Source organism: Protomyctophum parallelum (genome assembly GCF_964188405.1).
Source record: "Protomyctophum parallelum genome assembly, chromosome: 5".
Lineage (NCBI taxonomy): Eukaryota > Metazoa > Chordata > Actinopteri > Myctophiformes > Myctophidae > Protomyctophum > Protomyctophum parallelum.
The window spans coordinates 11,501,943-11,646,121 of record NC_139702.1 but is presented as its reverse complement, the minus strand read 5'-3'; the positions used below and the strand labels follow the sequence as shown (position 1 = coordinate 11,646,121).

The following is a 144,179-nucleotide window of genomic DNA, read 5'->3' as shown; positions in this document are numbered from 1 at the left end:
AGCAAGCCAGTCCAGTGTGTCATTGTCTAGGACCTAGACAATGACACACTGGACTGGCTTGCTGCAACGGTTTTTATGTATATATATATATAATATATATTACTATTATTATTACTATTATTAAAATAGCCGATCTACAAGATCATAATGTGTGGATGTAGATCAGCTAGTTGAACTATTTTAAATATTTTTCAAGATAAAATATGGCAAAAGAAGTTTAGGGATAAAGGTTAAGGCACGCCCAAGATATACAGTAGGGCCACATGTGTCAGTACTGTACTGTATATGAGTTAAGTCCGTGGACCATCGTTTGAGAAACAGTATAAGACATGGGATGCATTCCATAGCAAGTGTTACGAAAGCACTAATCTTAGCCCATATCCCATTGCAACACAACAGTGGTCCCCAGGTTGATTCTTAGTCAAGGTGGTGGTCCCTGGTTCACAATCAGTTGAAAACCCCTGGTCTAGGTCAATTAACCCACGATCACCATTCGGTGACCGGTATATGGGGGAGCTGGGCAGCACGTGACTGGTATGTGCGCTATTAACTCAACTGACTTGATTGATGGACTCGACTGAAAATGTTGACCTGTTAGGCCGTTATTATATATCTGACTGACAGTCCCACAAATGTCATCATCATCATTTTGGATTTCACAATATTACGCCAGACCTTCCCGGTCCTTCATTGCCATCCCCTGTTCCTGCTTACTGATGCCTGCATGTGTCCCTAGCGATGACATCAGGGAATGACAGTTTTCTACCTGTATGGATATGGATATGGACTTGTAGGATATGGACAGCTATGGTTTTACATTGATGCAACCGAGTAGGATTTCTTTGAATATTACTTTCCTCTTTCAACTTTTTGGATGAAAAACGTACTCTCACGTTTATTTATTTTAATATTTTTTTTTTATCCCACGATTTTGTAACCCATTTTTCACCCCTGTGTCAATTATCTAATGTGATCCTGGGCTCTACACACCCTCCGCCAACCTGGGGAGAGCAACGGACTTGAACTCATGCTTCCTCTCTCACGTTTCTTAACAAACAAACCAAAACCGTTTCACATGTCTGGCTTAACCCATTCTGGGCGGGAACCCCTTTTGGTGTTTTACCCCCTCAGGCCGGGAACCAATTTTTGGGTTCTGTACAGTATTCAAAAAAAATTTATTTGCTGCTATATAAATATTTGAAGTTTTTCAGAAAACTTAGGTCAGGCTTTAGAAGGCGTTTTTAGAATCAGCCTTAATACATTGTTTCTCTCTGTTTTAAGAAGAGTCCTTGAACCAAGAAAGAGCTCTTGTTAAAAAAAGGGAGTGTAACTGTTTGTCTGCAGATTAAATGTTCTTTTTAAACTTTCCATGTGCCACATTCAAAGTGTGCCTTATTTAGTAGGCCTATTTGCCTGATGAAGACCTTGAAACGTTGCAATTTATAAAAAAAATCACACCAGTGTGAACCGAGTGGTGCAACTCCCGTCTATTGGTTCTCTGTATCATTCCAATTTGTATCGTCCAATTTCTTCTCTGTATCGTTCCAATTTCTTCTCTGTATCTCTGGTGCCCCCTACTGGTATAAATATGTAACATACTCGTGCTCACTTATGCATACAGGTACACACACACACACACACACACACACACACACACACACACACACACACACACACACACACACACACACAGGTACACTCTCTGTATCTCTGGTGCCCCCTACTGGTATAAATATGTAACATACTCATGCTCACTTATACATACATACATACAGGTACACACACACACACACAGGTACACGGACGTTGCTGGATGTAGGAGTGGTTGCACCACTCAAAAAATAAAGTAAGTACATGTACATGTTGATTCTGCACACATTTCTATTTCGGTTGTCATTTGTTTTTAATTAAATGTCATAGCATTATAGCGATAAAGGTGGCTTGTTGCATGTTCCAGGTCCTAAATTAGCGAGAGGTTGTGTTCTTTCCCACATCCAATGGTGTACTAGGTGCCAAACGTACTTGCCGATGCCTGATCTATGTGGCCTATGTCTATAGAGTCTATGTAGTCTGTGTAGCCTGTATTCTTATCTATCTTGGTTTGGCACTTGACTTAATTCGTACCTAAGCTGGACAGTAACTATACTGAAAGTGTCTAAACGTAAGGACATTAAGTAAAGGGCTAGTACAGGACGTTCCGACAACATATACCACTCCATGTACATTTCCTGTGCTTCCAGTTTGATCATTTTGGTAGTCAATAGTTATTTTCCAGGCTTTATGAGATGGAGATAAAAGTAGGGATGAGGTTCAGTCTTACCTGCATCTATCCTGTGTTTCATTCTTAATGCTGTTTCTGCTATGACACAATTTACACACACACACACACACACACACACACACACACACACACACACACACACACACACTGCTATATAAATATTTGAAGTTTTTCAGAAAACTTAGGTCAGGCTTTAGAAGGCGTTTTTAGAATCAGCCTTAATACATTGTTTCTCTCTGTTTTAAGAAGAGTCCTTGAACCAAGAAAGAGCTCTTGTTAAAAAAAGGGAGTGTAACTGTTTGTCTGCAGATTAAGGTTGTGTTCTTTCCCACATCCAATGGTGTACTAGGTGCCAAACGTACTTGCCGATGCCTGATCTATGTGGCCTATGTCTATAGAGTCTATGTAGTCTGTGTAGCCTGTATTCTTATCTATCTTGGTTTGGCACTTGACTTAATTCGTACCTAAGCTGGACAGTAACTATACTGAAAGTGTCTAAACGTAAGGACATTAAGTAAAGGGCTAGTACAGGACGTTCCGACAACATATACCACTCCTACCATTTCCTGTGCTTCCAGTTTGATCATTTTGGTAGTCAATAGTTATTTTCCAGGCTTTATGAGATGGAGATAAAAGTAGGGATGAGGTTCAGTCTTACCTGCATCTATCCTGTGTTTCATTCTTAATGCTGTTTCTGCTATGACACAATTTACACACACACACACACACACACACACACACACACACACACACACACACACACACACTGTAATTAGTGTTAAGCCAGTTCAGTTGTGGTCAGCTCAATTGATGTCCAGCACACCTGAAACTCTGATCAGTTTGGTATAGTGTCTCCAAGTGTGCAGCTCTCCTCTGCCCTTTTCCTCCTCACGTGTGCTTTGAAAAGCCTTTGCTTGTAAGTTTTCATGCTTTATTTTTTATTTATTTGACAGGGACAACGCTCATTAATCAATATGTCAGTTTTCACATCAATGTAAATGGGCCAGAGTTAGCCAAAGCTAAATTTCATCTGTAGTCCCTGGGCAGGCTCTTAAAAAGTAAATGATAAAAGAAAGACAGAGTGTAGGGCGCCTGCACACAACACCATGCGTTGATGCCATGTGTGCATATGTGCAGGCACCCATCACTACGTCCATACAAAACACAGTACAACAGATAAAAGAAAGACAAAGTGTGGGGGGGGCCTGCACACAACACCATGCGTTGATGCCATGTGTGCATATGTGCAGGCACCCATCACCACATACATACATACAAAAACACAGTACAACAGATAAAAGAAAGACAAAGTGTGGGACGCCTTGTAAGGTTGTAAGTTGTACTTACTGTTGCATTTCTGTATTTTGTGCGGAAGCGCATTTAAATACTTTGTAATTGATATGGCTTTGAGTTAAAACATTTCATGATGCAGTGGTTAAACAATCCTAAGCAAAGTTGATTGTAGCTACACTGACTGACTGTTGTTTCCCCGCGCCCTGCGGTCGCTTCTCGCCCCTTAAGGCGTCTTACTGGTGTTAACATATCTTAGGCTACATTTCACTGATGCTAGGCCCGTCCAATGGGCTAGACTACATAGTCGTACTGCATTCAAAAGCTACCTCAGGGTGGCTCTAGAGGAAAGGCCATGGGATTCACCAAAATCAGTACAGTGCAATCTGCCAACATGAGTTATGTTGTGTGCACAGTAAAGGTTAGGGCGGTGCATACAAGGTATGTCAATGCAAGGCTTAGGGACCGGTTCACCTTCCAAGGAGAATGAATGCTAGTAGTTAGTTAGTTTCTGCGAGAGTGAGGTCCAGCCAACACCAACTCGGGATTCCTGGATCGCTGTCCTCCACAATTTGCTATCCAACATCAGGTTCTTGAGCTCTGCAGTGTTGTCAGCCAAGCTGTCGTGCCGCAGTAAGTCTACATATGTGGTACGCTTCTTTCCCCTCCTGGCTTTGCCCCGGGTTGGCTCCCATAGGGTCAATCTTCTTGCCTCATGTTCTGGGTCTTTAAAAAGCTGCTAAAAACCCACTTGTTTTGTAAGCATTTTGGTTCGTAATTTTGTCTACATTATGTATTGTGTACTTCTCTAATGCATTGTACTATTGTTTTGTGTCATTTTATTTTGATCTATGATTATGCTCACATCTATGATGTGATGCTCTTGTTATATTAGATTTTATTGTACAGCACCTTGTAACATTTGTTTTGAAAGGCGCTTTTATAAATACATTTACCTTACCTTACCTGGGTGCCTGACGCAGTGCCCTGCCAGCCTCAGTCTTCTCTCTCTGACTTTGTCTGTGACCCGTGGCAGGTCCCCATAGAGGTCTGTCTGTGATCCGTGGTAGGTCCCCATATAGGTCTGTCTGTGACCCGTGGTAGGTCCCCATAGAGGTCTGTCTGTGACCCGTGGTAGGTCCCCATAGAGGTCCACATTTCTGATGCGGTCTGTCCATGGGACACCTAGTGCCATTCATAGCATTCTAGTATGAACGAATGAGAATTAATGAACGAGGGAAGGCCACAGGGTCATAGCAGAGCTTGTAGATCGGAACTTTTAACCACTTTTAACCGTTATTTCAAACTTTAGCTGTTGAAAAATCGTGAAAATGTGTGCAAACCTTTGAATATAAATGATGTTCTTTCCCAGCAAACGTTTTTAACTCAAATATTTGCTTCACCCTGGAACAACATATTGTCAGATAGGGGTTGGCGGACAATTACATATAATTTTGGGGGTCCTTGACATGAAATGGTTTGAGCACCACTGATGTAGAAACATAGGTTTTTCAGAAAACTGTCAAGATTTAGAAGACATTTGCTGAATCAGTTCTCAGATCAAAATGGGTTAAGTGGTTTTTAAGATTAAATTAAAAGAGAGAACCAGGTGACCACACACACACACACACACACACACTGACGGTTTGTTTCTCTCTCATCCATCAGACTTGGAAGCCAACGAGGAAGCCAACAGCAACGCCAGTCCTCTCTCCACCACCAGCGCCGCCGTGTCGGCCATAGCGCAGACCTCCCCTCAGTCCGCCGAGGCCACCATGGACCTGACCTGCCGGCCGCGGGCCAAACGCAAACACGCCAAGCCCGTCTGCGCTCTGGTCCCCGCCGGCGGCGGCGGGGGGGGTTCGTCCGTGTCGGGACGGAGCCTGACGGACGCGGCCCTGAAGCCGGACGCCGAGCTGGACGACGACGACGCCACCGAGAACGACCACCAGACGTCCCAGCTGTCGGGCGGCTCGTCGTCGTCGGACGCGCCCAGCCCCGAGCGCCTCAACAGCCTGGGTCTGGACCTGGCCTGGATGCAGGAGCGGGTCAGCCACCTGGGGGCGGCATTCGCCGTGGCCCAGCTGGGCCTGGGCAACGTGGACGCCGTGGCGGGCGGCCACCCCTCGGCCGCCTTCCCGTCCCACGGCGGGGGAGGAGGAGCGGCGGGGGACCTGGACGCCGCCGGCCCGCCCGCCATGCTGTTCCCCGGCGGTGCGCACGAGATGGCCGCCTTCGCCGCCTCGTTCGACATGGCGTCGGCCGCGCCTCCGCCTCCCTCCCTGGCCCTCCCGTCGGCCCCCCCCGCCGCCGCCGCCGGCTCCGCCGGGGGCCAGATGCGGCCGTTCAGGTTCAAGTCCGAGAGCGGCGAAGACCCGGCGGCGTGCGCGGTGTGCAGCCGCGTGTTCCCCAGCGCCGCCGCCCTGGAGCTCCACCAGCGCGTGCACACGGGTGAGCGGCCCTACAGCTGCCCGCACTGCGGCAAGGGCTTCGCTCAGCCCAACAACCTGCGGGTGCACCTCCTCATCCACTCCGGCGAGCGCCGCTACCACTGCTCCCTGTGCGGGAAGAGCTTCATCTCCTCCAGCCACCTGAAGCGCCACCGCACCGTGCACACGCAGGAGAAGCCCTACACCTGCGCGCGCTGCGGACAGTCCTTCAGCCAGATGTGCAGCGTGCGGCGACACCGGCAGCAGTCGCAGTGTGGCCTCTAAGGCCCAGAGAGAGAGAGAGAGAGAGAGAGGCTTGGTTTTATGGTTAGTTTGCGTGCGGGTGACGCGCGCCAATCTACGAGCTTGTATGAGCTCGTATTTTCGATGCACGACACCCGTACACAATCTTCAGTAGGTAAGAGAGACGCAGAGCCGGCGCCGCCGGCTTTCCTTGTAAAGGACGGGCTAACTACGCCAACGGCGAAAGGGAAATCCACATCACCCTGTATGTAACAGAGTTCCCACGTCTCACCGATGTGGTCTGACGGAGTTGGGAGACAAATATCTGTGAGCATGAAAGCAACCTCTTTCCTTATGATGGAGACATGGGAACCAAGGTTGTGACATGATGAACAGATCGAACTTTGAACCCCTCAAAAAAAGCGGGGAGAAAAAAAAGAAGAAAGAAAAAGCACTTGTTCATTGAAGTTGTTCTAATCAGTGAATTCTGTTTTAGTGTGGATTATTCCGGTGACACAAACATTGTTCTTGTTGGCCTGGAAAACATGGCCATCTAGTGTTCGAAAGAGTGCAGTAAAAATGGAATCCATCCTATCCTAACAAAGAAAAGTCTTTTTGGAGATGTATGACACAGAAAATAATCGCAGATAGTGGAACACACACATGGTAACTGTCAGAATGAAGATATTCTACCATCTTGGTTTTGATGTTTTTAAAGAACAACTTAACCGCAGTGAGTTAACATTCTATGTAAGTTTACACTTAAACTTTGGAATTATGTGTATTCTGGGTATTAATTGTCAAACAAACAATTGGAAATGCTACAAACTAAGTAAAACATGCTCAATGAGCTGTGTCCCTTCAGTTCTGTCCTTGGTTTATATCAGACTGACCAATAAAACCAGATGCATACTAGATGTGCATTTATTTCCCTTCGGTTTAAGGACAGCTTACACTACAAGATTTCATTACTTTGCAGAGAATTTATTTTTAAGATACAAAGGTTCTGCTATAAAGGTGAATTCAGATCAACACAGTGTGGTTATAAGCATTACAGCTTCAGCAAAAATGCACATGTCAACATTGCTAAAGAAAACATTATGTTCTGGTCTGTGATGGTTCAAAGAGTGCTATAGTTTGTTAGAATTAGGCTATACGTTTTTTGGACTATTACTATTATGGCTGCATAACAACAACTACTTCAGCTGGCTGCAATATTTTGTTAGATGTACAGTTGTTTCCATAGTTTAGAAGAAGAAGAAAATCTGCTGATGCTCTGCAAAATCAGTGGACAAAAATGTGCATTGCATGCTAAAGAAAGTCTTTATTTTTATTCAGACTACTATTGCCATCCAATATTCTTTGAGCACAGAGTAGAAAATTATAATAGGACATGAGCCTATTTGAGCGGTGCCAGACGCTCCAACACATGGCTTTATGTTTGCCCCTCTGTAACGTCATGTGGCAGCCAAGTCTATGGACTTTTTTACGGAGACATTTATTCTGTACAAACTTTTCAGGCCAAGTCAATGGCAAAATGCATTTAGTGTGACGTAGTGGGTGCCACAGTAAAAAGAAATGTATGACTCCATCATACATGATCTTCATGATAAAAAGGCGCCGCTCTCTTCACATGAGTGTGATTTAGTTCCTTTTCATATAGTGAAGTCACAAGTAGATTTGACCTGTAAGCACTGTGTTCCTACTATCTAGTACTTGCTAGTAGTCAACTGCACACTGGGCCTTATGTTGACTGCAAAGCTGATGGTGTGTAAGGCTATGTTCACACTTGCAGACCATATCTGATTGACATCAGATCGGTTTATCAAGTCTTAACAGCAAAAAAAAACAAAAAACATGTGGAAAGTGTTTTTCAATAATCAAATTTGAACCACATCCCTACGTGGTTTTAGAATGCGATTCAAATGTGACTTCCTAAAATGTGTTTCCAATTGGGATGTCTCTGGGACGGGGAGGCCCTTCTTTGATGGTACAGTTTGACTTTTAAAGTAAGAGCACATTAAAACCTACGAGGACGCTATAATGACGTGACGGCTGATGGAACCTGTGACATTCCATATTTTAACGGACTTACGTTATCACATCCTGCTGTTCAGATATTCTGACCTGAGATCAGATTCTAAAAATGTTTTCTACATCCTGACAGTTTTCTGAAAAAGCTATGTTTCTATGTCAGTCGTTCTTCGATTTTTCAAAAATAACAGACCTACAAGCTCGTAGACCTATGAGCCTGTAGATCTGCTATTTTTAAATAGCTAAAGCATAACATGATGCTACACAAAAGGGGTTCCCGCCCAGAATGGGTTAAGATATTACTCCAGACGGGCCATGGTGTAAATTCAGCTCACATACAGTATACTGTAAGTTGTGGTGTTCCCTTGACATTTCCGGTGAGACAGTACATTTCGGTGCTTTCTTACTTAGTTCATGAAATCTTGTAGTGTGAGTCCCATCTCTGTGGGGCAGTTTCAGTGAAAACGCTCCTGGCTTTGCACACTCCCATAGCAGTTCAGTAGGTTTGGTGGTTACTGTATGTATGTATGTATGTATGTACATCACACTAGATAGTGTAGTATACTTTATATCTTTATTATGCCTTAAGAACAAATCCTGATGTGCTTGTTCTAATATTTTAATATCCATATTGTCACTGGTGATTACTCCACCCCTTACTTCCAGAACATGGATATTGTCCTTTTTTTTGTTTGTTTGTTTGTTTTTTTGGAAGGTGAGTTAACGTATAAATGTCTCAAGTAGACTTGAAAATGAACTGAAATCGATATTTGTGCCGTACAGGGTCAGCTCTGGTGGGTAAAAGTTCCAACCCCCCAGACTATAGGGTAATGAGGGGGTTTGATTCCTCCGTGGTGCGTCGGGGCTTGGCTGCGCGTTCCGTGGAGGGGGACACTCCTTTGTCGTCACTGCGCCGCCAGCAACTTGTACAGGTTGGTCAAGGGAAGCTCTGTGAGGAACTGAACTGTGAGGAATAGAGCAGTGGTTCTCAAACTTCTTCATGTCAAGGACCCCTAAAATGAACGAAACTCCTCACTTGCATGTGAAACTCCTCACTGGCGGCAGGTGAAAAGAAGCGACAAGCCATTCCATGTGTACCACCATGCCATCAGTGTGTAAAGACCGGCCAGTAGGGAGAACATTGCACATTTGTTGTTGGGGGAAATCAGGGAATTGGCATAAATAACTGTATTGAAAGAAACCCCTTTTTTCTTTATAATTCAATATAATTGCAGAGTAGCAGCAGAGGTGATGCATTTGGCTGTACAGAACAGATATCGCTTTGGTTTATTTTTCAGTTTTTTGTATTCTACTCCTGTGAGAAGGCAGCCAAAGTGCACTCAAAAAAAATCCTTCACTCATAAATGATGACACCTTAATCTCCAGACCACAGCGATCCCAGATGATGGAGGCCATACACGACACATACTACTTTTGCTAGAGAAACGTATTTAAAGAAAAGTAAATTTTCTTGAGCTATTCCTCCTGACCTGTTGCCTGGATTTGATAATTTGACATTTTAATGGACAATACTGTCGGTGTGTGTGATCAGAAAGTGTTTGAGTGCAGCCGTTGGCAGGCGTCGGCTCCATGTTGATCAGTCTGATTCTAACTGGTACAACCTCCTTTTGTCTTTTCAACGTTAAGGCTATCTACCCCAACATTTTCAAGGTTAAAACCTGAGGGGGCAAGAATGCTGTTGTCTGAATTAATGGTTTATCATTAAAGACTTTATAAATGTAAAGAAAAAAACAACAAAAGTGTTTGTGTGTAGCTGTATGGAAATATTCGGCACTAGCTGTAGCATTCACAGCCAGAAAACATTTTTGCCTTCTAGTATTATTTGATGACATGTTATAGTGTTTAAAATGTATGGCTATTATTATTAAACATATACACGGTTTGAAGACACCATGACTCTTTTATGGACTAGCCTGGGCAGCATTCCTTTTCAGCTTTATGATCTGGTCGGGAGCGGATGATATGATGTCATGTTGTAGTCATTGTTTTGTAGTCATCAGGCCGGAACCATTCATCTGGAACTTCCTTTCCCTCCCCATAGGGAAGATTTCACCAATTTAATTAAAAAAACAAAATGGAAATGGAAAAAACCAAATGAAATTCTTTCAGGAAATGAAGAAAACCTTATATATATATATATTTGTTTTTTAAACAAAGCAATACTGCCTCATCAAAGTTGGTATTGTGACTATATATTGTCAGATACTTGCATGTGTCATATTTTCACCATTAACACCGTCCAGCTCAAGTGGAGTTAGGCGTTTTTGCCCATCATCAATAAGAACAGCTGATAATGGATCTCCAAGCTCACAATGCATAGTAACACCGCATTAATTAATGCCCTGATGCTTCATGGGCTTTGATTGCTCATAGGCTTTGATTGATTGAAGAATATATTAAAGGTATATTCAGTGATTTCACTCAATTCAAATATCACTTATTTTTTTGTTTTGTTGTGATAATCCTCCCTACTATAGAGTGTGCTGGCCATATAAGGAGTTCCTCCCTGTCCCCAGTTAACCCCTGGGGGTCAAAAAACCTTAGGTTTCATTTTTGACTCTCTATCCTGATTGGACGAAAGGCTGGGTCCCACAGCCAAAAACTAAACCTAAGGTTTTTTGAGTGAAATCACTGAATATACCTTTAACAGTTTTGGAGAATTACAGTACATTTCAAGCACAACTCAATAAAAGACTGTTAACTGTGGAAGACACCATAAAGCATTACACTTATAGGGTCCACCATGTTCAATTCATCATAAGAGACGTACAAATATACACTATTATAGCCAAAAAATAGGAAATCATAGAGGAGGTAAAAAGGGGGGGGGGGGCGGGGGGGGGGGGAGAATCACACCTGTGTGAAGTGAGTGGTGCTAATATATTAAAGTCTAACTCATGTTGATTAGTTGATGTAATGGTCATGTAAAACAAACAGTGCCAACACAAACATTAAATGCCATTAACAAAGAGACTAAATTACATAGATTTTCCCTTTATTGTCAATGGCGTTTTTAAAACAAACCTGAACCTGTATATAGGAGGGGCTAGCGCCCCTCAAAAACATACAGTGAGTGGAAAAAGGGGTGGGGGGGATTCATATTTTACGGGGGCCAGTTTCGAATTGCAGCCATCCGCAGGTGCCCTTTGAGAGCGGTTTTGAAGGAGTCAAGGGATTCGCATGTCTTAATGACTGTTGGTAGGGCGTTCCACATTTTGGTGGCATAGGAGCTAAATTAATTTAGTCCCTTGTTTGTGTCGAATCTGGGTTGCACACATGGTTTGTTGAACTCCCTCTGGTGTTGTGGGTGTGGACTTCGTTGAGGCATTCAATAACTAGACAAAGTGCCAATCGGCACAGGTCTCCACCAGGGCAGGTCAGGTTGTGGCCTCATGGTGGCGCTGTAACAGGCTGTTGAGGAAGATTTGGGCCGGAGGTTCGTGTTGGAGGGATGCAGGTACAATGTTTTTCCATGTGTGCATACATAAGTTGTATACAGTTCGATGCAGTTGTAGCTAAAAACAGGAATTGGCCTGTTATAGCGCCACCGTGAGGCTGATTTTGAGGAAGAAATTGTGGCATGTCGTCCTCGGCCTAGTGAAAATGTGCGTGTATAATTTAACGGAAATTGCACACTGTGTTTGTGATTTGTGGCCTTTTTTCGAAATGGACGAATCGTGTGAGCTTTGGAAGCCAATCTTAGCCAATCAGGATGGAAGATGGGAAATGGTGGCGCTCCGTGTTGATCACATGACTATGGAGATAGTGTATACCGATTTGCGTGAAATTTGGATAAAATCTGAAGGAGTAATAATAGAAAATGTGTTTTACATATGTCGGCCTCCTGGTGGCGCTATAAAGAGCAGATGTGAAAAATTCCAGGCAAAGGTTTTTCCTTGGCCTCTAGGGAGTTGGCATACAAAGTTATCCACAGATCCGTGCAGTTAGAGGTAAAAACACTTTTGGGCCAGTTATAGCGCCACCTTGAGTCTGAGTTGAAATTGTTCATGTGGCATTTCGTCCTCGGCCTAGTGGGAATGTGGGTGCACAATTTCACGGAAATCACGCGATGTGTTCATGATTTGCAGCATTTTGTTTGAAACTGAGCACTCCTGTGAACTTTGGAAGCCAATCTTAACCAATCAGGATGGAGTGTGAGAAATCTGAAAGACCGGTTTCGTTGAATGGCTCTAGAGAGACTGTGTACCAATTTGCGTGATGTTTGGACAAAATCTGTAGGTGTACTGTGCAAAAACTTGTTTTGCACAAAGCGGCCTCCTGGTGGCGCTATAACACGCCGTTCTGGAAAGTTTGGGGCAGAGGTTCATCGTTGGCATCCAGGGAGTGTGTGTGCAAAATTTGGCATCGACCGGGTTAACGGTGGCCGAGATTAGCTGCTCACGGACACACGGACGGACGGACGGACACACGGACGGACGGAGTGCAAACTAGAAAAAGTGCCCTTCTGGGCACAGGTCTCCACCAGGATAGGAATGTAGGACATTGCAGCTTGCCTTCATCTGGTGGTTGGATAAAAGGGCAACAAAAGTAAACTAGGGAGTTGGCATACAAAGTTATCCACAGATCCGTGCAGTTAGAGGTAAAAACACTTTTCGGCCAGTTATAGCGCCACCTTGAGGCTGAGTTGAAATTGTTCATGTGGCATTTCTTCCTCGGCCTAGTGGGAATGTGCGTGCAGAATTTCACGGAAATCACGCAATGTGTTCATGATTTGCAGCATTTTGTTTGAAACTGAGCACTCCTGTGAACTTTGGAAGCCAATCTTAACCAATCAGGATGGAGTCTGAGAAATCTGAAAGACCCGTTTCGTTGAATGGCTCTAGAGAGACTGTGTACCAATTTGCGCGATGTTTGGACAAAATCTGTAGGTGTACTGTGCAAAAACTTGTTTTGCACAAAGCGGCCTCCTGGTGGCGCTATAACAGGCCGTTCTGGAAAGTTTGGGGCAGAGGTTCATCGTTGGCATCCAGGGAGTGTGTGTGCAAAATTTGGCATCGACCGGGTTAACGGTGGCCGAGATTAGCTGCTCACCGACACACACACGGACGGACACACGGACGGACGGACGGAGTGCAAAACATACTCTCCCCCCATGCCTTCGGCCTGGTGGAGACAATAACAATAGGCCTATACTGCCTACAATAGCACAGTGAGTCACAGACTGGGGGGTCCGGGGAACCCATGCAGTACCTACCTGTCAGTTGCTGCAGGTGTCCGGGGACCCCCCAGTAGGCCTACCTACCTGTCAGTTGCTGGTGTGCGGGGACCCCCGTTAGGCTACTGGCTGGGGGTCCCAGAGATAGAAATGCCACTAACCTCACAAAAACAAGCAGTCCGTGTTGTAGGAAAATTACCAACGGGGTTCGAACCGGCAAAATTAAGAGGCTAAGACTAAGTCAGATGACTAGTCCAGTACACCACCAAGGACACTGCCAAGTTAGAGATCGGGCTCTGTATTGTGTATTTAAATTGTGACGTCAGCCACTTCCGGATTCTACTCCAGGAAGTTCCACGTCATATATTTTCTCTCGCGGGCGTGGCCTCACCCCGGAAGGAAGTGACGGCCGGCACCCTTAAATACGGAAGAGACGCGTGGAGCCGAGTTTGGTCAGTGTTTGATTGGAAGTGCCACGTCACCATCGCGGGTCCCTCTTCGGAGCAGGTATGTTATTTACTACTTAACGCTGTTGTTGTTTTTGTGTTCAAACGTCTATCACCTATGAAATTACTTGTTATGATGTTTATATATGATGTTTCTACAAAATTGTAAAACAGTGTTTCAGTAGCTGAATGGTTAACGTCGACGGTTTATAAACACCGGGCCTGAGTTCACTTCCCCGTCGAGGACCGAGAGTGTTTTTCTACCAAACAAACACAATTGTTTTTGCATCTAGTCGAGATCCACGGACCACCATGTTACATAAATAGACACAATGGTGGTCAGTGGCTCAGATACTGAATGGACCTCTACTAGATGCAAAAACTTTTGTAAGAAGAAAACACACTCTCAGTCCTGGACGGGGAGTAGAACCCGGGCCCTAACGTTACATTAACGTCGAGTCGTCGACAGTACCCACTCGACTACCGGAACACGGCTTTGAAGAGTAGTATTCACATATATAAACACAACAAGTAACTTCAAAAGTGAACATGTTTGAGCAACGGACTACCATTTCACATTAATAGACTCTCACAATGGTGGTCAGTGGCTCAGATGCTGAATAAATAATCGACTAGAGGTGAATAGAGTATTGTTTGGTATGTAAAAGGACAAACATTGTGAAAATTGTCGGGAAGCAACAAACATTCTTTGAAATTGGAGGGAAACGATTTCGGGCACTCATGTTAACAAAGCTCAGTCACTAACCACTATGGCTATGCTACAATCAGCATTATATAATTGTAGCGCCGGCCGCAGCTAGAAGAATATGCAGGCTTTAGACTCTCTTTATAAGGATAGATGACAAGGAGTTTATCATTGGAACGCCACCGGTCGCTCCGTTTATTATAAATCCCCACAACAACTGATCACAGCCAACACTGGCGCATCACAACACTGCGTCATCAAAGCACGCCAGCCTTCAGGCAAAAGCAAACGATCCTCGAGCCTACATAATCAAAGGATCAAAAGTAGCAATCTTCTACATTCTCTAATTGTGTAGTTTTTTGGAAATTAAGCAGATGCTTAACAACAATTGAACTATTGAGAGTGTAAAGATCTACTATTGGGGTCCATTTGGTTACCTAAATTAAATTGCTCTGTATTGTGACAGTAATCATTGCTATAGAGTGTGTTCAGTAACAGTGTTAAATAGCTCTATAGTGTGACAGTAATCATTGCTATAGTGTGTTCAGTAACAGTGTTAAATAGATATTGTGACAGTAATCATTGCTATATTGTGTTAAATAGCTCTATATTGTGACAGTAATCATTGCTATAGTGTTTGTTCAGTAACAGAGGTCTCCCGGTCTCTCCAGCTTTTTGTTAAACAGAAAAAGCATTTTCTGAAACTGCAATTTTATCCAATCAGGAACGCAGTCAGGATACAGATTAAACAAGTGGAATTGTAATGACTGTAACAGACAAAATTAGAACTGGAACATTATAAGCTCATAAATAGCTACTTTCTCCTGATTGGCTGAAAATGTGTCACCTACCTGATTTTTTTTTTTAAATATCGTCACCTTATTAAACTAATTGCCTTCAAGGTTTTCAGGAAACACAAAAAACTGTGCCAAATGTAGAATAGGCCTATATTATATTTCTAAAATTATTTCAATTCCAAAAAATATGAAAAAATATGACTTGACATACAAATAAAGGTGTATGTCAATCATGTAACATGTAAGGATAAAATGACTTAGGCCAATATCTGAACATGCCATTTTAACTTAGGCAATTATAAACGTTATTTAGGCCAAATTACTTCTGCAGTAAGTGACTTAGGCAAAATGTTTTATTCCAATTATTTTTAATAGACCATGGTTTAGGGTCAGCCTCAGAGTGTTTAAAATAATATCAGAGCACAAAGACATTTGACACTGAAGGGGAGTTAATGGGAGTGAATTTCGAGTGAATGGGACTGAAAGGGAGGTACTGTTACTATGGGAGTGATTGGGAGTTAATGGGACTGAATGGGAGGTACTGTTACTATGGGACTGATACTATGGGAGTGACAGTCCCATAGTAACAGTACCTCCCATTCAGTCCCATTCAGTCCCATTCACTCTGAATGGGAGTGAGTGGGAGTGACAGTCCCATATAGTAACAGTAACTCCCATTCACTCCCTTTCACTCTGAATGGGAGTGACAGTCCCATCGTAACAGTACCTCTCATTCACTCCCATTCACTCCGATTCAGTCCCATTCACTCCCCATTCACTTTTATTCACTCCCATTCAGTCACATAGTAACAGTACACCCCATTCACTCCCAATTCAGTCTCATTCACTCCCATCGTATCGTCCCATATTAACAGTACCTCCCATTCAGTCCCATTCACTCCCATAGTATCAGTCCCATAGTAACAATACCTCCCATGCACTCCCATTCACTCCCATAGTAACAGTACCTCCCATTCACTCCCATTCAGTCCCATGTACTCCCATAGTATCCGTCCCATAGTAACAGTACCACCCATTCACTCCCATTCAGTCCCATGCACTCCCATAGTATCAGTCCCATAGTAACAGTACCTACCTTTCACTCCCATTCAGTCCCATTCACTCCCATTCTATCAGTCCCATGGTAACAGTACCTCCCATTCAGTCCCATTCACTCCCATTTTGAAAGGTGTGTTAAAATGGCCTAAGTCACATTTTATTATGACTTAGGCAAAATAATATGGCCTAAGTCTCCCTCTTGACATAGGCCATTGTTTGAATAGGGTGTAACGGAAGGCCTTTTACATTAGGGCTTGGGCGATTTTACCAGAGGTGGCCAGCATCACCAGGTGGTGATTTAGGCCAAAATATTACTTAGGCCATTAGTTTAATAAGGTGACGATATGATATATATGATATGGTACTTTATTGTCAGTTCAGAAATTTATCTTGCAACACAGCAGCCAAGTATGCAGAACACATATACACGCATTTGACATAACACAAACAACACAATTGACATACATAAAGACATGAAGACAAGAGCAATATCCACCGCTTAGATTATCCTGTGGCTACTACAACTCCTGATTAAACCCTTTTATATTTATTAAAGAGCTGGAGAGACAGGAATATTCCTGTTACTGAACACACACTATAGCAATTATTACTGTCACAATAACTTTGTACTTTTGCTACTGATGTTTGTGTGCAACATTTGAGCTGGTGTCAAGTCACCTTAATTCAAGTGATAGATTATATACAGGGGCATGCCATATGGTCTACCTGCACAGCCTTTGTGATCTACTGGTAGATCACAATGTACCTTTTGGGCACCCCTGCAATACAGGATTCCTGTCCAGAATTGTTTTTTTATTAAATATAGAGGGTTTAAGTGTAGGGTTTGTCATGTTGGTGTTCTCTATTACTTTTCGTCCTGGGCATGACGTTAAACTGTCCAGTGTAACTCCAAGTTACATGGGGTGGGTATGGTTTGAGAGTTTGTGATGCTCAGTTCTTTTTTTGCGTCTCGGTTCCTCAGGTGGAAGCTGCATAGTTGGGTTTTTGATGGGTTGGGTTTCAGGTGGTTGTATTGTAGTAGCTTGACATTTCTTGGAGGGCACTTTCAAGGACAGACTCAATCTTCTGGAAGTCTGCTTGTTGGGTCGTAATGCAGAGGTTGTCGGCGTAGATGAAACGCTGGCATTAGGCATTGGGTAGTGGCTGGTCGTTTGTGTAGATATTGAAAAGGAGGGGGGCGAGCACGCTACCTTGTGGGAGGCCGTTCTTTTGGGCTTTCCATTTACTCCTCTGGTCATTTAACTGGACATAGAAGCGCCTGTTGAGGAGGCTTTTCCTGACCATTGTGCGGTGTTGGACAGTGTCGTAGGCAGCAGAGAGATCTCTGAATGCTGCTCCAGTTATTTGTTTCCCCTCAAACCCATCCTCAATGTGTTGGGTGAGGTTGAGCTCTGTCCAGCACAGGAGCGGCTGGGACGGAAACCAGCTTGGTCTTTAGTCAGCTTGGTATCTATGAGTGGCAACGAGGCGTTGGAGTAGCAGCTTCTCATATAGCCTTGTAGGTGATGCAGAGGGAAATGGGTCGGTAGCTCTTTGTGGATAATGGGTCTTTGCCAGGTTTAAGGATTGCAACCACTTTGGCCTTTTCCCAGACAGAAGGGATGGTTTTCTGTGCTATGCATGTGTTCAGCATCCCCACAAGCCAGGTCTTTGCGTTGGGTCCCAGGTTCTGTAACATTTCTGCCAGTAGGTCATCAATCCCTGCTGCTTTTCCGGGTTTCAACTTTCCCATTGCAGTTTCAAGTTCTTCTAGGTCGAAGGGTTTGGTTTGAGCGCTGGCTGATTGTGGTTGGTCTGATACCACTGTGCGATGGTATTCTCCTGTGGGTCGGTGGCGGTCTTGGTCACAACTGGTGGCCAACAGTTGTAACCAACACCGCCACCGACTCACATAGATTACCATCGCACAGTGGTATCAGACCAACCACAATCAGCCAGCCCTCAAACCAAACCCTTCGACTTAGAAGAACGTGAAACTGCAATGGGAAAGTTGAAACCCGGAAAAGCAGCAGGGATTGATGGCCTACTGGCAGAAATGATACAGCACCTGGGACCTAACGCAAGGACCTGGCTTGTGGGGATGCTGAACACATGCATAGCACAGAAAACCATCCCTTCTGTTTGGAAAAAGGCCAAAGTGGTTGCAATCCCTAAACCTGGCAAAGACCCATTATCCCCGAAGAGCTACCGACCCATTTCCCTCCTGCATCACCTACAAGCTCCATGAGAGGCACTACAATTTCTGAACAGACTATATTTACATCAATATGTCTGGGTCCCCACCTACTCACTCAGGGTTGACGTGTCACACCTGCAGTGATGGGAGGGGCACCAAAATGTGGTATTTTGATTGTTTAATGGGGGCACTCCCTTAGTATAAAAGTGTATGTTTTGTGTACACATGACCTGATGAAGATCAAATAGATCGAAACGTTGTCAGTATTTCAATAAAGAACGTCTTTCTTATACCTGTGGTGTGCGGGCTCCATCCAATACCTACACCAGTTGTGATGCAACAGAGTTTGCTGTGACCGTTGTGAATTATGGGTGGTGTGGTTTTTGCCAAGACGGTGGATTGTGGCCCATGCCTTCCTGCTGTTATTTGTCATGTTGGTGTTCTCTATATCTTTTCGTCCTGGGCATGACGTTAAACTGTTCCGTTCGAGAGTACCAGCGACCCTCGAATGTAAACAGCCACGAAAGGAAATTATGTGTGTGTGAGGTGTTCTCTATGGGTTGGGTTTCAGGTGGTTGTATTGTAGTAGCTTGACATTTCTTGGAGGGCACTTTCAAGGACAGACTCAATCTTCTGGAAGTCTGCTTGTTGGGTCGTAATGCAGAGGTTGTCGGCGTAGATGAAACGCTGGCATTAGGCATTGGGTAGTGGCTGGTCGTTTGTGTAGATATTGAAAAGGAGGGGGGCGAGCACGCTACCTTGTGGGAGGCCGTTCTTTTGGGCTTTCCATTTACTCCTCTGGTCATTTAACTGGACATAGAAGCGCCTGTTGTTGAGGAGGCTTTTCCTGACCATTGTGCGGTGTTGGACAGTGTCGTAGGCAGCAGAGAGATCTCTGAATGCTGCTCCAGTTATTTGTTTCCCCTCAAACCCATCCTCAATGTGTTGGGTGAGGTTGAGCTCTGTCCAGCACAGGAGCGGCTGGGACGGAAACCAGCTTGGTCTTTAGTCAGCTTGGTATCTATGAGTGGCAACGAGGCGTTGGAGTAGCAGCTTCTCATATAGCCTTGTAGGTGATGCAGAGGGAAATGGGTCGGTAGCTCTTTGTGGATAATGGGTCTTTGCCAGGTTTAAGGATTGCAACCACTTTGGCCTTTTCCCAGACAGAAGGGATGGTTTTCTGTGCTATGCATGTGTTCAGCATCCCCACAAGCCAGGTCTTTGCGTTGGGTCCCAGGTTCTGTAACATTTCTGCCAGTAGGTCATCAATCCCTGCTGCTTTTCCGGGTTTCAACTTTCCCATTGCAGTTTCAAGTTCTTCTAGGTCGAAGGGTTTGGTTTGAGCGCTGGCTGATTGTGGTTGGTCTGATACCACTGTGCGATGGTATTCTCCTGTGGGTCGGTGGCGGTCTTGGTCACAACTGGTGGCCAACAGTTGTAACCAACACCGCCACCGACTCACATAGATTACCATCGCACAGTGGTATCAGACCAACCACAATCAGCCAGCCCTCAAACCAAACCCTTCGACTTAGAAGAACGTGAAACTGCAATGGGAAAGTTGAAACCCGGAAAAGCAGCAGGGATTGATGGCCTACTGGCAGAAATGATACAGCACCTGGGACCTAACGCAAGGACCTGGCTTGTGGGGATGCTGAACACATGCATAGCACAGAAAACCATCCCTTCTGTTTGGAAAAAGGCCAAAGTGGTTGCAATCCCTAAACCTGGCAAAGACCCATTATCCCCGAAGAGCTACCGACCCATTTCCCTCCTCTGCATCACCTACAAGCTCTATGAGAGGCACTACAATTTCTGAACAGACTATATTTACATCAATATGTCTGGGTCCCCACCTACTCACTCAGGGTTGACGTGTCACACCTGCAGTGATGGGAGGGGCACCAAAATGTGGTATTTTGATTGTTTAATGGGGGCACTCCCTTAGTATAAAAGTGTATGTTTTGTGTACACATGACCTGATGAAGATCAAATGGATCGAAACGCTGTCAGTATTTCAACAAAGAACGTCTTTCTTATACCTGTGGTGTGCGGGCTCCATCCAATACCTACACCAGTTGTGATGCAACAGAGTTTGCTGTGACCGTTGTGAATTATGGGTGGTGTGGTTTTTGCCAAGACGGTGGATTGTGGCCCATGCCTTCCTGCTGTTATTTGACATGTTGGTGTTCTCTATATCTTTTCGTCCTGGGCATGACGTTAAACTGTTCCGTTCGAGAGGACCAGCGACCCTCGAATGTAAACGGCCACGAAAGGAAATTATGTGTGTGTGAGGTGTTCTCTATAGGTTGGGTTTCAGGTGGTTGTATTGTAGTAGCTTGACATTTCTTGGAGGGCACTTTCAAGGACAGACTCAATCTTCTGGAAGTCTGCTTGTTGGGTCGTAATGCAGAGGTTGTCGGCGTAGATGAAACGCTGGCATTAGGCATTGGGTAGTGGCTGGTCGTTTGTGTAGATATTGAAAAGGAGGGGGGCGAGCACGCTACCTTGTTGGAGGCCGTTCTTTTGGGCTTTCCATTTACTCCTCTGGTCATTTAACTGGACATAGAAGCGCCTGTTGTTGAGGAGGCTTTTCCTGACCATTGTGCGGTGTTGGACAGTGTCGTAGGCAGCAGAGAGATCTCTGAATGCTGCTCCAGTTATTTGTTTCCCCTCAAACCCATCCTCAATGTGTTGGGTGAGGTTGAGCTCTGTCCAGCACAGGAGCGGCTGGGACGGAAACCAGCTTGGTCTTTAGTCAGCTTGGTATCTATGAGTGGCAACGAGGCGTTGGAGTAGCAGCTTCTCATATAGCCTTGTAGGTGATGCAGAGGGAAATGGGTCGGTAGCTCTTTGTGGATAATGGGTCTTTGCCAGGTTTAAGGATTGCAACCACTTTGGCCTTTTCCCAGACAGAAGGGATGGTTTTCTGTGCTATGCATGTGTTCAGCATCCCCACAAGCCAGGTCTTTGCGTTGGGTCCCAGGTTCTGTAACATTTCTGCCAGTAGGTCATCAATCCCTGCTGCTTTTCCGGGTTTCAACTTTCCCATTGCAGTTTCAAGTTCTTCTAGGTCGAAGGGTTTGGTTTGAGCGCTGGCTGATTGTGGTTGGTCTGATACCACTGTGCGATGGTATTCTCCTGTGGGTCGGTGGCGGTCTTGGTCACAACTGGTGGCCAACAGTTGTAACCAACACCGCCACCGACTCACATAGATTACCATCGCACAGTGGTATCAGACCAACCACAATCAGCCAGCCCTCAAACCAAACCCTTCGACTTAGAAGAACGTGAAACTGCAATGGGAAAGTTGAAACCCGGAAAAGCAGCAGGGATTGATGGCCTACTGGCAGAAATGATACAGCACCTGGGACCTAACGCAAGGACCTGGCTTGTGGGGATGCTGAACACATGCATAGCACAGAAAACCATCCCTTCTGTTTGGAAAAAGGCCAAAGTGGTTGCAATCCCTAAACCTGACAAAGACCCATTATCCCCGAAGAGCTACCGACCCATTTCCCTCCTCTGCATCACCTACAAGCTCTATGAGAGGCACTACAATTTCTGAACAGACTATATTTACATCAATATGTCTGGGTCCCCACCTACTCACTCAGGGTTAACGTGTCACACCTGCAGTGATGGGAGGGGCACCAAAATGTGGTATTTTGATTGTTTAATGGGGGCACTCCCTTAGTATAAAAGTGTATGTTTTGTGTACACATGACCTGATGAAGATCAAATGGATCGAAACGCTGTCAGTATTTCAACAAAGAACGTCTTTCTTATACCTGTGGTGTGCGGGCTCCATCCAATACCTACACCAGTTGTGATGCAACAGAGTTTGCTGTGACCGTTGTGAATTATGGGTGGTGTGGTTTTTGCCAAGACGGTGGATTGTGGCCCATGCCTTCCTGCTGTTATTTGACATGTTGGTGTTCTCTATATCTTTTCGTCCTGGGCATGACGTTAAACTGTTCCGTTCGAGAGGACCAGCGACCCTCGAATGTAAACGGCCACGAAAGGAAATTATGTGTGTGTGAGGTGTTCTCTATAGGTTGGGTTTCAGGTGGTTGTATTGTAGTAGCTTGACATTTCTTGGAGGGCACTTTCAAGGACAGACTCAATCTTCTGGAAGTCTGCTTGTTGGGTCGTAATGCAGAGGTTGTCGGCGTAGATGAAACGCTGGCATTAGGCATTGGGTAGTGGCTGGTCGTTTGTGTAGATATTGAAAAGGAGGGGGGCGAGCACGCTACCTTGTTGGAGGCCGTTCTTTTGGGCTTTCCATTTACTCCTCTGGTCATTTAACTGGACATAGAAGCGCCTGTTGTTGAGGAGGCTTTTCCTGACCATTGTGCGGTGTTGGACAGTGTCGTAGGCAGCAGAGAGATCTCTGAATGCTGCTCCAGTTATTTGTTTCCCCTCAAACCCATCCTCAATGTGTTGGGTGAGGTTGAGCTCTGTCCAGCACAGGAGCGGCTGGGACGGAAACCAGCTTGGTCTTTAGTCAGCTTGGTATCTATGAGTGGCAACGAGGCGTTGGAGTAGCAGCTTCTCATATAGCCTTGTAGGTGATGCAGAGGGAAATGGGTCGGTAGCTCTTTGTGGATAATGGGTCTTTGCCAGGTTTAAGGATTGCAACCACTTTGGCCTTTTCCCAGACAGAAGGGATGGTTTTCTGTGCTATGCATGTGTTCAGCATCCCCACAAGCCAGGTCTTTGCGTTGGGTCCCAGGTTCTGTAACATTTCTGCCAGTAGGTCATCAATCCCTGCTGCTTTTCCGGGTTTCAACTTTCCCATTGCAGTTTCAAGTTCTTCTAGGTCGAAGGGTTTGGTTTGAGCGCTGGCTGATTGTGGTTGGTCTGATACCACTGTGCGATGGTATTCTCCTGTGGGTCGGTGGCGGTCTTGGTCACAACTGGTGGCCAACAGTTGTAACCAACACCGCCACCGACTCACATAGATTACCATCGCACAGTGGTATCAGACCAACCACAATCAGCCAGCCCTCAAACCAAACCCTTCGACTTAGAAGAACGTGAAACTGCAATGGGAAAGTTGAAACCCGGAAAAGCAGCAGGGATTGATGGCCTACTGGCAGAAATGATACAGCACCTGGGACCTAACGCAAGGACCTGGCTTGTGGGGATGCTGAACACATGCATAGCACAGAAAACCATCCCTTCTGTTTGGAAAAAGGCCAAAGTGGTTGCAATCCCTAAACCTGACAAAGACCCATTATCCCCGAAGAGCTACCGACCCATTTCCCTCCTCTGCATCACCTACAAGCTCTATGAGAGGCACTACAATTTCTGAACAGACTATATTTACATCAATATGTCTGGGTCCCCACCTACTCACTCAGGGTTGACGTGTCACACCTGCAGTGATGGGAGGGGCACCAAAATGTGGTATTTTGATTGTTTAATGGGGGCACTCCCTTAGTATAAAAGTGTATGTTTTGTGTACACATGACCTGATGAAGATCAAATGGATCGAAACGCTGTCAGTATTTCAACAAAGAACGTCTTTCTTATACCTGTGGTGTGCGGGCTCCATCCAATACCTACACCAGTTGTGATGCAACAGAGTTTGCTGTGACCGTTGTGAATTATGGGTGGTGTGGTTTTTGCCAAGACGGTGGATTGTGGCCCATGCCTTCCTGCTGTTATTTGACATGTTGGTGTTCTCTATATCTTTTCGTCCTGGGCATGACGTTAAACTGTTCCGTTCGAGAGGACCAGCGACCCTCGAATGTAAACGGCCACGAAAGGAAATTATGTGTGTGTGAGGTGTTCTCTATAGGTTGGGTTTCAGGTGGTTGTATTGTAGTAGCTTGACATTTCTTGGAGGGCACTTTCAAGGACAGACTCAATCTTCTGGAAGTCTGCTTGTTGGGTCGTAATGCAGAGGTTGTCGGCGTAGATGAAACGCTGGCATTAGGCATTGGGTAGTGGCTGGTCGTTTGTGTAGATATTGAAAAGGAGGGGGGCGAGCACGCTACCTTGTTGGAGGCCGTTCTTTTGGGCTTTCCATTTACTCCTCTGGTCATTTAACTGGACATAGAAGCGCCTGTTGTTGAGGAGGCTTTTCCTGACCATTGTGCGGTGTTGGACAGTGTCGTAGGCAGCAGAGAGATCTCTGAATGCTGCTCCAGTTATTTGTTTCCCCTCAAACCCATCCTCAATGTGTTGGGTGAGGTTGAGCTCTGTCCAGCACAGGAGCGGCTGGGACGGAAACCAGCTTGGTCTTTAGTCAGCTTGGTATCTATGAGTGGCAACAAGGCGTTGGAGTAGCAGCTTCTCATATAGCCTTGTAGGTGATGCAGAGGGAAATGGGTCGGTAGCTCTTTGTGGATAATGGGTCTTTGCCAGGTTTAGGGATTGCAACCACTTTGGCCTTTTCCCAGACAGAAGGGATGGTTTTCTGTGCTATGCATGTGTTCAGCATCCCCACAAGCCAGGTCTTTGCGTTGGGTCCCAGGTGCTGTAACATTTCTGCCAGTAGGTCATCAATCCCTGCTGCTTTTCCGGGTTTCAACTTTCCCATTGCAGTTTCAAGTACTTCTAGGTCGAAGGGTTTGGTTTGAGGGCTGGCTGATTGTGGTTGGTCTGATACCACTGTGCGATGGTATTCTCCTGTGGGTCGGTGGCGGTCTTGGTCACAACTGGTGGCCAACAGTTGTAACCAACACCGCCACCGACCCACATAGAATACCATCGCACAGTGGTATCAGACCAACCACAATCAGCCAGCCCTCAAACCAAACCCTTCGACTTAGAAGAACGTGAAACTGCAATGGGAAAGTTGAAACCCGGAAAAGCAGCAGGGATTGATGGCATACTGGCAGAAATGATACAGCACCTGGGACCTATCGCAAGGACCTGGCTTGTGGGGATGCTGAACACATGCATAGCACAGAAAACCATCCCTTCTGTTTGGAAAAAGGCTGGAGTAGTTGCAATCCCTAAACCTGGCAAAGACCCATTATCCCCGAAGAGCTACCGACCCATTTCCCTCCTCTGCATCACGTCTTTCTTATACCTGTGGTGTGCGGGCTCCATCCAATACCTACACCAGTTGTGATGCAACAGAGTTTGCTGTGACCGTTGTGAATTATGGGTGGTGTGGTCTTTGCCAAGACGGTGGATTGTGGCCCATGCCTTCCTGCTGTTATTTGTCATTATGGTGTTCTCTATATCTTTTCGTCCTGGGCATGACGTTAAACTGTTCCGTTCGAGAGGACCGGCGACCCTCGAATGTAAACGGCCACGAAAGGAAACTGTGTGTGTGAGGTGTTCTCTATCATTTCATTCCAGACTTCACTGTCTATCTCCTGTGTTTTCCATTCATCTTGAGCGTTACACAGTCGTCTGATGTGCGGGGGGAGGTGCCGGCTAGCGCATAAAGGCACGGACGGGACAGGTGTTGTCTTGACCCATCCCGTGATGATGCGACAGGTGTCATTTAGGGCTGTGTCGACCAATTTGGTGTGACGTGATCGGCTCCAGCTTGAGCAGGCATACTCTGCTGTAGAGAAAGACAGGGCCATGGCAGTTGCACGGATTGTTTGTGGGTCTGCGCCCCACTTGGGAGTTCACTAGTTTTCACAGGATGTTATTGTGGGTGTTGACCGTGGCTTTTGTGTTCTCCAGGTGTTTTTTTTAAGAAGAGTGTCCTGTCCAGTGTAACTCCAAGATACATGGGGTGGGTATGGTTGGAGAGTTTGTGACCATCCCAAGTGACGCTCAGTTCTTTTCTCGCGTCTCGGTTCCTCAGGTGGAAGCTGCATAGTTGGGTTTGTGTGTCTTTCTTTTTCTGTCTTTCTTTCTTAGGACGGAGATCAAGGTAGACGCCATAGGAAGGCTCAACACTAGCCGATGCCCCTAGAGATCCATCCCAAAGCTTCCCTCAGGGAGCACAGCAAGCCAGCTAGCCAGCAAGCCTGCCCAGTCAGCCAACGCAGCCAGTCAGCTCCGCCAGTCAGCCAGTGTAGAAAGTCAGGCTGCCAAGCCAGAGCATATCAGCCCTTGCAGTCAGCCATTGCAGCCATACCAGCCTTGCTCAGTCAGCTCAGCCAGGCCTCTCTTGAGGCCTGGCTCTCTGTCTGCCTGGCCCGGTCTGCCCTGCCCTGCCTTGCAGCAACAGAACCAGCCTTTCTGGAAAGCCAGCCAGCTCAGAATGCGAGCTGAGCAAGCCAGTGCAGCAGCAAGCCCAGACTAGGTTACCGCAGCCTTACTGTGCAGCCACAGCCACTCAGTCTAGACCAGCAGGAGCTGGCCAGGCTCCAACCCTTGCAGCGCAGCCTTAGGCCGGACAGTCCCCCTGCCTGCACTTTGTTGCCTTCCTGGCCTGTCTGCCTGCCTAGGCGCCTCGGTCTTCCTGTCTGTCTGCTTTGGCCTGCCAGTCTGAAACTGGTTTAGACTAACTGCGTGCTTGCCAGCTGCGCTGGCTTGCTGAGCTCGTATTCTGAGCTGGCTGGCTTGCCAGCAAGGCTGGTTCTGTTGCTGCAAGGCAGGGCGGGGCAGACCGGGCCAGGCAGACAGAGAGCCAGGCCTCGAGAGAGGCCTGGCTGAGCTGACTGAGCAAGCTGATATGGCTACAATGGTTGACTGCAAGGGCTGATGTGCGCTGGCTTGGCAGCCCGACTTTCTACACTGGCTGACTGGCGGAGCTGGCTGGCTGCGTTGGCTGACTGGGCGGGCTTGCTGGCTAGCTGGCTTGCTGGACTCCCTGAGGGAAGCTTTGGGATGGATCTCTAGGGGCATCGGCTTGTGTTGAGCCTTCCAACGGCGTCTACCTTGATCTTCGTCCTAAGAAAGAAAGACAGAAAAAGAAACACACACACAAACTCAACTATGCAGCTTCCACATGAGGAAGGCAGGCAGGCATGCAGGCAGGCACAAGCTGCCTGCGTGCTTGCTTCGCCCTCCAGTTGCTGCTCCAGTTATTTGTTTTCCCTCAAACCCATCCTCAATGTGTTGGGTGAGGTTGAGCTCTGTCCAGCACAGGACGGGACGGAAACCAGCTTGGTCTTTAGTCAGCTTGGTGTCTATGAGTGGTATGAGGCGTTGGAGTAGCAGCCTCTCTTGTAGGTGATGCAGAGGAGGGAAATGGGTCGGTAGCTCTTTGAGGATGATGGGTCTTTGCCAGGTTTGGGGATTGCAACCACTTTGGCTTTTCTCCAGACAGAAGGGATGGTTTTCTGTGCCATGCATGTGTTCAGCATCCCCACGAGCCAGGTCTTTGCGTTAGGTTCCAGGTGCTGTATAATTTCTGCCAGTACTATGTCATCAATCCCTGCTGCTTTTCCGGGTTTCAACTTTCCCATTGCAGTTTTGAGTTATTCTAGGTCGAAGGGTTTGGTTTGAGGGCTGGCTGATTGTGGTTGGTCTGATACCACTGTGCGATGGTATTCTCCTGTGGGTCGGTGGCGGTGTTGGTTACGACTGTTGGCCACCAGTTGTGATGCAACAGAGTTCGCTGTGACCGTTGTGAATTATGGGTGGCTCCCTGAGGTCCTTGATCGCCATTGGGTCCAACAGTGGTCATTGAAGCGTGCACACACATGCACACATGCACCTACACACACAGGGGCACATGCGTATGCACACCTGGACCTTTAAATGAACAACAACACAAAAACTAAGGCACTGGTGTCGGACTTCTGGTTTACCGGAACGGGGTTCAACTCCCTGCAGTGCCCTGCTCAATGTGTTGTATTTCATTCATTGGTCCATGGTCTCAGGTCATTGAGCGGCGCGCTATAGTGTGCGATTCTTCATCATTGTTGAGGATTTTTTAAAGGTGAAAATCAAGGAAAAGCAAAAGGCTATAGTCCATGGTCACGGACCGCATACTGGTCAAGGTAATTTATACTGGTGAAGATCATTTACTAGTCTTCTAAAGGTCATTTATACTGGTGAAGATCATTTACTAGTCTTCTAAAGGTCATTTATACTGGTCAAGGTCAATTACTAGTCTCATGAAGGTAATTTATACTGGTCACAGTCATATACTGGTCACGGTCATTTCTACTGCTCAAGGTCATTGATATTGGTCAAGGTCATTAAGTGGCACGCTATAGTGCGCGATTCTTCATCATTGTTGAGGATTTGAAAAAAGGTTAAATTGCAGAAAAGCGAAAGGCTAAAGTCCATGGTCACGGAGGGCATACTATAGTATGTTGTTTTTCTTTTTTTTGGTGGTGTGCGGGCTCCATCCAATAACTACACCAGTTGTGATGCAATAGAGTTTGCTGTGACCGTTGTGAATTATGGGTGGTGTGGTCTTTGCCAAGACGGTGGATTGTGGCCCATGCCTTCCTGCTGTTATTTGTCATGTTGGTGTTCTCTATATCTTTTCGTCCTGGGCATGACGTTAAACTGTTCCGTTCGAGAGGACCGGCGACCCTCGAATGTAAACAGGTGTTGGGACAGGGTCAGGTGTTGTCTTGATGCATCCTATGATGATGCCACAGGTGTCATTTAGGGCTGTGTCGACCAATTTGGTGTGACGGGATAGCCTTGTAGGTGATGCAGAGGGAAATGGGTCGGTAGCTCTTTGGGGATAATGGGTCTTTGCCAGGTTTAGGGATTGCAACCACTTTGGCCTTTTCCCAGACAGAAGGGATGGTTTTCTGTGCTATGCATGTGTTCAGCATCCCCACAAGCCAGGTCTTTCCGTTAGGTCCCAGGTGCTGTATCATTTCTGCTAGTAGGTCATCAATCCCTGCTGCTTTTCCGGGTTTCAACTTTCCCATTGCAGTTTCACGTTCTTCTAGGTCGAAGGGTTTGGTTTGAAGGCTGGCTGATTGTGGTTGGTCTGATACCACTGTGCGATGGTATTCTCCTGTGGGTTGGTGGCGGTCTTGGTCACAACTGGTGGCCAACAGTTGTAACCAACACCGCCACCGACCCACATAGAATACCATCGCACAGTGGTATCAGACCAACCACAATCAGCCAGCCCTCAAACCAAACCCTTCGACTTAGAAGAACGTGAAACTGCAATGGGAAAGTTGAAACCCGGAAAAGCAGCAGGGATTGATGGCATACTGGCAGAAATGATACAGCACCTGGGACCTATCGCAAGGACCTGGCTTGTGGGGATGCTGAACACATGCATAGCACAGAAAACCATCCCTTCTGTTTGGAAAAAGGCTGGAGTAGTTGCAATCCCTAAACCTGGCAAAGACCCATTATCCCCGAAGAGCTACCGACCCATTTCCCTCCTCTGCATCACGTCTTTCTTATACCTGTGGTGTGCGGGCTCCATCCAATACCTACACCAGTTGTGATGCAACAGAGTTTGCTGTGACCGTTGTGAATTATGGGTGGTGTGGTCTTTGCCAAGACGGTGGATTGTGGCCCATGCCTTCCTGCTGTTATTTGTCATTATGGTGTTCTCTATATCTTTTCGTCCTGGGCATGACGTTAAACTGTTCCGTTCGAGAGGACCGGCGACCCTCGAATGTAAACGGCCACGAAAGGAAACTGTGTGTGTGAGGTGTTCTCTATCATTTCATTCCAGACTTCACTGTCTATCTCCTGTGTTTTCCATTCATCTTGAGCGTTACACAGTCGTCTGATGTGCGGGGGGAGGTGCCGGCTAGCGCATAAAGGCACGGACGGGACAGGTGTTGTCTTGACCCATCCCGTGATGATGCGACAGGTGTCATTTAGGGCTGTGTCGACCAATTTGGTGTGACGTGATGGGCTCCAGCTTGAGCAGGCATACTCTGCTGTAGAGAAAGACAGGGCCATGGCAGTTGCACGGATTGTTTGTGGGTCTGCGCCCCACTTGGGAGTTCACTAGTTTTCACAGGATGTTATTGTGGGTGTTGACCGTGGCTTTTGTGTTCTCCAGGTGTTTTTTTGAAGAAGAGTGTCCTGTCCAGTGTAACTCCAAGATACATGGGGTGGGTATGGTTGGAGAGTTTGTGACCATCCCAAGTGACGCTCAGTTCTTTTCTCGCGTCTCGGTTCCTCAGGTGGAAGCTGCATAGTTGGGTTTGTGTGTCTTTCTTTTTCTGTCTTTCTTTCTTAGGACGGAGATCAAGGTAGACGCCATAGGAAGGCTCAACACTAGCCGATGCCCCTAGAGATCCATCCCAAAGCTTCCCTCAGGGAGCACAGCAAGCCAGCTAGCCAGCAAGCCTGCCCAGTCAGCCAACGCAGCCAGTCAGCTCCGCCAGTCAGCCAGTGTAGAAAGTCAGGCTGCCAAGCCAGAGCATATCAGCCCTTGCAGTCAGCCATTGCAGCCATACCAGCCTTGCTCAGTCAGCTCAGCCAGGCCTCTCTTGAGGCCTGGCTCTCTGTCTGCCTGGCCCGGTCTGCCCTGCCTTGCAGCAACAGAACCAGCCTTTCTGGAAAGCCAGCCAGCTCAGAATGCGAGCTGAGCAAGCCAGTGCAGCAGCAAGCCCAGACTAGGTTACCGCAGCCTTACTGTGCAGCCACAGCCACTCAGTCTAGACCAGCAGGAGCTGGCCAGGCTCCAACCCTTGCAGCGCAGCCTTAGGCCGGACAGTCCCCCTGCCTGCACTTTGTTGCCTTCCTGGCCTGTCTGCCTGCCTAGGCGCCTCGGTCTTCCTGTCTGTCTGCTTTGGCCTGCCAGTCTGAAACTGGTTTAGACTAACTGCGTGCTTGCCAGCTGCGCTGGCTTGCTGAGCTCGTATTCTGAGCTGGCTGGCTTGCCAGCAAGGCTGGTTCTGTTGCTGCAAGGCAGGGCGGGGCAGACCGGGCCAGGCAGACAGAGAGCCAGGCCTCGAGAGAGGCCTGGCTGAGCTGACTGAGCAAGCTGGTATGGCTACAATGGTTGACTGCAAGGGCTGATGTGCGCTGGCTTGGCAGCCCGACTTTCTACACTGGCTGACTGGCGGAGCTGGCTGGCTGCGTTGGCTGACTGGGCGGGCTTGCTGGCTAGCTGGCTTGCTGGACTCCCTGAGGGAAGCTTTGGGATGGATCTCTAGGGGCATCGGCTTGTGTTGAGCCTTCCAACGGCGTCTACCTTGATCTTCGTCCTAAGAAAGAAAGACAGAAAAAGAAACACACACACAAACTCAACTATGCAGCTTCCACATGAGGAAGGCAGGCAGGCATGCAGGCAGGCACAAGCTGCCTGCGTGCTTGCTTCGCCCTCCAGTTGCTGCTCCAGTTATTTGTTTTCCCTCAAACCCATCCTCAATGTGTTGGGTGAGGTTGAGCTCTGTCCAGCACAGGACGGGACGGAAACCAGCTTGGTCTTTAGTCAGCTTGGTGTCTATGAGTGGTATGAGGCGTTGGAGTAGCAGCCTCTCTTGTAGGTGATGCAGAGGAGGGAAATGGGTCGGTAGCTCTTTGAGGATGATGGGTCTTTGCCAGGTTTGGGGATTGCAACCACTTTGGCTTTTCTCCAGACAGAAGGGATGGTTTTCTGTGCCATGCATGTGTTCAGCATCCCCACGAGCCAGGTCTTTGCGTTAGGTTCCAGGTGCTGTATAATTTCTGCCAGTATGTCATCAATCCCTGCTGCTTTTCCGGGTTTCAACTTTCCCATTGCAGTTTTGAGTTATTCTAGGTCGAAGGGTTTGGTTTGAGGGCTGTTTGATTGTGGTTGGTCTGATACCACTGTGCGATGGTATTCTCCTGTGGGTCGGTGGCGGTGTTGGTTACGACTGTTGGCCACCAGTTGTGATGCAACAGAGTTCGCTGTGACCGTTGTGAATTATGGGTGGCTCCCTGAGGTCCTTGATCGCCATTGGGTCCAACAGTGGTCATTGAAGCGTGCACACACATGCACACATGCACCTACACACACAGGGGCACATGCGTATGCACACCTGGACCTTTAAATGAACAACAACACAAAAACTAAGGCACTGGTGTCGGACTTCTGGTTTACCGGAACGGGGTTCAACTCCCTGCAGTGCCCTGCTCAATGTGTTGTATTTCATTCATTGGTCCATGGTCTCAGGTCATTGAGCGGCGCGCTATAGTGTGCGATTCTTCATCATTGTTGAGGATTTTTTAAAGGTGAAAATCAAGGAAAAGCAAAAGGCTATAGTCCATGGTCACGGACCGCATACTGGTCAAGGTCATTTATACTGGTGAAGATCATTTACTAGTCTTCTAAAGGTCATTTATACTGGTCAAGGTCAATTACTAGTCTCATGAAGGTAATTTATACTGGTCACAGTCATATACTGGTCACGGTCATTTCTACTGCTCAAGGTCATTGATATTGGTCAAGGTCATTAAGTGGCACGCTATAGTGCGCGATTCTTCATCATTGTTGAGGATTTGAAAAAAGGTTAAATTGCAGAAAAGCGAAAGGCTAAAGTCCATGGTCACGGAGGGCATACTATAGTATGTTGTTTTTCTTTTTTTTGGTGGTGTGCGGGCTCCATCCAATAACTACACCAGTTGTGATGCAATAGAGTTTGCTGTGACCGTTGTGAATTATGGGTGGTGTGGTCTTTGCCAAGACGGTGGATTGTGGCCCATGCCTTCCTGCTGTTATTTGTCATGTTGGTGTTCTCTATATCTTTTCGTCCTGGGCATGACGTTAAACTGTTCCGTTCGAGAGGACCGGCGACCCTCGAATGTAAACAGGTGTTGGGACAGGGTCAGGTGTTGTCTTGATGCATCCTATGATGATGCCACAGGTGTCATTTAGGGCTGTGTCGACCAATTTGGTGTGACGGGATAGCCTTGTAGGTGATGCAGAGGGAAATGGGTCGGTAGCTCTTTGGGGATAATGGGTCTTTGCCAGGTTTAGGGATTGCAACCACTTTGGCCTTTTCCCAGACAGAAGGGATGGTTTTCTGTGCTATGCATGTGTTCAGCATCCCCACAAGCCAGGTCTTTCCGTTAGGTCCCAGGTGCTGTATCATTTCTGCTAGTAGGTCATCAATCCCTGCTGCTTTTCCGGGTTTCAACTTTCCCATTGCAGTTTCACGTTCTTCTAGGTCGAAGGGTTTGGTTTGAAGGCTGGCTGATTGTGGTTGGTCTGATACCACTGTGCGATGGTATTCTCCTGTGGGTTGGTGGCGGTCTTGGTCACAACTGGTGGCCAACAGTTGTAACCAACACCGCCACCGACCCACATAGAATACCATCGCACAGTGGTATCAGACCAACCACAATCAGCCAGCCCTCAAACCAAACCCTTCGACTTAGAAGAACGTGAAACTGCAATGGGAAAGTTGAAACCCGGAAAAGCAGCAGGGATTGATGGCATACTGGCAGAAATGATACAGCACCTGGGACCTATCGCAAGGACCTGGCTTGTGGGGATGCTGAACACATGCATAGCACAGAAAACCATCCCTTCTGTTTGGAAAAAGGCTGGAGTAGTTGCAATCCCTAAACCTGGCAAAGACCCATTATCCCCGAAGAGCTACCGACCCATTTCCCTCCTCTGCATCACGTCTTTCTTATACCTGTGGTGTGCGGGCTCCATCCAATACCTACACCAGTTGTGATGCAACAGAGTTTGCTGTGACCGTTGTGAATTATGGGTGGTGTGGTCTTTGCCAAGACGGTGGATTGTGGCCCATGCCTTCCTGCTGTTATTTGTCATTATGGTGTTCTCTATATCTTTTCGTCCTGGGCATGACGTTAAACTGTTCCGTTCGAGAGGACCGGCGACCCTCGAATGTAAACGGCCACGAAAGGAAACTGTGTGTGTGAGGTGTTCTCTATCATTTCATTCCAGACTTCACTGTCTATCTCCTGTGTTTTCCATTCATCTTGAGCGTTACACAGTCGTCTGATGTGCGGGGGGAGGTGCCGGCTAGCGCATAAAGGCACGGACGGGACAGGTGTTGTCTTGACCCATCCCGTGATGATGCGACAGGTGTCATTTAGGGCTGTGTCGACCAATTTGGTGTGACGTGATCGGCTCCAGCTTGAGCAGGCATACTCTGCTGTAGAGAAAGACAGGGCCATGGCAGTTGCACGGATTGTTTGTGGGTCTGCGCCCCACTTGGGAGTTCACTAGTTTTCACAGGATGTTATTGTGGGTGTTGACCGTGGCTTTTGTGTTCTCCAGGTGTTTTTTTGAAGAAGAGTGTCCTGTCCAGTGTAACTCCAAGATACATGGGGTGGGTATGGTTGGAGAGTTTGTGACCATCCCAAGTGACGCTCAGTTCTTTTCTCGCGTCTCGGTTCCTCAGGTGGAAGCTGCATAGTTGGGTTTGTGTGTCTTTCTTTTTCTGTCTTTCTTTCTTAGGACGGAGATCAAGGTAGACGCCATAGGAAGGCTCAACACTAGCCGATGCCCCTAGAGATCCATCCCAAAGCTTCCCTCAGGGAGCACAGCAAGCCAGCTAGCCAGCAAGCCTGCCCAGTCAGCCAACGCAGCCAGTCAGCTCCGCCAGTCAGCCAGTGTAGAAAGTCAGGCTGCCAAGCCAGAGCATATCAGCCCTTGCAGTCAGCCATTGCAGCCATACCAGCCTTGCTCAGTCAGCTCAGCCAGGCCTCTCTTGAGGCCTGGCTCTCTGTCTTCCTGGCCCGGTCTGCCCTGCCCTGCCTTGCAGCAACAGAACCAGCCTTTCTGGAAAGCCAGCCAGCTCAGAATGCGAGCTGAGCAAGCCAGTGCAGCAGCAAGCCCAGACTAGGTTACCGCAGCCTTACTGTGCAGCCACAGCCACTCAGTCTAGACCAGCAGGAGCTGGCCAGGCTCCAACCCTTGCAGCGCAGCCTTAGGCCGGACAGTCCCCCTGCCTGCACTTTGTTGCCTTCCTGGCCTGTCTGCCTGCCTAGGCGCCTCGGTCTTCCTGTCTGTCTGCTTTGGCCTGCCAGTCTGAAACTGGTTTAGACTAACTGCGTGCTTGCCAGCTGCGCTGGCTTGCTGAGCTCGTATTCTGAGCTGGCTGGCTTGCCAGCAAGGCTGGTTCTGTTGCTGCAAGGCAGGGCGGGGCAGACCGGGCCAGGCAGACAGAGAGCCAGGCCTCGAGAGAGGCCTGGCTGAGCTGACTGAGCAAGCTGGTATGGCTACAATGGTTGACTGCAAGGGCTGATGTGCGCTGGCTTGGCAGCCCGACTTTCTACACTGGCTGACTGGCGGAGCTGGCTGGCTGCGTTGGCTGACTGGGCGGGCTTGCTGGCTAGCTGGCTTGCTGGACTCCCTGAGGGAAGCTTTGGGATGGATCTCTAGGGGCATCGGCTTGTGTTGAGCCTTCCAACGGCGTCTACCTTGATCTTCGTCCTAAGAAAGAAAGACAGAAAAAGAAACACACACACAAACTCAACTATGCAGCTTCCACATGAGGAAGGCAGGCAGGCATGCAGGCAGGCACAAGCTGCCTGCGTGCTTGCTTCGCCCTCCAGTTGCTGCTCCAGTTATTTGTTTTCCCTCAAACCCATCCTCAATGTGTTGGGTGAGGTTGAGCTCTGTCCAGCACAGGACGGGACGGAAACCAGCTTGGTCTTTAGTCAGCTTGGTGTCTATGAGTGGTATGAGGCGTTGGAGTAGCAGCCTCTCTTGTAGGTGATGCAGAGGAGGGAAATGGGTCGGTAGCTCTTTGAGGATGATGGGTCTTTGCCAGGTTTGGGGATTGCAACCACTTTGGCTTTTCTCCAGACAGAAGGGATGGTTTTCTGTGCCATGCATGTGTTCAGCATCCCCACGAGCCAGGTCTTTGCGTTAGGTTCCAGGTGCTGTATAATTTCTGCCAGTATGTCATCAATCCCTGCTGCTTTTCCGGGTTTCAACTTTCCCATTGCAGTTTTGAGTTATTCTAGGTCGAAGGGTTTGGTTTGAGGGCTGGCTGATTGTGGTTGGTCTGATACCACTGTGCGATGGTATTCTCCTGTGGGTCGGTGGCGGTGTTGGTTACGACTGTTGGCCACCAGTTGTGATGCAACAGAGTTCGCTGTGACCGTTGTGAATTATGGGTGGCTCCCTGAGGTCCTTGATCGCCATTGGGTCCAACAGTGGTCATTGAAGCGTGCACACACATGCACACATGCACCTACACACACAGGGGCACATGCGTATGCACACCTGGACCTTTAAATGAACAACAACACAAAAACTAAGGCACTGGTGTCGGACTTCTGGTTTACCGGAACGGGGTTCAACTCCCTGCAGTGCCCTGCTCAATGTGTTGTATTTCATTCATTGGTCCATGGTCTCAGGTCATTGAGCGGCGCGCTATAGTGTGCGATTCTTCATCATTGTTGAGGATTTTTTAAAGGTGAAAATCAAGGAAAAGCAAAAGGCTATAGTCCATGGTCACGGACCGCATACTGGTCAAGGTCATTTATACTGGTGAAGATCATTTACTAGTCTTCTAAAGGTCATTTATACTGGTGAAGATCATTTACTAGTCTTCTAAAGGTCATTTATACTGGTCAAGGTCAATTACTAGTCTCATGAAGGTAATTTATACTGGTCACAGTCATATACTGGTCACGGTCATTTCTACTGGTGAAGGTCATTTATACTGGTCAAGGTCATTTGTACTTGTCAAGGTCATTTATACTGGTCAAGGTCATTTACTAGTCTTATTGAAGGTAATTTATACTGCTCAAGGTCATTGATATTGGTCAAGGTCATTAAGTGGCACCCTATAGTGCGCGATTCTTCATCATTGTTGAGGATTTGAAAAAAGGTTAAATTGCAGAAAAGCGAAAGGCTAAAGTCCATGGTCACGGAGGGCATACTATAGTATGTTGTTTTTCTTTTTTTTGGTGGTGTGCGGGCTCCATCCAATAACTACACCAGTTGTGATGCAATAGAGTTTGCTGTGACCGTTGTGAATTATGGGTGGTGTGGTCTTTGCCAAGACGGTGGATTGTGGCCCATGCCTTCCTGCTGTTATTTGTCATGTTGGTGTTCTCTATATCTTTTCGTCCTGGGCATGACGTTAAACTGTTCCGTTCGAGAGGACCGGCGACCCTCGAATGTAAACAGGTGTTGGGACAGGGTCAGGTGTTGTCTTGATGCATCCTATGATGATGCCACAGGTGTCATTTAGGGCTGTGTCGACCAATTTGGTGTGACGGGATAGGCTTGTAGGTGATGCAGAGGAGGGAAATGGGTCGGTAGCTCTTTGGGGATAATGGGTCTTTGCCAGGTTTAGGGATTGCAACCACTTTGGCCTTTTTCCAGACAGAAGGGATGGTTTTCTGTGCTATGCATGTGTTCAGCATCCCCACAAGCCAGGTCTTTCCGTTAGGTCCCAGGTGCTGTATCATTTCTGCTAGTAGGTCATCAATCCCTGCTGCTTTTCCGGGTTTCAACTTTCCCATTGCAGTTTCACGTTCTTCTAGGTCGAAGGGTTTGGTTTGAAGGCTGGCTGATTGTGGTTGGTCTGATACCACTGTGCGATGGTATTCTCCTGTGGGTTGGTGGCGGTCTTGGTCACAACTGGTGGCCAACAGTTGTAACCAACACCGCCACCGACCCACATAGAATACTAGCCCTCCAAGCAGAACCCAAATGCTACTGAAGTTTCTGACATTTGTTCGACCCAGTGCATTGGGTCCTGTTCCGCGTCGTCCATGCCACCTGATTAAAACATTTACTGGCTCATGTTTACATGTTAAAACGCCTCCCCGCGCTCTTTGACGATATTCTTCAGTATGAGGCTTTCTGAATATGTAAAGTATAAGTACACATACATACCTTTGCGAATATCTCCTGTGGCGCGGAAGCCGTTAAGTATTTTTAATATATGTTTGCCCGATTTGGAAGCTTGGATTCTTCTTGTTTATTGACACCTCATTGTACCGCCTATCTGGCTAGCTAGTGGCGCTATAGCTATGACACAGCAGATCAGAGGCAGGGACGTAGCCTCACAAGCCAACCGCACACCGGGAGGCGGTACAATAAACGGTAAACAAACAAGAAGAAATAAAGCGACCAAATCGGTCAAACAAAGATTAAAAATACTTAACGGCTTCCGCGCCACAGGAGATATTCGCACCGGGATGTATAGCTACTTAAAGTTACCGAATTCAGAATAACTCAAGGAAAATAATGGCGTCACATGCCGCGGGTCCTATTTTAGAGAGAATCTCCATATCCGCATATAGGAATTTCCATACGAAAGTACAGTAGCGAGCAGGGACCCAACGTAAAACTCAACAAAATATCAAAAAAGTTTTACGTAGGGTCCCGAAAGGGGCTAATAGAATACCATCGCACAGTGGTATCAGACCAACCACAATCAGCCAGCCCTCAAACCAAACCCTTCGACCTAGAAGAACTCGAAACTGCAATGGGAAGGTTGAAACCCGGAAAAGCAGCAGGGATTGATGACATACTGGCAGAAATTATACAGCACCTGGGACCTAACGCAAAGACCTGGCTTGTGGGGATGCTGAACACATGCATAGCACAGAAAACCATCCCTTCTGTCTGTAAAAAGGCCAAAGTGGTTGCAATCCCTAAACCTGGCAAAGACCCATTATCACTGAAGAGCTACCGACCCATTTCCCTCCTCTGCATCACCTACAAGCTCTATGAGAGGCACTAACATTTCTGAACAGACTATATTTACATCAATATGTCTGGGTCCCCACCTACTCACTCAGGGTTGACGTGTCACACCTGCAGTGATGGGAGGGGCACCAAAATGTGGTGTTTTGATTGGTTAATGGGGGCACTCCCTTAGTATAAAAGTGTATGTTTTGTGTACACATGACCTGATGAAGATCAGAACGTCTTTCTTATACCTGTTGTGGTCTCAGGTCATTGAGTGGCGCGCTATAGTGCGCGATTCTTCATCATTGTTGAGGATTTAAAAAAAAGGTGAAAATCAAGGAAAAGTGAAAGGCTATATTATAGTCCATGGTCACGGACCGCATACTGGTCAAGTTCATTTATACTGGTGAAGATCATTTACTAGTCTTATGAAGGTCATTTATACTGGTCAAGGTCATTTACTAGTCTCATGAAGGTAATTTATACTGGTCACAGTCATATACTGGTCACAGTCTTTTATACTGGTGAAGGTCATTTATACTGGTCAAGGTCATTTTGTACTTGTCAAGGTCATTTATACTGGTCAAGGTCATTTACTAGTCTTATTGAAGTTCATTTATACTGCTCAAGGTCATTTATACTGGTCAAGGTCATTTACTAGTCTTATTGAAGTTCATTTATACTGCTCAAGGTCATTTATAGTGGTCAAGGTCATTTACTAGTCTTATTGAAGTAAATTTATACTGCTCAAGGTCATTTATACTGGTCAAGGTCATTTACTAGTCTTATTGAAGTTCATTTATACTGCTCAAGGTCATTTATACTGCTCAAGGTCATTTACTAGTCTTATTGAAGTTCATTTATACTGCTCAAGGTCATTGATATTGGTCAAGGTCATTAAGTGGCATGCTATAGTGCGCGATTCTTCATCATTGTTTAGGATTTGAAAAAGGTGAAAATCACGGAAAAGCGAAAGGCTAAAGTCCATAGTCTCGGAGGGCATAAAAAAATGTGTGGTGCTATACAGGCCGTCCTGGAAAATTTGGGACAGAGGTTCATCGTTGGCATCCAGGGAGTGTGTGTGCAAAATTTGGCATCGACCGGGTTAATGGTGCCGGAGATTAGCTGTTAACAAACTGACGGACACACACACACACACACACTCAGAGTGCAAAACATACTCTCTCCCCATGGCTTTGGCCTGGTGCCATACCGTAATTAATCATTGCCTACAATGTAAATTGTGAAATTACTTTACTGTTAAAATGCAAAATTTACATTTCAACGAATGGACCTCGTAAAACAAAACAAAAACCAAGGCACTGGTTGTGGTACTTCTGGTTTACCGGAATGGGGTTCAACTCCCTGCAGTGCTCTGCTCAATTTGTTGTATTTACATGGTTCATTTGATTCAAGGTTCATTAATGTGCTCAGTGGCGTAAAGTACATTAAAGTACACTTTTGAGGGAAATTGGACTTTTATACTGGAGGGTTTGCAATAGTTTTCACTACGTACATCTCAGAGACAAATATAGTACCTTTACTCCACGACAATTATTTGACAAATTTAGTTAGTTTACTTTGCAGATTTTTTATTATTATTACAAAACATACATTGACCACTTCAGCCCTTCAGTAAAATATACATTTTGGCCTTTTTAAAATACCGGACCTACAAATGCATTGTGAGCTTGTAGATCTGCTATTTTCAAAAGATTTGTACACATTGAATACATTTGAAAACTTGTAAAATGGGACTTTCTAATCTACAAAATGAGTATACTTTCTATACTTTTGGCTCCACAGATGAACTTTGTTTTCATAGTCAGTAGACATGAATTATAACACAAACACTAGCATCTCTATATACCAGGGGGGCGAACATTCAACCAATTATAATACAAACACTAGAAAAAGTGCCCTTCTGGGCACAGGTCTCCACCAGGATGAGCAGATGTGAAGAATTCCAGGCAAAGGTTTTTCCTTGGCCTCTAGGGAGTTGGCATAGAAAGTTATCCACAGATCCGTGCAGTTAGAGGTAAAAACACTTTTCGGCCAGTTATAGCGCCACCTTGAGGCTGAGTTGAAATTGTTCATGTGGCATTTCGTCCTCGGCCTAGTGGGAATGTGGGTGCACAATTTCACGGAAATCACGCGATGTGTTCATGATTTGCAGCATTTTGTTTGAAACTGAGCACTCCTGTGAACTTTGGAAGCCAATCTTAACCAATCAGGATGGAGTCTGAGAAATCTGAAAGACTGGTTTCGTTGAATGGCTCTAGAGAGACTGTGTACCAATTTGCGTGATGTTTGGACAAAATCTTTAGGTGTACTGTGCAAAAACTTGTTTTGCACAAAGCGGCCTCCTGGTGGCGCTATAACAGGCCGTTCTGGAAAGTTTGGGGCAGAGGTTCATCGTTGGCATCCAGGGAGTGTGTGTGCAAAATTTGGCATCGACTGGGTTAACGGTGGCCGAGATTAGCTGCTCACGGACACACGGACGGACACACACACACACACACACACACGGACGGACACACACACGGACGGACGGACGGACGGATGGAGTGCAAAACATACTCTCCCCCCATGCCTTCGGCCTGGTGGAGACAAACATACTCTCCCCACATGCCTTCGGCCTGGTGGAGACAATAAGCAGGACTTTAAATATTACAGTAACTTCTGCAACGAGTAGTAGAACTAGCGCGATAAATCCTGTATAAATATGAACTCATTTCTTGTCACATTGCTCTCAGAAAATACTACAGATTTTAGAAATGTCATAACTTTAGCGTCAGTGCTACAGTAAGTTTGATTGACAGGTACAGTGTATAGTCACTTTTAACAGACTACAGAGGACAAACCATGCCTCGTTAGGTTGTTTATCTTCCACAGCTTAATTCATTCATTTATGCATTTGCAATTGTGTGAACGCCTGAACGGTATCAAACAGCCACCCCTAGTGCTGATCATCTGAGCAGCAATCAGCTGGGTGAAGCTGAAAGTGAATGTTCCCTTGTGGGATTCAGTCTACTTTGGCCTTCCACAAGAGGATAGCATGGCCTATTATCCTACAACTTAAGGTGAATTTGCTTAAGACTGAGGCGTAGCCGGTTAAGACAGGTTAGGGTTTATAGCGACCTACGTGGCCGGTTTGGGATAGCTGGCCAACCGATGGTGGGTGGACGTCACAAACGTGACATGTGGACCTGCAAGAGGCACCGTTGCTCCAATCCGCACTAAACTGGACACCAAAGCTGGTCTGCCATTAGAATAGTCATACCAGGGGTCACGTTACTACGTTAGGAGCCCCTGGGAGCCACAGGGGTTACTCCGATCTGCACCAAACTTGTCACAAACACTGTTCAGGAGCAGGAGTGTCTGGCTACCATCAGAATAGTCATAATACGTACCAGGGGGGTGGGGGGGGGGGGGGGGAGTTAAACTTGCGACAACTACTGTCCAGGGGTCTGCTATAAGAATAGCCACCCCAGGGGACCCATATGGCCACGGTTGGGGGCCTCCAGGGGCCACAGGTACCGCATCGCGCCGATCCGCACCAAACTTGGCACGAACACTGTTCAGGGGTCTATTCAAACCGCAAGCGGAGCCTGCGGCACCACCATGGGCCAGGTGGAGCCTGCAGAACCATTGCGGCTCGAGAATCCACCACTCCTGAATGAAGTGCCTGGTGCTGGGAGACTGGTGCAACGCACAGGTCCTGGACCTGGTGAGAGCAGGAGTGGACCTGGTGAGACGTAGGAGGGGCCCGGACAGGATTCAACCCACAGAGCCAATTCCACGCGCCAGATTGATGCAATCCTCCCGCATACCCAGTCCCAGCAGAGTAGTTCAGGAAAAATGCATTGTGTGGCCCTGGTTTTTCCCTAATGAGTAGCTACTGGGACGTAAGTCGGGACCCACCTCGGCTGGGTCACCCGAGTGAGGGGTATGATGTTGGGAGACCCGAAACCCCGAGGACCTTGGGATGCATCACTGAGGATACGTCCCAGGTGCATCCATGCAATGTTTTTTAGTTCTGTTCTCGCAGACTGAGTAGAAAACGTTTGTGGTATTTTATCATGAACATTAGTGAGGAGCACTGAAGACCAATTATATGAAGATAGATAGGTTGAAAAGTGGCATAGTGGTCCTTTAAAAAAAGGGGCTTTATTTGGTTAACCACTGCCAATAATGCCATTCCCATCTATTCGGGGCGTTACGGCATTCCTCTCTCCACAACCGGACATGACGCATGGTGTTTGCAGAGAGCGAATAGATGGATGGGGGTCGCGCGCACACAGGACAGGAGGAGGCAGGCAGAGAGCAGATGTTTGCATAAACAACAGCAGAGAGAAAATAGACCGTGGCGTGGAGGGGAAAAAAACACCAAACAAACCGCCATATAAACTGCCTCGGAGGTTATGTTAAAAAAATTACACTTCATTATAGGACGTTCTTGACGGCCGCGCGAATAAACGCGACGGGGGCCTCGTCGGAGGCGGAGGAGGGAACCGACGACGAAAAAGAGAGAGAGCCTCGCCGCCGCGGCCGCTCGAGCGTCCAGTATAGTCGCTAGTTCAGTTCAGTCGAGTCGAGTTCCAGAGATGGCGAACCGCCTCGCCTTCCAGACGCAGCTGGCGTCCATCATGGAGGTGCTGGCCAACGCGGCCGTGGCGGAGATCTGCAAGCTGGTGGACGACGACTACGCGGTGGTGAGCCTGCAGATGTCCCAGTGCCAGCGGGAGAACAAGGCCCTGAAGAGGAAGAACAACCTGCTGGAGCTCAAGATGGCCCGGGGCTACGCCGAGCGGCGGCTGCGGGAGAGCGCCCTGAGCGCGGCCGCCGGTGGCCATCAGAGACCCCGGGTGTCGCTGCACGCCTCCGCCGCGTCGGACCGCTTCAGAGACAACTCGCCCTCCACCGGTAAATGAAATAAAATGATAATGCATTTATTTATATTATAGCACATTTCTAGACGTGGTCACAAACAGATTAGAACAGGGTAAAATACCACAACAGGGTGCCCTCTTGTAAACAAGTGTAATGGTTTATGATGTCGCCCTCTCACAGTTGACAGTTTTTGTATTGAGTTGTACTTGAAATGTACTGTATTTCTGCAAACTGTTAATAAATCAATCAATCAAAAAACAACATAATAAAAAACTACAGGGTAAAAGACACGTCAGTAATTATTAAATGAAAAGGCACAAAATAAAGGCTTGAACATATAATCAATAAAATAGAATAAAGTATGTAAAAAATAATTTCAGAGAAGGCCATTATCGTAAAGGTATGTTTTCAGAAGATATTTCAAATGTGAAAAAAAGTGGTGTGTTACAAGCGATTATAACTCTGTGGCAGACTGGTAGTGGTTTTCAACCCTCAAGGTCCCTTATTTATTTGGCATTTGAGCCACGGACCACCATTTGATGACATTATCTAGCCTTTAGCCTCTCAGATCCAAAACTTAGAATATTTTGTTGTCGGATAAGATTTTGTCCACAGTTCCATCATCCATGTGGTGTTGTTGATGTTGGTACCATCATCCAGGAGAGATAACAGGCAAACTTTGATCAAAATAATCATCTAATTGTGTAGACTTGTAAATGAAGTGATGCATTGCAGATGTGTAACAATAATTTAACTCTTGAGAGCGTAAAATCTTGGTATAATTTTACGCTCTCAAGAGTTAAAGATCTATAAGGGTCCATTTTGTTACCAAATACCGACATCATTTAGCTGGGGACCACCTGGAACCCCCTCAAGGACCACTCGTGGTCCCCGGACCACTGGTTGAAAACCACTGCTCTATGGTAAGTAGCAGTTGTAGTGTGTGTATAGTAAACCTGCAATTAATGCAGTTCAATGTTTCACTTCAATGGGGCTTTGTTGCCACAACTCTAAGCCTTAACGTTTACAATTAAAAATTTCAATTCAAAGGTCCTTTTATTGGCATGAGAAAACATACGTTTACATTGCAAAAGCAAGTGTCAAAATATAATAAAAACAGTTTAAAATCAGTAAAGTATAGGGTACACCGGTACAGCATTTTGTAAACGGCTGTCCCATTGCATCGTTATATAGGCTACATGTTATACAGGGTGTAAAGCTTTTTGTCAGGTGAAACCTAGCCTCGGAAACCCAGACGTTTTTATTTCCAGGGAGTCTGGGGCCGAGTCCACTTCAATTTGGATAGTTTTTTTCCCCACAGTTGCTTGCCTGGTTTTTGGAGGTTGGTTAGCTTATTTCTGTCACGACCGTTGCCAACACTGGCAACAATTCATAACGTCCCATCGACTGCACGGCGTGAAGAGTGACAAACTCAACGCATGTTGAGTCACCAGTGTTGTCCCTGAACCACTGCGTCAAAGAACGATCGTTCACGAACAATCGTTCACGAACACGTTCATATTTTGGGTGAACGTGAACTGAACGTACTGTATTTACTACGTGATGAACGTCATTGTGGACGCGTTCATTTCTGGCGTGTGTGAACGTCACTTTCTCACGTTCAACTTCGTTCAAGACTAGTGAGTGTTTCCATAGAGCCTTCTAGGCCGAAACCCCCGCTAAAACACACCTTAAACATGCGTTAATATCTAGCGGAAAATCCACCAATAAGCCCTTATCCGACACAAATTATCGAATCTTTCTCAGCCGTACAATTTCACTGAAGCGCGCATCTAACTGCATGATGATCCTGTCATGCACGCAGACAGCAGACACAGAACATGCCCCAACACAAACACCGAGGAGGTAAACGTGTTGTTTGATTATGCATGTGCCATGAAAAACCGCTTCCAATAGCTTATTTTCGCGTCGAGGAGGTATGTGTCCAACTGTCCATACATGATCGCCTCGAGCGGCCAACAAAACACATTATCCTGATTTTATTCTTCGCCGTACAACGTGTTTCATGCTGAAAATAGCTGATCTACAAGCGCACAACGGAGACAGCGCTTATTTCACATGACAAATATCACTATGTGAGAGCATACCTATTTACACACACCTCGACAGTGGGTGCAGGGCCAATAAGGCAATCATGGAAGGAGGTATTTTGGTAAATAATTACTTTATTGAATAAATAAACAACGTTTCGATTTTGACAGATCTATGTCAGGTCAGTATGAGGTCATACTGGCCTCCTTCCATAAATATCACTATGTGATAATTTCTTGTTTGAAACACTTTTTTTCCCCACTTTGGGACAAATAGCATTTTCTTCTCAAGACTATTTAAATGGTAAACAATAAAAAAGGAAGTACATGTGCAGTAGTACTGTAGTAGTACTAGTGGCAAAAGTGGAACATTACTGTCAAAACAAAATAAAGTACTGTTGCTGTTTTGTTGTAGCGCCCCCCTACCGTACATTAGCCTTGGTTCAAGACTGTCGGTTTATTTCGCAAACGTCAGACTCACCAAAAAAACTGTCTTGATCCAAGGCTACTCTATATCATACTAGCCTTGGATCATAGACTAGATGTATTTTATCTATTTGACATTTGCATATGATATCTACATATGAAAGTCACAATACATAGTCTTGATCCAAGGCTTATATCATACAATAGTCAGTGTCGCACAAGAGTTGTGAAAATAGCAGACATACGAGGTTGTGGAGCTTGGAGACAGTATATGTCCCACTATTTTAAATCTGTTTTAATAATAAAGTAACGGTTTTGGACTTGCAAGGTTTCAGATTAAATTAGAAGGGAATACACACGTGTGCGAACAGAGCTATATTACATTGAAACATAGGAAAACTTGCTTAAGTTACAAAACCATGAGAATTGTGCATTCGCTATCAAATAGTTATGTATACCAGTGGTTCCCAAAGTGGGGTCCGGGGACCCCCAGGGGTCCTTAAGAGAGTTCCAGGGGGTCCCCCCAGCTAAATGATGGCTTGGGACCAAATGTACCCTTATGGGTCTGTAATTCTGAGAGTGTACAAATAGAACCAAATGGACCCGTTATGGTCCATTTGGTTCCATTTATACACTCTCAGAGTTAAATTAACATTGATTTTTAAATTGAGAGTCTCAGAGATAGAAATGTCATTAAATGGGGGTCTGTAGACTAATGCATGTCAAACTGGGTGTCCATGAAATGAAACGGGTTGAGAATTACTGCTAGAGCCGTGAACATCTTCTCTTATAGGGGTCCCTGGCAGTGAACATCTTCTCTTATGGGGGTCCCTGGCATATCTAATTTGTGTCAATTTGGGGGTCCTTGACATGAAAAGGTTTGGGAACCACTGATGTATACAGTACACGACACGTACAGTAGGAAAGGTTAATGGCTGAATTCTGTGATTATAATGTGATTTATTGGTTGTACTATTATGTGGTATCCAGTTCTGTAATGGCTGATTCTGTGATTATAGGGTGATTTGTGGATTGTTCTATAATGTGATATGAATCTATGTGGTATATTCCATGGCATTCAATTGAAAGTTGTTAATATGTGTTCATGTAATGTCTTTCTTTATCTTGTGCTCTGCTCTGGGGGGTTTGTGATCTCAGATTGTGTACAGTATGTTGCACGGGTAATCTGTAATATCACATGAGCCGAGCCACAACGCCAAACTAAATGCAATATCATTGCAATGAATGGTAAATGCTTATCCTGAGCTGAAGTGTCTCAATGAAATAACCTTTCCAGCCATGGTGAGACTACTTGCGGTTACTTATCAGATGCTGTTCGACAGATTCGAGAGAAGGTATCTTGTATTTTATGTATTTAAAAAATACATAAATTACATATTTAATGTCATTTTATTCTCATATGTCTTCTCAAAATAAACATTCACAAAGGTTTATACTGTGACATTTATAAATAAAACACAATGTTAGATGTCACTCCACCTCATCTTGGCTTGGCCACCCTCGGAACAAATTCAACCACAAATGAGAGGGCGGTTCTTGAGACAGACTTCACTTATATTATCACCTTGCCTCAACTAGTGAATGAAGCCTTGTGGAAATTTCCTTGCCCATTGATTGATGATGCGATAACCAACTACATTAACCCATTCTGACCTGAGATCAGATTCATACGAGGTTTCCACTGGACACACACTGGTCTGATTAACCCATTCTGACCTGAGATCAGATTCTAGAAATGTCGTTTTTTCAAAAATAGCAGACCTACAAGCTCGTAGCGCGCCACTCGGTGTTAGCTAAAGCATAACATGATGCTAACGCCAAAATGGGTTCCCGTTCAGAATGGGTTAACTAATATAAGCCTAATATTTGATTATTTGTGATGCTATGATCTAATCTATGTGCCAGTATTCTGGTGTCGGCAACTCTGTATCCTGGTGTCAGTATCCCGGTGTCGGTATCAATGTTCCCTCTATGTTTTCATCGGTCTGACTCTGAGCAAACACTCTGAAACCCCCTGAGCGTTACATGATGAAGTGCAGAGCAACATCAGGCGTGCCGTCTACACTGTCTGGGACCTGGGTATTAGTGGGTACACTGTCTGGGACCTGGGTAGTAGTGGGTACACTGTCTGGGACCTGGGTAGTAGTGGGTACATCGTGGCCACCTTCACCCACCTGCCTAACCCTGAAAGATGACAGTGAAGTGACCATTTATTAAGGACTTTCAAGACCTTTTTAACCCATTCTGACCGGGCACCCATTTTGGTGTTGGCATCATGTTATGCTTTAGCTATTGAAAAATAGCACATCTACAAGCTCATATCACGCCACCGAGTGGCGCGATACGAGCTTGTAGGTCTGCTATTTTTGAAAAAATCGAAGAACGACTGACATTTTTAGAATCTGATCTCAGGTCAGAATGGGTTAATCAGACCAGTGTGTGTGTCCAGTGGAAAACCTCGTATGAATCTGATCTCAGGTCAGAATGGGTTAAATACCTCAAAGAAAGAAAGACGAGACAAAAAACATTACTGCATCAAAAGTAATCAACAAACTTATACTATAAAAAACATTGGTCAAATAATATAAGAGAGGGGGGGAAAAGTAAAAACGGCAGTACAAGCTCACAACGCCTCGCATCGCCTTCCATTTAGAAATGAAAACAAATGCCTTCTAAATCCTCACGGTTTTCTGAAAAATGTATGTTGCTATAAGCTATATATAGCTAATATATTGTACTGTAGGTCAGTTACAGTGAAATGGGGGGGGGGGGGGGGGGGAGACATACTGTGTAGTCTGTATGTGCAAACTAAGATACAGTAAAGTTAGTATTTATGCTTGTATGAGTCACTTGCATTTGAATGTAATGAATACTTCTGTCAGGCTCTAGTCTGTAGATGGCTGGAAGGTGTACATTTGGGATAATTGTTACGCTGTCCAAAGTCTGAGAATTGTCTCACCCCCACCCCCCGGTTGGGGAGGGAGGTTGGTCTTGGGCGACACTGGATCGATTCAGCCTTGGGGCTAGTTTGCGTACGCGATCCCGGTTAAACGGCAGGTGGAGCCGCCACCAGGGCTTTTCAGGTTCATCTTGTTCAAATTTGACTGGACATTGTAGCTATTAGCTATCAACTTAGGGATTGTGAATGTAGTAGCGGTCGGTTTATATTTTTAATATTTTGTCTGCTAGTTAATGTCCGTCCCTTATTATAAGGGACCTCGTTTTGTAGGGGGAGGGTGTCTAATATTAAACAACCACAATCAAAGCCCTTCTAAAATGTCCTAGCTTTGTCTGAATACGAGGGAAAATGTATGTGAATCTTCTGGAAAGGTGTTGTTTGTGTCCATGCCATGCACAGCCACACCGCAAGTATTATATCATCATCATCGTCGTCTGTCACTGCCGTAGCTCCTTACCACCCTGCACCAATCACTCCCACTTTTCACACAGGCATTCACCATAATATGGAGGGATTTAACACATTAATGCTTAATAATAAATTTATTAGTGAATTAACGTACCCAGGTCGCAGTACTCCCCACGGCCACAAGGGGGGGGGGGCAATATCTCACAATGGGTATTAAGGGCTAGTTAAAATAATTGTATTCAAAACGTCTAAATATAAAAACATCAAAGGTTTCTGGCAATATTTGAACAAAGTAGTGGACACTGGACAGATATTGTCTTTAGGCCTTATTGGATGCTTCATCTTTAAATGCGTGTGTGTGAAAGTGTGTGAGAGAGAGGGGGGAACAGTGCCCTCTTTTCTTTACTCGCAGAGTGAACAGTCAATCAGTCAATCAATGAATGATGGCACTGCATGCACCACAGTATTGACCGATATTTTGATTGTAACTAAACCATGTAATTAACCCATTTTGACCTGAGATCAGATTCTAAAAATGTCTTCTACATCCTGACAGTTTTCCGAAAAAGCTATGTTTCTATCGATCTTTCAAAAATAGCAGACCTACAAGCTCGTAGCATTGTAGTGACTCTTATTTAACCCATTCAGGCCTGACGTGAAAGCATAAAGCATAACATAATGCTAACACCAAAAGGGGTTCTAGTTACAGGATGTGCTCAGTAATGTGCAACAACGCAATGCAACGCATTTTATTTATAAACTTAAACTTTGCAGGTGGTGACGCAACACATACGTAGCAGAGTACTGCTAAACCTTTACTCCATGTCGGTTGAAACTAGTGACACATTGTTTAGTTTATGGAGAAGACACCGTGGTGGTCACTGGTCGGACCATGTCACCTGACTCTCTCTTGAAAATTGAGACTCCTTTCAAGCATGAACTTTGAAAGTTGAAACGGGACTCAAAATGAGTGGAATTGTCTGCATTTCACTGTGATAGTATTTTTTAGACTGATGTTGAATGACTTGCATCTGCAATCCGGGATTTATTTGAATGAATAAAACATTTATCTCTTAAGAAATCTGAATTATTGTAGAGTATGCTACATAACTAATGCATCTGCGATGGTTTGCGGGGGTACTCTTTATACTCTTCTGTTAAGACATTTAGATCCGGCCTGGGCCATGGCTCAGTGGTCCAGGCACCTTGGCTGGTAATCCAGTCTGGCAGTGTGCCGCGGGTTCGACTCCCGATCCTGACGGCCTTTACTGCATGTCTTCCCCCCATCTCTCTCTCTCCCCATTTCCTGTCAGCCTACTGTCTGTCCCTCCATAAAATATATAAAATAAAGGCCACAAAAAAAGACATTTAGATCCTGGTGTGCAATGTCTCCTCATGGACAAGCGCCGATTCCCTCTTATCTGAGCGGTAGATGTTTAGGTCTTTCATGCGGGGAAACTCCCAGGTTCTTTGATTTTTCAAAAATAGCAGACCTACTAGCTCGTAGCACGCCACTCGGTGGCGTGCTATGAGCTTGTAGGTCATCAAATATATACAGTTTTTAACTTCAATAGCTCCATTTGGAATGAATGTCTCAACCATGATCAGCCAAGGATGATTTGTTGTTTTTAATATATATTATCTGTCTATGCAGAGTGTGCATGCAAGACCGGGCGGTAACCAAGAAGTAATTTAAATCGGACTAAATGATGGTATTCATCAGATAGATTATACTAGAGTCTTTCCTCTAGATTAGTCATGGAAAAACATGAACATTGCTAATTATTTTGTTCGTTTTATGTGACTGCAATGTTTAATGTGAAATATTGCACTTCGTACGTTGGGATGTCAATGCTGAAGCCATTTATTGTTTGGCCCGACCTTGAACTCGCCATCTTTTCTGGTCTAAGAGGAATCGCCCTGTGTTGATGTATATGTACTTTATGTGTTACCCAGATGGTGGCCTACATAGACAAATGGACATGGGACTGTGGCCTGGTGGATCGACAACAGTGGCCGTGACCAGTGCCTCCATCCAGAGAAAGGTAAGCTAGCAACAAGAGTCAGGACGGCGAAGGCTCACGGATTTTAAACAGCGTTTTAACCTGACGAGGCCTATTTTATATGGCGTCGCATATTTTCCACTTTTCAAAAGTTTCCCTACAATGACATGCCTAAAATAGGGATGCCAAGGAATTGTCTGTACAAAGTATTTTTAGAGCAGGTGAGTTAACGACAAGGCAGTAGATGTAGGAGGACGACAAGCCTGAGGAAGGTCGCAAGACCCAAAAGTTGCTCGTATTTACTTGAACCAGCAAGTGGCAGTGTGCGCCGTGGGTCTCCCTCCTCCTACGTCTATATCTACGTCCTTTAGAGCGTTGCAGTCCTGCCCCCTTTCATGACGACGCCAGGCCCAGGAAATGATTCCCAATGCATTTTTCCCATAGACATTTCAAAAAGTATTTATTTAAAGACGGTTACGCCGCGGACAAAGTCAACTCGAGTTGTGACAAATCATGACGACAAACTTTTATTTCGGACCAAACAAAGAAGAAAAACAACAAAAAGTGTTAATAGTGTAACCAGCCGTTCTTTTCTTCTTTCTAATTCTTTGTTCGGCACAATTTTTTTTGTTTGTTGTCATGATTTGTCACGACGAAAGTTGGCTTTGTACGACGCTTAAAATGTCTTTAAATAAATACTTTTTGAAAAGTCTATGAGGAAAATAAACGGAGAATCATTTCCTGGGCCCTGGTAGGGGTGGGACTGCAACGCTCTACCATATTCAAAACACTTTACAAAGTGCATTACTCTTCACCCAACTTAAGACATCGCGTTGTGTACTGTAGATTGGCTATTTATTGTGACGCCACAGTCCTACAACAACTTGTGTTGTGTTTATTATAGAAAACTAAAGACTGTTGCTAACCTGGCCGAAATGCACACTTGCCTGTCGGCCGTCAGGGCAACATGAAAGTAAACTCCACTTGCCCGAGCATTTTAGGCAGTCGGGGCAACAGTTGGTGTGTCAACCCCGTCAGCACCTGACCACCGAAACACACACAAATGAGGACTATTCAAAGTATAATGTGTCCCATAAAACTATATTTGCATCGCTCAACCTAGAGCGGCGTGCTGAACAATCACATTTAGATGTAATTTGCATTCCTGCACAAATATATCGGTCACCTGATATAGTTGCATCTGGGCATCGCTGTCGACCTGGCCGTTGGTGACTGACTGCAGTTTGGTTCAGGACACCGACGTTTTAAACTTTAAGCATTTATATAGCGCCTTTTTCCAATGCGCTTTTACATGGATTGTGCATCAATTCACCCATTCACACACACATTAATACACCGATTGCAGCGGAAACCATGCAGCCAATCCAACCAGCACATCAGGAGCAATTACAGGTTCAGTGTCTTGCTCAAGGACACTTCGACACTAACTCTGGGGGAGCCCACAGGGTTCAAACTCCAGCCACTATAGAGCGTCGCAGTCACGCCCCCTCGAGAGACCCAGAAAATAAATCGCCGTTCATTTTGACATTTTCCTCATAGGCATTTCTTAAAGTATTTATTTAAAGGCGGTTACGCCGCGGACAAAGCCAACTCGGATCGTGACAAATCATGACAATGAACACAATATTTTGGGCCGATCAAATCATTAGAAAGAAGAAAATAAAGGCAGGAGACAACACTATTTGTTTTGTTTTGTTTTTCTTCTTATAAATTATTTGATCGGCCCAAAACATTGTGTTCATTGTCATGATTTGTCACGATCCGAGTTGGCTTTGTCCGCGGCGTAACCGTCTATAAATAAATACTTTAAGAAATGCCTATGGGAAAAATGCATTGAGATTTATTTCCTGGGCCACTCGTTGTTCTGAAAGGGGGAGGGACTGCGACGCTCTATACCCCTGAGCCACTGTATTGGACTGTGTGAAATTGTCTGTACACGCTCCCAACGATTTGCAGTTGCACTTGCAAAATATAATCATAAGAAATGGAGAAAGAAACAAAGTAAAATCATAACAGGACAACAACGAGTGCAAAAAGAGAGAGGCTCTTCTCTTGTGCAAGCGGCCGGGCAAACGCTATATGAGCATCAAGAGCAGCACCACCAGACTCTTGAACAGTTTCTACTTGTCAACAATTAGACTGCTGAACAAGAACTAGGACTGGTGACGCCACAGACTGAACTGGTCTCCTTTAGTAGAGACTACTCTGTACATACACATAGGCTACATCACTTTATTTAATTATTTTTATATGCATACATATTGTACCATGTAGATTAGTCATGTACTATGCACTTTCTTTCTTTTAACTGCAATGATGAGCCTGCACAAACAAGAATTTCACCCATGTTACTTGTAATGTGATGTGACAATAAAGTTTGATTCTGATTCTGAAGTGAGACATATCACTTGGCAGGAATACCAGAACACTGGCCATAAACACAGTCGCTATGGCGGAAGGGTAGAACGGTCTCTTCTTTGTAATCGTAACCTCAGTGAAATTATGCCTAAACGGTTAAACCTAACCTTATTCCTTACCTTAACCATAGTAAAAATGGTATCAAAACCTAACCCTATTCCTAAACTGAACCTCAATAAAGCCTATGCCTAAACCCTTATTTCTAACCTTATCCTCAGTAAAACAAATAGGTTCAGCGCTGGTTGTATTTGAAGGTGGAAACAGTTTTCTCAGCCATCTTACATGTAGAGTTAGAAATGTATAGGACATAATGTAATATGTATACAGTAGCATGTTGTTACCGGAAAAATAAATAAATACAGGCCATGTCTTTTCTGATGAAGACACGCAGAGAAACACTTAAACAACATGTGGTATGCATTAATTTAGTCCTTTCCTACAGTATATAAGAGCCTGACCATGTGTGTGTTGCTGACCATGTGTGTTGTGCAGTCCCCAGATGTCCAACTGGTGGAGCCTGACCTGGTCAAGGTGGAGAAGGTCGAGGGTGGGTTGCTGGGAGATGCAGACATGGTAGAAGTGCCACTCATTGGAGAGGATGGTGAGTGTGTGTGCGTTGTGCCGCTGATAGCCAAATGTTGGTATTTTGGTAGTATGGTATTTTATCCTGGTCCTCACAAGGAAAATTATGTTTTTTGTTGTTGTTACAATTAGAAAAAGATCCAGTTCTGGTTTTCACAGGCATTTACAAGTCGGATTTAAGGGTTAGGGCTTAAGTTATGCCTGATTTTAACTTTGTTGTAGATTGGTGTCATGTCATGCATTGAAAATGACAGATCTGCATGTTCACAATGCATTGCAATGCGGCGTACTGTGCTGCCTGTGAGCTTGTAGATTGGTTACTTTTGGTACGTGACACACACAGTTTAGGGTTAAAAATAAATTAGTATAGTAATGCAAACTTGCGTGTGTGTGTGTGTCTATGTGTGTCTGTGTGTGTTTACTTCTTAAGTGAATAAATAAGCGTCAACACTCTCCATTGGATCTCCCCACTTTGTGCAGGGTTGGTGGAATGTGGCCCTCGCGGAGTTGGAGGCCACGGCCGGCCCGGCCTTCAGAAGCAGGACAACCCAGGGGCCTCCGGCCAGAACCAGAACCAGCCTTCAGCCAGCCTCTCCGAGACCACCGAGACCCAGCTCTCCAGGGCCAAGCATTCCAGCCGCGGCGGCAACAACAACAACAACAGAGGAGTGGAGGTCAGTGGCTCCTCTCCTCTCGTTAAGTCTGAGCTCGGTACCTCTATTGAGGGCAGAGAATTACTGCTTCACACCCCCCCTGTAGAACAACAGGACATACACACAAACCGGGGACACATTGTCATCGACAGTGGCGACGACGCCGGCCCACAGTTTGGTGCGTTTTGTGACACTGGGGAAAGCGGCGGCGGCGGCTCGCTGGTCGGGGAGTTTTTCAACGCGGCACTGAGGGAAGAGCTCGACGGGAGGGGGAGGCCGTCGTGTTCGTACGCGGCGGCGGCGTTCCCCTCGACGTCCTCGACCGCCGGCGTCAACGGTTGGACTCGCGCCTTCAAAAGCGACGCCTCCGGGTTCCCTTCGGAGCAACAGCAGCCCGCCGGCGGAGGCAGCGGGGGCGAGCAACACGGCAAGGCTCTCCACCGCACCAGTGGCAAGGAGAGGCTCTTTGTGTGCAGCTTCTGCGGCAAAGCCTTCAACCGGCCGAAGAAGGTGGAGATCCACCAGCGCGTGCACACGGGAGAGAAGCCCTTCCGCTGCTCCACGTGCGGGAAGAGCTTCTCAGAGGCCGGCAACCTCAAGAAGCACCAGAGGGTTCACACCGGGGAGAAGCCCTACTACTGCGAGCTGTGCGGCAAGGGATTCGCCTGGATACGGAACCTCAAGACGCACCAGCAGAAGAACCACCCGGACGTTTATAAGGAGGACGAACCCACTGTGTTGGAGGCGCTTACCATGTAATGAAGACGGCGTATTTAATGCACCCACGCAAGCCAACAGAACAGTGGGGAACGCTACTATGTTTGCCTTGCCGGGATAGATCGTTTTGCAAAGACCAGTTCCACCTTTTCGGGGCGTTGTTGTGGAAAGTGCAGCCTCGAATGCCGTTCAGAGTCGTCTTGTGGAAGTTTCCGTTGGGTTGAGATCAAGTAAAGTGTTCACTGCACAGACACGGCTGGACCTGATGAAAGCAATCATTCTATTGTATTCTAATGTATCTGTTGGACCTCAACCTAAATAGAGTTCCTGGAAAAAATATGCATGTCACACATTTTGCAAAGCTGCAGGAACACTCCTTTTGATATACGTTATGTACTTTACTGCAGCATATACAACAATGTCAGTTATACATTTTTGACTTTGGTCATAAACATTTGATTCATATTGTGAGCATACCCCCCCCCCCCCCTTGAATTGATACCTCAATTGATCAAAAAGTATTGTATTGTAGATTCGTAGCATGAATTCGCAACATCACAGACAGCAGCTGAAGGGAGCGTACCTATATGTTCCCCTGGTTCTATGTTCCCCTGGTTCTATGTTCCCCAGGTTCTATGTTCCCCACCATGCAAAAAAGGTTCTTTGTTCCCCACTTAGAATAAACCTAAACCTAACCTAGTAATTTGAGTAAATCTAGTAAGACTAAAAGTATTTTAGCAACTTAGTGTTACTTTTAGTAGCAAATTCTGATTTAAGCTCAGTCTTTGAACAAATCCATTGAACTTTAGGCCTGCCTAGGCTACTTAAACTATCTAGTCTTAGCCAACTAAAAATTAACACTGGCATGGAATAAAATAAAACATAATTGCTCAGACTCTTCAACACAGATGGCAAAAACAAACATTCTTTGTTCTGTACTTATACATACAATTGTATAGTACAAAACACTGAAGTCCTTAAACCAGAAACCTATAACGCTAACCCTAAACCCTAAGGTAAGTGGGGAACATGGAACCTGGGGAACATGGAACCTGGGGAACATAGAACCTGGGGAACATGGAACCTGGGGAACATAGAACCTGGGGAACATAGAACCTGGGGAACATGGAACCTGGGGAACATGGAACCTTGGGAACATAGAACCTGGGGAACATAGAACCTGGAGGACATAGAACCTGGGGAACATAGAACCTGGGGGACATGGGGATGACCCCCAGCTGAAGCCATCTTGCATGTGCACACACACACCAGGCAGACATGAGGTGTAATGTTTCATTGAATGTTTTACAGAGAACTGTAACCTGATGCGTCAATGTTTAGCTCTCAAGTGCTCTGGAGCGCAGAGGCAAAGTGGGTCTTCATATCTCGGCACTGAAACAAAATAAAATGGAGAAGATTCTTCATTTCAGGGCTGTTCATAATGTCAACATGATACTAACATGATGCATACTAAATTCTCTAATTCTCTGAACAAGTGTTCTAATTAAACACACCTAATTAACTATATCGTTACAAGCCTTCGCTTTTAAGCAGTGCAGTAAAACATCATGATCATGCTATTATTATTAACCCATTTAGGCCATATTTTCACACGATTTTTCAAAAATAGCAGACCCATGAGCTTGTAGATCTCCAATTTTCTTCAGTCATTTGGATTCTGGAGATGCCAGCATTTCTTCTGTTTAAGCCTAAGCGAATGAGCCAATGTAGTCCATCCTACAAGCTCTCAATGCGTCGAGAGCTTGTAGAATAGACTACTTTTGCTTACTTTAAGATAAGAGCATTTGAAGTGGTCAGACTAGCATTATGTGCAGAAACATCTTCCATAAAACCCTAATAATCGTCTCGGATATTTCATATAAACGCAAACCTTAAAGCCTCAGTCTGTGATTTCTTCACCTGATTGGCAGTATGTATAACGGCAGGAACAATATCACTAAAACATCATCATTTCATTGACATACTGTCAGGGGGTTGACACTTAACAGTTGCCCGACTGCCTGTGGCAAGTAAATAAAATGGCTGGCCATGGAAACAGCCCTGAGGAACTCCACGAAATACGGTTTTAAGTGGTTTTGTCAATACTTTTATTTTTCCATTATCAACACTGACTCACTCAACAACATGCCAAACATTATTTTGGTTCCACTAGCACAGGGGTTTTAATATCAATGGGACCCCCCCAAGTAACTCTTGACTTATAGACCTAAAGGCTCATACATACTCCAGTTTTAGGTGAGAAGTTATCAAATGATGCCTCTGTCCTGGTATAAGTCTGGGTAATGTTGTAGTTTTCTAACCTTTATAAAACTACTACAACCACGGTGATAAGCTGTCGCCTCAAACTGCACTCTGAATATCCCTTAAGGAGGGTCCCTTTGAGAGCCAGTGGCGGCAGTTGCCCTAACGTTCAGCCATTGATGAACAAATCACTGAAATCATTCCATGCTTTTTCACACATTAAATCACCCTTTATCCACACAGCGTTCTATATTAATGGCATGTAATTCCAACTAGAAAGGATTTGGTTTTGGGACTCAGGGAAAAAAAACACTATCGTTTGTTTTTGTCTCTAAATGATAATCCAAGCGGCTAGTAGATTAGTTTACTGCCCTGCTTTCAAGTGTGAATGGTATAAGAAATGTTTTATGCTCCTGTAAATAAATAGGTCAAGAGTGTTCTTAGTTGCAGTTGGGTTCAGTGGTTTCTGCCAGAACTATATTCCAAGGAAGAACAACTGAATAGTTATACGTTTATAGTAACTTTCTAAGGAGCGCAGCATACTAATGTGAGCATTTTTAGTGTCATTTAACTTTGATGTTTAAATGTTTGCTTTTTCCATATGCCACATAATGTTTTTATCTGTCAGAATAAATAATATTCCATAATCCATTGGAAAGTATGGCTCAGTCATTTCATTGTTGCCGTCGTTCGTTGCTAATTATAATAACGACGTGTGAATGAGAACAGGTTTTTAGGTGTTTTTAAGACACTATTATATAGGAGTCACTAAAAGGCCATTCTGAGTGTTCCACTGAAAAGAAATAGGCCATCTTTTACAGAGTTGTGCCATGTGTGTATCTTATACAGTAAAGGTCCATGTGTGTATCTTATACAGTAAAGGTCCATGTGTGTATCTTATACAGTAAAGGTCCATGTGTGTATCTTATACAGTAAAGGTCCATTTGTGTATCTTATACAGTAAAGGTCCATGTGTGTATCTTATACAGTAAAGGTCCATGTGTGTATCTTATACAGTAAAGGTCCATGTGTGTATCTTATACAGTAAAGGTCCATGTGTGTATCTTATACAGTAAAGGTCCATGTGTGTATCTTATACAGTAAAGGTCCCTGGCAATCCATTTAGGATTTTTAGCTGCGTTTTTCTGTCTGTTTTCCGAAAAACGCGCCCAGTGTGCAACCACTTTAACAGTACATCGTGTGTTACTATCTACATGGCTACTGGCAAGTAGTTCCCAGGTCGAGACCCCAAACTAATTATTATTTTATTTATGGAATTTCTTAGTTTTTTTTTTTAAATGTATACAATTATAACTATATATATATATATATATATATATTATTTTTTTACTCAAGTCGTTACGCATAAAAATGTGTCGGTGACCCACAAATGGCTCCCGAGTCCGACCCAGTGTTTGTGGAAACAACAGTGGTTTAGACTCTAAACTAAACCACTGTTGTTTTCCCAAACACTGGGTCGACTAGTTGCTTAAAGCCTTACTCTAAACTTTAGAGTCGGGCTTTAAGCAGACTAGTCGACTAGTAAATCCACTAGTCGACCTTGTTGTTAGCCTACTAGTAGTTGATAAGAAAGGGAAAAAAAAATCCGGATTTTGTAGGCCTCAAGATCAGGTAGATTATAGTTATACCACCAATGTACACAGTTTTTAAATGTACAAATATTTATTTCCAAAAAAATTTTTTTTACACAATAGGTAGTTGAACAACTAGTCGACTAGTAAACTAGTCCACTAGTAAAGTTACTAGAAGTGAATGCCTTATCTTAGAGCAGAGTGGGAGATTAGTCCACATAGTGAATGTGCTCCCTCTACTGTTAGAGGGCCTACATGCACAAAAAGTGTTATAATATGGCATATTACTCATATTTATAGTCAGTATTTGACCTGCTAAACCTGCCCCATCCCTACTTTACATTTACACATACTCAAGGCTGTGATGCCGGGAGTGGAAGAAGATCCAACCTGGTTAAACTCAACCTCAAGCTCCCTGTAAACAAATACAAGGAATACTTAACAGTATGTCATCTTGAATATAATGGTACAGTTGAAGGGCTTCCAGAGCATTTGCGCAAATATATCTGGTTTTGAATGCTAGACGACCTAACGGTACATAAACACTTTCCACATAAAATACCATTCACACCGAGCACTCTATAACTATTAAAACGTTCTGTCAAGTGAATGACCAAGTGCACACCAACTAAAAACAAATACAATTATGATATAGTTATTGCAACGAAGCCAGCTCAACGTATTTGTAGATTTTGTAGTAGCTACAAATGTCCGATGTATCTTTGTACCTCCATGTTGCTGTCTTCCATTGAAAATGAAAGGTAGACGTGTGTGAACACAGCATAATATTGGAGAGAATCAACCAGGTTAAAAGTGGACTGGTGCTTCAAAGACCTGTGGGAGTGGAATACTAATAGTCCTTCATAATAGTTATAGTGCTCGGTGTGAACGGACCTTAAATACGTATATTTAAAATGCAGATGATATTGTTGTCTAGATACAGTATGTGGTACTATGTGGAAAGTTGTCCCATATCTTCAAGCTCACTATGTGTCTCATTGCAATGTGTGTAGAGTGTCTATTTTTTTAATTTTAGTTTAAAAGATAAAACATTTTCACCTATTATGACATGGCCAAAATATGGACGCCAGGTTAAAGGTGTTTAAAGTGTCCTCTGTTTAAAAACCTTTCTCGAATACTTGCGGGAAATGTCCTCTATTCTGCTAGCATTGTTCATTGTGTACAGAACATACCATTTATACAAACTTAACATCACACTTTTCAAATTACATTTTCAGTGCGATTATGGTAACTTCAGAACTCAATTACTTTGTTTCGTTTGCAGATAAAACATGAAACAAACCATGCTCACAATAGACAAAATGTCCAAAACTATTTCCAAAAACATCATATTTATCCAAATCAGAGAAATGATAGTTCTATTATGTTTTTTTAAATAAATGGTGTGAGCATTGAAAGCCAAATGATGTGACACATCATGCAATAAAACCACCGAATACTATCGGCACACTCATGGAACATGAAGGCGATTTATATATATTTTGTTTTATATTTCGAAATGGGCAATCCACAAGCTCACAATTTTCACAGAAAATCTACTTCTGACATTTATCTTGATTGTTCTCGACACTTCCCTCACCGACATCACTCATATATTAACTGTTAAACACACATACAGTCTAGCCAAAATGCAGATTCATACCTTTTGATTCAATTGAATTGTACAGCTTGGCGATGTGTCTGCAGTGCAGTAACTTGTCATTGTGTGTGTGTGTGTGTGTGTGTGTGTGTGTGTGTGTGTGTGTGTGTGTGTGTGTGTGTGTGTGTGTGTGTGTGTGTGTGTGTGTGTGTGTGTGTGTGAAACTGTGAATCCAAGTTTAGAAGCATCTTCCATAAACATATATGGTCTCAGAAATGTCATAAAAGCAAAGAGGTTAATGCCTCAAATCTGTGATTTATTCAACTGGTTCGCTGTTAGCAGCAACAGTAGGTTTTTAATATAATGATCATACCTAAACATCTTGATTACATTTTCAGTCATGAGATTTTATTTTGCTTTATTCTCTCTCTGTGTGTGTGTGTGTGTGTGTGTGTGTGTGTGTGTGTGTGTGTGTGTGTGTCGCGTGTTTGGTGTGTGTGTGTGTGTGTGTGCAGAGCACAGCGGTACAGAAGGAGGATGAGGATGCTGACTTGGTGCTGGTCAAGGTGGAGGAGATGGAGGGCGTCACAGAAGAGGAGAACCGCTCCAGCCTCAGAATACAGGAAGGTGGGCAGCTATACAGCTTCAGTTTCCCAAACAGTGGGTCGGGATCCCTGAGTGGGTTGCGGACACATGGTTATGCGTCCGCTTCGTTTTTAGTTCCCTACATTTGGATTTTAATTATTATTATTTCAAAACATATTAAAACATTCCCAAAAAGGCTTAACTTTTCACGAATTAGCAAAATACAATGATTGTTTATTTTTCCAGTCATGTCGTGAACAAATGAAAGAAATTCCATGAATGAACACATTTTTAAGAAGGGGTGAAAATAGATCGGCTATTTTCACTAGTTTGGGTCCCGGGCAAATTTAAAATTCTATTCTAACCGGTATAGCACTTTTCAAAGGCTGAAAAGTGCTATACAGTGTGTACTTGCTTCTCCCACCTTATAATGGTCACTTAATTTGGTTTGGTTCATTTACTAGAAAACAAACTTGAAGGAATTCCTCCACCTCCAGAATGACTTATTTTCTATCGATCACTCACCACGTGTAGCCTTGAAACACATCACCTGTAGACTGTGCATACAGGGGCTCCATTTTCGTCACCGCTAAACCCCTTATCCCTAAACTTCTTTGCCTTTTTTACTATTTTGAAAAACATTTTTGAATAGTTAAAATAGCCAATCTACATTGACATGCTGTGAGCTTGTAGACTGGCCATTTTAACTATTCAAAAATGTTTTGTAAAATAGTAAAAAAAGGCAAAGAAGTTTAGGGATAAGGGGTTTAGCGGTGTCCAGTCAGTAAGCTCAGTACATCCAGATCACTATTGTAAGTTACTATTATTGTTTTGCTGTTAATCCTGAACCCTTTTTTTGAGTATTTTCTTCTCCATGAACAAAAAAAGAAAACGCCCTTAGGGCTCTATACTCGTAACTTATCTGTTTACGGCTACATTATTATAATCTCTTCTCTGGAAAAAGCTCACAACTCGTCACAAACGTGATGCGTCGCAAGCTTGTCAATTTGCCGATTTTCCAACAATACGTATGCTTGGGTTTTAGTGCTTACGTCTAAATGGTGGACTTAAAGGGATGTTCCACTTCCAAACATTGATTTGAAAACACCCATCCTTTGTTCTAGTGACTGATATTGTCCTTCTAATGCGTGATTTTTCCATTACTTTTTTTCCCCATTTATTTTCAATATATGTTTGTTTGTTTCATTTGAGAGTGAAGTCTCCCTTTAACCCTGTTGCTTCCTGTGCTCTTGTGTAAGGATTAGTGGAGTCCAGTACAGATGACTACAGAGCCGTGCTGCCGTTTGAGGACGACGCGCAAAATCCCACCAATCGCCTTTCAGATCTCCAGGAGTCTGGCCAGAGCTTCTCAGAGGTCAGCTATGGCCATTCGTCACTGTGGACCAATGGGGGGGATGATAGCTATTGCCATGACAACAGCATGCCGGGGCCGTCCTCACACCGCGCGCCCCCCCTCTCGTACCCGCCCAGCGCGCTCTTAGTGGTGGAGCCCGGCGGTTCCGGGAGGGGATTGGCCACCGAGGGCGGCGATGGATTCCAGTCTGCGTCGTCGTCCTCGGCGTCGTTCGATCAGGCCGGCGTTATCGACCTGTCGGACGAGTCGAGTCCCGTAGGGGTCGAGGGTCAAACGCAGGCGGGACCATCGGAGCACTTCCGGGCCCAAAGGCAGGGTCAGAGCGGCTTTGCCTCTGGCGGCGGCGGCGGCGCCAAGGGGAAACAGAAAGTGGCGCGCAAGAGAGAATGCATCTGCCCGTTCTGCGGGAAAGGGTTCAGCTCGCCGGCCAACCTGGAGTCCCATCTCAGGACCCACACGGGAGAGCGGCCCTACGGCTGCAACATCTGCGGCAAGAAGTTCACCCAGTTCTGGAACCTGAAAATCCACCGCAACATCCACACGGGGGAGCGGCCCTACCAGTGCCCCATCTGCCCCGAGAGGTTCTCGGACCCCAGCAACCTGAAAAAGCATCAGAAGCGACATCACACTGACGGGTCACAGACATGAAGGCCTGAGTTTGTACCGCACTCGGTTTAGTGTCACACACTGAAAATAGCCCATCTACAAGCTCACGGCGCTTTGCTGCCGCGCCGTGAGCTTATAGATGGGCTATTCTTTGGTGAACGATGCCGTTTTAGGTTGTAATGTCTCTCATTTCAAGCTACGTCACTCAGCGGTGTCCTTGCTGGAGAGAACAGACTCAACGGGTTTGTTAGTTTGAAGATCTGTTCTTTCCAGCAGGCGACACCGTTGGGAGATGGCTTATGCATAAGCATTGAGCTCAAGGGGGGCTATGTCAAAGGATGACAAGGGGGGTGTGGGTCCTGAGATGGAGCTCCAGGTTGGCTGGGGAGCTGAACCCTTTCATCATTAAACCAAATTGAAGACTTTCCCCCTTTTTTTTTTACTTTGAGTCCTCGGATGTCCCCCTTTTTTATCTGATGTTTTGTCCCGACTGGTCCAGGAGCACTTTCTGTCTCCGGTGAGCACCTGCTTGTATCTTTGTCTCTGGGCTATATCAAAAGTCTGACTTGAGATCAGATTCATACGAGGTTTCCACTGGACACACACTGGTCTGATTAACCCATTCTGACCTGAGATCAGATTTTAAAAATGTCAGTCGTTCTTTGATTTTTCAAAAATAGCAGACCTACAAGCTCGTAGCGTGCCACTCGGTGGCGCGCTATGAGCTTGTAGATCTGCTATTTTTCAATAGCTAAAGCACGACATGATGCTAACACCAAAATGGGTTCCCGTTCAGAATGGGTTAATGTAATTATACCTGAAAGGCCATCCTGTTTTCTTTTATTTTCTTTTTGTTTTACCTGGCCCCTATATTTTTGGATCATTTGGACCACAAACAAAGAAAGGGTGGGTGTAAAAAACGATTTTATACTATACACGTTAGACTTTAAACTTTTGGAATGTGTCCATTCGGTCGCACGCTGAATGTTTTGCATCCGGAGGAGTAATCTTTATTTTATTTTGCACTTATTTTTTTTAGTCTTTACAACTAGGGACCCACTGTAATAATGGTTTGAGATAATAAGCCTGTATTTGACAAAACAAAAAACCCGGCATAATCTTTATTGAAACGATCAAAGGTCGAAAAGACGCCCAACCTTTTGTGGTCCAAATGTTGGACAGTATCAACTCAGTATTGGTCATAAAAAGATCCTGGGTTTGAGGCAGAGGAACACAGCTTATAGACTGCTGCTAAAATATGCAATAAGAAAATACTAGCTTCCTGGGGCCTATAATCACAGAACTAATATTTTTGATTGTGTTCAGTAAGTAACTTAAATTATGTCCTCAAATACCTGTATGGAGAAGCATTGTATGTCACTCCCCGGGAGCCACTTTATGGCCCATAATTGTCCACTGAAAAGTGAATTTGATCAAACTTGTCAAACAACCACACGGGTTCAGTCCATACATCCGAACAAAACAACAAGCATGTACTACAACATAACCATAGGGGATATCGTCTCTGTCAGGTGGAAACTAAATATGTCCAAAACTGTTCGGGATTCAAATTTAAAAACATTAAAAACTAGCCGATCGACAAGCAGAGACGCGTTTCGAGCTTGTAGATCTGCTACTTTTGATACTTTTGTGTGACGCCTTAGTATGATCAAGTTGGGCATTCATTTATGAGAACATTTTTTTACATTTTTAACATTTTTTTAAACTTATAAATATGGAGATAAGTGGTTTCAGTGGTTTTCTGACAGAAACGATATATCATAGTTAACAACCACACCTGGCATCTATCAAGGTATACGTCTCTACAAGTAAAAAGTCATAGCCCAACAAAATGACCTCAGCCCCAAAGAACAGATCAAGGACACCTCAGTCCCACCGTGTGTTTTGATCCTAAATGACTTTGCTCAGCAGAATGCACTGAAAACGGAACCACCACCATTATGGCCCTCATTTATCAACGCGGTGTACACCCGGTGTACACCACTTTGATAAATGAGGGCCTATGGGTCTCAATGTTTAGAATGAATCCCAACAATTGGCCCAATGACCGAGTGATCAAATGTTTAGAATTAATCCCAACGAATTGATCAAATGACTCATTGGGAACAGAACCGGTACTTTGTAGTTTATACTGTGGAGAATGTCCTCAGTGAAATCCCAAAGCAAGACTGTCACTGTACAAAAACATGCCTTTCAACTGTAAAGGAGCAGACATGGTTTCAGGAAATGATGGGTAAAGCACCCTGTATGCAGATTTGTGTATATTATTATTATTATTATTATTTCAATCTTTCAATGTTCTTCCAGTGAAGCTTATGGATGGAAAGCAATGGGTTTGTTAAAATTGAGCAAGACATTTAGCATTTTCGTTTTATCATTATTTTTGTATCCGCCTACAATTTTTATTTTAATTTTTTATGCGTGTTGGTTAAGTGTGAAAATACTGTGTGAAATATTGTAGATTTTTGTTACATGAGACTAGCTTTTTTATTGTGTCACAATTTGGTCAAAAGAATCTGCTTGATGTCCAAATCCTTTGATTAAAAATATTTTAAAACTGAATTTGTGGTCTTCGTTATTATAATTTGTATAGCATTATTTAGGATTAGTAGGTGTAGTAGTTGGTACTCAAGGATAGAAGGCAGTGAACTTACAAAATTGTGACACAGTAGTCTCATAACAGAAGCACTAATTCACATAGCCTGCACCTCACACACACCTGCCATGAAGTATAACCCATTTTGGTGTTAGCATTATGTTATGCTTTAGCTATTGAAAAATAGCAGATCTACAAGCTCATAGGTCTGCTATTTTTTGAAAAATCGAAGAACGACTGACATAGAAACAGCTTTTTCAGAAAACTGTCAGGATGTAGAAGACGTTTTTAGAATCTGATCTCATGTCAAAATGGGATAAAAGATGATGCTTTTGAACAGCAGGAAAGGATATGTTCCTTCTTCTATAGTCTGTCAGCTGTGTCTCCAGTTATGCCTAAATGTAATACTCAATTTCATTGATTTAATGCTTTAATGTGCGACAATAGCCGATCCACAACTTCACGTGGGCGTCGCATTTGAGATGTGAGCTCATAGATCTGCTTCTTTTTTCCTCCCTGCAGTGCCCACATAAATTTAGCATAAGTTATTCACATAAACATCAATACCCCTGGAGTAGCAGTTTAGGCGTGGGGCGGCTGGTTTAAATAGTTAAATAATATTGTTGCTGTCGGGAGGAAGGAAACCACCTAACTCCATTTTTGAGGTTTTTGATTTTCTTAATAGATATTTGCTTAAATCAGTGCTATTGAACACCCTTTAACGTCTGTGTGTTTCGAAAATATTGAACAAATGAAAAGTAGTAAAAAGCGATTCGGAACAAAACCTCTTAATCAAACTGTCTGCTAAAGCAACTAACTCCACCACCTCTCCCCCTCTCATGCAAGTCATTGACGATATATAAAGTCACAACACCAACTTTGATGAGGCAGTAAAGTATGATATATCATAATACAGATACAGGAGTGTGATGGTTTTGGGATGTATGCACCTGTGCTCATCAATTGAACACAGATGGGATTTACACACACATGACAATGGAGCAGGTTTCCAGGTAGACATGCACACCCACCACAGCAGGTCAAATAGCTATTGGGGTGAATACTAGATCAGATCATACGTCACAGTGGCAGCCAAAACAAGCATGTTTGACGGTCCTAGAAATGCTTTGACATATTTTGAGGGGCAGGTGCTCCAGTGAAACAAAAAAGTGCACCTTGCGCGGTGCATGGTACCGCCAGCTGCCTTGCAGCCTTAATGGTGTGTGACATTTATATATTTTGGGGCATAAATCATATATTTGAAGCTTTTAATCCAGAATTCATCATTGACACCATGGGCCACATACTGTACACTGTACAAAACAAAGAAAATTAACAACCTGTGCCCTCATAAGGGCAGGTGCTTTAGACCAGTGGTTCCCAAACTTTTTCATGTCAAGGACCCCCAAATTGACACTCATCAGCCCGCGGACCCCCATTAGAAAAGATATGCCAGGGACCCCCATAAGAGAAGATTTTTACGGCTCTAGCAGTGATTCACAACCTGTTTATTTTCAAGGACCCCCAGTTTGACATCCATTAGTCTAGTCTATCTCTGAGACCCTCAATTTATATTGTAAAATGAATGTTAATTTAACTCTTGAGAGTGTGCAACATGGAATAACGGGTCCATTTGGTTCCATTTGTACACTCAGAGTTACAGACCCATAACGGTCCATTTGGTTACAAACTATCATTTAGCTGGGGACCCCCTGGAACTCCGTCAAGGACCCCTGGGGGGTCCCCGGACCCCACTTTGGGAACCACTGCTTTAGAAGTACATCTAACCTAAAACTCATCAATAATTTTCTGGCAAAGCAAATTATTAGATTCTTATTACAATTGTGGCCCGCAAAAGGCAAGGCTTCTTGTGGACATGGGGATATGGGGCTAAAATCAACAAAAAGACAAAAATCAGTTGTGCTCATCTCCTCTCCCTCTCCTCATCTGTTAACACAGTCTGCGGTGCCAGAGGCCGAGCCAATGCTAACGGACGACTCCTGCAGCATCATCTCTGTCCAGACGAGGGCGCCAGACGCCAACAACACACCGGCCCACAACTCCTCCAGCCCACATCATCACCAGCAACCACACAACAACAACAGAACCGGCGGCAACAGCGGCTCGCTCAGTTCAGATTACTCTCTGTTTGAACTGGAGACTTTCTTCACGCGCTGGGCCCCCGACAGGGACTCGGCGTCGCCCTCCGGCGGCCATCACGCGGACGTCTCCTTCGACAGCGCGGCGGAGCAGGAACACGACGGGGTCATCATCGTGGAGCCAGAGGAGGAGGAGTCCGATGATGACCCCTCGCTCCTGATGCAGCCGCCACAAGCTTCCTCCTCCTCGTCGACCGCCAGGATGGCCGGGGGCGGGGTAGAAGGAGGCCAGAGTTTCGCCTCCTCTCTGCAGCGGTCCAGAGTTCATACTCAGGGAACTGTTCCACAAGGTACACCAGAACAGAAGTGAAGGATAATCACCTCATCAATTATAACACTCTCCTACCAGAGTTGTCTCTTCTGGTCTCCTTAATCATTTTTCATAATAGGCTAAGAAAAAAAGAACTAAACAAATTTATAGATTTCTGTTAATGAATTTGCTGCTATCGATTGATTGATTGATTGAATACTTTATTAGTCAGAAATGTAAACTGCACGAGATACAGTCGGACATTTAGGCTAAAACGATTACAAACCAAAAAAAGGTCCTTGGGGACTTGTTTCCATTGATTATGAAAATGTATTGACTTGATCGTGTCCAATGCAGGACAGGGATATCCAAAACCAGCTCCAGATCTAGGCATTTCCCTTTAAAACACTTCTGGGGTAACTTTAACATCTTCTCAGGCTTTTGTGTGCACCTCGTACAGTTTTCAAAGTAGCTGGTTTCAATATTTAGATATTTATCAGACACACACACACACACGCCTCTTTTATAATCCCATTGAAGTTAAAACTCAATTTTAACCATGTTCGACTCATTGAAACCACACGTCCCTGGTTCTGGTGTGAGTCCGGTTTGAAGTTAAATGAGCTTAAATAGGGGATCGTGTCTGATCTAATAAATATCTAAATATTAAATTGAGCAACTTAAAACTTGTCTGTGGTGTACACAAAAGCCCAGGTTCCTACTGTATGTATGGGAGTCACGTGGTTATCAACTCGCTCCTCCGCCCCTTCCCCCCGATGTGGAGGTTGAACGCGAGGTAGCATGTGACTCCCATTGAAACTAATTGTAACCTGGCCCGGGCTGGCCTAGTGGTCCGGGCACTGCGTGTCGCGGGTTGGACTCCTGATCCCGACGACCTTTGCTGCGTGTCACCTCCCCCTCCCTTCTTTCTCCCGCCATTTACTGTCAGCTGCCTCTATAGAGCGTCGCAGTCCCGCCCCCTTTCAGAACAACGAGTGGCCCAGGAAATGAATCCCAATGCATTTTTCCCATAGGCATTTCAAAACGTATTTATTTAAAGACCTTTTAAGCGTCGTACGAAGCCAACTCTTGTCGTGATAAATCATGACAACACACACAATATTTTGGACCAAACAAATAATTACAAAGAAGAAAAACAACAAAAAAAGTGTTGTAACCTGCCGTTTTTTTCTACTTTCTAATTCTTTGTTTGGCCCAAAAAATTGTGTTTGTTGTCATGATTTGTCACGACAAGAGATGGCTTTGTCCGCGGCGTAAACGTCTTTAAATAAATACTTTCTGAAAAGTCTATGAGGAAAATGAACGGGGATTTCTTTTCTGGGTCTCTCGAGGGGGTGGGACTGCAACTCTCTATTGTACGCTATCAAATAAAGGCAGAAAAAGGCCCAAAAATATCTTTAAAAAATAATATTAAATTAATAATATTTAACCTGAAGTTCCTCCGCTCCATCCCAAGCGGCTCCGACACATTGTCGTGCGCTCGTTGTTGTTGCTGTTTCTCGACGCGCAACGAAGAATGAACCAGCCTTAACGTTTGCACCTGCCTGCCTTACCACCACTGTCACCAGGGTCATCATCATCGCCTGCATCGGGGCCTGTGAAGATGCAGGCTTCTCCCTCTCAGCTCCCCTGGAGCCGAGCGGCGTCCATGATGAGATCCTCGTCGCAGAGCCACTCCCTGCTACAGCATCGGCGCTACGCCAACAACAGGATCATCCCGCGGCAGATGCGCGACATCCACTCCCCGCACATCACCCTGAGCGTCGGCAACGCGGACGGCGGTGGCGGCTCGAGTCTCACCGCGGCCGGTAGGACCGAGGGGTCGGCGATATGGTGATACATATCGTATCGGGATACCATATTCAGAGATATCATGTCGTGCTACAGTGAATGCACATTCTATGATTTGCAGTTATATGTTGTTAATGTATACTTTTGTAGAACGACGGTTTCGTTAGCCAAAATGAATGATTGAAGTATTTTGGTGTAAATGTTCTGTTACTCCTTTTAGTTTTTTGTTTCTGTTACCTCGTAGGTGGTTGTACTGTTGAATAACTTGAACAATAAACCTAAAAAACGCACGAAAGAATATCGTGATAATTAGGGATGTCCCGATCAAGTTTTTTTTTTTAATGACGTGATTGGCCCCCGATTTCCAATCACCCGATCCGATCGGGTGCCAAAGCAAAAGTGGAACAACAATCAAGATAAATCAATGTATGTACAACTCTAGCGATAATATCATGTATCGTGATACTGCTTGGAAAACAATATTGTGATATTATATTTCTCCATATCGCCCCCCCCCCCCTCTAGGTAGGACCGTGCATCCTCAGATCAGCCTAACGGCGAGGGCCTCATCGTCCGGCACGGTCCGCGGTCTGGCCAACGACACCGCCGCTCTCATCACTCAGCAGCAGCAGCAGCGAGCCGCCACCGCCGGCCAGCTGAACGTCAGCCAGGCCCTCGCGGCCGCCGCCGCCGCCGACCGGAGGAGGAAGAGCTACGTGTGCCGCGCCTGCGGCAAGGCCTTCACAGGCCTCTCCAACCTGGAGGCGCACCAGCGCGTGCACACGGGCGAGAAGCCCTTCCGCTGCGCCACCTGCGGCAAGCGCTTCTCGGAGGCCGGCAACCTCAAGAAGCACCAGCGGGTCCACACCGGGGAGAAGCCGTACCGCTGCGAGCACTGCGGCAAGCGCTTCGCCTGGATCTGCAACCTGCGGACGCACCAGCAGTCCGCCACGGGCTGTGGCGCCGGCCAGCCTCAGCAGCCCATGGGAGGGGGAGGGGGAGGGGGAGGGGGCGTGGCTCACTTAGACCTCCAGCAGCACACCGCTGACGACCAGGACGACAGAAAGCCTGTGGTTTCTATTAGCTTGGATTCCCCGACGATGATGTCACTGGCAGGCAGGTTTCCCAACGGTCCACAGTCCAATGAGTAGACAAAAAATGGTACCACGTTTACATGCCGCCTGTCTGTCTGTGTGTTTCTGGCGACAGACACAGAGCACAACATGGTTCCATCTCTCTCTCTTGGTTGCTGCCTTGCCTTCAGGACGGTGGTGTCGCTCAGACAGGGATTATTATAGAGGTGTGTTCTGCACCTCCTGACCTCTCTTCAAAACTGACCACGGTGCATGGCTGGCCAGGTTGTAGAAATAAAACATTTTGATGTCACAATGAGTTTTCATCGTGATACCGATATACACATAGGATTACTTTCATTTGATCCAAGCCGGAACGCAAATAAATAATGCTCTGAAAATACTGTACACACGGCCCACCCACCTGACCACTCATCCACTGTGGTGACGTTCGGCTATAGTCGGAACATCTTGGAGGTGAAAGAATTTCCGGAAAGGTCGAGGTGTTTGCTTGTGTGCTCCTCAATGATGTCATTTTGATCTTATTTACCCGCCAAAAGGTTTTTACTTTGTTTGGAGATTGCTGCTGACTTTAGGTGGTGTGTGTGTGTGTGTTTGTGTGTGTGTGTGTGTGTGTGGGGCTCACCACCTATTTTATCCTATGTTACTGGATGGTGTTGCCAACTAGAACTAATCTTTAAGCTAACCGTGTCACAATGAATATAATGTTTGGCTGTTGACTGTTCATGGCCTCTTGTAGAGGCATACTGTGTGATTAAAGGTAAGTAAATTATATTTATATACGATGACTATATTTGACTACGAGTCTACGACACTACTGTGGTTTCTCACATTCTACATGAACTGGACATTACATTTCACGGACGTAATGTACCGATAGCGAACCCGTGCTCTCCCACTTACACTTGCATCATACTTTTATATTGTTGTTTTGTTTTACTACTATAAACTATTGGTGCCCATAACAAAGTAGTCCTATAAGCACTTACACATGAAGGACAGGTGTGTGTGCTAATACTTTTTTGTGTCCATGAAAGGTAGACTGTAAAAAGTGAAGAAATAAACTCTTAACACATTTTAACTTGTCTAATGTAACCTGTTTGATTATTTTCAAGTAGTAGTTTGTGTCTTCCAGTAAAATATGCATTTGGCTCCTTTCATGGCGTGATTCTGTGTGTGTGTGTGTGTGTGTGTGTGTGTGTGTGTGCAGGAAAGTCTGCAACCGATGAAAACAATGATTATTATATTTTAATTGTGGCAAAAACTACAGCAGACTTACTACTGGTCGTGTCACAGCACAGGAATGCAGTCTCACCATAGAGGGGGAGTCTCCCAGGCAGTGCACCTACTGCCCAGTCTCACGGGTGCCCACATTTCCCGGTGCACACTCTTCTTTAGTGCCCATGCAGTTTTCCCTAATGCCCAGAATGTTTTGATGCCCACCTTTCCTGTTACCCAAGGGAATACCTCCACTATGTATTTTTCTACGTAGTAGATGTGTTCTATTTGTTTATGAAGTATAGCCATTCTGATCTTAACTACCACTCCACATGCCTGGCATTGGCTGGTCATTGCATAACGCTATAGTCACCATCTCAAAGGGGGACAAATAAAATACACCAATATTTGCCAAGCCCTGCGGTGTACCAAGGTCCAAGCTTAAAGGACAACTTTAGTTTTTTTCAACCAAGGTTCATGTTTTAGGTTATTATTAGAGAAACTAAAAGATGAGTGTTATTTTTTTTTCCATTTGCTGCTTTCTTTCGTTTTAGGGATTTTAGCTGTTTTGTACAGGGGGGGCGGGGGCATTCGAGCATGGGGCTAAATATGTATTTTTTTACAAAATATTATGGAGATTTATTTTTTTATTATTTACTATAGCCCTAATAAACCCCAGGAAATTACATCTGGCCACAAATAAATCACAGGATCTACTGAATGTGAAGGTAGCCTACTGGGGGGTGTTGTTGGCCTATAACTATATGTTTTCAAGTTCACAATTTGCATGAAGGTAAGGAAGTTATATCCTTCCCATAATATGTTCCATACCCATTTTTGAGCGTTGTGCAGCCTATTATTTCATATAGGCAAGGCAAGGCAATTTTATTTATATAGCACCTTTCATACACAAGGCAATTCAAAGTGCTTTACAGAATAAAAACAAATAGGCCTACAGAGTGCAACAGTGCACTTTAAAATGAATACAGATTATAATAGATACAATTAAAATAGGATATAGGAGCATATACATTACAACAAATACTCCCACCTTTAATAGAAACACAGTTAATTTAAAGTCCAGGCAAGACCTAGCTGTTATTAGTAGACATCACTGGGATATGCAATGTTAAATAAATACGTTTTTAAATTGGACTTAAAAACAGCTATGGTTGGGGATTTCCTAATGTAACCTGGAATGTTATTCCAGGTTTGTGGTGCATAATGGTGAAATGCTGCTTCACCATGTTTTGTTCCAGCTATCGGGTGAACTATCAGTAGGCCAGCCTCAGATGACCTTCGGGGGCTCATATGGCTTCAGCATGTCTGAGATGTAGCTGGGCCCAAAGCCACAAACAGACTTATATATATATTTATATATATACTACCTAAAAGACAGTTTCTGTGGCTATGTGTGGGCCCCTGGCCTGGCCTGCACATGGACATTGGTGCATGTGTGTGTGTGTGTGTGTGTGTGTGTGTGTGTGTGTGTGTGTGTGTGTGTGTGTGTGTGTGTGTGTGTGTGTGTGTGTGTGTGTGTGTGTGTGTGTGTGTGTGTGTGTGTGTGTGTGTGTGTGTGTGTGTGTGTGTGTGTTGCTCTAGCAATGATCAGAAGATAGAGCTTCTATTATTTATTATTTTAATAATAATAATTATTATTATTTACTGCACCTTTATGTTATGTAAATATCACCAAAAGGTTTGACTTTTTGGGGAAATTATTTTAATGACAAAATTACGTGTTACATGACCACCATGACAAATCAATCATCCTGCATACTGTTCTATATTATAATTCCAAAAGAGCTCACCATTTTGTGTTAGGTAAATGTTTGAGTGGTGCTAGCCACTCCAACTACCCATGTATGTCCAAATTAGTAGTACGGCAATAGCATTGGTTGACCACCAAGTGTCACTGTTGAGCAGCCTAACACACGCACGCACACACACACACACACACACACACACACACACACACACACACACACACACACACACACACACACACACACACACACACACACACACACACACAGCACCACTCAGTTCAGACAGGCCAGATCTTTAAGGACATTTTGTCTGTTACTGCAGAAACAATTGGGCAACAAGTTGAGACGAATAACAGTCTAAGTCCACACTCATCATCCATAATGTATAAATTATGGATAAGGGGTCAGGACTCAGGATAGCTATAGGCCTTTTCGGGGAAGGGTCAGAATATTTTTTTGACTTAGACTGTTATTCGTCTCAACTGCTCCAGCAAAGTAAAATGATAACATCAATCCAGTGTGGTGCAAAGCAAATAAAGTATATGCGACTCGAGTCAAATGCCAATGCTTTTGTATAGGCTACATGTTGTACCAGACTTTTACTATGTAAATGTAACAGAGTATTTCGACATTGCGATGTTGATACTTTTACTCCCTGGTGATGACATCTGAGTTCTACTCACCATGGACAGGACAGGATCAGTGCACGTGAGACAGGGGTAGAACAGTGTGCTTATGTGACAGAAACAATGAAACTGATAGCCTATTACACAATGCTTATATATGGAATATCTTCACTCACCCATCTCACTATTTTCTCCCTTTACTTTTTCCTCTTTACACTGTTCTCTCTCTCTCTCTCTCTCTCTCTCTCTCTCTCTCTCTCTCTCTCTCTCTCCCCCTCTCTCCCCCTCCCTCTCTCTCTCTCTCTCTCCCTCTCTCTCTCTCTCTCTCTCTCTCTCTCTCTCTCTCTCTCTCTCTCTCTCCCTCTCTCTCTCTCCCTCTCTATCTCTCTCTCCCTCCAATTCAATTCAGAGGAGCTTATTGGCATGAGAAAACATACGTTTGCATAATTGCATTGCCAAAGCAAAAGTGGAACAACAATCAAGATAAATCAATGTATGTACAAATAAATATTGCATATAAATAGGAATAAAATAAAGATGTGTAAGTGAACAGCTGTAAACAGAGCTCTCTCTCTCTCTCTCTTTCACATGCACGCACGCACGCACCACACACACACACACACACACACACACACACACACACACACACACACACACACACACACACACACACACACACACACACACACACACAGGCAGAAGAAAGAAACAGTTTGGTAATTAACTAATTATAGGCTAATTATAGCCCAGTATAAAAGCCATAGGCCTACACAATACAACGCTACTGATTATAGAACTGTTATTTTCAGTACTGAAAAGTAATAGCATACATTTACTTATTATTTACTTTACTTGATTATTCTCAATTTCCAGTACTTTTTTTTTACTTACACTACATCTCAGAGGCAAATATTGTACTTTTACTCCAGTACATTTATTTGAAAACTTTAGTTACTACTTTACTTTGTAGATTTTGATTTATCATTAAACATAGGCCTACATTAACCACTACTAGCTCTATTTACATTTCGACCATTTGAAAATAGCTAATCTACAAGATCTGCTATTTTCAAATGATCTTTTTTTTATAGATTTGAAAACTTGAAATGGGACCTTAATTATGTACATAATTCATAGTACTTTTACTTTTGGTACTTTAAGTACATTTTGATGCCAATAGCCTTACTTTTGTATTGTTTTACTCAAAAGGTCTAATTCCAGACTTCTGTTGAGAATTTATAATATATTCACACTTTTATTTTAAGTAAAGAATAAAGTCGTAATAAATTAAGTAAAGTAGTATATTAAGTAATAAATAAATAAAGTAATAAAGTAAATAAGTAATACATAAATAAATAAATGTATTAATAATGTATTAATTACTTTAATGACTATTAATTTATTTAAGTAATAAATCAAGTAATACATCAAGTAAAGTAAAGTAATAAATGAAGTAAAGAAAAAACTCCAACTCCAACCACTATTTATTTTATTTTGAAAATATTTCTTCGCCGGAAGTGTGTTGCTGGTGGTATTGACGGCAGCGGGTTTACTGGTTACTGGTCCAGCTGCTGTGCTGTGCTGTGTGTGTCACTGGAATAAATACACTCTGTGGAATAACAAATCTAATCTGCAACATCTGGATCGATTATTCACACCGCAGCAAGGTAAACAAATATATATATCCATGTCAAACTTTTAAGACTGGGCTGTTGTGTTGTGGCGTGCTTAATGCAGTTGCAGGGAAGGGTGGAAATTAAGTCTAGATTTTTTTACTCGCAATAAACTGCGCAATATTCAATTGCTCTTCTTACAAGTCCGCCGGGGTTTCATTTATTTTGTAGTTTTGATCCAAGCATGGTTGCAGGACCGGTTTGTGTGCTGGGGGGAGGGGGGGGGGGGGGGGGGTCTGGACTCAGTGGACTGACTGCATGCATATCGGGGGGTCCAGGCAGGCAACCGCGTTGCGTGCAAAAACTGTGTGGAATGGAGGGTGTGAGTCGTGTGTGTGTGTGTGTGTGTGTGTGTGTGTGTGTGTGTGTGTGTGTGTGTGTGTGTGTGTGTGTGCGTGCGTCTGCTCGAGTGTGTGCGTCTAAACTGGACGGATCTCATCTCATGGTGGTGGTCTCTCTCTCTCTCTTCACTTCTTCTTCGTCCCAATGTGTGTTGTTGTATATCCCTGCTCAGATGAGAAGATCCACTAGTGTAAACTAGGCGTTCTCCCGTCCATGTGAATGAAAAAGCAACGGGCGGGCGGGCACAGTGCTGTGGCATTCGGCCCGGACTGGAGGCACACCGCCCGGGCGTGTCTCTTCTCTCTTCGTTCCTTCTATCCTTTGTTATTTAGTTATGTGTCCTGAGATGCCGCCGTGCATGGGGAAGGAACCGCCCTCTTTTATGATTGCAGGCAGGCCAGGCAGGCAGGCAGGCAGGGGGCCCTACCTACTGGAGGCGATTCCTATTATTATTGTGAATAAGAAATGTAAGAAGGAGGAGAGGAGAGGCAAGAAGGAGCCATGATAATAACTCGGCGTTTCCTAATGTGCTGAGTTGTGCTGCTTACTTAGTGCCGGGGGTGGAAACACACACACACGTACACACAGGCGTGTTTGTTTTTTAATCACAGGCAACACGGTGCAGAGGATGGTGTGTTTCACCCATTGTTTTCAACAGGTAGGCTGCAGTAAAAAATGCCATGTCAGTAAAGCAAAGCTGTGAGCCACCCAGGCTGTTGAATTTGTGAAATATTTACATATTTTCGTATATACAATATTACTGATATAGATTACTAACAATTGTTAATATATATATATATATTTTTTAGTCTTAATATGTTTGGTTTCTTTAGGCTTATTATTATTATTAATATTATTATTAATATTATTATTATTAGGACTACTGTATCGGCTACAATGACAAAATAATCAGCTCATTCATTGATGTATATTCATATATTACATAAATAATATATGGTTATTGGTTCTGTTTTATGATAGTGCTTTCCTGTTATTCCTGTGTAATCTATATAGACATAGTGGTTGTGGTTGTATATATCAAACTGCATTGACCTCACCACATTGTAAGTGCAGCCTTCAGCACTGCTCCTGAATATTTCAAAAAAGGGCTTTCTTTTAAGATGAGCAAACAAACGCCTGTCCTAGTCAGTCCTACTAGTCCAATGTCTAGGTCTAGTGCAGGTGCCAATGTATTCTTTACTCCTATAGCAAAAAGCTAAAAACACACCCATTGTTTTAAGGGAACCCCTTTTGGTGTTAGCATTATGTTATGCTTTAGCTATTGAAAAATAGCAGATCTACAAGCTTGTAGGTCTGCTATTTTTTTTTTAATCGAAGAACGAAAACTGTCAGGATGTAGAAGACATTTTTTGAATCTGATCTCGGGTCAAAATGGGTTAAGTTTAGTGGTTCTCAAACCTTTTCATTTCATTTGTACCCCCAGACAAGGAATTCAGAGTTTTTCCCTGGTACAACGTCTTTAGTCTAAAACATGGCATTTTTAAGTGGCAGCCTCTAAAGGCTCTTGGGATATTGTAGCGTTCACCCCTATTTGATGTCCCAGGCTAGACTACTAGACTCTGCTGTCTTGCCCAATAAAGAGCTGTGTGATGGGCTGGCATTTGGCAAGGGAGGCCCAGCCCCATCTCACCCAAGCAATTTGCAATTCCGTGCATACACCCCTAGAAAACCCCCAAATCCTTACATATTATACTACTACTGTGTTTTATTTTTTCAAATACGTTTTTGTATTAATAACACGTTATAAATTCTCCCAATGTATGAACGCATGGACCATTGTAAAACGCTTTGAGTAAGCACGTAGTATATAATTTTATAAAGCATATCAAAGGCTAAGCGATATAAAAATGCAATCCAGTATTATTATAAATTATTGTACTACATTATGTTTCTTCCCTTTTTAATGAAAAACAAGAAGAAGAAAGGAAAGAAAAAACAGATAAAAAGAAAACCCTCAATCCCTTCCACCCATTTAGGCCTGACCTCGAAATTTAAAGAAAATCTTCTAAATACTCCAGTTTTCTGAAATAAATATTTTCATGATTTTTGAAAAATAGCAGACCTACAAGCTTGTAGAGCTTGTAGATCTGCTATTTTTCAATAGCTAAATTCCCCCCCAAAATGGGTTAATAAAATAGTAAGATGATGAAATACTGTCATGGAAGACATCTGAAATGATGACTACTTCTACTCAAATGCAAGTGCTTCTACTCAAGTAACGGTCAAGGGGCAGCCATACTTTATCAAATTGTCTCGCTTTGCTTTTCAAGAAGTACCTTATTCTGTCAAGGTGAAGTGTAGTATAGTCATTTCTTTTAGCCTATGTTTAAATGCAGGAGCCGCCTCCGATTTCCAGTGGGTCACATCTTTTTCTGTAATCGGACCATAATATGGTCTCATATTATGAGAGGAGTTGTTTCTAAATGCTGTGCTCTCGTCAACATAGAAATGGAGTCTGACAAACCCAGAATAATTAGTACAGGATCGGGGTCAATATGAATATTCAAAATATCAAAGAATGTCTCAGATATCTTTAATAAAATATCTCTGTATCCGAGTGCAAAGGGCAAAGCTGTGAAGAAGATTTGCATCTATTGCATTACATTTGTCACAGACAAACTGTGAAGAAATATCTGGGAATATCTTATGTACTTTTGATTTGGAATAATGGAGTCTAATGTATGACTCGAAACTGAATAAGGCAATGTCTGGAGTTGATAGAGCAAGACTGTCTTCCCAGAGCTCATCTGAAATGTGAGTCCCCAACTAATTTTGCCATGTCAACTTAATTGCTGATGTATACTACTGTTTTGACCGCAACGGAGGCGTGGATTTATTGTATTGTATGTACGGAATTGCCAATCCGTGCCATTTCACCGTGTTTAGGTGAGATCGGGTTTGACATTATTTACGATTCTGTGCTATCGGGTTAAATCTCGCACGGGGCAGAGTCGGCTCTACCGAACATCGCAACGTTCGACACGGCAATGTGCACACTTTAGCGCGCTGAGTGGTGTCTCTCGAGTCTCGTGGCTCAAGTTCGGTAGAGAGGGCGCCCCTCCGTCACGGTCTCTCATACAGTCATATCATTATGTACAGCTTTTTGTGTATGTATGGAAATGCCAATCCGTGCTATTTCACCATGTTTGGGCGAGGGCTACTAGACTCTTGGTGGCCTAGTAGTAGTATCCACAGTATCCACCTTCCCCCAAAATGACTGAACTACTGTATTTGGGACACTTAGCAGTGGCACCCATGAAGAGAGAATAAAACCATATCAAGATAATAAAACCACCGTCATTGTATTTACCTGGATCATTAGACTTGATTCAATGGGGCAGGGATTATGTATTGAACACTGAAACATGACACACTGTGCATCACTCCTTAAAATATACGGTTAGATATTTTAACCAAATTAAAAAAAAATCTAACTCGAGATATTGGAAATATTCTTACAGTCATCTCCTCTGCATCTCTCTGTTGCTTCTCCATAAGTCTCAAGTCAGACGAGATCAGATCACTTGCACAATCTCAAATAGTCTGTAATTACAACAGCTTACTACTGTAGATCTGCTATTTTTGGAAACACTAAAAAATAAATCTACATGGAATTGATGGAAAATACAATTATGACTATTATACAAAATAATCGGTATCTCAAATAATAACGATTAGACGGTTATAATTGTGACAGGCCTAGGCGCAGTGTTCACAAACATGAATTTAAAAAGCCTATTTCTGCTAAAATAGGCTTCGACTAATTTGGTGTCTAGTAGGTCAGGAGTTACCTGACTGCCGTAGTAGAGCTGTCTAGTAGGTCAGGAGTTACCTGACTGCCGTAGTATAGTACATTTATAAGCACACAAATAAATAGATAAAACAGTATATTGTTGTACGTACAGGTACAATTATTTGCATTAAAACGTGTCACGTGAGTGAGTCAGTGATGCAAATGGCCTGCATCCTGCATCCTTAGACTCACTAAATTGAGAGAGGACGCAATCATGTCACCCTCAGGGGGTCCTGGGATGCAATACTGTACTCAGTACTGTACTCTAACGTTGTTGAAGTAGGACTCATAAAATGTCCCTGGGACCCACCCATCTAAAAGACTACCTCTGGGTCCTGGGACCTATTACATTGGAAACACTGGAGTGCAGTGCATTGTGAGATTGTAGATTTGCTATTTTTGAAAACCTTTGAAAATGTTTCTTGCCTATAATAATGACATGCCCCCAAATAGGGACATGGGAAATCAGTACCACTACCAAGTACCAATCATCCAACCGCCAAACCATCCAGCAAGTTAAATAATGTTCCATGTATCAGCCAAACAGATAGTTATTAGTCGGGCACTATACATAACGGAAGTGGGGAAATGCCATGGAATCAGCTTTATTTCTGTTTCGTCATATTTCCATTTATTTAGTATTCCTAAACATTAAGAAGGATTATTTCATTACAGAGATATGGAGGCTCATTGTTGAAGTGTGTTCAAAGTTTAGTGAAAGCAATGCATTGCAACATGACACAATAGCACTTAAGCACAAAATTATATTCTCAATAACTTCAGAAATAGCCGATCTTCAAGCTCCAGTGACATGCCCAAAATTGGGACACCAGGGTTAAGGGTTATAGTGGTCTCGTGTTACCAGACTGTTGCCTCTCGCAATTTCCAAATGCCTTCATCATACAGTCTGGACTCTGGAGCAACGGAAGAGCTGTCATTAGTAAACAATAAAGCGGAAGTGGAGCTTCCTCACCACTTCCGTTTCGTCTTTACAGTCGCGCACATTTATCCTAATATAAATATAAATCATCTAAGCATATAGCTTGTTGCTTAGCAAAAAAGGAAATAACAAAATAAGCTCTAAGGATATTTTAAAATATATTTTCGTGAACGAAAATGGCAGCTTCCTTACTCGGATCTCGGGAGCTGTACTTCCAGTTACATGATATATAGCATTCGGAGATTGTGGGAATAGTTAACTTGTCTGGTTACACAAGACTATGGGCTGTATTTTGCGTGTCTTAAGTACCAGGTCTTATTCCCTAACTTGAGTAAACTAAAGACCTGGAGGCGTGGTCAATGCTCTTTGGCCACTCAGAATAGCCAAATGGCATTGATCACGCCTCCAGGTCTTTAGTTTACTCAAGTTAGGGAATAAGACCTGGTACTTAAGACACGCAAAATACAGCCCGTTGTCTTAATTGTCTCTCTGGTGGTTAATTGCTGGAAAGTTGAAAGAGGAAATGCATGTTGTGTTTATCTCCACACACTAGGTCTGTCTGTGTTCCGTGTTAATCATTTAATGCTGGCTTGGCTTTCATGCAAGTACCAATTATAGCAATTAGCAAACTCCTCGTGTAAACCTCATGCTGATAATTATGTCATAACAAATTCATATTCTGACGATTAAAATGAGTCACACAGAACCACCAAAAAACAAACAGGCAGCATTTCCCAAAAGCATTTCCCAAAGCTTATTAATGGCCGTTACTAGTGCTTAAATAGTTCACAAGGTTATCTCTTATCTCTTCACCTTTCTCTCTTTATCTTTGGCTCCATGCGTAAATGTTTAGACAAAGAAGCTAGTCGTTCGACTGCTATCTTACAAAATCAACATAACGGGAGCTGGTCCTTGGGTGTGTTTGCCTGTCTTTGAGTGTGTGTGAACGTACTAGTCGTACTACTATGAGTGTGTGTGAACGTACTACTATGCCTGCAAGAGTCGAACGCCTTACAGTCATGTCGCGGAACCTCTGTGGCGGACAGGACAGACATACAGTACAGGAATGCTGCTATTTTTGAGGGCTTTTTCTGCCTTTTATTGATAGATGAACAGTAGACTGACAGGAAATGGGGAGAGAGATGGAGCAAGCAAAGGTCGTGGGGATCGGGATCTGAACCAGGCTGGATTACCAGCCTAGGCGCCCAGATGGCAATGCCAGCCGCCCGGGCGCCCAGATGGCTATGCCAGCCGCCCGGGCACGCAGCTTGTTTCTGAATGTTTTAGACGATAAACAGATCAAATAAACAAGCAAAGCTTCACATGAACAATGTTGGTGTAATTAAAAGGTTTGGGCCTGTGCAGATTGCCTATAGCTGTCCGGGCACCTAGGCTCCAATGGAACCTGACGGCGCGTCGCTGGTTCAAGTCCCGAGGGCCTTTGCTGTGTGTAACTCCCCATCTCTCTCTCTCCCTATTTCTTCTCTAACTTCTTACTTCACTTCACTATCAATGAAGGCATAAAAAGACCCCCCTCAAAAAAACATTGACATGGGATATACTGTATGTTTTATATACATAGATTTACAAATGAAAGAGCGTCGGACAGAGTTCATGCCTTAAATTACAACCTGGTACCACAATTACTTATTTCATTTTGTTCTTGTTCCTCTCTTGTCTAATGGGATTAGTTGAGAGGCGGCCCTTCTGTCCCAAACTGAGAAGAATGGACATTCTATGGCATTGATGTAAAAGTTGGTTGTGGCTGTTGCTTCATAACCGGTAACCAGTAGGAATTTGTTACTTAAAAAGAATTGTAGCTAAGAAAACATTGTTGAACTGAACCGGTACACATGCAAAGAGATTGCTTTAAAAACAACTTTTGTGTGATCGGAGCGGAGACATGAATGAAAGAGACAAGAGACATAAAAGTGAGTGACATCCAGTGACCGCCAGTTTTGTGAACCTGTCACTGACAGGTTCACAAAACAGGCGGGTGTGCGCCGTGCGCACACCCTGCGTCTTTTCAGCCTCGAGGCAAAGTTACGGTCTGACCTTACCCGTAGGCTTAAAATGATATTCAGGTTGGGGTAAGAAGGGTTATGAAGACTGTAGGACTTCTGAGGTTTATAGGGGTTATAGGGTTGGATGTATATGGCTGATTTATACAGCATGCCAGAGTCATGCACTGAAAACAGCAGATATATTCTCGGCTTTAGTGTTAACACGGCCATAAATTCAAAAAATGTTTGAATGAAAATGTATATAAACGTGTGTGTGCGTGTTGGGGGGGGGGGGGGGGGTGCATGCATACTGTGAGATTGTTTAACCCATTCTGACCTGAGATCAGATTCTAAAAATGTCTTCTACATCCTGACAGTTTTCTGAAAAAGCTATGTTTCTATGTCAGTGGTTCTTCGATTTTTCAAAAATAGCAGACCTACAAGCTCGTAGCGCGCCACGCGCTTGTAGATCTGCTATTTTTCAATAGCTAAAACATGACATAATGCTAACACCAAAAGGGGTTCCCGCCCAAAATGGCATATCTCGTATAGAGTGTAATAAGGTTTACATGCCTGGAGAGGTTCTTCTTATTAAGTGTTGTTGTTGGTTTCCAGGAAAGAGAGAGAGGTTTTACAGTCGGTCGTTCTAGGAATTCCCTCTGCTAGCCAACAGAGGCATTCCTCGGAGTCCCCTCTGGCATGCCTTGGGCACACACTACAATAGAGGAAGGACAAACATGCTGACAGACTGGCGGACACACACCCAAACACACACAAGGAGCGAGGTGGGCATTGAACAGACAAACATGCTGACAGACTGGCGGACACACACCCAAACACACACAAGGAGCGAGGTGGGCATTGAACAGACAAACATGCTGACAGACTGGCGGACACACACCCAAACACACACAAGAGGCGAGGTGGGCATTGAACAGACAAACATGCTGACAGACTGGCGGACACACACCCAAACACACACAAGAGGCGAGGTGGGCATTGAACAGACAAACATGCTGACAGACTGGCGGACACACACCCAAACACACACAAGGAGCGAGGTGGGCATTGAACAGACAAACATGCTGACAGACTGGCGGACACACACCCAAACACACACAAGGAGCGAGGTGGGCATTGAACAGACAAACATGCTGACAGACTGGCGGACACACACCCAAACACACACAAGAGGCGAGGTGGGCATTGAACAGACAAACATGCTGACAGACTGGCGGACACACACCCAAACACACACAAGGAGCGAGGTGGGCATTGAACAGACAAACATGCTGACAGACTGGCGGACACACACCCAAACACACACAAGAGGCGAGGTGGGCATTGAACAGACAAACATGCTGACAGACTGGCGGACACACACCCAAACACACACAAGGAGCGAGGTGGGCATTGAACAGACAAACATGCTGACAGACTGGCGGACACACACCCAAACACACACAAGAGGCGAGGTGGGCATTGAACAGACAAACATGCTGACAGACTGGCGGACACACACCCAAACACACACAAGAGGCGAGGTGGGCATTGAACAGACAAACATGCTGACAGACTGGTGGACACACACCCAAACACACACAAGGAGCGAGGTGGGCATTGAACAGACAAACATGCTGACAGACTGGTGGACACACACCCAAACACACACAAGGAGCGAGGTGGGCATTGAACAGACAAACATGCTGACAGACTGGCGGACACACACCCAAACACACACAAGGAGCGAGGTGGGCATTGAACAGACAAACATGCTGACAGACTGGCGGACACACACCCAAACACACACAAGGAGCGAGGTGGGCATTGAACAGACAAACATGCTGACAGACTGGTGGACACACACCCAAACACACACAAGGAGCGAGGTGGGCATTGAACAGACAAACATGCTGACAGACTGGCGGACACACACCCAAACACACACAAGGAGCGAGGTGGGCATTGAACAGACAAACATGCTGACAGACTGGCGGACACACACCCAAACACACACAAGGAGCGAGGTGGGCATTGAACAGACAAACATGCTGACAGACTGGCGGACACACACCCAAACACACACAAGGAGCGAGGTGGGCATTGAACAGACAAACATGCTGACAGACTGGCGGACACACACCCAAACACACACAAGGAGCGAGGTGGGCATTGAACAGACAAACATGCTGACAGACTGGTGGACACACACCCAAACACACACAAGGAGCGAGGTGGGCAGTGGCAGGTTCCCATGCGGTGCAATGCAGGTCAGGGGTTCTCTCTCAACCAGTGGTCCTTGAGGGGGTTCCAGGTGGTCCTCGCTACCCAGCTAAATGATGGAGAGTTGGTGACCTAATGGACCCTTATATACATCTTTAACTCTTGAGAGTGTAAAATGAAACCAAATGTCATTTGGTCACAAGCTTGTAGATCTGCTTTTCTTTTCTTTTTTTAAGATTATTATATATTTGAAAACTTGAAACAGTACTTGGTACTTTTGGTACTTAACCTATTTTGGGTGGGAACCCCTTTTGGTGTTAGCATTCCGTTGTGCTTTAGCTATTGAAAAACAGCAGATCTACAAGCTCATAGCGCGCCACCGAGTGGCGCGCTACGAGCTTGTAGGTCTGCTATTTTTGAAAAATCGAAGAATGACTGACATAGAAACATAGCTTTTTCAGAAAACTGTCAGGATGTAGAAGACATTTTTAGAATCTGATCTCAGGTCAAGTACATTTTGATGCCAATACTTTTGTACTTTTACCTAGATACATTTTGAATTCTGGACTTTTATTTTTATTTTTACTTGTAATTGAGTAATTCTACATTGCAGTATTGACACTTTTCTTAAGTAAAACATTTGATTACTTTTCCCACCACTGAAAATACCATGCCATGGAGACTAGACTATATTAGGTGATGGTGGTCACATGATGGTCATGTGACCATTGGCTGTGTGACCATTGGCCAGTGGTTGGTTGCCTGGGTCCACCCCTGTGTGAGCAGAGTGTGTGTGAGCAGAGTGTGTGTGTGTGTGTGTGTGTGTGTGTGTGTGTGTGTGTGTGTGTGTGTGTGTGTGTGTGTGTGTGTGTGTGTGTGTGTGTGTGTGTGTGTGTGTGTGTGTGTGTGTGTGTGTGTGTGTGTGTGTGTGTGTGTGTGTGTGTGTGTGTGTGTGTGTGTGTGTGTGTGTGTGTGTGTGGGGCAGATTAATTACACATGATGACGGCATGACTTCTATCAGAGTAATGGGTGGTGGCTGGGCTGGCCTGACTTCATATTAGTGATGGGAGATTAATCCGCAAACACATTGGTACTATCGGCCCATTTCAGTTGTTTTTAGATTAATCGGCATCGGTTTGATTAATTAATCGGTCCAATTAATCGGTCTGTCTTTACAGATAAACAAGCCCAAAGTAACGGCTTGAACAGATCTACAAGCTCACAATATAAATATAAAGGTATTTAAGTTAAATCTGACGTGCCTAAGCCTGCAGTGCAGATACACTGTTACAGTACATGTATTTTTCAAAATGGACGAAATGATTATAATTTTTCAATACAGAATGGTATGATATATCGACATCGGTAATCGGCCATAACAGCAATGAATTAAATCGGATATCGATATCGTGCCAAAATGTCTCCTCGGCACATCCCTAGCAATGTTATCTCAAGCTTTGTTTGCCTCAATTACAATGAATGATTGAATGATTCTTCTTTTTTAATGAATTGTGAAAACGGCAGCTCTACAAGCTTGTGGTGGTATCACATGCCACTGTTATACAACGATGTGTATAATGTAGGGTTAAGTGGTCATTCAGACTAATCCATTTAGTCAAACAACTGAGGCTTTGCTCACAGAATTGAGGGAGCAAAACAAATTTAAATGAACTAGAGATGCTCCGATAATCGTGATCGGCAATTTAACCCTATCTGGAGAAACCTCCTTTTACACCATTTAAGTGGTATAAATGATGAAATCGGATATATAGTATAATATAATTTAGCATCTTTGTGACAAGCCTATAAACATTCTCCCCTTCCTCCCCACACACAGTTTTGACATGGGTTTTTGATATTATATAATGATTTTGGAAATATTCAAATTTGCCTCTTACGCACAAGATTGGTATTGGTATCAGCCGATCATGAGAAAAAACTATCGGTTATTGAGATCTGATCGGGGTATTCATTAACCCATTTTCACCTGGGAACGATTCCGCAAATGTCTTCTAAATCCTGACTGTTTTCTTGAAAAAGCTCTGTTTTTCTATGTCAGTCGTTCTCAAACAATTTCATGTCACTTTTCACGATTCTTCAAAAATAGCAGACCTACAAGCTCGTAGCGCCCCACTCGGTGGCGCGCTATGAGCTTGTAGATCTGCTATTTTTCAATAGCTAAAGCATAACATAATGCTAACACCGCTCAAAATGGGTTAAAAAACCAAACCTGTGCTTCCGGTGGTTTCCTTTTCACCAGATGAGCGTACGATGGGTTATTTACAGGTGGCACTGGTCTGGTGACACATTGTGATTCCAATCACAATCCGATCAAATTGATTTTGACCCTCCTAGGGCTGTGGGTGTGGTTAGGGCTTAAGAATTACAGACCTTTTTTAAGTGTCTATTTGGTTCCTAATTTTCCCAATCCCCATTTGGTTCCTAAATCCACCATTTTAGCTCCTCAAGGACCACTGGGGGTCCCCACTCCCCCCATACACCCACCCCCAACGTGGGGTTGCACGTTTTTATGACAATGATCATTGGAAAGAGAATGGTTTGATTCAAGGGATATTCTATCATGATGCATACATATGCGGCAGCGGTGGCCGAACGGTTTGCGCAGCGGTCTTGATATCGGAAGGTCGCTAGTTCGTATCCCCGGACCGGCACGTTAAAATTACCACCGCTGAAGTGCCCTTGGACAAGGCTTTGATTGAACCTCTACCATGAAATTTTCTATGAGCAGGGCCTGGCGGTAAACATAGTACCTTTCCTTTCCTTAGTCCAGTTACCCCTGGGTAAACATTCCTTTACCAATGATACCAATTGCCCGCATCCCGCATCCTTAGACTCACTAAATTGAGAAAGGGCGATTGTGTCACCCTGCCCCAGGTGTCCTGGGATGCAATACTGTACTCAGCACTGTACTGTATGTACGAAATGTAGTACTTTCTCCACCACTGTATTATAATGCATTGCATAGCTTCAGGGCCGCGCGGTGCGACCTGCTACATGGATCTACCCTGCTGTGGATCACGCAAAGATTATAAATCAAAACTTCACCCAACAGACTCACTCTAATGGACATCTGGCTCTGGTGCAGCAGTTGCTCATGAATAATAAACTAAGTGAAATGTGTCTTGACGGACGGTGACATTGATGTGCTGGCAAACCGCAGTAGTTCTGGCAGTAATGAGTCACTGATTAATTACACGCCAGTCCGGCCGGAACTACCAGCCCACCCCCACCCCTCCCCCATCTCTTGTCAGCTGTTGCACGCGCGCATCTGCTGCTATACATACCATACCGGTCCCAGAGTCGCATAGATGAGAGAGTTACGACAACTTACGTTCACTTCCACGGCTTTCTCTTCTACATACAGACTTCTATGGAGCGTCGGCAGTCCCGCCCCCTGCGAGGGCACCAGGAAACAATTCCCCATTAATTTTCCCCATAGACGTTTCAAAACGTATTTATTAACCCATTTAGGCCTGACGTCGAAATATAAAAAAAATCTTCTGAAAGAAGAATATATATTCAAAGATTTGTGCCGCATTTTCACGATTTTTCAAAAAATAGCAGATCTACAAGCTCATAGCGCGCCACCGAGTGGCGCGCTATGAGCTTGTAGATCTGCTATTTTTCAATAGCTAAAGTATAACATAAATGCTTAGATAAAACACCAAAAAGGGGTTCCCGCCAATTCGCCAAACTCATGATAATAAACACATTTCTTTGGGCCGAACAGACAAAAAAAAGGCCAGGGTGCAACACTTTTTTTGTTGTTTTTCTTCATTGTAATTCTTTGTTCGGCCCCAAAATAATGTGTTTATTGTCATGAGTTGTCACCTGCCGAGTTGGCTTTGTCCGATGCTTTTAAAGGTCTTTAAATAAATACTTTTTGAAACGTCTATGGGGAAAATGAATGGGGAATTGTTTCCTGGCGCCCTCGTCGTTCTGAAATGGGGGGCGGGACTGCGACGCTCTATTGGCGAAGAGTGACCGGAAGTTTTCCGTAATGCATTAGAGTCTATCATGGGCTTTAGAATGACAAACAAGCTACTTGAACCACAAGACTGACCAGGGCTGTTTTCTGCTCCCTCATTGGCAGAGCTCTCCTTTCAATGGCTCTGACCGGTCCTTGACTCCTTACTGCCCGTTTGGATTCTGTTTGAAGGTCAACTCTGCTGACAAACTCTGCTGTGCTACTCATAGACATGTTTGTGCACCACAGCCAGGACATGTTTACTGCTGTGCCTTTTGCTACTATGTCTGATTCTGTGATCCGACGCCATGTGATCATGGTCTTGACTCAGTTAGATAGAAGATGAGGATGAAAGCTTGTTGTCGTTTCAATCTGCTTTTGTAGTTCATTCCAGAGACTGGAATGAACTACAAAGTTTTTGGTAGTTCATTCCAGAGACTGGAATGAACTACCAAAAAAGGAAAGAAAGAAAAAATGTATTGAGAAAAAGCGGAGATCCGGGCACACTTAATAGTTAAAAAGGAGGAAACCTTTATTCAACCAAAGAAGAAATGTACTTTGAATCTCTAAAGTGAAGTCAGCTTTTAAACCATTCAAACTGGGAAAGTGTCTTTTAGATTTTTCTATTTAAAAAAAACAAAAAACAGCAGAGCTACAAGCTCAAGCACATCTGCGAGCTTGCACATCTGCTACTTTCTTTTTTATTATCTTGAAAGTGATTGAAAAACTTTGGATAATTTTTTAACACAAATTGTCTCTTCTGGGGAGCTATTTTTGAAAAATCAAAGAACGACTGACATGGTCAGTCAGGTCAAAATGGGTTTAAAGGGTTAAAGTCTCTGTTATGGACTGCTGTCCCTCAGACACTTTTAGTCCCATGTATTGTTGTCTATTTGTCTCTGCAGTAATACTGTATATGTGCACTTTAACTGTGTTCTGTATGTAATCACTGTGCCCTTTTTGAGTGCAACCAGACAGCTATGTGTGTGTGTCCCTGTGTACGAGCACGGAAATAGCATATTGTCACCATCAAGTGTCACTGTTGTGCAGCCTATCACACAGACACAGAGGCCAGGGAAGAGAGCTTGTACAGTACAGTACAGTACAGTACAGTACAGCACAGCACAGTACAGTACAGTACAGTACAGTACAGTACAGTACAGTACAGTACAGTACAGTACAGTACAGCACAGCACAGCACAGCACAGCACAGCAGGGGTTCTCCATGTCTTTTGTCTGGGGACCCCCGGAAATGCTTTGGCCATGTCTCGCGACCCCCTCCGCGACCCCCGCACCTGATTGTTGATTTATTTCCGCCCCCTTTCCCCATAGCCTCAAGATCGAGGCCTCGCCTTTTTACAGGCCACCGGCAAATAGGAAATGATTTGTTGTAATCTAGCTCTGCCTGGTTAAATATGGGTTAAACAAATGGATAAATAAATAAACTAACTCTCTCTCTCTCTCTCTCCAGATGATGTGGCGTCTTGTGATCCTGCTTGGCATTGCCCTGAGTGTGGGTAAGTAGGGCTATCATGTCATCTGTTCCGCCCTGAATCTGACTGGCCCACTGCCCTTTTCTCACAGTTTGTCATTGTTCCCTCAGCCTCCACACACACATACTGCACACACACACAGTACGATCCAGAGTGTAAATTTAACACGCACGCACACACGCACGCATACACATACGCACACGCACACACATTTTTCACACAGTTCTCCCTCAATGACCATAGTTAACTCTACACACCAGTGGTTCTCAAACAATTTCATGTCAAGGACCCTCACATTACGAACGAAGATTTGTAATGTGAAATTATTCAAAATTTCAATGTCAACGTTTGCAGCAAAGAGCCTCGGCTCAGATGCCTGAAGGACCGTTCTTATTTATTCATGTGGTTCTGTAGTACGCACTCTAACTCTGACCCGATGAAGGTCCATTTATTCATGTGGTTCTGCAGGGGTCTGCAACCTTTTTGAAACAAAGTGCCATGTTTTTCGTTTCTGGATAGTCAGTGTGTCACTTTAATGCCACCACACCACAATTCCAAGTTGTTTTGATTGTCCACGAATATAACCTTTTCCCTTGTTAAATATTCTTTCACATTGTTATAATGATAATGATAATTGGTCTCAGAGCATAAGCATCTCCCTCCCCAGTCAGAGTTCAGAGTTTTAATGTATGTAGAATCATGTGCAGGATGTAATTTACATACAAATGAGTGAATTCATTTATTTGACTACCGGTAATGACTACAATTTACTGTTAATTGTTTTTTTTTATGCCAGTGTGCCAGTGATCACCCTCCTTTGTGCCAAGGTTGGCACCAGTGCCAAAGGTTGCCTACCCCTGCTGTACAGTACTGTAGTACGCACTCTAACTCTGACCCGATGAAGGTCCATTTATTCATGTGGTTCTGTAGTACGCACTCTAACTCTGACCCGATGAAGGTCCATTTATTCATGTGGTTCTGTAGTACGCACTCTAACTCTGACCCGATGAAGGTCCATTTATTCATGTGGTTCTGTAGTACGCACTCTAACTCTGACCCGATGAAGGTCCATTTATTCATGTGGTTCTGTAGTACCCACTCTAACTCTGACCCGATGAAGGTCCATTTATTCATGTGGTTCTGTAGTACGCACTCTAACTCTGACCCGATGAAGGTCCATTTATTCATGTGGTTCTGTAGTACGCACTCTAACTCTGACCCGATGAAGGTCCATTTATTCATGTGGTTCTGTAGTACGCACTCTAACTCTGACCCGATGAAGGTCCATTTATTCATGTGGTTCTGTAGTACCCACTCTAACTCTGACCCGATGAAGGTCCATTTATTCATGTGGTTCTGTAGTACCCACTCTAACTCTGACCCGATGAAGGTCCATTTATTCATGTGGTTCTGTAGTACCCACTCTAACTCTGACCCGATGAAGGTCCATTTATTCATGTGGTTCTGTAGTACCCACTCTAACTCTGACCCGATGAAGGTCCATTTATTCATGTGGTTCTGTAGTACGCACTCTAACTCTGACCTGATGAAGGTCCATTTATTCATGTGGTTCTGTAGTACCCACTCTAACTCTGACCCGATGAAGGTCCATTTATTCATGTGGTTCTGTAGTACCCACTCTAACTCTGACCCGATGAAGGGCCATTTATTCATGTGGTTCTGTAGTACCCACTCTAACTCTGACCTGATGAAGGTCCATTTATTCATGTGGTTCTGTAGTACCCACTCTAACTCTGACCCGATGAAGGTCCATTTATTCATGTGGTTCTGTAGTACCCACTCTAACTCTGACCCGATGAAGGTCCATTTATTCATGTGGTTCTGTAGTACCCACTCTAACTCTGACCCGATGAAGGTCCATTTATTCATGTGGTTCTGTAGTACCCACTCTAACTCTGACCCGATGAAGGTCCATTTATTCATGTGGTTCTGTAGTACCCACTCTAACTCTGACCCGATGAAGGTCCATTTATTCATGTGGTTCTGTAGTACCCACTCTAACTCTGACCTGATGAACATCCTGTGAGATCCAAACGTTGTCGCTACCAAAAAAGTAAATCCTTTGCAGAGATTAAAATAGGGTGCATTTTGCATCCCAAAACGCAGTTTATATAGTTAAGGAACGCAATAAAACAACGACCTCTGCATCCACGGGATGCACTACTGTACTACTGTACTGTTTTTTATTCTAGTTTATTTTGCTAGCTTTAGTTATAATAATCATTTCTTCTTCTGTTTTCTACATGAATATAAAACCACATTATAACCATATAAAATGAAATGGGATTTAAATGCTACAATTTGTAAAACATGTATTCTTAGTGCTACTGTAGTTCATTCTTGCTTCAGAATCATTTGAAGCGAGGCTGCTTGCACATTTTCTGTGCATGCATGCTCTTCTGGGCACAGCTGACATCAAAGTCAAATCAATTGAAGACAAGACTGGCAAACTTCGCTTGACGTCCTGAGTCTATGTGACGTAGGGGACCGCCCCTTTAGAAGTAGGTCATCAGTTTAAGAATTCAACAATGGGAGAAGTGAACGTGAACAGATTAGGTTTCCCTCGTTGGTCACTGTGGTGAGTAAATATAGGACCCATTCTTTACAAGAGCCACATATTTTCAAAACAGGTTGACATTTAAAACGTCCTTGTCGTATGATCTGCAGTGCCTGTCGGGGTTGAATGACTATAATAAACAATACATTCTACTAGGTGGATGAAAGTGACTGCCGGTAATCTTTTTATCAGAGACTATTTCTGCCAGAACCGTGCAATCCGATAAATAACTGAAATACTCGTGTGATGAGTGCTTGAGTGAACTATAATAGAAGCATCTTCCATAGACGTGAATGGTCTCAGAAATGTGATAAAAGCAAAGGTTTAACCCATTTTGGGGCGAGAACCCATTTTGGTGTTTTAAGCGTAACGTTATACTTTAGCTATTGAAAAATAGCAGATCTACAAGCTCATAGCGTGGCACCGAGTGCCGCGCTACGAGCTTGTAGGTCTGCTATTTGCGGCACAAATCTTTGAATATACAGTATATTATCTCAGAGCAAACGTTTTTAACTCAAATCTTTGCTTCTGAGGGGTTCCTGGAATAACATATTTTCAGATGGGAGTCGGCGGCCAATTACACATATTTTTGGGGTCCTTGACATGAAATATTGAGAACCACTGATACAGAAACATGAGGTATTTCAGAAAACTGTAAGTTTTTTTAAACTTTTTTTTTAATTTCGACGGCAGGCCTTAAATGGGTTAAACTAAAGCCTCAAATATGTGATTGCTTCAACTGGTTGGCTGTTAGGTGGAACGGCAGCAACAAAGAATAATAATACCTAAACATCATTAATAAACTTTTCACTCGTGAGATTTTAGTTTTGCTTTATTCCAGTTGTTCCCAAAGTGGGGTCCGGGGACCCCCAGGGATCCTCGAGGGAGTTCCAGGGGGTCCCCAGCTAAATGATACAGTAGTTTGTAACCAAATGGACCCTTATGGGTCTGTAACTCTGAGAGTGTACAAATGGAACCAAATGGACCCTTATGGGTCTGTAACTCTGAGAGTGTACAAATGGAACCAAATGGACCCGTTAGTAACGGTTCCAGAGTTAAATTAACATTGATTTTACAATATAAATTGGGGGTCCCAGAGATGGAAATGCCATTAAATGGGGGGTCCGTAGACTAATGCATGTCAAACTGGGGGTCCTTGGAATTTAAATGGTTGAGAATCACTGCTAGAGCCGTGAAAATCTTCTCTTAACCCATTTTGGGCGGGAACCCCTTTTGGTGTTAGCATTATGCTATGCTTTAGCTATTGAAAAATAGCAGATCTACAAGCTCATAGCGTGCCACCGAGTGGCGTGCTACGAGCTTGTAGGTCTGCTATTTTTGAAAAATCGAAGAACGACTGACATAGAAACATAGCTTTTTCAGAAAACTGTCAGGATGTGTAGAAGAACATTTTTAGAATCTGATCTCAGGTCAGAATGGGTGTCTTCTCTCCCTGGCATAATACTTTCTAATGGGAATCCGCGGACTGATGATAAGTGTCAGTTCGGTGGGTCCTTGACATGAAAAGGTTTGGGAACCACTCACTTTATCCCATTCTAGGCGGGAACCCCTTTTGGTGTTAGCATTATGCTATGCTTTAGCTATTGAAAAATAGCAGATCTACAAACTCATAGCGTGCCACCGAGTGGCGCGCTACGAGCTTATAGGTCTGCTATTTTTGAAAAATCGAAGAACGACTGACAGAAACATACCTTTTTCAGAAAACTGACAGGATGTGTGGAAGAACATTTTTAGAATCTGATCTCAGGTCAGAATGGGTGTCTTCTCTCCCTGGCATAATACTTTCTAATGTGAATCCGCGGTCTGATGATAAGTGTCAGTTCGGTGGGTCCTTGACCTGAAAAGGTTTGGGAACCACTCGCTTCATTCCATGTCTTCGTCTTCTTCTTCTCGCCCGTCTCCAGACTCCTACGGCATCCACGAGCGCGACGAGCACGAGCGCCTGACCCACGGGCGCCAGCTGAAGATCTACCTGCCCAAGAACGTGGCCCGGCTGGAGTTCCTTCCGGCCGGGAGCTACCAGATGAACACCCTGTGGGAGGAGAGCGAAAGATACACTCACAGGTCGGCCACCACGCTCTCCACTGTCACTCTGAAGAGGCAGTGTTCTTTTCTAAATAATTTTATTTAGCTTTTATAACAGAAGCAAGTATGAATGCCATCAAGTCACAGTCACTAAAATACGATTTTTCAAAAATCTGCTATTTTTCAATAGCTAAAGCATAACATAATGCTAACACCAAAAGGGGTTCCCGCCCAAAATGGGTTAAACAAACATACTGTATCAATCTCAGAGATCATAGGGCAGACATAATGAAAAGACTATGTTGTTGCGCAAAACATGCCCCTTAATTCAAGACAAAAGAAAAAGCATTTTCTCCCCTTTTTAAGTCCCAATTTAGTAAAGCCAATTCCCAATTCCCCAGCCTCTCTACGAGTACTCCATCTCTGCTAGCCTCTGATGAAGCAGTGTTGATTTTGACAAGTAGTTTTTAGCCCATTCTGACCTGAGATCAGATTCATACGAGGTTTCCACTGGACACACACTGGTCTGATTAACCCATTCTGACCTGAGATCAGATTCTAAAAATGTCAGTCGTTCTTGGTGGCGCCACTCGGTGGCGCGGTATGAGCTTGTAGATCGGGTTCCCGTTCAGAATGGGTTAGTCATAGTCGTCTTGGAATAGTTTTCATTTAGTTTTAGTCACATTTTAGTCAGCCTGGAATGTTTATGTCTTAGTCTTTTTTTTAGTCTACTAAATATAAGATTTTAGTCGACGGGAAGCATGAGTTCAAGTCCGTTGCTCTCCCCAGGTTGGTGGAGGGTGTGTAGAGCCCAGGATCACAATAGATAATTGACACAGGGGTGAAAAATGGGTTACAAAATCGTGGGATGAGAATTAAAAGAAAGAAAGATTTTAGTCGACTAAATCTACAGTCGGCCTTGATGCCGTCATAATGGCTGATAACACTTGCTCAAAATAGCAGATCTACAAGCTCACACGTTATTATACTGGCGTCCTCACAGTTTATTTTATTTAATTTTTTTGCTACCCAACTGACCATCATAAAGAATGGTTGGAACACATTTAAAACATGTGATTGTTTGTGTGAAGCTACTTGTATTCTATTTGCTTTGTATGTATATTTGTTGTTGTTCTGTATGTAACGACATACAGATCAGATCATGTTGTACTGTATGTACTGTATGCTAAAGTACTTCATGTCTTGGTGTCTTCAGAGGAAGAGGCAGAGTTACTGGAGATGGCAGCGACAGACGCTGGTACCTGGACAAGGTGACCATGAATCCATCCAGTCCATCCATGCCTTCAGAGCATTTACCGCTAGTAGAAATCAGGCCTGGGCAATATTATGACCTCAATCAATATCATGATTATTTAAGATCTTTGCCTCGATTACGATTTGATGAACGATTATTGTGTTTTTTTTCTGGTTTATCCTCGTAGCAACCTAGATTTTGTATTGACCTTTGAGACTTTAGTTTGAACTTTGAACTGTACCCATCCTACAAATTGAATAAAAAGTCAATCAATGTGATAGATGTGAAGATAGCAGATCTACAAGATCACAACGTGTTGCGATGCAACGTGTTGTGAGCTTATGGATCTGCTACTTTTGTTTTTTTTGCTCAGCACCAACAACGTATAATACAGGGCTTACGTGGTTAATCGGACTAATTGGCTTAGTCGATTATAAAAAAACAATTATTATATATATTTTCGTTTGATTATTCTGAAATAAAATAAAAACCTGCTTCTCGATTATTCGATTAACCTACACGAGCAAGATTAAATGGGTTATTGGTTCTAAATGTCGGTTTCAATATATGTTCTGTTAATTGCCCAGGCCTAGTGACACTTTTGATTGAAATTTAAGTTAAGTTATAGTCGTAGTTATAGTCGTAGTCTCTTGAATAGTTTTCATTTAGTTTTAGTCACATTTTAGTCACCTGGAATGTTTTAGTGTTAGTCTAGTTTTAGTCGACTAAATGTCATGCGATTTTAGTCTACTAAATCTACAGTTGATTTAGTTGACTAAAATGTATTTTGGCTGTACTTGATGGCGTGTAATGGCTGATTTTACACTGAAAATAGCAGATCTACAAGCTGTAAAACGACTTATACTGGATCTCTTGTCCACTAGTCCCTTTGTTAGTCCCTTAGTCTAGTTTTTAGCATTGGTTGGCATGACATGTATTCATTGTATGTACTGTACTGGTGTACTGTACATGTGTTGACGTTGACGTGTGCTGCTTTCTGTGTGTCAGGTGACATTTGAGGACGAGGGAACATACACACGAAAAGACTTCTGGAATAAAGAAATCTCCAATGTCAAAGTGGCAATTGTAGGTCAGTGTTTTCAGTCTATTGTCTCAATCATAACATGTAAAATAGCAGGATTGTTGAGTGGTAAATGTGTTTTTTTATAATACCCTACATTGACATTGGTACGATAATTACATTCAATAGAGGGTATGCGCGTGACATCATCATCAAACCAGGAAGTTATGCAGGAATTTCTACTGAGTGGCTAAAAACTACTTTCTGGCCTTGACAGCCCATGCATCCAAACAGAAAAGTCTAATCTAATTGCATTAAACGACATTAAACAATGTTAAACTCACGTTGCCTGTCACTTTGCCACTCGATTTTCCATTCACTTTATGCATGCGCATACCCTCTATACTCAATTCAACCTGTATTCCAAACACTCAGGTTTCCAATTCCATAGAGTACATATATTATTAGACAGAACATAAAACATAAAACATAAAATAACTAAACAAGCTAATAATCACAAATAGAGGCTGACTCTAGTCTCCAGTGTTTATGCAGCGTGAATGAGGACCGGAGACAGCTCTTCCTAGGATTAACTATATCCTCAATAATACTACAGGCCAGACGCTCAATTGCGCTATGTTGGAAAAATGTCAATGCTCCTACGATCGGCTTTTGGTTGAGGAATTTAACGACCAGTTTTGCACATGAGAAACTTAACGTATGTAATAAGAAACCAGCTGTAAGATATGGGAGAGGTTCTTGGACTTCATTAAGCGAGGTGACATTGAAGAGGCTTTGGAATGTATAGTGGTTAATTGGAGTAGTCAGCTGTGGGGTTCGGGGTAGGGAACTGTGATGGGGACATTGTGCATTTCTTTGTTTAACTTTATGTAATGTGTTTTTGTTTTTGTTTTTTTGCTTTGTATTTATGGACATATCCTGATGTTTGTTCTGCCGTGTGGGGGGGGGGGGGGGGAGAATATATGTGAATACTTACTTTGCAAATACTATGTTGTAAAGAAATATCAATAAACATAATGTTAAAAAAATTCAAAAAAAAAAATCTATATACAATATATATATATATATATATATATATATGTCCTCAATAATACTATTCCAGGACTCATATAAGCAGGGCATGAATCCATACACATGGAGTGCTTTATGAGAGCCTCACGTGTCAGGAATCAGGATGTAAGAATCTGCTACGGTATGTGACATCATCTCCCGTGAATGTCATTTCATTTAATCCACCCAAAACATACTTTTTGTAAGCTGGGATCATCTCGTTTAGAGAAATGAGACGGAAATCGAGCTTGTTATTGGTCTAAAAAGAAGAACCGGAGATTATTAGCATTCTAACATCTGCGTTTTCCCATAGACGGCATAAGACCAGCGGATTTTCCGTTTCCGCTTTTTTCTTTTCAACGGACCGCTACCAGAGTGCTATGAGCGCATACAGGACACAGTTGATCATCGTAATTAACTGATATTAAAAAAGGCGATCTCTGCGCCGAGCGCCATTAGAAAACAGGCGTGAAAAGGATAAATGAGTTAACGAATTTGGCTGCAGGCATTTACACAGGACTCGGTTCAGCTTAGCATATCAGGAACGTATTTGTAGGTAAACACCTGTAGTTGATTGCTCTCACATGGCCAAAATCTCAGGCGCTCGTCCGCGAGTCGGTAGCTTATCTGCAAGCTCACCGCATGCTGTTGCGCTGCTTTGTGAGCTTCAACTACCGCACCTGGGCAAGTCTGACCATATGTCCCTGCTTTTAATTCCTGCATATGCCCCCCTAAGGAAAACTGCCCCCACCATTACAAAAACTGTCAAAACTTGGCCTGAGGATGCCTCTGAGCAGCTGCAGGACTGCTTCGACAGGACCAATTGGGATGTTTTTGAACACCAGGACCTGAATGTGTTCACAGACAGTGTTCTGTGCTATATAAAAAATTGCACAGACAATGTCACAGTGGACAAACGCATCCGGGTCTACCCCAACCAGAAGCCCTGGATGACCCGGGAGGTCCAGCGGCTGCTGAAGGAGAGGAACACCGCCTTCGGGTCTGAGGGTAGGGCTAACTACAGCGCAGCCCGAACGAACCTGAGGAGAGGCATCAGAGAGGCCAAGGCTGACTACAGGAGGAAGATCGAGGACCATCTGGACAGCAACAACAGCAGGCAGGTGTGGCAGGGAGTCCAGCAGCTTACCAACTACAGGACTACCGTCGGAGCTGTCGAGGGTGACGTCTCGTTGGCAGAGGAGCTAAACACCTTCTTTGCCCGCTTCGAGGCAGAGCCACCGGAGGCAGCAACGTCACACCCCACGGTCCACAGCAGCTTCACCTTCACAGTGGAGGAGCATGAGGTGAGGCGCACGCTGCGGGCCATCAACCCGAGGAAGGCTGCGGGTCCTGACGGCGTCACTGGACGTGTACTGAAGGACTGCGCGGACCAGCTGGCTGGGGTCTTCACCAAGATCTTCAACCAGTCCCTCGCCCAGTCCACTGTCCCACTCTGTCTGAAATCCTCCACCATAGTCCCCCTGCCCAAGAAGCGCAACATCTCCAGTCTAAATGACTACCGGCCAGTCGCACTCACACCAGTGGTGATGAAGTGCTTTGAGAAGCTGGTCCGGGGTCACATCACTTCACTCCTTCCCCGTGGCTTTGACCCCCACCAGTTCGCTTACAGGGCTAATAGATCCACAGAGGACGCCGTGGCCACAGCCCTCCATGCTGCACTGTCCCACCTGGAGCAGCAGGGGAGCTACGCGCGGATGCTCTTTGTGGACTTTAGCTCTGCTTTCAACACCATCCTCCCCCACAGACTGGTGGATGTTCTGGGGGAACTGGGTTTTCCACATAACACCTGCATGTGGATTAAAAGCTTCCTGTCTGGTCGCAGTCAGAGGGTGAGAGTGGGACAGCACATGTCTACGTCCCTCAGCCTCAGTACCGGCTCCCCACAGGGCTGTGTGCTGAGTCCGCTGCTCTACACCCTCTACACACACCAATGCACCCCCGCCCACCGCAGCAACACCATGGTGAAGTTCGCGGATGACACCACAGTAGTAGGGCTCATCTCCAAGGGAGATGAGTCAGCCTACAGGGATGAGGTGGCGCAGCTGACGGACTGGTGCAGAGAGAACAACCTGCTCTTGAACACATCCAAGACCCAGGAGCTGGTCATAGACTACAGGAGGAAGAAAGCGGACATTCCACCCCTGTTCATTAATGGGGACTGTGTGGAGAGGGTGTCCTCTTGCCGGTTTCTGGGAGTCCACATGGAGGAGGGCTTGACCTGGAGCACGAACACCTCTGAGCTGCTGAAGAAAGCCCAGCAGAGACTGTACTTCCTGAGGGTGCTCAGGGGGAACAACATCACACAGAGACTGCTGGTGTCCTTCTATCGGTGCTCCATAGAGAGCATACTAACGTACTGCATATGTGTGTGGTACACCAGCTGTACAGTGGCACAGAGGAAAAAGCTCCAGGGGGTCATAAATACGGCACAGAAGATCGTTGGCTGCCCTCTCCCCACACTGGAAGAACTACACAGAGACCGCTGTCATAAAAAAACTCTGAACATTATAAAAGACACTTCCCACCCCGCTCACTCACTGTTTGAACTGTTGCCATCAGGCAGACGGTACAGAGTGATCAGGTCCAAGACCAACAGATTCAGTAACAGCTTCTATCCCACAGCGGTAGTTGCACTCAATGCTGCTATAAAATGATCTGTTGCTGCGACACTTTTAGTTTCTTTTATCTATTATCTATTACCTTCTATTACTATTTATTATCTTAAGTACAATAAGGGTTTGTTGTGCGATAACAGCTGAAAATGACATGCCTGTGCATTTAGGGCTGCTGGGGTTGTGCAATAACAAGAAGTCATGTGTGTTTTTGTTGTATCTTGTACAGTATGTTGTTTTGTGATATGATGCACTGATTGGTTGGCACTTTTAATTTCGTTGTACACGTTGCAATGACAAATAAAGATCTATCTCTATCTATCTCTTCAAGACCGCTTATTTTCGGGGAAAGAGATTTGGTGTAAGCGGGCAAAAAGTAGGGAACCAAGTATAGACCCCCTGGTGGACTCCGGTCAACAAAGTATATACGTGTGGTTAATCCGTTTTGGAGTAGAACATCACAATATAAAAAATCCAAGACAATATCTAGTTTAGTTCAGGTCTGTATTCTGTAACTGTGAGAGTGTACAGGCTCCATTTGTACTCTCTCACAGTTATAAGGAGTCATTCAAATTAAAACCGTAAAAAAAACCCCACAGATCTAGTCTCACATCACAGCTCTAACGTACAGTAAGACCAACATGGCAACCGTATGAAGATCTTCAGTGGTACTGTATGTATGTATGTATGTATGCCATGTTGCTTTGCTGCTGAATAACAAGTGCCATTGATGAATCAGCCGGTCTCTTTCTCTCCCCCAGCCAGGAGCGTGTATTCCAAGTGTATAGCAGGAGAATCGCTCAAAGTTGACCTGGAGGGCTTGCGTCTAGAGGAGGCCAACCTTGACTTCACTTCGGAGGGAGGAAATTATACACTGGTAGGATGGATTGATGGTTGTTATGGGTAAATGTATTGATGAGGGGGCATTCTGAGAGATGTATACAATACTGCAGCATTCCCCTAGTAGGAAAAAATAGCGGATCTACCAGCTCACAGCGTGTCACTTATTGCCATGCTGCGAGCTTGTATATCTGCTATTTTTGAGCACCTTGACATTTTTTGAAAGTGTGAGAAGTACTGATTTTAAAAGGCATTTGTAAAATCGGCCTTAGGTCTTAATTCGTTAATGAATATTAATGAATAATAATGTATTATTAATGCTATAAACACAATCATTGTTTGTTTTTTCTATGATTGTCTGTCTTCCATACTATGTATCAAGGGCTTCAGGATTAAAAACAATTATAAAAAAAAACAAGAAGGAAAAAAATAACGGTATTTCTCCAATAAATAATCGATCATTTCAATTGCAAGAGCTTCAAAATGTCTTCTAAATCTGGTCAACAAGGCCTGCAGGAGGCTATGCACTGGATGATATTATATCAATAAACTAGAAATACGAGGAAATGTTAGAGGGAGAAACAGTATCCACCTCAATCAACTTTAACGACTGTCTGAGGAGTTTTCATGTAATGCATGGAAAGACTACCAGTAAGACGCCCTGATATGACGGCGAGAAGTCGCGTGCACACATCCGCCTGGGTGACGACAGACTGCTGGGTTGAGCGCTGGTGCTTTGGCAAAACCCCCTCCTGCACTCTCTTCTTCCCCTCCTCCAGGTGAGAGATGGTGCGACGGTGTCTCAGGACCTTGCCGACTACTTTGACCGCGTCAGGACCCACTCGTCCTACGTGGAGATCCGACACGTCAACACCACCGACGAGGGACGCTACTACCTCCGCGACAGGAAGGCCCGCCTCGTCTCCGTCACCAGAATGGACCTGACCGGTGGGTCACATATATATATATATACTCAGGATGGACCTGACCGGTGGGTCACATATATATATATATATATATACTCAGGATGGACCTGACCGGTGGGTCACACACATATATATATATATATATATATACTCAGGATGGACCTGACCGGTGGGTCATATATATATATATATACTCAGGATGGACCTGACCGGTGGGTCACATATATATATATACTCAGGATGGACCTGACCGGTGGGTCACATATATATATATATACTCAGGATGGACCTGACCGGTGGGTCATATATATATATATACTCAGGATGGACCTGACCGGTGGGTCATATATATATATATATACTCAGGATGGACCTGACCGGTGGGTCATATATATATATATATACTCAGGATGGACCTGACCGGTGGGTCACATATATATATATATACTCAGGATGGACCTGACCGGTGGGTCACATATATATATATATACTCAGGATGGACCTGACCGGTGGGTCACATATATATATATATACTCAGGATGGACCTGACCGGTGGGTCATATATATATATATATACTCAGGATGGACCTGACCGGTGGGTCACATATATATATATATATACTCAGGCGTTGACACTAAGGGTGGTGTTTACTTTCAGGTTGTCTGACCGGGCAAGTGTTCATTTGAGTGACGGCCAAGCTACACCGGGCATGTGTGCGTTTGACGTAAGTGCACTGCGCGCACAAAGTATGCGTGCAAAATGCCCCGGCTACACCAGATCTGTGGCACGTGGCAGATTTGTGCGGGACCTTCCGGGAGGATATATAGATACGCGCGTATGGGGGCATACGCACGTAAAAAATTTAGAACCGATCCTATTTTTAGAGCACGCGTAGGATGGCCCGTGGTATTTGTGCGTCTGGTGTAGCTGGTGGTGACATATATTGGTCCTATCCAAACGCACTGTACGCGCGCAGTAAACGCATACGCACGCGCGCATTGTGGAGTTGACAGTCACATTGTTGCAGTGTGGAGTTGACAGTCACATTGTTGCAGTGTGGAGTTGACAGTCACATTGTTGCAGTGTGGAGTTGACACATTGTTGCAGTGTGGAGTTGACACATTGTTGCAGTGTGGAGTTGACAGTCACAGCTCGTCGGACTACGTGCTTGTGCTGGTTATGCCTGTCCTGTAAGTTAACCAGTGATGACATCATGGTCACACAGCTAAGCTGTTAGACTATGGAAAAAATGACACACGCCCATTCAAGCCAACTGTGCAAAAGGCCATGTACACACAACACAGTCCATTGGAGACAGAGACTCACACACACACATACCGCGCACAATCACTTAAACAGAAACACATGCTTGTGTGTTACTGTTATAGTAAAACATAAGACTTTAAAGGCAAATTATTTTTGCATTTTTCCCCCTCTATCGGTAAATCTGGGGCTTGCGTTTCCCCGATGGCGTGTGTTGAAGGCAGTGCTGTAGGCTAATGGTGATTTGTTTTTCTCCCAGTGGTACAGCTTAACGTGTGCGCATGTGCACAGACAAGCTGATACTACATGCCTAGTAGTGTATGAGAGTATTAGACACAAAAGTACACTTAAAATAATCAGACTTCTGATTCTCATGAGTGGTACTTCTTTACTGCTTTGCTTTGGACAAATCTCTTCTTTGATAGAGGAGGAGGAGGCATTCTTGTTGCGTGCAAACCGAACGCCACAGAGGCAGTGGTCTACTCCTGGAACCATACTGCTGTGGTGCTTTTATACAGTAATTGGTGCATTTACAGTATATAGCGCCTTTACCCAAGGCGATTTGCATAGATTGTGCATTACATTCACCCATTCATACAGCGATGGCGGCGGAAACCATGCAAGGCACCAACCAGCACATCAGGAGCAATTAGGGGTTCAGTGTCTTGCTCAAGGACACTTTGACACTAACTCTGGGGGAGCCCACAGGGTTCGAACTGCATGGCAACCTTGCGGTTACCATCCAGCCACTGAGCCCTGAGCTACCTTTATGAGAATGTTAAACCTGTTGTTATGCAAAGTAGCCATTTGATTTTGGTACTTGACACCCTGTGAATTAGCCATTTGATTTGGGTACTTTTAGTGGGGCTCACTCACCGGCAGTAAACATGTTATGCAAGTAACCACTGGAGTTGCGTAGGCTATGCTTGGTGCGTCTTCTCTTGAATCTAGGGACACGCGTTCTGACGCGTTCTAACGTGCATGCGCGCGTTCACCGTACCGTGCCGTACCTGCGCATGCACGTCAGGTTTTTTGGTGCAACAAGCATGGCACCACTGGTTGAAGGACAGTCTGCAGACGAGGAGCGACGCTGAATTGGGAATGTGTATTTAGACAAGTAAGTCTCTCTTTCATAGTGTTTCTTCATGTAAAACGTAGCGCTCTCTATGTAAACCAAGTGTATTGTAAATTCACCTTTAGCAAAGCCCCGCCCTCTCCCACTTAGACACTCCCACTTGGACACTTTCCAGCCAGGCTCATTCATTCCAATGTAAATATGATGGATTTTACACATTAAATACTGGTTCATGGTTTTGGAACCAGACCTTCAAAACCTCTTCCAAATCCGTCTACAAGGCCTGCCATATGCACTGGAAAAATATGTGCGTGACATTTCTTTTATAAAACAATGTTTTCTCATAATAGGAAAACTATTGGTGGAGAGGTTTGTCTAACCCATGTTATGCTTAGCTGTGATTGGACCATAGCAGTTTGGGGAGGGGCTTAGCTATAGGTCAATTGTGCTCGTCTTATTGGGCACATGAAGCTTTTATCCTGCCAAAGTGTTTTTTTTCTCCATTTGTATCAGTACATTTTAACAGCGGGAGACCTTAGAGACCAACGGCGAGCGTTGCTTGAATTTCGGGCGGCGTCACCTACTATCGCCCGTAGTTGCCGGGTCCCATAGACAAATAATGCACTTCCGGAGAATCCGTCTGGCTGTCGCCCGCTGTTAAAACGTACTGTAACAGATGCTAACGCTCCTGTTCGTTGCAAACATGTTCTTTGACGTTAACTTAGTGTAGCAAATATTAAAAAATTAACACTGTATCCCGTCCCCTTTCACCAATCTCTTCTTAACAGATCCGGACGAACGACCAGCGTCGGAATGGAATATCGGGATGTTCTTCCTACTGTCCAATATTGCTCAGTGGCTGTTCCCTGACACCGCACAGACCGAATACTAATGACCCTCCCTTAAGTGGGCTGATAGTCAAATGGAATTTACATGCAATTAAAAGCAAGTTAATCATTCAATCTACATTTTATAGCATTTTTACATTTATGCATGGCATATGTTCTGTGTACTTTATAGAGACGGCGTATTTTCTAAAATCAACCTGATAATAAACATATGACTGCAAAAAGTCTATTGGAGACGTGTGTATACATCTATAATGATATGTTTGCATTTGTTTTGCTCTCATCACCAGCACCTGTTGTACATGCATGTATTTACGCACACGGTTACGCAATTAAAAGTGTTTTTCATTCATTGATTGCTTCATTGACCGGGTTATGACATTAGGTACCCTACATTTGAAAGCAATGTGTAAATTATGTTTTTATTAGCAATAAGACATTATAAATACAAACGAAACTAAAAGCAGTATTGCACATAGTCAAGTAAAATTATAAATTGTGCAAAGCAGGTTACTGTAGAACAGTTTTTCATCACACATCCAGGCTCAATCTTTGAAGACCCTGAGGAATTAAATAACATGTGGGTGAATTGCAGTACAAATCCACAATGCGAGACAGTAAATTCTGGCTTGTTACCTGTCGTCTGTCACTCGACAGACTAAGCATTTTAATTTGCCAACGTTATCTATCCGTTCTTTCAGACAGTCGTGAACCCACGCCATAAACACACGATAAAGGCACAATGTGTATTACAGGCAACAAAGTCTTATATGCATACCTGTTTGCTCTGAGGCGGGTGTGCGTAGGCAGGGCTCAATGTATTCAGAATAATGCACATAAAGTGCACAAAGACCCGCACACCGTCTGCACAGCTAACAAGCTAACAACCGTATTGCACTGCAATACGAACTTTATTTCGGTCAAAGACCGAAGCGTTTTACCCCTCCGGGCTTTCTAACGTTGTTGTATTTAGGTTGAAATAAAAAAGACGGGGAGCAGAACTATATCGTGTGCGGACATTCCACTTTTTTCTTCATTCAGTCATTTTTTGGGTCCAGCACTGTATTCTGAAACTGGGATGTGCATATCCTTTTCCTTCTTGGAAATGTTAGCCATGGCCCTAAAATTCTGGCCAAAACGATCGGGCCCAGACACACAGATCAGCTTGGGTGTTGGTGTCATTCTGTGAGACCTCCCTATCAAAAACAAACTTGATGTCAAATTGAATTTAGGTGTCACATGTGAGTATTGAATTAGCTTTATTTAGAGAATGACACTGCCGGCACTGGTGGACATTTGACTTGAAAGTCTGCCCCAGACCTAACTCTATTTTTAACAATAAAGCTACAGAGCTAAAGCCAACAAACTGGCCTATTTTTAGCTTTCCTGCACCCCACTCTCTGTTTCTCTCCCCTGGCTACGTGCCCGAGCTCCTCTCACACCATATTTTGTGTTAAATTAAATCTGGGAGTGCAGAAAATGATACCAAATGGACTCGTAACGTAACGGTCCATTTGGTGCTATTTGTGAAATTCCAGATTTGCAAGATAAGGGTCCATTTGGTTCCACTCTCCCCTTCTCTCACCTCTTTTGTGCTCTCTCTCTTTTTCTCTCTCTCTCTCTCTCTCTCTCTCTCTCTCTCTCTCCCTCTCATCCTCCCACCCCTTGCCGCCTTGGCCTTGCGTGGCCATGCAGGAATCTGCAGAGGGGAAATAATCCCCTCCCTGGCCAGTGTCGTGTGTGGCTATTGCCGCCTGTCCCCAGAGGACTGCATACCGACAATAATTGTCAGTAAGTGACAGTGACATGTGGGCTTTAACACACACACATATAGACACGTGTAAAGATGCCACACAAAGAGCTTCCAGTTCCAGTTCGACTATAGGATTAGAAGAAAGTTGTTGGAATGCAATATGGCGACGGATAACACCCAAAACATCTTTCCGTAAGCCCCTTCCCACAACACTGAGCGAACACGCCTCATAATACTCATGTATACAAAGAAAGAATGAGCTAACAGGAGGCAAATATATATTATTATCACAACATATCGCATGGTGACAGGTTGTGAGGTGAGCTTGTAGATTACTCAGCAAAGAGATTTGGTTTAGAGGGGAAAAAAGCACACAAAGTCCACTGCCAACTCAGGTATCTTTTACTTACAGTAAGTATAGAGGGATTAAGAAGTGATACAAAAAGACAGTGATGTTCAAGAGTTGACGATCTCAGGCTGCTGACTGAGTTAATGACGTAAGAATGTAATTATGGGGCCAGCCCATGATAGGAAGGATGTTCCTTCCTAAACAGATAGGCAAGCAATCAGAGGAGTATTAGGAGTCATTTATGTTTTCTCCTCCTTCTAGTTCAAAATCTAGCAGCAGCGTTCTGCCCAGTTTGTAACCTATTGAGTGTTTTCTTTTAGGCAAGCAAGAATAAATAGCATAATGGGATTATTTGGGTGTCATTTAAAATGTGAATGATTCATCTGATCATGGATGTTAATCATGTTACTCGGATGATAAAAAAAAACATGTCTGAACATGTTTGATTATGTTTGTTTATGTGGCTTTACGAGTTTAAGCTGGGATCAAATGAGACGCCATGTTTTCTTGGCAACATACGGGCCACTCATGAGAATTGATCTGTAGATCAAAGGCTACACCACTGGTACTTCCAACCCTTTCTGGATCACTGCCCGCATGAAGATCTTGAGAGCATTCACGGCCCACTCATCTGACTGTTAAGTGGTCTCGGATCGGTTGGCTCGCGGTTTTAAGCCGATCTTTCAAGGTTTTTTAATAAATAAAATCCATAATTTATGTTTCATATTAATGTTCTATCATCATCAATGTTCTATCATACCCATCCACAGGATCTTTCTGGTACGGTGCATCTGTAGTTCTCAAACGTTTTCGTATCAAGGACCCCCACATTGATATGTTTGGCCGCGGTCCCCCATCTGAAAAGGTTATGTATTTGTATGTATTTGTCAAAACATTTCAAAACTAGCAGATGTGCAAGGCTGTGAGCTTGTAGATCTGCTATTTCTGAATAGCCAACGTACAAATAGATAAAGTGGTTGAAAGGATTGTGATGCTACATTAACACATCTTGCTGGGGACCCCCTGGAACCCCCACAGAGGCTGCAGGGGGTACCCCGAACCCTGGGGACCCCCTGGAACCCCCACAGAGGCTGCAGGGGGTACCCCGAACCCTGGGGACCCCCTGGAACCCCCACAGAGGCTGCAGGGGGTACCCGGAACCCCACTTTTTTGAGAACCACTGGCTTCTTACAGTACTGTATACATGTTTGTTCCCCAGACCATACATGGTCAACTGGTGGCCCCGCGGGCCACATGCGGCCCACACCTTCACTTAATGTGGCCCTCAGGTTAATAATATAAAAAAACTGATAATTGATTTGCAAACATGACCCGCTATTAATTACTTAGTCTAAATTACTAGCTTAATGAGTAGTATTAAAACATTGTCTTTTTTTTAATATCCATTTGTATTTGTATTTAGTTTATAATGTTAACATAACTATAATTAAAGGCATTTGAAAATAAATTAAAATGGTATACTTTTCAGGATTCCAATTGAAAAATAAATTTTGAGCTTGTAGATCGTCTATCTTTGCTACGACGGTAATATGCAATGTGGCCTCTCTGGAGTGAGTGTGGAAATATAGGGGCTCCTCTCCATCGTCAACGTTGCCCACCCCTACAGGCCCAGACCATCATGAGGGGACAGGCCAGGGGGTAATAACCCTCTAAAGAGGGGTTCCATCCCCCCCAGACCATCATGAGGGGATAGACCAGGAGGTAATGACCCTCTCATTGTGTGTTCCTTCCCCAGACCATCACGAGGGGTTCGGGGGGAACCCTCTCATGGCGCTCCTCTTGCTCCTGGGGATCCCCGCTGGAGTATGCTGCTGCTGTCGGAAGAAGATCTTCAAGCAGAAGTCCGCATCCACCACCACGCACACCACCATCGTACAGGTACTAACAGAACACATCCACCACCACGCACACCACCATCGTACAGGTACTAACAGAACACATCCACCACCACGCACACCACCATCGTACAGGTACTAACAGAACACATCCACCACCACGCACACCACCATCGTACAGGTACTAACAGAACACATCCACCACCATCGTACAGGTACTAACAGAACACATCCACCACCATCGTACAGGTACTAACAGAACACATCCACCACCATCGTACAGGTACTAACAGAACACATCCACCACCATCGTACAGGTACTAACAGAACACATCCACCACCACACACACCACCATCGTACAGGTACTAACAGAACACATCCACCACCACGCACACCACCATCGTACAGGTACTAACAGTGTACACACACCACCATCGTACAGGTACTAACAGTGTACACACACCACCATCGTACAGGTACTAACAGTGTACACACACCACCATCGTACAGGTACTAACAGTGTACACACACCACCATCGTACAGGTACTAACAGTGTACACACACCACCATCGTACAGGTATTAACAGTGTACACACACCACCATCGTACAGGTACTAACAGTGTACACACACCACCATCGTACAGGTACTAACAGTGTACACACACCACCATCGTACAGGTACTAACAGTGTACACACACCACCATCGTACAGGTATTAACAGTGTACACACACCACCATCGTACAGGTATTAACAGTGTACACACACCACCATCATACAGGTATTAACAGTGTACACACACCACCATCATACAGGTACTAACGGAGTGCACTCACCTGCTGTGCTACACCAGGGCTTCCCAAACCTTTTATCTCCAGTACCCAAAATAATAATTCGATGTTAACCCCCGGGACCCCAAACTAAGAACTAAAATAGCCGATCCATCTACAAAATGGGTCCTGAACAGGGTTGAGCTGACGGTATAGTTCTGTCCAGTGGCTCCACCCACGTACTGTAGTTTTGAAGATGCACTCAAGCCTGCACAGCCATTCGCAGTTTTTGCACCTCGCTAACCTCGCTAACAAAACCTGTCGATTGAGTGTCACAGGCAGCTCATAGCTTGAAACAATAGGAATGACCGACCTTGGAATGACCTGGGTGTTCTGTCTGAAGCAGTCTAAAGAGTTGGATAACAGTGGCTCATAAACTAATTAAATTACAGAGTTGACGTTTGCAAGGTAAATGGATAATTACGACGACACTAAAGTCTCCCCATTATGCAAGTAAACATTTTGGTATACACAGTAGCCTATATTGTGGGTTAATTAATAGGTCTACATTTAAGAGGTTATTTAAATCTGACCAAAAGGCCACATTTGACGTGACTGTTTACTCCGTCGTCACGTAATTTTACAACGTCCCGATAATCCCATCCACACAATTTACAGAATGGTAAATCACGGGGCTGGCCTAGTGGTCCAGGTGCATGCCTATAGGCTTTGGCCTGACAGCGCATCGTGTATTCGAGTCCCGTTCATGCTGCGTGTCTCTCCCCTTCTCTCTATCGCTCTTTCCTGTCTATCTTCACTTGATACTATCAATAAAAGCAGAAAAGCTCAAAACAAATCTTGTTGGCTATTTTCTGTGTCATCGTACAACGAAATATAAATCGGGCTTTTAGCCAGTCAAGTGCTGAGTCACATCATCTGAAGATGTAATCTTTCAAATGCAATACACTGAATACAGCAAGGATTTGCTCCACTATATTACCCCGCCCAAATGGAGAGGGTATCGTTATCGCCTGCTGTGTCTGTCTGTCCTACAGGAAACAGACGGGCTATAACTTTACTCTGAAGCTTTGCACAGAAAGACACGAAACCAACCTTTCAGGAAAAGTGACCAACAACAGTCCCTAAAATATACCCTGACACTCGGCCTGAATTCACATTTAGTTTTACTCCATTATTCAGTCTGAAAGCGCTCCCCATTTCAGTCCTTTTCCAAGATGGGTGCAGCTGAAGAGGGAGTGATGTCATTCTCAGTCGATATTGGTCAGCTGGTAACTAACTAGTTAGATACAGTTACTTAAAATATGTCGGTCAATATAGTGAAAACATATCATTTGTGTAAAGAAAACCAAGGTATGCAAGCTATGTTTGTTTTTCCTCTGATTATAGCTACTATTATATACAGTATAGCTTATATAATAGCTACATTGATACAACTTTACAATGTAGTCATTTAGCAGATCGACGCTCTTATCCGATATGATCGGATAATGTTACCACCACTATTCTCTGGCACAGTTGTATTACGTCATCCCTTTCAAAGGACACTGAGAAAATGTGACAGGAGCTACGCCTGTCAGATTGAGAGGAACGCCCGACAGGCGGGGCGCGATCCCGTGACACTGTCAGCGTTCATGCTTGTCTCACGCACGCACACACACACACACACACACACACACACACACACACACACACACTTCTGCTGTTTTGTTTATGCGATGCGTAGAAATCTATTCACAACAGGAGCGCAGGCGCAGTGTCACGGTCTCTGTGCAATCGACAAAAAGAGACGATATACAAGCTCACAACACGTTGCGTCACGATGTGCTGTGAGCTTGTAGATCAGCAGTTTTTGGCAAATGTCTAGTAAAATAGAGAGGTCAAGATTCACCTACATGACATCAAATCATCCTGTTCCCTCCGTCTCTCTCTCTCTACAGGGCAGTCCCCAGATGGTGCACCCTGATCCTCATGGCCCTGGTGTGCCTCCACCCGACTACAACACTCCTGGGCCCGGAGCGGTAAGGGGGGGTGGGGCGGGTGGGGTATTTAGGACCCGGAGCGGTATGGGATTGAGGAAAGCTAAATGATTGATACGGCACAGAGAAATGATGGAGAGGAGGGGCACGGTGGCACAGTTGGTAGTGCTGTCGCCTCACAGCTAGAAGGTCCTGGGTTCGATTCCCGCTCGGGGCGCTGTGGGTGCTGGCGGCGTGTTTCCTCCTCCGCGTCATCAGTGCCCATACCCGAAGGCGGGGTTTGCGAAAGGGCCTTTCTGTGTGGAGTTTGCATGTTCTCCCCGTGTCCCCTAGGGTAGGTACCCTCACAAAAACATGCAGTAATCCTGGTCTCTAAACTGCCTCCCCCTGGCCAGCCGGGGCGCCTGATGGAGGGGAAAGGAACTGGTTGGAATAACGTGCTCCTTCCACGCGCTACGTCCAACCAGGGAAACTCCCCCCTGTCAGGTGTAAAGGAGCAACTTGGACACTCAAGCATGAAGGAAGCATGAGTTAAGTCTGTTGCTCTCCCCAGGTTGGCGGAGGGTGTGTAGAGCCCAGGATCACATTAGATAATTGACACAGGGCTGAAAAATGGGTTACAAAATCGTGGGACAAAAAATATAAATTAAAAAAGAAAAAAAGAAAAGTTAAAAAAAAAGAAATGATGGAGAGGAAGGAATAGATGTGAGGAAAGAAGGGCCTCGTTTATCAATCTGAGATCCGACCACAGGAATCATCACGTGTGATTGATTTGTGAAACGGTCATGTGTCACCAATCACAGTGTAAGAAAGGTTGGGTTTATTTAATTAATTGTGTTTATGATCTACAAGCTCATAGCGCGCCACTCGGTGGCGCAATATGAGCTTGTAGGTCTGCTATTTTTGAAAAATCGAAGAACCACTGACATAGAAACATAGCTTTTTCAGAAAACTGTCAGGATGTAGAAGACATTTATAGAATCTGATCTCGGGTCAGAATGGGTTAAAGGAGATAAATGAAAGCCTGGAAACTCCACAAGGACATGCTTCATGAAAAGATTCCTGCGATCCCACAAAACCATAGATGTTTTCATAAAGCCACATCGGCCATTGTGGAAATCCGAAGACTGTCAGCGCTCCTGTTTAAATACAGGTAGTTGTCTGAGTAATTAGATTTAATGCAGATTCCTGATAAAGACATCCTCGTGTGTTCGAAATCAAGCAATTAAACAGTGGGAGCTTCATGTGTCTCCACTCTCCAGTGACTTTATTTCATGTATCGTTGGTTGTCCTTCACGTATAGGCACTTGGATGATGTGCCGTGCACTATCCTTTCCATGCATGATGTTGAGATGCCTGTCAGATTCCCTGACGGTTAGGTTAGGTATGCTGCACCGCAAGTCCACTCTGACAAACCTGATTTGGCTCCAGGTCAAAACGCTGACAGATTGACAGATGCCGAGCATTGCATCGAGATGACCGCACGCACAACCTCCCACACAGGCTAGTTACAGGAATGAGGGCGATAGAGAGAGATAGAGAGAGACAGAGAGAGACAGAGAGAGACAGAGAGACAGAGTAGAGTAGAATGTGTAGGAGTGGAAGGAATGAGATCAACAGGGCATGATAGCGAGGGAGGAGTTGATGAATTGATGGACAATGTGTCGTGTTCATGATTAGATTGAAAACACTGTGACTGAAGTCATTCTATGGATGCATGTGAATGTGATGGAATCATTGACGATGCCGTTTCTCTGTGTTTCTAGATGTACTACCACGGAGGCCCTGACCCCAACGTAACGGTACGCAACACATGACATGCACAACAGTGAACAATCGGGGTGTGTGCGTGTGTGTGTGTGTGTGTGTGTGTGTGTGCACTTGTGCGTGCGTGCATGTGTGTGGAGTTTTTTTTTGCCTGTAGTCGACATTATGTGATTATACCTTGCTTATTGCTCTGGATAAGTGCATCTGCTAACTGCTCCAGATTGTAAAGTGTGTGTGTGTGTGTGTGTGTGTGTGTGTGTGTGTGTGTGTGTGTGTGTGTGTGTGTGTGTGTGTGTGTGTGTGTGTGTGTGTGTGTGTGTGTGTGTGCGTGTGCGTGTGCGTGTGTGTGTGTGTGTGTGTGTGTGTGTGTGTGCGCGCGCATGTGCGTGTGTGTGCGCGTGTGTGCATGTGCATGTGCATGCGTGTGTGCGTGCGTTCTGATAGGGTCCTATGGTACACCCTCCCCCTGGTGGACAGGGACAGTGGAATGGCCCTCCCCCCCCCAGCCCGGTTAGTAACTCTGTCTGTCTCTGTCTCTGTGTCTGTATCTGTGTCTGTCTCTGTGTCTGTCTCTGTCTCTGTCTCTGACTCTGTGTCTGTCTCTGTCTCTGTCTCTGTCTCTGTGTCTGTGTCTGTCTCTGTCTCTGTGTCTGACTCTGTGTCTGTCTCTGTGTCTGTCTCTGTCTCTGACTGTGTTATATATCTACAATGTCTACTAGCTGTAGTGATGGTCGTGCAGAAGCAAATGATGATACCTTTTTCGTTTTCAGATCATTATGACGAATGTTTGGTAAACCTCTCTCTGCGTCTCTCTGTCTCTTGTCTCTTTGCAGGGTTTCAACCCGCAGAACCCCATGTATCCCCCGCAGAACCCCATGTACCCGCCTAGCGGTCCGGCCATGTACGCCCCGGCCCAGCCTCAGCCGCAGTGGAACGGTCCACCGCCTGGCCAGTACGGCCCCGGGCCAATGGTATAGTCCAGTGATTCTCAACCTTTTACCCAGTACGGCCCCGGGCCAATGGTACAGTCCAGTGATTCTCAACCTTTGTTTTTAGTACGGCCCTGGGCCAATGGTAGAGTCCAGAGATTCTCAACCTTTGGTTTTAGTACGGCCCCGGGCCAATGGTATAGTCCAGTGATTCTCAACCTTTGTTTTTAGTACGTCCCTGGGCCAATGGTATAGTCCAGTGATTCTCAACCTTTTACCCAGTACGGCCCTGGGCCAATGGTATAGTCCAGTGATTCTCAACCAGTACGGCCCTGGGCCAATGGTATAGTCCAGTGATTCTCAACCTTTGGTTTTAGTACGGCCCTGGGCCAATGGTATAGTCCAGTGATTCTCAACCCCTTTTTTTCATTTCAAGGACCCCCGCTTTGATATGCACTGACTGGGCCGCGGACGGACCCCCATTTCACAGGTGGAAGTGTAGCGTACAAGTGTATAGCGTACATTTGTACGCTCTTAGAGTTAAGCGACGATTACACCAAGCACGATATCTACAACATCGCGTGGATCACTTTCAGAGTGATTTATTGAACGATAGACTGCCAATCAAAATCCATTGTATCCAGAATACCTTTTAATTAATCATCACAGTCATATTATCCATAGTATCTTGTGCCACCACAGAGGTGGAGAATTCTCTCTCTCTCTCTCTCTCTCTCTCTGCTCGTTTACGAAACGTTCAATTCAGTTCAATTTCAATAAGATTTAATTTAAGTTGTCTTGAGTCAAGACACTTTACATGTAGAGCAGAAAGCCGACAGAGATCCCACCCAATCAGAGCAATATTGTGACAGTGGCAACGATAAACTCCCCCTTAGGAAGAAACATTAAGCCGAACCTGACTCTAGGGTGGGCGGCCATCTTCCTGGACCGTATTGGGGAAGGGAAATGGAAAGAAGAAGAGAGAGAGAGAGAGAGAGAGGAGATACGGGCAAATACAAGTAGTAGCAATAGCAATAATAATAATAAATGTAATGGTGTACGATAATCTAATATGGTATAACAATGATGTCAGATAATATAATATATAAGAATGTTAACGTTATCATTCAACAGTGTGCACACAAATCATTATCATTGTAGTTCTAGTTATCGTGCTTGGTGGGAACGGCCCTTTACACCGACCCTTAAGGGTCCATTTGGTACCCCTGGTGGTCCCCGGACCCTTTACCGACCCTTAAGGGTCCATTTGGTACCCCTGGTGGTCCCTGGACCCTTTACCGACCCTTAAGGGTCCATTTGGTACCCCTGGTGGTCCCCGGACCCGTAAGGGTTCATTTTGGTACCCCTGGTGGTCCCCGGACCCGTAAGGGTTCATTTTGGTACCCCTGGTGGTCCCCGGACCCGACGTTGAGAAACAGTGTTCTAGTCCAGCTCTCTGACTTAATTAACGGGGAATCGATCCCACTTTTTAATCCTTTTCTTGGCAATAATCGTGTGGTTCTCTGGTTTGTTGACTAAGTATAATATCATCTGTTTTGTAGTTACTGAGGAAACTATTCAATGGTTTGAATCCCTGCGGCATTTAATGTCATCTCTGTTCTGTTCACCTCTGTTCTGTTCTGTTCTGTCCTGTTCTGTTCTGTTCTGTTCACCTCTGCTGTTTCACTTCCGCATTTTTCAATACGTTGTTTTATTCTCTCTACTGGACTTTCTTTTTCTTTTTTTTTTTACACCATGTTGTGGTTTGACTGAAGGTTCTTCTTCTGAACTTGTTACAATGTCTGTTTTAAAATTCATAAAAGGATTCCATGACATTTTCAATTTAAGAATTCCCTGTTTTACTTTATGTTACGTTATGTCACGTGTCCCAAATGATGGCTCGTATTAACTACAAGACTACCAATCAATAATATTTCATTATAATATAGTCATTATGGCAATGAGGCGATTACAGTTTTAATCGTAGCTGCAGTGCGGCTTACAAACAAACACAATAAGCAGAGTAAGCATTAACTATATTTAATAAACAACATCTGTATACAACATGCATCCAAAAAAACACATTCTGTACAATTGAAATTGTTTAAAACAAAGACACTGGTTCATCTTTTCTCAGTTAATTTTACAACCAACATTTATTTCAGATGTTTGCACAATGTAACAGCTCAACAGGGACGGTTCATTTTAATGACATTGATAGCGTTTTGGAGACTGCTCAATGATCTGTGTCCTCCTCATTGATACCACTATCAACGTGTGTATTATTAGCTTAACTATTCTTAACTATTATTAGTCTGTGACTGTGTAATTTGTGAGCAGAATGACTCCTACCTAGCCTTCAAAAAACACTATTGATGCTGGACATTTATTTTGAAAAGAAATACACATCGCCCCAACGTATATCTAAATATTAGAATAGTAAATATACCGGCAATTAAATTACTATGTGGGTTTGGTGTGTGGAGCTGGGGAGAGGTGACCACCATCATAAGGAATGAAATTTGCGAAATTTCCTATTTTTTGGAATTACTGTACTATCAATTGAATTGTTATTGTCAATGAAGGGGACTTGCTACAAATTTGGGGTGGAGGGCCCCATGCCTACCTTTGGGTGGAGGAAGATGATAATTTGGGGTGGAGGGCCCCATGCCTACCTTTGGGTGGAGGAAGATAAAAATTTGGGGTGAGGGCCCCATGCCTACCTTTGGGTGGAGGAAGATGGTAATTTGGGGTGGAGGGCCACATGCGTACCTTTGGGTGGAGGAAGATGATAATTTGGGGTGAGGGCCCCATGCCTACCTTTGGGTGGAGGAAGATGGTAATTTGGGGTGGAGGGCCACATGCGTACCTTTGGGTGGAGGAAGATGATAATTTGGGGTGAGGGCCCCGTGCCTACCTTTGGGTGGAGGAAGATGGTAATTTGGGGGTGAGGGCCCCATGCCTACCTTTGGGTGGAGGAAGATGGTAATTTGGGGGTGAGGGCCCCGTGCCTACCTTTGGGTGGAGGAAGATGGTAATTTGGGGTGAGGGCCCCGTGCGTACCTTTGGGTGGAGGAAGATGATTGTCCTGCACCCACAACGGCAGCCAGAGTTGGTGTTGTTCCGACTGGAAGACAGCCGAAGGTACTGCATGATACTGTAACGTTGGGGTGACAGCCGAAGGTACTGCATGATACTGTAACGTTGGGGTGACAGCCGAAGGTACTGCATGATACTGTAACGTTGGGGTGCTTTTAGCTTTGGCGCTTACAAGAATTTAACCTAGAACTTGAATGGCATTTCGCTTCCGCCTTATTCTCTGTGACTTTGGTGAAATGTAGCTATACGCCTTTTATTTGACCGCTTTGCACATTTAGACATCCCCCTAGGAAGCAATCAACTGACCAAACAAGAAATGGAAGTGAACGAGGGTGTGAGGAAATCCAATTATTCTTCTTTGTTTAGTTTAGCGACCTTTGTCAACGACCAATTCAATTTAATTTAATAAAAAAGACATAATTAGACAATCGATAACAGCGATTTGATTAAAATGACATTGAGACTGTCGTCTCAAGAGTCAAGACGTAACGTTACTGGACCCGCTAACCTCGATGGCAGCTTTGATACACTCGTAACTCGGGTTTCAAGTCCTTTTCATGGAAGTGCACGGGTCTCGACTCTCGAGTCTCGACCCCTATCCCTAAATATGAACGCATACTGGATCAAGTTGACGACTGGGACAATTCCTACGTGGTGTTAAACCACAAGAAATAGTAACGCTTTCAGCTTGCTGACTAACAAGGTGTTTCCGAGGTTACTAAAAGCACACGTGACTAGGCTATTAACGTTTTTAAATTCAAAATGTCATGATGTCCTAACAACGCAATGCCTAGAGCCACCATGATGCTACACAGTTAAGCTCCTTTGCATGGCAGCTGTACTAATGCTAACTGTTGTCTATTATCCCATTCAACCAGTACTACCCAGGAGTGCCAATGGTATGTTTCTACACTAGCAGACTCTGCTTGTAGACGTTTCTTCGTCTTGTGTGTACATCAATGTTTGGTAGTGTAGCGTTTAGTAGTCTTGTGTAGTTTGTAGTTGTGTAGTTTCCCCTGAAGAGGACATTTTCAGGTTATATTTATTACATTTTCTTTTGTATTTCGAGAATAATGTCAAAAGTAGAATTCGAGATTTATTTCATTTTATTTTAGACTTGCATCAGACGCTGATAACTATTTTGTTGCAACTTTCAAAGTCCAACGACTTTATTCTCTAAATCCGAAAGCAGATTTTTCTCATTTTCTCATTCTATTTCACATTCCTCATCCATTACTTCACTACTGCACTGAAGCCACATGAATCACAGCATCAAACGTGTCATGTGGTTCTGTTCAGTTATGCTCACCCAGAAGCACAGAATGTCACCTTTGTTTATTTAAATTTTAACTTTGAATTTTCTAAACACATTCTAACTCCCAGCTTGTCAAACAGTAACTGTACGTTGAGGCACTTGGTCAAGGTTTCTTTCCGCGTCCAACGCTACGACCTTGTTGCATACCAGGCGCCAGACGCAGACTCAAAGCACGACTTGGCACCCTAAAGCGAGACGCCAGCTGAGCAGATTTTCTTATTTAGAAACTATGACTCTGCATCTGTTTAGTTGGACAGATATAATGAAAGTGGAAGTTTTAATGTTGTTTTAATTCGTTTAGTAAGTTAGCATTATAGGACAGGATTGGTTTTGAGGGGAATAACGTTTCCTAATTTCCCAGTCAAATCAAACTGTGTGTGCACTTTGAAGGTATCGCATGTTGAACAGTGAGTTTAGCCTATAGCTTAATTAGATGAATTGGGATCAACTGGAAGCTCCTCAAAAGTAGGAAAATGTCCAAAGCTGGGTTTAATATTTGTAGTTTTTTGTACTCCACCTACCGGGGCTGTGCTGCCTACCAGGCAACCCACATACGGCAAGGACATTTTAATGTTAGGAGGAATATCAAGATGACTTTAGTTTTGAGCTTAATCTTATGTTTAGCTTAATCTTACAATGAAATCACTGTCATTGTCCTCCATATACAGTACTGTATATTGTTGAAGGTTATATCAATACAATTTTAGGTAGGTGAATAATAAAGCAAATGATATCCACAGAGCTTTTTTTTATTAGTGTTTTGTTTACCTGACAACGGCGCTTCTGTCCGCTGGCGAGCAGCTGCCATGTTACAAATGCTAACAAACTGCATGAGTGCTGCCTTATTAGGCACGAGTCTGGGAAATAGGAACCGTATGGTTCTTATTTCACAGGTATTTGTGGAGTGTGAAATCTAGTGGCTGAATGCCGTCGATAGCACCTTTTTTAATAGCTCTGTGCGTGTGTGTGTGTGTGTGTGTGTGTGTGTGTGTGTGTGTGTGTGTGTGTGTGTGTGTGTGTGTGTGTGTGTGTGTGTGTGTGTGTGTGTGTGTGTGTGTGTGCGCGCGTACAGGCAGCTCCAGTGCAGTACAGTGCTCCCCCTCCCACAGCCAGTGAACCTGTCAAAATGGACATCGAGGCTCCCTCCCCCACTGATCCTCTGCTCAGCGCCCCCAAGGTACTGTACACCACACATCAACAACACTATATGATTGATGGGCTGTGCATGGGGCTTAAAATCAATATCAACGTGATTTCAGACGTTGGCCTCCATTATGAGCGATTATTAACCCATTTTGACACATTCTATAAATGTCTTCTAAATCCTGACAGTTTTCTGAAAAAGCCATGTTTCTATGTCAGTCGTTCTTCGATTTTTCAAAAAGAGCAGACCTACAAGCTCGCTCGTAGCGCGCTATGAGCTTGTAGATCTGCTATTTTTCAATAGCTAAAGCATAACGTAATGCTAACACTAAAAAGGGGTTCCCGCCCAAAATGGGTTAAAAAAAAGAAATTAAAAAAAAAGCATGTGATGCGGTGCTTTGTGACTGAGCTTGTACGTCGGCATCATACATGGGGTTTCAGTGGTTGACTAATCGATTTTGTCGATTTGTTACAAAAATGTAGATAAAAAAAGAGAGACGATCCAGGCACTCAAAGTTAAAAAGAGGGAGAGGAAAGCCTTTTATTAAATTAAAAAGGCGACTGCCAACATGTTTCGACTATTAACTGGTCTTCATTTATTGGTCCTCATTTATTATTATTCAAATGATTTTATTTTGATTCATTATATATTTATTATTATTTTATTTATTTTATTTTATTTCCTACACGAGCGGGATTAAGTTGGTTATTGGTTTATATATTTTCTCGGCCCTATATAAGCAACACCACGGGCCACCATTTCAAATGACTTTGGCCCAGAAACCCTGATGATTGTTTTAAACTCAACTGAACAATAGAGCACCGAAGTCCTGACGTAACTCGCTCATCCCTTCCATTCCCCTGGTTCGCGGAAGTAATTTCTCTATGGAGAATAACATGGGGTGATCTTAATATCGTCTACTATAAGCGTTGTGGTCCAAAAATAAACAAGCTGTCTCTGCGTTATTGTCAGGGAGGTGTCTCTGTATCGTTTGCAACAGTCAGTCACTCATATATGATACAGTCTGCTTCTAGTGAAAATCTAACTAATTCAGTAGCAGTAACATTAGCGTTTTCTCTCAGTCAGTTGATTCTTCATATCCATATTAGTGAAGCGGCCGGGATGACATGTTTCTTATATGAAGCGATCTAAAATCCCCCCTATGGGGATTACAATGCAACTAAAAAAATACATGAACCTGGGGACTGACGCCCTCTACTGAAAGTGACGTCAGACTTCGGTGCTCTATATCAATGTGGCGTTATTGAAAGTCGGTTGTTTTTGGTTTTTTTACAATTTGCCTTTATTGATAGATATATAGTAGGTTTGACAGGAAATGGGGAGAGAGATGGGGATCGGGCCAGCACTGCGATAATTTCAAATGAATTGAATTATAGTGGAAGTAAAATGTTTGTCTGGGGCTGGGACCCCCCTGGAAACTCCCTCCCCCCAGGGGCGGTCTCCTGGGACCCCCCTGGAAACTCCCTCCCTCCCCAGGGGCGGGCTCCTGGGACCCCCCTGGAAGCTCCCTCCCCCCAGGGGGGCGGGCTCCTGGGACCCCCCTGGAAACTCCCTCCCCCCAGGGGCGGGCTCCCGGGGGCTGGGGCCCGGGCACCCCGCTTTGGAAACCACTGTCTGAGACTCTCTCTCTCTCTCTCTCTCTCTCTCTCTCTCTCTGTACAGCCGGATGGGTCCTCTCCTGCTGCCCCCACAGACGAGGCCTACACTTTCCAAATCAGCACCACTACCTCCAACACCACTTCCACCACCACCAACTTCCTTTAAGGGTGGGGTTTCCTCCTCTGTGTCCCTCCTCCTCCTCCTCCTCCTTTCAACTCCGCTGTGGTCATGTTGCCTCCCTGCCACTAGGCGGCGTACGTGCGTCTCCGTTTGTTCCATCATGGGAGGCAACATGGCGAGAGTGAAAGCAGTTGATAAGCATTTCCAATGGCCTTGTTTCCTCGTCTCCTCGCCTCGCACTGTGATCCAAAGCCTCGTGTAAGTTGGCGATTAATGGGTTTCCTCACCGCTGCTCTGGAGTCCGAAACAAAACGGATTATCACGCCTAAATCCAGATAAAAAAAGCTCGCTGGACTTTTGGGTCATTGAGTAGAGGGTTTTTCAGTGGATCAAATCAATTGGTTTAAAAGGGATTTTAGTTTTAGGACGATGGGGGCCAATGAGTGAAAGGTAGAGCATTACTAGTCTTATAGGAATACTTTGATCCAAAAAAATGACATTTCTCTTTTTTTTGGTCGCATTCCTGAGCCAATAATTCTATATTTGTCTGCTGTGGTATGAGACCGATGCAAAACTATATCAAAGAATAATGTAAACTCTCACAGTGTAATCGAATACCAACGAAGTCGCCCTTTTACCAACTCGCCCTAGGCGCCGGCGTACAGCCTGGTATCCCTAAAGTAACCTAAGTAAATTATGCTTAAACGGTTAAACCTAACCTTATTCCTAATCTTAACCTCAGTAAAACGGTGCCAAAACCTAACCCTATTCCTAAACTTAACCCCAGTAAAACTATGCCTAACATTAAACGACATAGTTTAATGTCGTTTAATGCAATCACATTGGACTTTTCTGTATGGATGTGTGGGCTGGCAAGGCCAGAACGTTTCTTTTTCTTTGGCACTCAGTAGGCATTCCCGCATAACTTCTGGGTACGATGATGTCACACGCATAGCCTCTAATCTATTAACTTAAATTAATCAAATATTGTATTATTGTCTCAGGAATGCAACAATTTCTTAAATTGGTGAGTAATGCATTTTTTTGGGGTGAAGTATTCCTTCCTTGGAGTCAGTAACGTTGACTCTAAAGTCTATAAGTCGTTGAGTCAATATTTTGGGGTTGGGGTTCAATGCTTAAGTCATTTACACACCGGGAACATGACGAATAAATAATACATAAATAAATGTGCCAGCGAACTATTCGGAATACGAATAGTCAATGCCTCATTCATACAGGTCGATGCCTCCATTTGCGGTGAAAAATCGACGTCATTCCGTATAAGAATTGTGTCACTTTATCGTCTTATAATATTTGACACAAACAGCAATTTTAAATACTTTCTGGCAAATTTTAAAGACCTTTTTATAAAGGCGGCTGGCTGTATATTGGTAATTGAAAGATGGTGGCACATCTACAGTACAGTAGTGTCCATTCCATATACTGTCCACTGCAAATAACTTTATTGTGGGCTCGAGGAACCAGTCTGAACATGAAGTGAACGGAGTTGTCGTAACTATGTCTTACTCTATGGCTCTGGTTTTTACAGATGGGCTATGCCGTCATGTGGTCACCTCCAGCCACTGCAGATGTTTTAGTTTTAGTTACATTGTGTTAACATACAGTTATTAAAATACGGTAGTGTTTTATGTATTAAAATAAGTCCGGTATGAAGTACTGGACTTATAGATAGACTAAGTATGAAGTCTAGCTTCAAATCAAATCAATTTCGAATGAAACCAAGAGCGAGGCTTTCTACGCTGCTTGGGAACAGGATAGAATTGGATAGCTATAGCCGGTTGTGTTCACACAAACGGAGCCGAAATGATTTCTTGCTCACACACACAGCAGCATACAGCCGCCTTAACAGTAGAGGCAAGGAGACAAAGGAAAGAAGGCCTGTTGTGTATACGTGTTTGGAAGTGGATTCAAAGCTGCACATGTGTAGGGAATGGAATATTTTGTTACTAAATGTCAGAAAGTGATTTCATAATGGATCAAGCCCGGGTTCAGTAAGCCATCAGTTCTCGATTCAATTCAAGGATTTTGTCACATCCAAATTGTGAGAGCAGAAAGAAAAACCCTGATTGAAACATAATTCTGAGTTGACTGAGCTGATGGTGAACTGCCTGCGTCACTTGTCGTGACTTGTCTTTGACCCACTGAGTTCTCTCTCCTCCTCCCTTCACTGATGGTTAAAGACAAGTCACTCTTTTGGAATACGGTATGCCTGTTTCACAGGTTGCAGTGCAAAGGAAAAATCAAGAGGTCAAAAAAATATACCAGAAACGTGAAGAGTCCAAGCAAACGACCAACGGAACAAACGCCTTTGAAAGGCAATGAAAGCCACTTCATAGGTCAATAGGTCATAGGTCATAGGTCAATAGTAGTGTTGTATACGATTGTTCAGCCTTACTTACACTGTTTTTATAATCTCTACCGTCAGAATGGTATCAAAACAAACGCTGCCTCTTTAGGGTGGATTCATGCCCCTTAACTTTAAAGCAAAAAAACAAGTCACTCTTCCAGAGTCCCTCAAATGTGTGTCCTTATAGTGAATACATACTGTACAATAAATAGACGAAGATGTACTCATTGTGGCAAAAAAAACATGGCAAGCATCTCGAGTTGTTCATTGTCTTCTACACCGTCGGGAGTTCTGACCGTGTCAGAAATGTTGGGCCGTGTTTTTGCGTAGTTTGCCAGTGCTACAGACCGTTCTATAACGGATATAACAACATGTTAATACTAAAGGGTAGGTCATTGTCTTACAGAAAATGATATCAGTAGCAAGAACATTTTACAGAGCTTCCAAGTTTTCCTCCATTTACCCTTTTATTTTTTCCCCTCAAGGTACTTAAAACCCATTTTGACCTGAGATAAGATTCTAAAAATGTCTTTATACATCCTGACAGTTTTCTGAAAAAGCTATGTTTCTATGTCAGTGGTTCGAGCTTGTATATCTGCTATTTTTCAATAGCTAAAGCATAAGCATAACACCAAAATGGGTTCCCGCCCAAAATAGGTTAAAGTCACCGTACAATGGTGTTAACACAAAAACAAGCAAAAAATGCAACGTGTTGTGAGCTTACAGACCGGTCAATTTTGAAACCTTTTGAAAATGTTCGCCAGTGCCCAAAATAGGGACGCATGTTTGAAAGTGCTTAAACATTGCATTACATTTTTCCGGTCCTATAGCAGAGCCGGCCCAATTAAGCCATTTTAATTTGGGTTGACAAAAACCTCACCAGTGCATATCTATTAATGAAACACACAAGTCACCTATGTATATATTTTTTTATACATTATCACCATTTCACTTACACTGACTGTACACTACATATCCATTGAGTAATATAACGTGTGGTAATGTAAATGAAAAGAATGTACATATTTCTTGCTAGCTTATAGGGTCTCGTTGCACAGTTTGACAGTCGGTTCAACTCACATAGTCTGACAGAGTGGTTAATACAAAATATGTTCAACTTTATTTGTAGTTCACTCCACAGAGTTCTGTTGAATGCAAGCAAAATGCTTTTCTTTACCAAAGTCTGCTTTTTAACTTATTTTAGCACGTTGACGTTCATATAGACATAATAAAGATAGTATCATTTCTACAGGGTATGCAGAAAATATTTCATTGGGCAGCTTAAAATAAGTTTCTATAGAGGTAGGTGGGGGGCTATTTTAAGATATAAGACATTATATACGTCTCAAAATGTATTTTGAAAATTCTGTCCAAAAAACAGGTTGGTGAAATTACCCCCAGTGCCACCTTGTGTCTTATATTACCCCAACATTGAGTTTCAACATATTTCTGTTTCGGTGTTGTTTAATTATTTAAATGTGCAAATATATGATTAACTACAATCTATATGCATATGCTGTCTGGATCTGATAAGTATGGATATATGGATCTGAATTTCGTGAAGAACGATGGCACAGAACTGCCAAAACTGCTTAAAAATGGCGGAATTTTCACAGAACAAGGTGAAGCCCTTTGGGCTTGAACCCTAATAATAATTTTGGACTTGAACCCTAATAATAATAATAAGTACCCAAAGGTCTGATTTTACACTTGCTGAAATTAGCAGATCTACAAGCTCATGAGCTTGTAGATCTGCTTGTAGATCATTGCAGTCAGTTGGTCCTTTGCAACCTACTATATGAGTAAAATGCCTGGATTTTTCTTTCCATTTATTCTTTTTTTTAACACAGTTCTTATATTATGTGATTTCTGAATGGGGGAAACATCTTCGTGACCCGGGAGAGGCGTAGTTATACTACTATACCTATACCTTTTTAATATGACGGATTGTGAAAATAGCTGATCTATAAGCTCATTTTTGGTTTTACGTTTATAAAATAAATAAAATGCAATAGCAATACACACTAATAATAATCCAAAATAGGGTTAATGAAGTTAATTATTAATCTTGCACACGACTTTTCCTAGCACTTCATTGTGCACGTCATTCATTGTCAAGTTAGCTCACCTTTGTCTAACAAGCCTTATAGCTTCCAGCATCTGCTTGTGTTAAGCCCAACACACACCGTCGGCTTCACAGACGGTGTGTGTTGGGCTTTAGATTGAAAGAGTAAGCTAGACTAGACTAAACTAGAGTACAGTTGCACTGACTGAAGGTTTCCACTCTGTTGCACGTGTGGCCGCTCCCCATTCTGTCAACGCATACCAAAGCATGCATAATGGAGCATGACCACACAGTGAGAGAGTGGAGTGTTTTGTTAAGCTCAAACCACACCAAAGGGTCGGGTCGGGACAAAACCTTAAAAACCGCTTTGTCCCGACCCGACCCTTTGGTGTGGTTTGGGGCCTTAGTCAACCTTTCATGAATTGGCTTCCAGCCATGGTGACAGCCAGGAGAGCTGAGGTGACGTTGAGTTTTATAATCGACCTTCACGTTCTGCCAAATGTGAGCAGACTGCATGGATGTCTTTTACTTAACTCCTGTCTGACTCTGGCTGAGATCCAAGGTCAATTCAAGCCAGCCATACCACCCAGGGCATGCTGTGTGTGTGTGTGTGTGTGTGTGTGTGTGTGTGTGTGTGTGTGTGTGTGTGTGTGTGTGTGTGTGTGTGTGTGTGTGTGTGTGTGTGTGTGTGCGCGAACCACAAAACAGATTCACGAGTATACTAAATATCTAACCCACGCCAAGTCAAATACTAGCCATTGGTTGTTAATAACCACTGAAGACCTATCTACATACTTTGTTGTATGATGAACAGCAAACGATGCCAATCTATAAACTTGTAGATTTTTTAAGGAATTTAGAAAATTACACCCATAATAACACAGTCAAAATGGGGATGCCAGGTTGATTCAAAAGTTTTGAAAAACTGACATTCCATTTCCATCTCTCAATGTCAATGTGACTTTGGCCTCTGTCTTTGTCCAATCTTTAGCTCTCGATAGCAAGTTACTAAGTATGAATGGGACGTTAAAGCAACGTTTGCATCGTGAGACAAGGTGCTGCGAAACGTTACCTTCTGTGCCGTTTCGTGTACTGTAGGTTACGTATAGTACGTGCGTTGCTACAGTGAGTAAAGTTTCAATCGATGTGGCCTATTGTGTGGGCAGACAGACATGCATACCTGTATGTACAAACGAACCCTGCTCCAGATGTTCTTTGTCTGGTATTATTGTGCAGTTGTCAGTTGTAAATAACACCCTCCTTGTCTTTAGTTTACAGCAAAAGACCAGTTGGACTATAGAACAGGAGGGCTGCCTTTGTTAATCGTTTGGTTGAATACGTAACCTCACAAAGTTCCAAGGGCCACTGTTGGACTTACCTCAACTAACAACAGACAGAGCCAGAATGTGACAATGGTATACCTCAGCATAGAGCAGAGAATATTCATCATTTCAAACTGTGTCACTTTGGCATGGGTCATTTTGCTGTTAAGTCACACGGCCCTGTGTGAATAACTCATTAGTCTGTCACACTTCTTTTTCTTCTTGTAGGGCAGTTTTACCAAAGCTAATACTGTAACAGAACAAGTGCATTTAATCCATTTAGGGCTGCACAACATTGACACAAAAGGAAGAAACTATTGTACTATTTTCCCTGAAAATTGTGATGTCCGTCAAATCATTTATACATGGACTTATTTTTTCTCCCCGGTATGCTCTTGAATGGTTGAAGCATAATGGTACACATGATGAATTGCTGCGCTTGATTTGATACCATGCTGGGTGGCTGCCTAACCTTCAAAAAATATTGTGGAGATGAAATGATAATCTCTTCTCCACATTACGTGTTTCCCCATATTGCCTGCCTTGAGTATGAGATGGGTGGTGTGTATATACAGTACACATTTTGGGGCAATCCAATTGGTTCTGTTAAACGAGGTAACACGAATGATCTCATACAGTAGCTCATAAACCACAGCCTGTTTAAAATGATCTTTCAATGAGTACCTCTCTCTTAGATAACTGTGAGCTTGTCAACTCTGTTTAGTCTCACGATACTGTATAGTGTAGTAACGTACTACACTATACTTTATACGTTCATTTCTATGCCTGTCAACTCGGTTACGGGTCAATCATGTTACTCATCTCTGATTTTCCTTCTGTGCTGCTGCCTTTTTCGTTTGCCGAGATCATTGTGTTGTCCGTCCTTACTGGTGAAACTGGAGAGTTGTATATTGTTGAGTTTTCTTTTTCTTTTCTTTTTTTTCTTCATTGTTTGTGCACTGCCTTTTGAAGCTATGTAAAAAATAATGCCAAGTAGGTTTTAGGAACTATATATTGTTGTAATTGTACTTGAGAAACGATGTGTTTGCTTTGTATCTAACTTGGAAATATAAATGGAAGATGTTTGCTATACTTTGGTGTCTTGGTTGAGCAGGGAGGTTCAACTCAGAATATAATCCCACTTCATTGTTGCTCACACAACAGCGGCCGGCATAAACCAGGCAGCATAAATGTCGCTGTCAGGACAGAAACCTTCATCTTTTATTTATTTATTATATACTTTGTTGTATGGGAGGAAAAAGTAGCAAACTGTGCCGAGTTTGTAGACTAAAATCTTTACCTTGTGGTTATACGTCTTGTCTGTGGGTTTTTATAAACATTTTAAACAATGAACCAGTGGAACAGATTCTTGTTTTCTATTTCCTGAAAGGTAACGGTTTTGGACATGCTAAAAGGTTTCCCAACTCGTCAGCAACGATATGCACGACACCTGTGTGTCCATGCAGCCAACCTTCCTGGCTCAACCAAACCCATCAAAGTATTTAAACGTGTTATTGGTAACATCATTTTTGATATATCTGAAAGCCGGCCTGGCTGGAGACACACTTGGTTTGGTTTGCTTTGCACATTTTGTACTGAAGGACTTTTTTTTTGTTTAGTTTTTTCCCAGTAGTTCACTTAGTATGTCTCGCAACGTGCTTAAAATAAAATGCAGCTCACGTATGTAGTGTTTAAAACAAACTGAACGCCTTTACCCAGGTCTCGTGTGTGTTTGTGTGTTGTTGGGTGTGTTTTACACCAGGCCAGTTAAACCATTTTGACCTGAGATCAGATTCTAAAAAGGTCTTCTACATCCTGACAGTTTTCTGAAAAAGCTATTTTTCTATGTCAGTCGTTCTTTGATTTTTCAAAAATAGCAGACCTACAAGCTCGTAACGTGACACTCGGTGGCGCGCTATGAGCTTGTAGATCTGCTAAAGCATAACATAATGCTAACACCAAAAGGGTGTTTTGTACGTCACAATGTAAAATTGCTATTCTTGTGGATTGACCGGATTCCCATTTCAAAGGATTCCGTTCTAAAAACCTTTGATATGAAAATTAGTTTTGTTAAGAAATAAGAAAAAGGCTGAACACTCATAGCCACGATTCGTTTTGTTAATAAATAATAAATGGGAAAAAGGCTGCACACTCATAGCCACGATGCTGAATATTTATTAACAAGAATCCAACGTTTCGACCTGTAAGGTCTTCTTCAGGGAATGAAGAAGACCGTTAATTCCCTGAAGAAGACCTTACAGGTCGAAACGTTGGATTCTTATTAATAAATATTCAGCATCGTGGCTATGAGTGTGCAGCCTTTTTCTTATGTTTCTGTTTACCGCCCAGCTCAAGGCCATTATTAGCACCTCACCAATACTGGTGTGTGTCCTTCTCCCCGTTTGTCTAAAGAATAATGGTAGGCCTACATGATATTGAGAATGTTTTATTAGAGTCGGATGCTTATTTTAATTGTGACCCATAATTTGAGTTATCCGGGGGAAGTTTTGTAATGTAGCATTGCGTTTTGGTGATGAGTAATTCTGTCAATATTAGCCTGGACTTGTATGTGGATATTTAAGCACAAAACAACCAACCTATGTTATGTATCTTTATCTTCATATAATTGGTCTATAATTAGTCTGTGTCTCATAGGAGGGCTGAAACCCGTCCACCAGTGAAATTCATCACTAGGCAGATTTTTTTTAAACAAGATTTAAAAATATATATTTATGTATATATTTATATTTCAGGACTAGAAAGCCTGCCGTTTCTATTAGCTTTGATTCCCCATCGATGATGTCACTGGTGGACGGCTTTCTGAACTGCCCACAACCCTCCTATGAGACACAGACTACAAAAAGTACAAAACAATTGTTCTATTTTATCATGAGCATTAGTGAGGAGCACTGAGGACCAATTATATGAAGATAGGTTGAAAAGTGGTGTGAAGTGGTCCATTAAACAAAAAAACTCAAATTACATGAATGTACACTTTTTAAACAAATATACCATTCCTTGCTATTAGACAAATGGGAACTAAAGTTAAATACGTTTGTTTGGTGGTCCAATATGAACCTAACTTGCAATGCTCCACCACAAGGTGGTGCAGTGGTACTGCATCAGAGGACTTTGGTTGGGTATAGGCCTACTATGAAGTGGTCCGGGGACCCCCAGGGGTCCTTGAGGGAGTTCCAGGGGGTCCCCAGCTAAATGATAGTTTGGAACCAAATGGACCATTATGGGTGTGTAACTCAGTGTACAATTAGAACCATTTGGTTCCATTTGTACACTCAGAGTTAAATTGATTGATTTATACAAGATAAATTGGGGGTCCCAGAGATAGTCCACTAGGTGTCGAAGTATGATCTAGTTGATTTTGATTCTGAGGGGTGGGCTTCATAATGTGCTCTAATAATTACTTCATATGCCAAAAAAATGTTGTTTCAACAAGCTCACAACGCTTTGAATGTGCTTGTAGATCAGTTATTTTTGGCGCATGACACCATCATAATTAGTAGGCCTTTTGGTTATCCCAAACTTTAATAGCTTGTGGAATTTGATGCCTCCCTGGGACTCAAACTAGTGAAAAATTGAAGATCTATATAAGCTCACTATGCGTTGCATGAGCTTGTAGATCTGCTATTTTCATTAGCCTACTTCTTACGTTTTTATTTTTTTTAATGTGTAATAATAATCAAATAAAATGTAGGAAACACAAAATAAAGGGATATTTACTCGCGGCAGTGACACATAATTGTGTCCTGACCGACAGTGCTTTTAGATCAGTGGTTCTCAACCAGTGGTCCGGGGACCACCAGTGGTCCTTGAGGGGGTTCCATGGCGGTCCCCAGCTAAATGATGGAGAGTTGGTAACCAAATGCACCCTTATAGATGTTTAACTCTTGAGAGCATAAACCCGTAAAATGAAACCAAATTCTGCATTACCTAATTTACATTTAAGTCTACATGAGTGTAGACTAAGAATTATTTTCATCGACATGTACCTCTCCCAATGGTACCAACATCAATACAGGCTACAGCATGGAATTGTGGACATCTGATCCAACAAAATAAAAAACAAAATATTCAATGTTTTGGTTCCAAGAGACTAAGGGCTGTATTTTGCGTGTCTTAAGTACCAGGTCTTATTACCTAACTTGAGTAAACTAAAGACCTGGAGGCGTGATCAATGCCATTTGGCTATTCTGAGTGGCCAAAGAGCATTGATCACACCTCCAGGTCTTTAGTTTACTCAAGTTAGGTAATAAGACCTGGTACTTAAGACACGCAAAATACAGCCCTAATTGTCATCAAATGGTGGTCCGTGGCTCAAATGCTGAATAAATAATGGGCCTTGATATGAAAAGGGTTGAAAACCACTGGTTTAGAATAGATGGTGTCAAATGGGCCCTGCATACTATACCTGACTCCACCAGGTGGTGGCGGTACAGCTCCACTGCCACAACCCCCATCACTGTTACATTACATACCTGTGGAATAGTTCATTTGGTTTTAATTAACTTATCACATAGTCTTCATAGGTGCACATATCCAAACTAAAAATAAAAACACTTTGTTTTGCTTGTGTGTGGGAATTGATCTGATTGTAGTCGTTACTATATACAGTATAGTGGTAAACTAATCTCTGAGGGCTCTTTCGTGTTTGTTTGATCACTTCCAATTTCACTGATAATGTGGTATCCACAGACTACAGACTTGGAGAGACTATGTTGTTGTTTATTTGCTCATGTTTGGGAATGGGTGTGTAGGATTTTACCCAAAGTATTTTCTGTATTGGAAGTCAATACATCTTGATCAGTCTATAGTGGTGTGGGACAGTTCAGTGAAATGTATATTTGATTGAAAAGGAAGCTGTCCAGAAATGGCCTGATCATGCAAGAAGGCTACAACACAACGAGACAATGAAACACGGGAAAGATTATCCATTAAGATTCATTCATTCATTTTTGCTCTCTAGATTATGGAATATTTCACTTTATTTTTCATACATTTGAGCAAAAACAAATCCCAAGTCATATCATTTCAGAGCTCTTTACTGCTCTAGAGGTAATAAAGCTTCATTGCCACATTCCTTATAATTAAGTATAGGCTGGTGTCTGCCCGGTAAACAGTAAACACAGATCACAAGTATTTGAACCCTGGTACCCACAGTTATAAAAGTGACACAACCAACATGTCATCTCTATTGGGTGGAAACCTCATAATTATGTCCAACACTGTTACTTTTCAGGATTCAAATTCATTCAAAAATGGCAAAAGTAGCAGATCGACAAGCTCGAAACACGTCACATTTGGAGCTTGTGGATCCGACTGCTACTTTTGAAAAAAAACAAAGTAAAAAAAACAGCAACAATTTTCAAAAAACGTCCTATATAGCAGAAATTCCCAAACTGTGGCCCGGGGGCAGGGCGCACTGGTGGGCCGTGAAAATATTTGATAAGAAATATACAAAATATATCGGTCAAAACATCGGTTAATCTAGGATTCTCCAAAACCGGGAACGCATCGGACGCAAATAATCTGGCATTTTATGATTATATGGAGTTGTGTTTTCATCGTAGGAACTTCTAGTACACGTAGTTGGTTCAACTGATCCACGCACAAGAACACAACAATCGAATGATTATTAAAATAAATGGGCTCTGAAAATCCACCTGACCACTGAACACGGCCGGCCACGTTTGCAATAAAAAACGGATATGTCGTATTTTTTAAATAAACCCCTGTTCCTTGTCATAAATGCACATATCAGTGTTTTCAACAAGGCATGGATGGAGGAATTATAGTGGCTGGTCTGGTGCATAAGATCCATAGACTAAAGATAAGATCACACTGAAAAACACAGACATTTGACAAGTCATTTCAACTCATTTGCTAGAAAGCACACTTTCTAGCAAATAACCACTTAAGCCCTACATACAGTACATCATCATAGGACAAAATAGTAAAAATAGACGATCTACAGACCCATAAATCAGCTATTTTTGAGAGTTTCACTATTCTTTTTCACATTCATTTGCAAACATTACAAATTATGGAGACATTTGGAAACCCCCTAGTATATGAAATAATTATAAAATGTACTTATTTATTTGATAGTAACCATTTAAAGCTTAACCAAAGACCCCTGGAGATCCCCAACCCAAGGAAAGAAAGACAGCATGAATCAGAACGTAACAGCACGCCTCTCACCCACACACCCTCCTCGTTTCGTATTCTATATCCCCAACATCTCCATGTTTGTTTACCAGCTCATTTCTGAAAACCACGCCACCCATCGCTGAGATTTTGAGGTCATTTGACAAAAAGGAAGTCGCACCGACAGCATAAACCTGAGGCTTGTGAGTAGAGCTGAAACAATTGACTATCGTATGTGTGACTCTTCTATCGATTACTTCTCAGATGAATTGAATAATAAAATAATTTATGCAGAAAAACATTTTAATAGATAGTCTGTGTCGCACAAAGATAGCTGATCTACAAGCTCTCAATGTGTCTCCTGGTTGGCGAGTCTTTGTGAGCTTGTAGATCAATCAGAAGGCTGGCAAATGGTGAATTCCCCCCCCCACCCCGCCCCCCAAATCAATTATTCTTATTCAAATTGATTATCAAATAAATGTCATAATTAAAACCAATTAGTTAGATTAGCTGTTGCACCCCTATAGAGCGTCGCAGTCCCACCTCCGTTCAGAACGACGAGTGGCCCAGGAAATTAATCCCAATGCATTTTTCCCGTAGACATTTCAAAACGTATTTATTTAAAGACCTTTTAAGCGTCGTACGAAGCCAACTCTTGTCGTGACAAATCATGACAGCACACACAATATTTTGGACCAAACAAATAATTATAACAAAAAAAGTCCCGAAATCTTTTGTTTGTTGTCATGATTTGTCACGACAAGAGTTGGCTTTGTCCGCGGCGTAAACGTCTTTAAATAATTACTTTCTGATAAGTCTATGAGGAAAATGAACGGGGATTCATTTTCCGGGTCTCTCGAGGGGGGGCGGGACTGCGACGCTCTATACTCGTGAGGCGTGCCTGAGCGAGCAGACCATGTCCAGAGTTGTCAGGTGGACGGAATAGTTATTCATCTGCACATAGTATGACAATGACGCAGGCAGGCGGGCGCACATCACTTCCTCTCAGCCAAATGGGAGGCCATCTGATTCTCAAACTTTTTTCATTTCTAGGACCCCCAGTTTGATATGATTAGGCCAAGAACCTCTATTTGATACTTTCTTTTCTTTTACATCTCTGGAACCACAATCTACAGTACACTGTAAAATGTGGTATTTGTATTCTTTTTTTTGTTGTTAAAATACCATAAGTTAAATAGCTATATTCTGAAAGCAATCATTGCTAGAGTTTGTTTGTATCTCAGCAGACAATATTGGAATCGGAACAATGTGAAAATTGAAGCTGATAAATGGGTTTGCTCTGAAAATGCACCTGAAAATGTATTTTCAGTTTATTGAAGAACCACCATTCTTCTGTGCGTTAGAATCTGATCTCAGGTCAGAATGGTTTAAAGAGCTAGAGAGACCTCTGTCACTGAGCAGAGAGATGGGGAGACCTCTGTCACTGAGCAAATGCACTATAGCAATGATAAATACTATCAGGAAATCAAGCTAATTAACCAAACGTGTTGTTTTAATCAACACACTTGCACTACCTTTAAAGGGACACTTCACCCCTTTTGTCAACCAGCTCTTATTTTATGATGTTTGGGAGACAAGAAACTACATGTCGTCTCAGTAAGACAGCCCTCCCCCTATCCACAAGGAGGAGCAGTGCACCAAAGCATTACGGGAATTGTAGTCCAGGAAGGAAGTGTCCATGACATCATGACATGGACACTTTGAAATACTAAAATATCTAAAAACAACACACATTACCCACATAAAAACCCCCAGGAAAGTGTTTCTTGTCTCCCAGACATCATAAAGATTAGATCTGGTTGCAAAAGAGGTGAAGAGTCCCTTTCATTTTACTCTGAGGGTGTACAAAGTAAGCCAGTAAGCCTGGTTCGCGAAACACGCTGTTCTCGAGAGGCATAGCAGGCCATAGCAGTTGTGGCCATTTTCCAGTTCCATCATTCCAGACCGTTATTCATTATTTTTCCCATAGAGATTCCACCTCTCCATCTCCTTCACTCGTCTCTCCAGAATCTTCACAGTCTCCTCCAGGTGCACCGTCTTATCCACGAGTCCCGTTGTCGTCCCGCCGCTCTGCGAAGACGAAGACGAAGGCCCGATGCCCAGCAGGACGCACACGCAGACCAGCGCGGCCAGGCGGACCGCCATGGTCTCCGTGCCCACGCTGCGGTCGCTCAGGATCAGCCCGAACATGGCCAGCGCCACGGCCAGCTTCAGCAGCCACAGGGCACGCCGCACGGTGGACGCCACCAGGCGGAAGGCCAGAGAGACCAGCCAGTAGCCCACCAGGGCCAGCGCCACCCACTGGCCCACGAATATCACGCCCTCCGGGGAGACGTGGTCAAAGGGAAGGGACACTGGAATGTGAGAGAATGTGGGAGAAATGATTCAAAGTCAGACCTTCTTTTTTTCTTCCATATTTAGCCCATATTTAGCTAAATCCCACCCCAAAAAGCGATTGTCCAATGCCAATGCAATAGTTTTAGCAACTGTTGCTATGCGGGTCAAGCTTTCGCCACCTCATAGCTGTCGATGTTATTTTTTGCATGGCTGTGTTGTTGAACATATACACGGCTTAACGTCGAGAATGCTACACGACTGACCCACCGGTCCACCCATGTGATGGAAATAATACTAATGACCGTAGTCTTACTGTGCAGCATGAAAACTCCTGTCAGGTGGTCGTTAAAAATAGATTTCTCCCTCTGATATTTCCTTGTTTTTCTAGTTTATTTATGTCATGCAAATTTGTCCAGTGCATAGCCTGACCGAGTGGCGCGCTATGAACTTGTAGGTCTGCAATCTTTTTTTAATCTTAAAAATGCGGCACAAATCTTTGAATATATATTCTTTCAGAGTGAACTTTTTTCTTTTATTTTCGACGTCAGGCTTAAACGGGTTAAGCATAATTTACTTAGGTTACTTTAGGGATACCAGGCTGAGCACTGCAGTTCCGCTGGATGTACGCCTGGTGGCGAGTTGGTAAAGGGTCAGTTCCGCCGGCTGTACGCCCGTCGCCCGGGGCGACTTGGTAAATGATGGGCGACTCGTTTGGTAATGGTCTTCCACCACCACACCATGCCATGAATTAGGCTAACCTTCACCGTCTAGATTACCGTCTAGTCCAGCCGCCAGGAGGAAGTGTGCCAGGTATTGGGTCAGGACGTTGAGGCCGCTGGCCACCGCTGCAGCGAACACACCCAGGACCTGAGAGAACGCCTGCAGGCAGAGAGAGAGAGAGAGAGAGAGAGAGAGAGAGAGAGAGAGAGTGAGTGAGTACCAGAGGTTGTGTGAGTGTGTGGAAATAAGAGAAAGAGTGTGCATTAGTGTGGGATAGAATTAGATTTGGCGGCTTGTTATGGAAAAGTTATGAGTACTTTAATCTGTACTTTGTTTTGTAACAGAGTATTTCTACATTGTGGTATTGCTACTTTTACTTACAAAAAATCTGAGTACTTTTTCCAGTGACTATATAACTTAAACACAGTGGTTCTCGAGGTGGGATTCTGGGACCTTAAGGGGGGTTACAGGGGGGGTCCCCAGCTAAATGATTGATAGCTAGGAACCAAATGGACCCAAGTCTGTAACTCAGAGTGTGTACGAATGTGATCAAATGGACCTGTAAGAGTCTCTGAGTTAAATCAACAATGGGGATAAGTACAGACAGTATATTGGGATCATAGAGATAATAAAATGTTTTCATTGTTAATGTGTCCCTGGAATTAAAAGGCTTTGCTGCATCACAGCTTGTAAATCTGCTATTTTCAAAAGATTGAAAACTTGAAACGCGACATTCTGCATATGACTCCTTCAAAACAGAGCACAAAAGAGCACTTCTGGACGGCTGCAATTCGAAACTGGCCCCTTATACTTATATCTTTCTATACTTATTTTCACCTTATTTTCTAACTGTGTATCTGATGATTGTTTTTTTTTGCATAGAAGTGTATATTTGTATGTCTTTAAATGTTCTGATGAATTGAAAATGGATCGAGGACCCTGATGTAAACAAATCTTAGCGCTTTTATGGTTTTATCCTCTTAGCAGATTTTGTATAGACCTGTAGGCCTACTTCACATGAACTGTACCCATTCTACTAACTGTTAATGACATTTTCAAGCAATCAATCAATACTTTTACTTTTGGTGCTTTTAAGTACTGTACATTTTGATGCCAACACTTTTGTACTTCTACTCAAGTACATTTAGAATTCCAGACTTTTACTAATTTACTTGTAACTTGAGTAGTTTCTATATAGCAGAATTGACACTTTGTACTTAAAAGTAAAAACAGACAATAGCCTAGTACTTTTTCCATCTCACTCACCTTCTGCACAGAGATGACAGTCTGCTCGCCGGCCACCTTTCCCAGGTAGCTCTTGGCTTCCTCGTCCAGGTTGGACAGAGCCGTTCTGAGCCTCTGGATCAGGCCGTCAGACTCCGACACCTTCTCGAAGTCATCGTGGTCGCCGCCACCACCACCACACACACATGACGTTGCCGACAAGAACACACACAACAAACACTGCAGCAGCACTGTGTGCACAGCAGCTCTGCTGCTGCCTTTTTTACAACGACCACCTGGAAACATGACTGTCTGTATCTGGAGCGGACTAGTCGCTGGAGAACACAGGAGGAGGAGGTTTAAAATCTACAAGGTAAGCGTTTAAAATGTGCTATAGGTGTGTCATAATATACATAAGGTCTTCTTTTCCGCCGAGGGGCTCATGTGGGGAACAGTGGTGCCACAACAACAAGGCGAGAGGAGGAGGAGGAGGAGGAGGAGGAATAGTAACATTTTCCATATCCTGTTTAGAAAACTTGTTCCACTGATCGTTGAAAGAGAATGTCTGCCCCCTGCTGGCGATGTCGTGTAATGACTGACTGAGCCTTCACGTGATTTTCTGCTGCAAGGAAATCACACAAATCATCAGAGAGAGAGAGAGAGAGTTTTCAGTTTCTATACTATTTAAATAGTTTAAAATGCTGCCAATGCTGCAATTTGGCCCAAAGTGACAGATTGGTGCTATTTGTTTAAAAAAAGCTTCAGTTTATACCCTCTATATATACCAGTAAGACGCCCTGCAGCTTGCAGAGGTCGCGTGCACGCATACGCAGGCCTGGGTGACTGACGGCAGACTGCTGGGCGAGCGCTGGCGTTTTGGCATGGGGGGGTCAGATGAACATAATGGAATGAATTCTGTACTGGCCATATATCAAATCAAATCAAATCAATTTTATTTGTATAGCACATTTAAAAACGACTCTCATCGTACCAAAGTGCTTCACAGGTCAAAGAAAACAATACAATACAGTTCAATACAATACATCAGTGAAACAATAATAAAAAGAAAAAAGAGAGGGAGAACAGTTAAAAGGCAGTACGGAGGCAAGAGTAAAATTAGGGGGACTGGAAGGCTTGAGAATAGAGGAACGTTTTGAGCCTAGACTTAAAACTCTCAGTGGAGGGGGCAGATCTAACATTGAGTGGGATGCTGTTCCAAATTTTAGGGGCTGCGACAGCAAAGGCTCGGTCGCCCCTGAGCCTCTTCCTTGTCGCTGGGACATTTAGGAGTCGACTGTCTGCTGACCTGAGGGTCCTGATGGAGGAGGAATATGAGAGGAGGTCAGAGATGTAGGAGTATATGGAGTGCGTCTTGAGTGTACAGGGTTAGATTAGGTCAGATCAACATATGGAATGTCAGAACAGGTCAGCTCCATATATGGTTATCTAAGGGTGGCAGCGGGGGCAGTGTCTTGAGTGTACAGGGTTTGATGAGGGCCCAGGTAGGGCTGGGCCTTAATTTATGGGCCTGTTGAGAACTCTATTACTACTAGTTTTCGCCGGCTGCCGGGCACAGCTGCACTAATATCTTTGGGGCAGGCCCGCCTATAGAGTTTGAATGGACAGGTATCAGTCAAAAGGGAGACATCGAAGAGGAAGGACGGGTGGGGAAGGATCAACATATGGAATGTCAGAACAGGTCAGCTCCATATATGGAGATCTAAGGGTTTGAGGTCAGATTTAGAGTTGCTGGCTCTCTGGGTCATCCTCCATTGTTGCTTCCAGTCATCCCGGTTCTCCATACATCTGGCCAGCTCTTTGGTGCTTTGCGCTCCTGCGTCTTTCTTGAGTATACATCCACATATGTTACTGTGGGACGTCCTGGTGACCGGTGGTGCCCATGTGTTGGTTCCCACAGCACTAGTTTGCTGGCTGGCAGCTCTTGGTGTTTTTGGCAGTGTCCTGCTAGTCTCCGTTCTCCGTTGAGAACTTGAGACTTCAAGTTCCTATCCACACTTTTCCTGGGCTGTGTGTGCTCCAGTTCCTGTTGATTTCATTGGATATCATTGGTCATCTGACCAGTTTCATTGGCTTTCATTGGATCAAATCGACAGGAACTGGAGCACACACAGCCCAGGAAAAGTGTGGATAGGCTCGTGGGGTCAATGAGCCTGCAGGAACTTGAAGTCATTGACTTCCTTCAAAGCAGTGTCTCCTGTTGTTGTCAGAGGTGGATGCTCTGACGGGATGTTATAGGTGATAACTTCAGTTTTCTTGGCATTCAGGAGTCACGACAAGTATAGGACTGACAACCATATATGGAGGCGTGACCTGACTGACGGACAGGTTTTGCAGGTTTTCATAGTAATCTGGGACCTACGGTCGCAATAATTCGTTGCTCAACCTCATAACTCAAGTTATTGATTTGTTTCCCCCATAAATCAGTGCTATTGAACACCCTTTACGTCTGTGTGTTGTTTCAAAAATATTGAACCAATGGAAAGTAGTAAAACACGCATTGGGCAAAACCTCTTAACTCCATTGGAACCTCAAACTGTCAACTCAAACTCCACAACCTCTCTCCTTCTCATGCAAGTAATTGACAATATCATTATCTAATGTCACAACACCAACTTTGATGAGGCAGTATTGCATCGTTTCAAAAATATAAGGTTTTATTCATTTCCTTAAAAATGTATATTTTTCATTTCCTGAAAAATGAACATTTTGGAGTTATGAGGTTTCCTCCGGACAGCGTGTGTGTGTGTGTGTGTGTGTGTGTGTGTGTGTGTGTGTGTGTGTGTGTGTGTGTGTGTGTGTGTGTGTGTGTGTGTGTGTGTGTGTGTGTGTGTGTGTGTGTGTGTGTGTGTGTGTGTGTGTGTGTGTGTGTGCGCGTGCGTGCGTGCGTGCGTGTGCCCTTTTAGCCTCTAAGCCCTCATAGTAGGCCTGGCCTACTCACGCTCAGACCTATTTGTATTTGGCCCCTCATTTGTAAAAATAAATGCATATAAGATATAATATAAAATAATTGTCTACCAAAAATCTGTTGAGCAACTTCATCAGTTATTTTAACTTCATTCATGAATCGAATTAGCCTTGTAATGAGGCTAAATACACACTAGACGGCGACATTCTTCTTCTTTATAAACTGTAACGTGAGTCTATTACTTTAGGCCTTTGGACAACATAGAGAAAAGGAGCTGTGCCTTATTCATTCAACACTGTGACAAATACACACATTCCCAAAACTTTAACTAAACATTCTAGGGCTGGAAATGAAAACAACATTGAACTAAATACCTGTGGTGATTTAGCAGACATTTGTTTGTGTAACCTCATGTGTTTGGGAGAGAGAGAGAGAGAGAGAGAGAGAGAGAGAGAGAGAAAGAAAACA

The 144,179-nt window shown here is 44.0% G+C and overlaps 4 protein-coding genes across 8 annotated transcripts in view; 3 read left to right on the top strand and 1 right to left on the bottom strand.

Moving 5' to 3' along the window:
* Nucleotides 1-7,867, top strand: part of LOC310858547 (uncharacterized protein) — an 11,752-nt gene extending 3,885 nt beyond the window's left edge. Inside the window, exon 4 of the mRNA XM_083764709.1 lies at nucleotides 5,240-7,867. Coding sequence (XP_083620835.1) covers nucleotides 5,240-6,285 — 1,046 coding nt within the window. The 3' untranslated portion in view covers nucleotides 6,286-7,867. The remainder of the gene's footprint in view (nucleotides 1-5,239) is intronic.
* A 35,519-nt stretch (nucleotides 7,868-43,386) lies between these two features.
* Nucleotides 43,387-73,230, top strand: LOC310859025 (uncharacterized protein). Of its 2 annotated transcripts, none has more exons than XM_083765376.1 (9): nucleotides 43,387-44,021; nucleotides 51,810-51,898; nucleotides 54,788-54,896; nucleotides 55,358-55,551; nucleotides 62,217-62,328; nucleotides 63,552-63,661; nucleotides 68,844-69,333; nucleotides 70,883-71,122; nucleotides 71,631-73,230. In XM_083765376.1, the coding sequence occupies exons 1-9, from the start codon at nucleotides 43,703-43,705 to the stop codon at nucleotides 72,254-72,256; spliced, it is 2,289 nt and encodes a 762-aa protein (XP_083621502.1). In that variant the 5' UTR covers nucleotides 43,387-43,702; the 3' UTR covers nucleotides 72,257-73,230. The 2 variants fall into 2 exon arrangements, with proteins under 2 accessions (XP_083621502.1, XP_083621501.1); XM_083765375.1 differs by having other exon boundaries at nucleotides 63,546-63,661.
* A 4,111-nt stretch (nucleotides 73,231-77,341) lies between these two features.
* On the top strand, nucleotides 77,342-125,924 carry LOC310859034 (uncharacterized protein). Of its 2 annotated transcripts, none has more exons than XM_083765388.1 (14): nucleotides 77,342-77,479; nucleotides 92,267-92,312; nucleotides 96,792-96,951; nucleotides 98,129-98,183; nucleotides 99,176-99,257; nucleotides 103,654-103,769; nucleotides 104,512-104,680; nucleotides 111,704-111,846; nucleotides 114,534-114,614; nucleotides 116,339-116,374; nucleotides 116,784-116,849; nucleotides 117,173-117,310; nucleotides 122,755-122,859; nucleotides 124,510-125,924. In XM_083765388.1, exons 2-14 carry the CDS (start codon nucleotides 92,267-92,269, stop codon nucleotides 124,609-124,611), a joined length of 1,299 nt encoding a protein of 432 aa, XP_083621514.1. In that variant the 5' UTR covers nucleotides 77,342-77,479; the 3' UTR covers nucleotides 124,612-125,924. The 2 variants fall into 2 exon arrangements, with proteins under 2 accessions (XP_083621514.1, XP_083621513.1); XM_083765387.1 differs by lacking the exon at nucleotides 77,342-77,479 and adding an exon at nucleotides 78,311-78,485.
* Nucleotides 125,925-137,597: 11,673 nt separating this feature from the next.
* On the bottom strand, nucleotides 137,598-141,243 carry tmem109 (transmembrane protein 109). 3 transcript variants are annotated; one of them, XM_083765389.1, is made up of 3 exons: nucleotides 140,828-141,243; nucleotides 139,600-139,720; nucleotides 137,598-138,858 (listed from the first exon to the last, which is right to left on the bottom strand). In XM_083765389.1, exons 1-3 carry the CDS (start codon nucleotides 141,089-141,091, stop codon nucleotides 138,452-138,454), a joined length of 792 nt encoding a protein of 263 aa, XP_083621515.1. In that variant the 5' UTR covers nucleotides 141,092-141,243; the 3' UTR covers nucleotides 137,598-138,451. The 3 variants fall into 3 exon arrangements, with proteins under 3 accessions (XP_083621515.1, XP_083621516.1, XP_083621517.1); XM_083765390.1 differs by having other exon boundaries at nucleotides 139,606-139,720; XM_083765391.1 differs by having other exon boundaries at nucleotides 139,618-139,720.
* Between the last annotated feature and the right edge of the window lie 2,936 nt (nucleotides 141,244-144,179).

What these genes read in the sequence shown, in the direction of transcription:
- LOC310859025 (XM_083765375.1), top strand. Translation starts at nt 43,703, where the DNA reads ATGGCGAACCGCCTCGCCTTCCAGACGCAGCTGGCGTCCATCATGGAG. An exon ending in CAGCCTCAGAATACAGGAAG is followed by an intron (nt 62,329 to 63,545) that starts GTGGGCAGCTAT and finishes CTCTTGTGTAAG; the next exon opens with GATTAGTGGAGTCCAGTACA. An exon ending in CTCGAGTCTCACCGCGGCCG is followed by an intron (nt 71,123 to 71,630) that starts GTAGGACCGAGG and finishes CCCCCCCTCTAG; the next exon opens with GTAGGACCGTGCATCCTCAG.
- LOC310859034 (XM_083765387.1), top strand. Translation starts at nt 78,456, where the DNA reads ATGGTGTGTTTCACCCATTGTTTTCAACAG. An exon ending in TCACCCATTGTTTTCAACAG is followed by an intron (nt 78,486 to 92,266) that starts GTAGGCTGCAGT and finishes CTCTCTCTCCAG; the next exon opens with ATGATGTGGCGTCTTGTGAT. An exon ending in AGCGAAAGATACACTCACAG is followed by an intron (nt 96,952 to 98,128) that starts GTCGGCCACCAC and finishes TGGTGTCTTCAG; the next exon opens with AGGAAGAGGCAGAGTTACTG.
- tmem109 (XM_083765389.1), bottom strand. Translation starts at nt 141,091, where the DNA reads ATGTTTCCAGGTGGTCGTTGTAAAAAAGGCAGCAGCAGAGCTGCTGTG. An exon ending in CTGTCATCTCTGTGCAGAAG is followed by an intron (nt 139,721 to 140,827) that starts GTGAGTGAGATG and finishes CTCTGCCTGCAG; the next exon opens with GCGTTCTCTCAGGTCCTGGG. An exon ending in CGGTAATCTAGACGGTGAAG is followed by an intron (nt 138,859 to 139,599) that starts GTTAGCCTAATT and finishes CTCACATTCCAG; the next exon opens with TGTCCCTTCCCTTTGACCAC.